The sequence below is a fragment of the Dendrobates tinctorius genome, unplaced genomic scaffold (assembly GCF_039654945.1).
Source record: "Dendrobates tinctorius isolate UK_male_01 unplaced genomic scaffold, ASM3965494v1 ptg000084l, whole genome shotgun sequence".
Taxonomy (NCBI): Eukaryota; Metazoa; Chordata; class Amphibia; order Anura; family Dendrobatidae; genus Dendrobates; species Dendrobates tinctorius.
The window spans coordinates 42,114,046-42,258,224 of NW_027361752.1; positions in this window are offsets into that span (position 1 = coordinate 42,114,046).

Sequence of the window (144,179 nt, forward strand, 5' to 3'; positions counted from 1 at the left end):
TTAAAGGCATAGTGGTTTATTCAAATCACATGGCATAGCATTAATTCCAATTTTTTTTTCAAGACGTTCAGAGTTAAAAAGATATTGACTATGTTAACTTTTTTATATTTAGTCAGATATGTATGTTTCACAACTTCCATGCTCTTCACCTTCTTTTGTACTTCTCCCACACTTTCTCCTTCATGATCCGCAGCAGTAGCATTTTTTTCATCAACTTTTTCTTCACCTTATTTATCTTCTTCTTCTTCACCTTCTTCCCATTAATTTTTTTTTTCCATTCTTCATATTCTTCTTATTCAGCTATTATTAATTTTCATATGCTATTTCTTCATCTTCTTCCAATTCTTCTTTTTCTTCATTTTCTTATGGTGACAGGCATTCCTGTAGTACTTATCTATAAAAGTTATAAGATTACACCTTACGTTCTGCCTGTCACAAAAGATTTACAACAGGATTTGTCCACGTTCAGTTTGGCCTGCAGCAGCAAGCATTTTCCAGGGGCACCACGAGAAGGAACGGACTCACCCCCATTTACTGCTTAGTCTTCTTCTGCTTATAATTTTGATTTCTTCTATGCTGATTTTTAGTCTTATGCTTAATGTTCTTCTGCTTTCTATTCTTCTGCTTTTGCTTCTTCTGCTTCTTGTTCTTCTGTCTTTTGTTCTGTATCTTGGTGATTGTCTTCATGTTCTTTGTCCTCTTGGTCTTATTATTTAGGGTCATATTTCTGGTCTTCTTTGGTGTGGTCTTCAGGGTCGTCGTCATCAGGGTCGTCGTCATGGAGATCAATAAGGATTACCAAAGACAATTTCAAAAAGCTTGATCTTGGAAATGTAGCAGAAGGTACAAGAAGGCAGAGAAACTGGCGAGAACCAGCTGACAGTACTGGAACCCGTAGTGGCAGCAGAAGGAACAATAGCCAATGGCACTACTCAGGAACAGCTGACGGTGCTGGACCCCGGTTACTATGCAGGAGGTACCTGTGCTAGAAATCACTACCAAGGACCAGCTGACATTGCTGGACCTCGGATACCGAGATGGAGGCACCTAGGCCAAAGGCTCTGGCGAGAACCAGCAGACAGTGCTGGAACCCGGATGGGTAGCAGAAGGAACAAGAGCCAATGGCACTACCGAGGACCAACTGATGGTGCTGGACCACGGTTACTAAGCAGAAGGTACCTGTGCTAAAAAGCACTACAAAGGACCAGCTGACGGTGCTGGACCTCGGATACCGAGATGGAGGCACCTAGGCCAAAGGCTCTGGCGAGAACCAGCTGACAGTGCTGGAACCCGGGTGGGTAGCAGAAGGTACCCATCCAAAGTAAAGTAGCCAGGCCGCAAGCCGGCCACAGTTACCGAAACCCACAGTCCTACAGGGGGTCCATGTCCCATTGGCACTACGGATCCAGCCTTCAGTGCCAGTTCCCGCAGCCCACATAGGAGTCACCTAAACTGCAGGCACCGTAGAGTCGGCTAACCCGGCCGCAAGACGACAGGACAACGGAATGATGGCATAGTGACCTTGACACTACCCGGAAACAGCTGGCGTGCTGGAACCAGGCTGGGCAACAGGGAGTACCCGTGCCAAAGACACTGCCGAGCACCAACTGGCGTTGTTGGAACCCAGGGACAATCATGGTGAAGGCCGAGGCCTACTTGGTGGTAGTTTTAGATTGTTTGTAGGCTACAACAGACTGTCAACGTGCTCCAATTAGGCATCTGTCTCCACTCTGTTTCCAGGATTTCACGTGACCACCAACACCGCCAGTTTATGCGTACAGCAGCCGTCTGCCCAATCCACACGTGTTCCTGTGTTACTGGGGTTCTGTAATGTCAGCAGATCCCCTGATGTGTGTCTGCCAATGTCTCCTGCTCTGTCCACATTCCCACCACTTGCAGTGGGAAGGTGGACGGCGCAGGAGACAGTGGCGGACACACATTGGGGGATCTGCTCACGTAACAGAACACCAGGAACACAGGAACAAGTGTGGAATGCGCGGACGGCAACTGTGAGCAGGAACTGGCGGTGCTGGCGGTCAGGGAAAATACTAGAGACAGAGTGGAGACAGAGGCCAAATCAGAGAATGTTTAATTCTGAAGTAGTTACAATTTGGAGGCAGCAGCACTTTGCCCTCCACACAGCAACATGAACGATTGTTTTTTTCTGTGTGGACAGCACTTCTGAGCAACAACTGGCGGTGTCGGAGCCCAGGGAAAATCAGGTAGTAGGCCGAGGCCTACTTGGAGCCAGGTGTAAATCTGAGGTTGTTTGACTGTGGAGGGAGCAGGACACTTTGCCATACACACAGCAGTGGATCAGCTGACGTTACCGAACCCCACTTACACATGAGCGAGTGTTTTGTCTGTGCGGACAGCACTTCTGAGCACCAACTGGCGGTGTCAGAGCCCAGGGAAAATCAGGTAGTAGGCCGAGGCCTACTTGGTGGCAGTTTTCGGTTGTTTGTTTCTAGACTACTACTAACTGTCAACGTACTCCAATTAGGCCTCTGTCTTCACTCTGTTTCAAGTATTTCCTCTGGCTTCCAACCACGCCAGTTGCTGCTCTGAAATGCCGTCTGCACAACCCACACTTTTTCCTGTGTTACTGGGGTTCTGTAACAGCAGCTTCTCCCTAGAGGTGAGTCAGGCAATGTCTCCTGCTCTGTCCACTTTTCCACTACAAGTAGTGGGAATGTAGACAAAGCAGGAGACATTGCCGGACTCACCTCTGGAGATGAGCAGACGTTACAGGACCCAGGTAACACAGGAACAAGTGTGGATTGTGCAGACGGCACTTGAGAGCAGAAACAGGCGGTGTTGTAGGCCGAAGGAAATACTCAAAACAGAGTGGAGACAGAGGGCAAATCAGAGAACATATTAAATCAGAGGCAGTCAGAAGGTGTAGGCAGCAGGAGAGTTTGCCGTACACACAGCAGGGGATCAGCTGACGTTACCGAACCCCACTTACACATGAGCAAGTGTTTTGTCTGTGCGGACAGCACTTCTGAGCAACAACTGGCGGTGTCGGAGCCCAGGGAAAATCAGGTAGTAGGCCGAGGCCTACTTGGAGCCAGGTGTAAATCTGAGGTTGTTTGACTGTGGAGGGAGCAGGACACTTTGCCATACACACAGCAGAGGATCAGCTGACGTTACCGAACCCCACTTACACATGAGCGAGTGTTTTGTCTGTGTGGACAGCACTTCTGAGCAACAACGGGTGTTGCTGTAGCCCAGGAAATAAAGTTCAGGTCATAGAAACATGAACACAACAGGAGACCTGGATCCTGTTGCCAGCCAATTATTTATTCTGGAAGAGGACTGGCAAATTCAGGTGAGATCCAGGCCTTGTTCATTTTCAGAAAAGTAAGCCGGTCAACATTATCAGCGGATAGTCGCGTGCGACGGTCTGTTACCACACCACCTGCAGTACTAAAGACACGTTCCGATAATAGACTGGCAGCAGGGCAAGCCAGCACCTCCAATGCATACTGGCTAAGCTCTGGCCATGTATCCAGCTTAGAGACCCAATACTTGAACGGGGAAAAGCCGTCTGGGAGTACACTAACAGGGCAAGACAAGTAGTCTGTCACCATCTGACAGAAACGTTGCCTCCTGCTGACTGGAGCCGTCTGTGATGGTGTAGCCGTTTGTGGCGGTCCCACAAAACTTTTCCACATTTGAGCCATACTGGCCTTGCCTTGTCCTGCGGCACTGCCTCTGCTACCTCTTTGTGCAGAGCTTCCTCCACTGCCTCTACCCACATGGCTGCTTTGAAAAGCACTACCAGCAACACTTGCAGGGGGAATGGAGAACATGATGGCCTGCACAAGTGTTTCTTGGTACTCCCGCATTTTTCGCTCCAGGTTCAACTGTGGTATGAGGCTTTGTAAGTTGTCCCGGTAGCGAGGATCTAGGAGGGTGTACACCCAATAATCAGCCGTGTGGAGAATGTTGGCGATGCGGCGGTCATTTAACAAGCACTGCAGCATGAAATCAACCATGTGCTGCAGACTGCCAACTGGACCGGAAACGCTGTCCCCAGCTTGAGGCAGCATCTCAGCCTGCTCAGCATCACCCCACCCTCGCTGTACACACTGACTACTAGAGCCTTGTGTACCTCCCTCCTCTGGAGAGATGTGTTCCTCCTCCTCCATTGACTCCTCGTCATCCTCCTCACTAAGTGTCCCCTGCCTGGGCCTTTGTGTGGAGGCACGTTGCGCAGACTTGCCAGAAACAGATGGCATTTCTGACTCCTCATCCTCGACCTCTTCAAAAACCTCCTCACTTAGTGCTTGTAAGGTTTTTTGAAGCAGACAGATAAGGGGGACAGTCATGCTGACTAGTGCATCATCTGCACTGGCCATCCGCGTGGAGTCATCGAACGCACGCAAAACTTGGCAGATGTCCCTCATAGTGGCCCACTCAGTGGTGGTGAAGTGTGTCCGGCGCACAGTGCGACTTGTTTGCGCCTGATGCAGCTGGTACTCCATTACTGCTGCCTGCTGCTCACACAACTGCTCCAACATATGTAACGTTGAATTCCACCTGGTGGGGAGGTCACATACGATGCGATGTTCTGGCAGGCGGAATTGGCGTTGCAGAGATGCAATGCGCGATCTTGCCATGCTGGAACGCCGCAAGTGAGCACACTCTAGGCGAACCTTATGCAGCAGTGCATCAAGATCCGGATAGTCCCTCAGAAAGCTCTGCACGACCAAATTGAGCACGTGTGCCAGACATGATATGTGAGTGAGGTTGCCTAGGCCCAGAGCTGCCACTAGATTTCGGCCATTGTCACTCACTACCAAACCTGGCTGGAGATTCGCTGGCACAAACCACACATCGCTCTCCTGCTTGAATGCATTCCAGAGCTCCTGTGCTGTGTGGCTCCGATTCCCCAAAGAAATTAATTTAAGGACGGCCTGTTGACGTTTGGCCACACCTGTGCTCATATCTGGCCTAACAGGCTCATGCAGTGCTGATTCCGAGGAACTAGATTAGGAGGAGGACTCAATATGTACAGACTGCATTCCTGCAATCCTTGGAGTTGGCAGAATACGTACAGAGCCACTCTCCAGATCTGTACCCGGCTCCACAACATTGACCCAATGGGGAGTGAGGGAAAGGTATCGTCCCTGTCCATGGCTACTGGTCCACGCATCGGTGGTCAGGTGGACCTTGCTACTGACGGCGTTTAGTAGCGCATTTTTTATTTTTACCTCCACATGCTTTTGCAGGGCAGGGACGGCTTGCCTGCTGAAATAAAAGCGGCTGGGCACATTGTATTGTGGAACTGCCAATGACATCAAGTTCCGGAAGGTGTCAGTCTCCACCAGCCTGAATGACAGCATCTCAAGGGCCAGTAGTTTGCCAATGCCGGCATTCAGAGCCAGTGCTCGGGGATGGTTTGCCGAGTATGGCCGCTTTTTCTCCCATGCCTGTGCTACCGATTGCTGGTGAGTGGCCTGGGAGTGTGCTGATGACTGAGAATGTGGTTCAGTGGGTGGAATTTCACTGGTTCTCTGGACAACAGTGGCAGAGGTTCTCCCATGGCGTTCCAGTGAGGAAGCCGAACCAGCTGTGTGTGAGCTGGAGGAAGAGGCCCCAACACGAGCTGAAGAGGTGGTAGGTGCTGCTGAAGGTTGGCCTACATCTTCAGTGTGTCTGTGTAACTCCACCTCGTGCTTGGTACGCACATGTTTCCACATATTTGTGGTATTGAGGTTGCTCACATTTTTCCCTCGTTTAACTTTCTGATGACACAGCTTGCATTTGACAAAGCAAATGTCATCTGCAACTGTGTCAAAAAAAGACCACGCACTGCAAGTCCTGAGAGCGCCCGTTTTCTGTTTTGGAAGAGGATTGCTCCTCACGGGTGCCAAAGTGGAGGCTACAGGCAACCAAGTCTGCCCCCGCCCTCTCCCTCCTCTTTTGGCCGTTCGGGGAATCTCTTCCTCAGAGCTGCTCCCACCACCTTCCTGTGGCTGACGCCATGATGGGTCAAGGACCTCATCATCTCCACTCCCCTCTTCAAGCACCGGCTGGTCCTGGGTTGTCTCGCCAGCATCGTACGCACCAGAAATTGGCAACTGAGTCTCATCATCATCAGATGAGCACTGAGGTGTGCTGACAATAGGCACTGGCCCACCCGCCTCTTCAGATTCAGAGGGACAAAGCAGTTGCGCATCACTGCATACTCCCTCTTCTTCACACTCTAGAATGCTGCTTGGCTGGCCACCTCTTTCCAAGCCAACAGATTCTGAGAACAGAAGTAAAGATTGAGATGGCTCCTGTCCAGGGCTCTCAGACTGCCTGGGCAATTTGGCAGGTGGTGAAGAGACAGATGGTTGCTCTTCAGTGCTCTGGCCCTGGGAGGATGCGGAAGTCATTGAAGTGGATGCGTTAGCTGCCATCCATCCGACAACGGCTTCAATTTGTTCGCCACGCAGCAGTGGGGTACGGTGAGGTCCTACAAAGCTGCGCATAAAGGACTGTTGTCTGGTAAAAATGGGGGATGCCGGGTCACTGGTGGCCGCAGCAGACACCGAATCCCCACGTCCTCTCCCTGCTGAATCCCCCCGTCCTCTCCCTGCTGAAACTCCATGGCCACGACCACGTGCCTTACTCCCTGCCTTCTTCATCTTGGTAGACTGATAAAGATAGGCAGAAAAGTAAAAAAGGGGGGGCTTAGTGTTCTTATTCCTGAACACCTGCTAACCAGTATAAGAAACACTAGTTTGGCTAAGAGTGTGTGTACTACACTTTAATATGATCTCATGTGGCCTACACAACTGTAAAGTGGAGTGTTTGGTGAACTTTATTTCCTCTTTTTTTTTTTGAGGGAAAAAGAAAAGGATGTGACCAAAGTTTAAAAGCTATAGTATCACAAACTTTTTGGAGCGATTACAATGCAGGAAGCTAACCTACAATGCAATTGATGAGGCTCCAAAAAATAGGGTGATACTAGTCTGGCTGGCCCTGAAGGGCACAAGCCAGAAAAAAGGCTCCTCTATCTAATCCTATATAGTGTTTGCAACCAACCAATGACAATAGATGCGGATGGAAGCACACTAATATAGGAGCAAAAATCTGGCTAAATTTTCTGCAAAAAAGGACTATGTATGAGGCAGTGACGCACGCTGAGCGGACTACAACGAGCGGTGGCTGTAGAACACACTGCAACGTGAGCTGCACTCACACACAGAGAGACCTATCAGACAGCCAAAAACAGTGCAGAGAAATGGGCTATAGCACTGAAAGGCTGCTGAAAGGCTCCGCTATCCACTCCTTTAGTGTTTGCAACCAACGTATATGGATACGTATGGAAGCACACTATACAGGAGAAAAAAAAAGCAGCAATAAAAGAAAAATGTGTATGAGGCAGAGACACACGCTGGACGGACTACAAGCAGACGTGCCTGCAGGACACACTACACAGCATGGGTCTGCACTCACACAGCCCTTGCAGACAGCTATTAAAAAAGCGCTGCTGGGCTACAAAAATGCTACAGTGGTGGATTATGTAGCCAGGGTAGAGCAATAGATATGTTTGATGAGCGCTATTTCTAACTGTCCCTCACAGTCTTCAACAGCAGCCTGTCCCTAACTGAATTCACAGCAGAGTGACCAGAAATGGCTGCTGCTGCGGTTTTTATAGTGCATCATGACATCATTTCAGCAGCCAATCACAGCCATGCCAGTAGTTAACATGCTTACATGCCTAACAGGATATGCCCACACTTCTGAGGATCCCCATTGGCCAAATCAAATCGAGCGGGCTCTTAGCATTATGGGAACTTCCGATTCCGGTATTCGATATGAAAAAAGTATCGGAACTAAGTATCGGAATTCCGATACAGCTAATATCTACCGATACCCCATACTTGAGGTATCGGAATGCTCAACACTAGTCACGTATCATTCACCTATAAACGTAATTCACCCCTTTGCATGGACGCCCAGGCCACAGAACGGGTCACCACAACTGTGACACATCCCAGGGAGACACCGTCCCGATACCGATTAACCCCACTGCCCTGCCTGGCCACCCACACTCCACGTCAGATTCATCTTGGACTGGGGAATTCACGATTTGACTTGATAACCCATGCATGGTATGATAGAAAGAGCTACATGGACTAATGTGAAGTGTGGCCTGCTGCATCATTCACTTTGGGTGAGGGTGCAGGAGACAAGGAAAGGGGTTCTTCCTGACCAGGAGCCAGCACTTGACGACTCAGTGCTTGAATTTTTTGAAACTACAGAAGAGGAGGGCATATTTGCTGGAGTCTGGTTCGGCAATGTAAGCCCAAACCAGTTCCTCATGCTCCGGCTTTAAAAACGGTTAACCTACTCCCAGAAAAGGTAGCCTTCCAGGCGTTTCGTAGACAGACCATGACGTAGGCTCAACACCTCCTGCCTTAGCTGCTATTGTGCTTTTGCCACTACCAGCAGATGCACCACCACCATCAGCACCAGCTGGCCCCCTCACGCCCACGTCCGCGGCCTCTTCCACCAAACTTACAAATTTAGCACAAAATAACATCACATATATGGTACTGTATCAGAAGCGTACAGCTCTATTCAGTCAAAGGATAATTGTCAATCTCCATATATATTCCATCAGTCACACAGAGACACTCCCAGGCTCAGTATGGATTAGTGTTTTGGTTCGTCGCTCAGGAGGCAAGCTCGTCGAATGTTCGTCGAACTACACTGAAAACAATGGCAGGCAAACACAAACACATACAAAACAATTACAAAACACCTTAAAAGGTGTCCCAAAGCCGACAAAATGCTCAGAAGCCAAAAATAACATATGGAAAAGGGCAATTACATTTACAAAAGAGGTGGAGGAGTAAAAGGAGGAGGTGGAGGAGACACAGATCTAGGCTTGTCATGCCCTTATGAAGTCAAGAAAGTCTTGACTAAAAATGTAAAAACCAAACCCAAAAAACTAAAATCTGAAAACGAACACGATCATATACCGTCGTACTTCCCACCAATAAATTATGGCAACTGGTGATCGGGCGGCGTTATTCCCATGAACCTCCAAACAGCATCCATGAAGCCAAAGTGTTTGCTTTCCGGGGGCAGTATGATTGCAAAGCTGAACCTTAAAGGAATGTCCAAAAGGGCACCACCAGGAGTGGAGCCTGCGACTTAATTGGACTCCACCCGGGAAACCACAACTATGCCACCTCAAAAAAAGATGCACACATTGAAAGCTTTGTCGATTGTGTGTGTGTGGTGTGGTATGTCCGTTTGTAGTTGTGCTAGCGATTTGTCAGCTTTATTCCGTTAACGAACGAGACTCCGGCATGCCCATGTGGTATGCGTAAAGCTTACAAGAGGGATACGCGAGGCTCTGGCACGCGCGATCGAGCAATAACAGGGCTATCATGGCCTTCCATGTCCAGGGTTACATGTGCGCTACACTGAAAGGACCATCTTTTGTTGCTTACAGGTGCAGATAACCCATTGAACACCGTTAGTGATGGGGATCTGGGATTCCAATAATTCGCCGTGAACGACGATTTCCCAGTAAGTGCAGGTCAACAGCAATTCCTGATTTCGGCCTAACTGCCATTCCAGAAAAAATGCAAAACATTACGTGTCCAAACCACAGGTGCTGTAGTTTGCTTAACAGCTCTGCAGCCGTTCTCAGGCCCAGTATGGATTCTACAAGATTCGAGAAAGTTGATAAAGGGTACAGTTTCACCAGATAACACGTATATATATTTCATAGTTTACACATTAAAAACCTATGTGTATCGATCAGGAGGCAGGCTCAGACGGTCTCAGGCCCAGTATGGATTAGACCAGACTGTACAAAGTTGAGATAGGGTACATTATCACTGGATAGCAGGTATAATGTTAGGCGTTGGATTCCTGGCACTGCACAGCGGGAATCCAGAGCCAGACATCCTGTGGTCTCCCATTCCTCTCCGACCACTCGGACTCCTGCTCAGCAATCTCGGCTGGCCAGGAATCTCCCTCTGACTCGTTCTGTGAGCCTGGATGTTGCTGCCACCTCTGGTGCAGCAATGGTGACGCAACCTGCTTTGCAGGGAACTGCTCCCGAGGCTAAGTCCTCATGCCGTGCTACTAGGCATGCCCACAACTTGTCCTCTCAGTGGAGAGCAGGGGTCACATGTGCAGGTCCTATGTCGGATCTGATTGGTCCTTCCTATAGTACTGGAAGGTCCCGGAAGCGCATGGCTATAAAAAGACCGCATGGCGGCTCGGCCATGCGCTAGTGTAGCATATTATGCTGTGTGTGTATGGTGATGGATGCATGGACTGGTGACTGACTCATTTGAAACCCCTTCCCTCGGTTATTACGAATGGTGACAGATTGTTGGGTAGTCAGCTCCAGGTTGTGGCCAGCTACACGCCACTGTGCCTCCTGCACGACACACTAGCGTCCGACGGTGCTCGGTCGTTCCGGCGCCGTCGCTCAGCAGCGATAGTTATTGCCGCGCTGCGTTTGCAGCGTTCTTGGCGTCTGCGGTTGCAGCGTCATTCGCTGGGTATCCTGTGAAGTAAACAGGGCCAGCGTCCTCATACAACTCTGTTGTTTTAGCGACTCTGTGTGTGAACAGAGCCGTACTTAGCGTTCGGGTGACGTTAACCCGAGCGCAGTACCTCACCTTTCGGTGCATCCGCCATTACTCAGCAGCGGTCTTGTCACCTACCGCACGGTGGACCCCGGGCGGCGAACGCACCTCCTATTATTTATATCTGGTGCGTTCCGCCGACCCTAACATTACACTAGCGCCAGGGTCTGGCTAGTAATGGCGGATGAACAGCGACTGCTGCAGCACATCCGGCAGCTGCAGGGCAGGTTGGCGGCTCTCGAGCGTTCAGCCTCAGCTGCGGATGTTACTGCAGTCGCTGTTCAGGCAGCCACAGAGGCTGTTTCCCGTGTGACCACTGCCATCCCTGCCCCGACTTTGTCCCACCTCCCGCTGCCCGAAAAGTTCTCGGGTGATAGTGCAGCTTGTAGGGGTTTCGTAAGCCAGTGCTCTATACAGCTAGAGCTGCTGGCCGCCCGATTCCCCTCCGAGCGGGCTAAAGTGGGATTTATTATTTCCCTTCTGTCGGTCAGGGCTATGGAGTGGGCCACACCGCTGTGGGAGCGTGGTGATCATGTGGTGCAGGGTGCTTCGCGGTTCTTAGACACTCTGAAACAGGTCTTCCTGGGACCACAAGTCACCCATGACACCGCGCTCCGGCTGCTGGCACTGTCACAGGGCTCGTCCACTTCGCCATCCAGTTCAGGACGCTGGCCTCAGAATTAGAGTGGCCAGATAAGGTCCTCATTCCGGCGTTCTGGAGAGGTTTGGCTGGCCATGTGAGGGACGCTCTGGCCACCAGGGAGATTCCCGCTACACTGGAGGAGCTTATCTCTGTCTCCACCCGAATCGATCTTCGCTTCATCGAGCGAAGGTTGGAACGGGACCAGTGTAGGCAGAGGTTTAGGTTGGCACCTTGTTTTTTTAGACCTCTGGAATCCCCCGATCGGGCGTCCGAGCGTCAGGGGGCTTCCCGTGAGGGATCTAGACTCCGGTCCGCTCGAGCTCCTGTGAGCTGTCATATTTGTAGGCAGGCCAGTCACCTCGCCAACCGGTGCCCACAGCAGCAGGGAGAACGCTCGCGCCTAGTGACCGTAGGAGGCGGCGCACTAAAGCCAGCGACGTTTTCCTCCAAGCTGTCCTTTAAGGGGACTCTTGGGTTTAATTCTTCCACTCTGGCGGTGGAGGTTTGCGTGGATTCCGGGGCGGAGGGCAATTTTATGTCGTCAGCCTTCGCCCAACGGCACGCTATACCTCTGGTTATGATGTCTACACCAGTCACCGTCAGAGTGGTAAACGGCACCACTCTACCCTCGCAGATAACTCACCAGACCGTCCCCTTGGTACTCTCTGTGGCTCCGTCTCATCAGGAGACGATATCCCTCCTCGTCATGCCCGAGGGTATTGACCAGGTACTTCTAGGGGTTCCCTGGCTGCGGTATCACTCCCCCCATATAGAGTGGTCCTCAGGGAGGATTATTGGGTGGAGTAAGTCATGTGAGGGTAGATGTCTGAGGGAGTGCGTTCAGGTTGCCTCCACCGAGGTTCCCGCTGATCTCTCCTCGCTCCCCAAACACTATCGGCAGTATGCAGACGTGTTCTCCAAAAAAGCGGCGGAGACCCTTCCACCGCATCGCCCCTATGACTGTCCTATTGACCTCTTGCCTGGTGCTGAGCCTCCCCGGGGTCGAGTCTATCCCGTATCTCTCCCGGAGACTGAGGTCATGTCTCAGTACATCAGGGAGAATCTGGCAAGAGGATTCATTAGGAAGTCAGTGTCACCAGCGGGAGGCGGGATTCTTCTTCGTCCAGAAGAAGAGTGGGGAACTACGTCCTTGCATTGATTACAGGGGTCTTAACGCCATCACCGTTAAGAATAAATATCCACTGCCCCTGATATCAGAACTGTTTGATAGGCTACTAGGAGCGAGGGTTTTTTCCAAACTTGATCTGCGGGGGGCTTACAACCTGATTCGCATCCGTGATGGTGATGAATGGAAGACGGCATTTAACACCAGGGACGGGCACTATGAATACCTGGTGATGCCCTTCGGGCTCTGTAATGCCCCGGCCGTCTTCCAGGACTTTGTGAACGATATCTTCCGGGATATGCTTACCACCTCGGTTGTAGTCTATCTGGATGATATCCTCATCTACTCTCCAGATATTGACTCCCACCGGAGAGAAGTTTGCAAAGTTTTCGACCGCCTGTGGGCGAACTCCCTCTATGCCAAGTTGGAGAAGTGTGTGTTTGAGCAGGAGTCCTTGCCTTTCCTGGGCTATATCATCTCGGCCCAGGGATTGGCCATGGATCCTGCCAAGCTACAGGCGGTGATGGATTGGCAGGAACCTCATTCTCTCAAAGCGGTGCAGCGCTTTATGGGGTTCATAAATTATTATCGCCAATTCATTCCCCACTTCTCGACTTTGGTAGCACCCTTGGTAGCCCTCACCAAGAAGGGTGCAAATCCCAAGTTGTGGTCGGAACCGGTCTCCAAGGCCTTCTCCACCATTAAGTCCCATTTCGCTAGCGCTCCCATTCTACATCGCCCCGATGTAGACAAGCCCTTCATTCTGGAAGTGGATGCCTCTTCCGTCGGTGCTGGAGCAGTCCTGTTCCAGAAGGACACGCAAGGTCGGAAGCATCCATGCTTCTTTTTCTCCAAGACCTTCACACCGGCGGAGAGGAATTATGCCATCGGGGACAGGGAGTTGCTAGCGATGAAGTTGGCCTTCTCGGAGTGGAGACACCTCCTGGAGGGGGCTCGTCACCCTTTCCAGGTGTTCACCGACCACAAAAACTTGGTGTATTTACAAACAGCCCAGCGGCTAAACTCTCGCCAGGCTAGATGGTCCTTGTTCTTTTCCCGGTTCCATTTCACCCTCCACTTTCTCTCCGGGGAGAAGAACGTCCGGGCCGATGCTCTCTCCCGCTCCGTGGTGTCATCGGAGGAAGAGGAGGAGGAGCCTCGGCTGATCGTCCCATCCGAAAGCCTGAGGACTGTGGCTCCGGTTGCCCTTGAGTCTGTGCCTCCGGGCAAGACATTTGTCCCTGCCCGTCTGCGACCGGAGGTCCTCTCTTGGGCTCACTCGTCCAGAGTGGGTGGACATTTTGGGACAAAACGGACCTCCGACCTTTTGGCGAGGACGTACTGGTGGCCACATATGGCCCGTGACGTCAAGGACTATATTGAGGCATGCGTCTCTTGCGCCCGGAATAGGTCCTCTCGGCAGCGGCCCGCTGGGCTTCTTTTCCCTCTGCCGATAGCAGACAGGCCCTGGGAGATGGTCGGTATGGACTTTGTGGTGGGGCTACCCAAGTCCAGCGGCAGCACGGTCATTTGGGTTGTCACCGACCATTTCTCTAAGATGGTGCACCTGGTACCTCTCTCCCGGTTACCATCAGCGCGGGGCCTGGCAGTCTTGTTCATCAAGCACGTTTTCCGCCTGCACGGCATGCCGGACAAGATTGTCAGTGACCGAGGTCCTCAGTTTGCATCCCGGTTTTGGAGAGAGCTCTGTTCTCTACTCAGCATTGAGCTGAATCTCTCCTCGGCCTATCATCCCGAGACGAATGGGTTGGTAGAGAGAGCCAACCAGACCTTGATAACATATCTTCGACATTTTGTCTCAGCCAGGCAGGACGACTGGGCATCCTTGCTGCCGTGGGCAGAGTTCGCGTTGAACAATGCTGTGGCCGACTCTACCGGTCAAACCCCATTCCTCCTAAATTACGGTCAGCATCCGCGCGTTCCTGTGCCCATGCCCGTGTCTTCCACCGACTCCAGGGTGGCAGACTGGGCGGTGGAGGCACGTGACATTTGGGATCGCACCCAGGATGCTATCCGAGCTTCCAAGGAGAGAATGAGGATCTCCGCTGACGCACACCGGCGTCCTGCTCCAAGCTTCTCCCCTGGCGACATGGTATGGCTCTCTACCCGAAACATTAAACTGCAGGTTGAGTCGCCCAAGTTCGGGCCACGATACATTGGCCCATTCAAGGTCCTTGAGCGACTTAGCTCGGTGGTCTACCGTCTGGCTCTTCCCCCACATTTGGCCATCTCGGACGTGTTCCATGTGTCCCTCCTCAAACCAGTTCACATGGCCCGGTTTTCCGAGCCATCTGCCGGGTCATCAGACTTATCGTCTGACGAGTTTGAGGTTAATGCCATCGTGGGGCGCAAGTTTGTCCGTGGCAAAAAATTTTATTTGGTGGACTGGAAGGGTCATGGTCCCGAGGCTCGGACCTGGGAGCCGGTGGAAAACATTCACGCACCGCTCCTGATCGCGGCTTTTGAGCGCAGTGAGGCTCAGAGGGGAGGGGGCCCTAGGAGGGGGGGTAATGTTAGGCGTCGGATTCCTGGCACTGCACAGCGGGAATCCAGAGCCAGACATCCGGTGGTCTGCCATTCCTCTCTGACCACTCGGACTCCTGCTCAGCAATCTCGGCTGGCCAGGCATCTCCCTCTGACTCGTTCTGTGAGCCTGGATGTTGCTGCCACCTCTGGTGCAGCAATGGTGACGCAACCTGCTTTGCAGGGAACTGCTCCCGAGGCTAAGTCCTCATGCCGTGCTACTAGGCATGCCCACAACTTGTCCTCTCAGTGGAGAGCAGGGGTCACATGTGCAGTTCATATGTCGGATCTGATTGGTCCTTCCTATAGTACTGGAAGGTCCCGGAAGCGCATGGCTATAAAAAGCCCGCATGGCGGCTCGACCATGCGCTAGTGTAGCATATTATGCTGTGTGTGTATGGTGATGGATGCATGGACTGGTGACTGACTCATTTGAAACCCCTTCCCTCGGTTATTACGAATGGTGACAGATTGTTGGGTAGTCAGCTCCAGGTTGTGGCCAGCTACACGCCACTGTGCCTCCTGCACGACACACTAGCGTCCGACGGTGCTCGGTCGTTCCGGCGCCGTCGCTCAGCAGCGATAGCTATTGCCGCGCTGCGGTTGCAGCGTTCTTGGCGTCTGCTGTTGCAGCGTCATTCGCTGGGTATCCTGTGAAGTAAACAGGGCCAGCATCCTCATACAACTCTGTTGTTTTAGCGACTCTGTGTGTGAACAGAGCCGTACTTAGCGTTCGGGTGACGTTAACCCGAGCGCAGTACCTCACCTTTCGGTGCATCCGCCATTACTCAGCAGCGGTCTTGTCACCTACCGCACGGTGGACCCTGGGCGGCGAACGCACCTCCTATTATTTATATCTGGTGCGTTCCGCCGACCCTAACATATATAGAACTTAGTTTAAACATTTAAAATCTCCGTGTTTTCTGCATGGATTACACAACAATCTAAAAACTAGAAAAAGGAAATGTGTTTCAAGCGTACACCATGATACACTATTGGTGGTATTTTTAAATCTTCATTTATATTCCTGTCTCAGTAAGACAGCCCAGACTCTCTGCAATAGGAAATTAGATGCATACAATTAATTACCTAAAGTCTAGTGATTGCAGAAATCTACGAATTACTATTCACGGGAACAACTTCCGTCACAATTCTCAGAGGCGATGCTGACCCTCAATTAATTAGTGTGTGGACACAGCAAAAACCTTTCTTTGTGAAAAAAGTGTTGCTGTATCGCAGTACCGTTGATCCCATCGCCGTTACTCATATCCATCCAATTTTGATCACAGGGAGAGATGTAAACATGGTGCTCACTGCCTATCATGATCTGTCACGTAACTTTGGAGTGCAAAACACAGAAGCCACAGGCCATAGGCGATTCAATTGGATTGGCATGAGAGGGAGGGCACATTTAAAAATGTGCGCTGGAATGTCACACGTCTGTGGGTAGGAAAACTGTTAAAGCTGATGAGAAACCACCACTGCATCTCATCGTGAGTCGACGTCCATAAGAAATGGAAGCCATTGATCATCTGAAGCTAGATCCTGGCCAGCGGGACAGGGCATAGCTACGTCTTAACCATCATCTTCTATCAGTTCACCAAATTTGAAGTGCCAGTCCCAGTGATGGATTTGACAGCCCAGACTACACAGCGGAGGAGCAGGGAGAGGTAAACATTGCAAATGCTGGGGCCCTGCCCAAGCAAGGGGGGCCCACTCGTTAGCGTCGGCACTGTGACTGCGCCCCTCATAGTACGGCGGTGTCTGATGGCGGGTGTGCACCACCACCGCCAGAGACACTTGATTGCACTATGAGGGACCCTGTGCCAGTGCCCGAGCCCACGAGTTGGCCCACCCACCTGTCCAGGTCAATGGCACTCTCATGGTTGCGTGCGCTCGGTGCTGACCCCGGCCATTGGGGGGGAGGAGGCTGCCCAGTTAGGGAGGTTTACAAAATGGCATATGTTGATGTGGGACATTCACCTGCTGCTAAAGGCGTAATTGGTCAAGTCCCAGGAACAGGCGGACCAAAGAAAACAATTTTTCTGGCAACCTATGTGTCATCAGGGTAAGGTGGGACAAAATCCTTGGAAACCCATGCATGGTTCATTTTAATGAAGGTTAGATCATCCACATTTTGGGTCGACAGACGGGTCCTTTTTTCTGTCAGTATTGATCCAGCAGCACTGAAGACTCTTTCCGATAGCACACTTACAGCTGGGCATGCGAGCTCCTGTAAGGCATATTGTGCCAATTCAGGCCAGGTGTCCAGTTTAGCTGCCCAATAGTCAAATGGGAATGACCTGTGAGGGAGAACATCGATATGGGAGGAAAAGTAGTTTGTAACCATACTTGACAAGTGCTGTCTCCTGTCACTTTCAATCGATGCAGTATTATCAGTCGTGTGAGCGGGACTTGAATAATCAGTCCACAACATGGTCATGAAACCCCTGTCTCCAATGCCACTTCTGATGTGTCCACCACCAACACCGCTTCCAAGTTGCCCCCGGCCCCAACGGCTCGTGTGAGAACCATCACCACTGCTGTGTGCTGGGAATGCCTCAACCAACCGGTTTACCAGAGTAGTTTTTTTGTTAGCCAATATTAGGTCAAGGTTCTCCTGTGGCATGATGTTTTGGAATTTGCCTTTATAGCATGGATCCAGGATGCTGGCCAACCAGTAGTCATCATCGTTCATCATTTTGGCAATGCGGGGGTCCCTTTTTAGGATCTGCAAGGCATTATCTGACATGTGGGCCAATGTTCCAGGTGTCAATGATGCACTGCGAGTGCTGGATGGAGGAGCACTTTCTGGATGGCAAATCCACATCCCTCCAGTCACGCACAAACCCTGTACCAGACCTTGCAAAGCCAACATTTTCTCTTGCCCCACGAGAAGCATCCTCCTCCCCTAAATAATCATCCCCATCATCATCCTCCTCCTCTTCCTCTTCTTCCTCCACCTCGTCCACGACAGTTCCCTGACCAGACAATGGCTGACTGTCATCAAGGCTTCCCTCCTCCTCTTCCTCCTCATCAACCTCGGCTGCAGATGCCTGCTCCTTAATGTGCGTCAAAGTTTGCATGAGCAGACGCATAAGTGGGATGCTCATGCTTATGATGGCGTCGTCTGCGCTTACCAGCCGTGTGCATTCCTCAAAATACTGAAGGACTTTACAGAGGTCTTTCAGCTTCGACCACTGCACACCTGTCAACTCCATGTCTGCCCTCAAAGTGCCTGCCCCTGTATCCTCCCACAAATGCATTACGGCCTGCCTTTGTTCGCACAGCCGCTCAACCATGTGCAGGGTGGAGTTCCACCTTGTTGCAACGTCGATAATTAGGCGGTGCTTGGGAAGGTGGAGCAATCACTGCAGCTTCAGCATACGACTGGAGTGTACCGGCGACCGGCGGATGTGCGAGCACAGTCTTCGAACCTTAAGGAGCAGGCCTGTTAAATCCGGATAATTAGTGAGGAAGCACTGCACCACCAGGTTCAAGGTGTGAGCCAAGCAAGGTATGTGTCTGAGTTTTGAAAGGGCTATGGCTGCCACAAAATTTCAGCCGTTATCACTAACTACCTTGTCTGCCTCAAGATGTAGACTGCCCAGCCATGACTCAGTTTGCCGCTGAAAGTAGTCGGCCAGTACCTCTGCGGTGTGTCTGTCGCCCAAGCACATCATCTGCAACACAGCCTGCTGATGCTTTCCACTAGCTGATCGATAGGGGGACACCTCGTTTGCAACACTGTCAACTGCGGATGCAGTGCTCGTGCGACTGCGCTCTGTGGACCAGCTTTCGCTTCTGGAGGAGGAGGAGGGTCGAACGCCTACAGCCAACTGTTTCCTATACCGTGGGCTAGGCAGCACTGTGCCACCACCGCTGTCCCCTGTGGACCCTGCATCCACCATATTAACCCAGTGCGCAGTGATGGACACGTAACGGCCCTGGCCATGCCTACTGGACCATGCATCAGTTGTGAGGTGCATCTTTCCACTCACTGACAGCTTGAGTGCATGGACAATGCAGTCTTTCACATGAAGGTGGAGGGCTGGGATGGCTTTGCGAGAAAAGAAGTGGCGACTGGGTAGTTCATAGCGTGGAACTGCGTAGGACATTAGTTCGCAGAAAGCTGCGCTTTCCACCAACCGATAGGGCATCATCTCTAACGAGATTAGTTTGGCAATGTGGGTGTTCAAAGCTAGTGTACGCGGATGAGAGGATGAGTACTTTTTTGTCCTACTCATAGTCTATGGTAGGGTGAGCTGGACTTGAGAGCTGGATAAGGTGGAAGTAGCGGTGGACATGGCGGACTGAGAGAGGGTTGATGATTGTGATGGAGTTGGTGTTCTTTCTGATGGCCTAGATTCAGTCTTTCGTTGCAATAACAGTGTGATTCCCTAAATGATTTGCCCTTGCGACGATAACAAAACATTTGCTGCTTGTGGTGTGCTAACCGGTGGACTTACAGTGGGGGAAACAATGTTGTGTTGCTGACTACCTTCTTTGGGAGCAGTAGCACATGTGGCACATGAGTTTTGGTAGTCCATCCACGCTTGCAAGTGCATGGTGGTTAAATGTCTTAGCATGCAACTGGTATTCAAATTTCTCAGATTTTTCCCTCGGCTAAAGGTCTTTGCGCACTTCTTACAGATTACCTTTGCCTGATCATTAGGATTTTGTTCAAAAAAGTGCCACACTGCACTCTTCCTACTAGGGAATACAGCTTGAGGCCTTGCACGCTGTGCTTTTTTGACTGTCTGGCCAAGCTGTCCTGCAATTTTTTGGGTTTTTGGAACCCGTCTTTGGACTGCTCCGGGCCTGCCAGATAACAACTGTTGCGATGTCGATGCCCGCTGCGGATGCTCCTCCTCCTCTTCTGAGCTATTGGCAGCGGCACACTCTACCCCCAATGGATGCCAATCTGAGTCAACAACTGGGTCATCCATTATCTCCTCTTCAATGTCATGTGCACCTTCCTCTGTGTCACCGTATATGGTGGTATAGTATGCAGGAGGGGGCAACTGAGTTTCATCAGGGTCAGATTCTGGCTCAGTACACTGCGAGGGCAATGTAGTGCTCTGAGTGAATGTACCAGCAAATAAATCTAGCAGTGGCTGTGCATCAGTGCACTCCATGTCAGATTCATCTTGGCCTGGGTAATTCACGATTTGACTTGATAACCCAGGCATGGTATGTGAAAACAGCTCCATGGAGTAATCTGTAGTGTGGCCTACCGCATCCTTCAATTTTGGTAGGGGTGAAGGACACAAGGAAAGGTGTGGTTCATGACCATGAGCCTCCAATGACGACTCAGTGCTTTTATTTTTTAAAACTTCAGAAGAGGAGGCGATAGAGCTGAAGGCTGAGTCAGCAATGTAAGCCAAAACTTGTTCTTGAAGCTCCGGCTTTAGAAGCGGTTTACCTACTCCCAGAAAAGGGAGCCTTCGAGGCCTTGTGGAGCCAGACGATGACACAGCCTCAACACCTCCAGTATTAGGTGCTATTTTGCTTTTGCCACTACCAGCAGATCCACCACCAACGCCAACACCATCATTACCAGCTGCCAACCCCCGCCCACTTCCACGGACTCTTCCACCACACTTCCTCATTTTTTGTAAAAATTTACCGAAATTTGCACCAACTCTCTGGTACTGTAGAACAAGGTACAAGGTGTATATAGCACTGGGGAGAATTGGAATGTCTCTACACTTCAGGACACTGTGGGATTCAGTCAGGCCCTGTTTATTTAACACCGCAATATGACAGGCAGATTCTCTATGCTGTTAGAAAGGTGTATAGAGGACTGAGTAGAATTGGAATGTCTCTACATTTCAGGACACTGTAGGATTCAGTCAGACCCTGTTTATTTTACACCGCAATATGACAGGCAGATTCTCTATGCTGTTAGAATGGTGTATAGAGGACTGTGTAGAATTGGAATGTCTCTACACTTCAGGACACTGTGGGATTCAGTCAGGCCCTGTTTATTTAACACCGCAATATGACAGGAAGATTCTCTATGCTGTTAGAAGGGTGTATAGAGGACTGTGTAGAATTGGAATGTCTCTACACTTCAGGACACTGTGGGATTCAGTCAGTCCCTGTTTATTTAACACCGCAATATGACAGGCAGATTCTCTATGCTGTTAGAAGGGTGTATAGAGAACTGTGTAGAATTGGAATGTCTCTACACTTCAGGACACTGTGGGATTCAGTCAGGCCCTGTTTATTTAACACCGCAATATGACCGGCAGATTCTCTATGCTGTTAGAAGGGTGTATAGAGGACTGTGTAGAATTGGAATGTCTCTACACTTCAGGACACTGTGGATTCAGCCAGGCCCTGTTTATTTAATACTGCAATATAACAGGCATATTTTCTATGCTGTTAGAAAGGTGTATAGAGGACTGTGTAGAATTGGAATGTCTCTACACATCAGGACACTGTGGGATTCAGTCAGGCCCTGTTTATTTAACACCGCAATGTGACAGGCAGATTCTCTATGCTGTTAGAAGGGTGTATAGAGGACTGTGTAGAATTGGAATGTCTCTACACTTCAGGACACTGTGGGATTCAGTCAGGCCCTGTTTATTTAACACCGCAATATGACAGGCAGATTCTCTATGCTGTTAGAAGGGTGTATAGAGGACTGTGTAGAATTGGAATGTCTCTACACTTCAGGACACTGTGGGATTCAGTCAGGCCCTGTTTATTTAACACCGCAATATGAAAGGCAGATTCTCTATGCTGTTAGAAGTGTGTATAGAGGATTGTGGAGAATTGGAATGTCTCTACACTTCAGGACACTGTGGGATTCAGTCAGGCCCTGTTTATTTAACACCGCAATGTAACCGGCAGAAATTGCCTAGTGTATGACAAACTACAAGGTGTATATAGAATTGGGCAGAACTGGAATCTTCCTACAGTGTAGGTCTGTAAGTACGGAACAACTCCTCGACTTATCCGTACAGAGTCACACACAGATAGCTTCACTGTGGCCGTGATAACAGCCATTACACGGTACTGAGAGAGGAGCGTGCACGTACACCGCTGTCCAGTGTATGTAAAATTGTCAAGCTCCGTGTTTTAGTATACGGACTGACACACGCTGTCTCTCTATAGTTTTGAATGTAATCAAACAGCAAATATACTAAACTGTTTGAAAACCAGACAAAACTATAAGGTGGAGGTCTGTAAGAACGGAACAACTCCTCGACTTATCCTTACAGAGTCACACACAGATAGCTTCACTGTGGCCGTGATAACAGCTGTTACACGGTACTGAGAGAGGAGCGCACACCGCTGTATGGTGTGTGAAAAATGAATGCTCAGTAACTCACAAGGACAAAACAAAATCTGGATTGCTTTGAAAAAAGCAGTTGGCTCAGCAGTGGGCACACAGCAATGCAGCTACCAGGTAGCCTTAAAAGGCAGCCTAATAACCAACAGAGCTGATGCACCAAAATATAGCCTCCCCTTGCACTGCACAGTGACTGGCGTGTTGTACAGGCAAAATCGCTAGCAGCAGAATCAGTTTTTGGTATCTTCTTCCCTGCCTAACACTCTCCCTACAGAATCAGCAGCAGCTCTCCCTACTCTGAGATCAGCATGAGTAACATGGCGGTCGGCGTCCCCGCCCTTTTATACCCCCTGTGACGCCCCACAAAGCAAGACAATCACTTGCATGCCCTTCTCCAAGATGGTGGTGACCGCTACCTATGTCATCACGTTGCCCACAGTGTCCGTTCTTCCAGATTGGCTGCAAAAAGGGCGCACAAGCATCTTTTGAAACGCGACTTTGGCGCTAAAGTCGCCGACCTCGTGGCCGACCTCACGCTAAGGTCGGGTTTCTTTACATGAAACCCGACTTTGGCGAAAGTCGGCGACTTTTCAATTTTTTCGACCCGTTTCGCTCAACTCTAGTGTGCATTTAATATGGTCTTGCTTTCAATGCGTTCGGGAGGCCGCAATGGCACAGCAAATATAAAAAACATAGAGTAGGACTTCCCCATATGAGATTGCCTTGGAGTGGCGGGGCAGCTCAAATGATTGATCAATTTTTTGCTAAATGTCTCATTTTGAAATACAGTTATAAATTAATATGTGCATATGCACTTTATGTATTGCGTTCTGACCACAAGCAGCGCTGGCTTCTCCCCTTTTTTACTAAACGCAACATGACGCCTGTAGACAATTCCATCAAAGTCTTCATTCCAAAATAGCGCTCCTTCCCTTCTGAGCTATGCCATGCACCCACACAGTGGTTCACCCCCACATATGGGGTATCTACGTACTCAGGACAAATTGCACAACAACTTTTGATGTCCTTTCACCCATGCGAAAATAAAAATTGGGGATGAAAAGATCATTTTTGTGGAAAAAATATGATTTTTTCATTTTATGGCTCTATGTTATCAACTTCTGTAAAGCCCTTGAGGGTTCAAAGCTCTCACCACACATCTAGATAAGTTCCTTGGGGGGTCTAGTTTCCAAAATGGGGTCACTTGTGGGGGTTTTCACTGTTCAGGCACATCAGGGGCTCTCAAAAGGCAACATGGCATCCGATCTCAATTCCAGCCCAAAAAGTCAAATGGCGCTGCTTCCCTTCTGAGCTCTGCCATGCGCCCAAATAGTGGTTTACCCTCACATTTGGGGTATAAGCGTACTCAGCACAAATTGCACAATAACTTTAGGGGTCTTGTTACCCATGGGAAAATAAAAATTGGGGGTGAAAAGATCATTTTTTCTGGAAAAAATATGATTTTTTAATTGTACGGCTATAGGTTATACCCTTCTGTGAAGCCCTTGGGGGTCAAAGTGCTCACCACACATTTAGATAAGTTCCGTGGGGGGGTCTAGTTTCCAAAATGGAGTCACTTATGTGGGGTTTCCACTGTTTAGGTACATCCGGGGCTCTCCAAACGTGACATGGCATCCGCTCTCGATTCCAGCCAATTTGACATTCAAAATCTCAAATGATGCTCCTTCCCTTCTGAGCTCTGCCGTGCACCTAAAGATTGGTCTTCCTCCACACATGGTGTGTCAGTGTACTCAGGAGAAATTGCACAACAAATATTGTGGTTCATTTTCTCCTGAAACCCTTGACAAAATAAAAAAATTGTGTCCAAAGATAAATTTTGGGGAAAAAAGTTAAAGGTTCATTTTTTCTTTCCACATTGCTTCAATTCTTGTGAAGTACCTAAAGGCTTAATAAACTTCTTCAATGTGGTTTTGAACACCTTGAGGGGTGCAGTTTTTAGAATGGTGTCACTTTTGGGTATTTTCTGTCATATTGACCCCTCAAAGTGACTTCAAATGTGAGGTGGTCCCTAAAAAAATGGTTTTATAATTTTTGTTGTAAAAATTAGAAATTACTAGTCAAATTTTAACCCTTATAACTTCCTAACAAGAAAAAATTGTGGGTCCAAAATTGCGCTGATGTAATGTACACATGTGGGAAATGTTATTTATGAACTATTTTTTGTGACATATCTCTCTGATTTAAGGGCATAAAAATGAAAAGTTTGAAAATTGCTAACTTTTAAAATTTTTTGCCATATTATCATTTTTTTCATAAATAAACGCAAGTCATATCAAAGAAATTTTACCACTAATGTGAAGTACATTATATCACGAAAAAACATTCTCAGAATCAGCAGGATCCGTTGAAGCGTTCCAGAGTTACAAGCACATAAATTGGCAGTGGTCTGATTTCAAAATTAAGGCCTGGTCTTTAACCTACAAATGGCTTGGTCGTTAAGGGGTTAAGGGCATAAAAATAATAAGCTTTAAAATTGCTAAATTTTCACCAAATTTACTTTCTTTTCACAAATAAGCCATATAGCACAAATTTTACCACTATCATGAAGTGCCATATGTGATGAAAAAACATTCTCAGAATCAGTGGGATCTGTCGCAGTGTTCCAGAGTTATTGCCACATAAAGTAACACTGGTCAGAATTGTAAACTTTGGCCTGATCATGAAGGAGAAAATAGGCTCGAGGGTGAAAGGGCTCAAAGTATTATGAACATCTAAGATACAGATGTAATAATCCTTATTTTTGTAAAAGGTGTTGAAAACTATTTTTTCCACTCTTAATTATTTTAAAAACTTTTTAAAGGGCCATGAGTGATTTAAATATGTCTAATATAGAAGGCATTGCTTTGAGAAATCACAGGAAACAAAAAATATTTGGACTATGTAACACCCGTCACAGTCTGATTATGTTTTTGTAAAAAAATATGAATTATAATAATATAAAATAATAAATATATAATATTATAGCATAGGATCTTACCTACGACCAGTGTCTACCTTGTGAAGCAGCTGAGTGTGTCACCCCTCACACGTGGTGGAGAAAGCTTTATATGAAAACCCCTATTTATTATAATGGCTGGACCTGAAATAACAAGTGCTTTCCACCTATTGTGCCCCTGCCAATTCCCTGTAGATGGTGAGTAGGGCCCTCACTTCTCCTGTAAGTGTGTAACTGTCTTACCTTGTGTTGAATTTATTGTCTATATATGTCACTGCTTAATTTTAGAGTGCTATGGAATATGTTGGAGCTATATAAATAAAATCATTATTATTAATAAATAATGACATGATATCAGAGCATATGCATAATACAGACCAAGTGAGAATGCCTCGAATCCAACGCGCGTTTCGCTTCCGCTTCGACAGGAAGTGTGCTGGACGGGTATCGGCTGGCTAATATCGTGTGCATACAGCTGCTGCAAATGGGTCATCAGGGAAAACGTCACCTTACTGGACGCCGACATGTGCGCATGGACATGACATCTGCTGCCGGCCGGCAGCAAGATGCGCGTCAATGAAGTCCAACAATATCACCATTCATGAGGTGGGACCAGCTAGCCAGTCAGGACGAAGCACAATAATCATGGTAGCCATCTCTAAAATTGGAAAAAGAGTTGGTAAAAGGAATTTTGTGATAATATGGCTGTTGATCATAGTGATATTTAATGGGAAGGGGAATTGGGATAAAGATATTGTGGAAAAAAAGAAAAATGTGACTGTAAGTGATAATGATAGGGAAAAAGCCTTGTAAAAAGGAAGAAAGGAGAAAAGTTTCTATGTGAATATGAACCGTATGTGAAAACGCATTAAAATGCAATTAAAGTGGAAAACAAAACAATGAAATGAAAAAATGTGTAAATGAATGTTAAAAAAAAAGTGAATGATTGAATGTGAGAATGATTATTCTCCCAAAACGGAACATTTTTTTCTGTATAAAGGTACATAAAATATAATAAATGTGAGTATGTGAAAAAAAATGTTCTTTCCTTTTTGATTTATTTTTCTTCTTTCCTTTCCTTTCTTTTGTAAAATTATTATATACATTGGGAACGTGTAGTTGATGAGCCCTAATTGTGACATCACTCATGTGTAGCCCCGCCTCCATGCTGTCACTCATGTGTAGCCCCGCCCCCTGTGATGTCACAATTGGATTCCAGTTGTGATGTCACGGAATGCTTGGTTATAACCAGCGATTTTGCAGTGAGACACATTGTCTGGAGAAGCTGATTGTGCCGTACACAGTAAGCGATATTCCTCCAGGCTCCAATGCTGTTTAGACTACTTCTAGTTCTCAGCGTGCTATTAGCACCTCTGGAAGGTGCTCCCATCTTTATCGTCAACCCTCAATCACAATATCAGATCAGGATTAAAGAAGGTAAGGGCACTACCAGATATACTCTGACTGCGGGGTTAACCCCTTCCCTTCTGCAGCCAAATTTCGTTTTTGGGCTTATTTTTACTTCACTTCTTTCAAGAGCCATAACTTTTTTCCCTTCATATGGCCGTATGAGGACTTGTTTATCTTTTTGCGGGACGAGTTGTAGTTGTGAATGACACCATTCATTTTACTATTCAATGTGAAATTAGGGAAAGATGCAGTTTGGTCTCCAGTGTCCAATCTAATAACACATAGAGGAGACACCGAGCATTAATACTGTTCTCTCCTGGCTGGATGCACTGACTACTACATGTAGCAGAAGGCGCCCACAAGAGACAGGCGATCAGCAGCTCAGAAATCAGATCTGTCCTTCACATGGAACATTTCACCTCCGGCCCCAGACACTATTAGGATCCATGATTAGGGCCCAGTTTATGAGCGTCAGGCTCCGGGTCATTAGGGATTCTGTAACTTCTCTTCTGTGACTGGAGATTTATATGACGTCACATAATACATGGAATGGAGGATTCTTCATGTGTTACTTGTAATTTTAGGTGTCATCTCTCATCATGTGTTCGTTCCCTATTCCAGAAACATAAAAGAACAGATGTCTGTATTGTCCATTATGAAAAATAATCCATCATTTTTCCACACTAAATTCCCCTCTGTTAATAGTCATACTTGGCTCCTCAGTCCGCCCAGTCCATGGATTTGGTTTCCACTTCTGAACACATTCCAGCTCTGGTTACCTGATCACTTATGTTCTCTCTCTTTTTAGAGAATGTCACCGTGCCTCCAAAACCATCTGAGGATACAGCCTATAAGATTGTTATACCTGCCGCCATTCTCTTCGGCCTCGCAGTAATCATTGGCGCCATTGTTATCATCTATGGGTAAGTATAGTAATGATTTATGGGCTACACAGGAGTCTGTAGAGGAAATGTCACATCTTCAGGTTACTCCAGTAATGGGAATACTTTAGTGTAGGCCTCTTGTGGCTCACACACGTCACCCTGGAGCTGTGCCCTGTGGGTAACTGATGGGTATATATTAGACTTTGTAGGGATTCACACTCTCAGATAGGCATTAGGTAGCGTTCACACAGTCAATGCAGTTTGGTTCAAATCTGTGCAGTTTTATTGCTTTCACAAAATTCCAAGGGATTCCAAACCAAAAACATCCTCCTCTAGGCACAAAGGTGTCACAGCAAATAAACAGTTCCTTTAGCAGGGCCCATATGTCAGTGCGGGCTCACCCGAACAGATTACAGTCTTTTCTCCAGAAGCAAACTTCATACATAGAAGAGGCACAATCCCACCAGTCTTGGTATTCTCTTCAGTACGGCCTCCAGCAGCCTCCAGTGCCAAACAAAAGTGTTCAACTGCTGGGCACGTTCATACTAAAGAGGCTGCAGCTGACACACTGTTCTCTGCTGCTCCTGCACACAGACTGCTCAGCTTTCCTAGCTGACCCATGCTGTCTCTATTCACAGAGAGATCTCGACACATCTTCCTCTCAGCTACAGCTCAAATGTTGGCTGAACACTCACTATCTCCAGGACACTCGACTCTGCTTCATCTAGCAGACTGACACAGATAGTGAACACAGGTCCTGGCTGTAGTGAAAAAAAAGCTAAGAAAAGCCAGGTGGTTGCATCTAATCAAATCTTGCAAAGCTCGGACTAAACCCTGTCCTACCTGGCTCTGCTACAACTTGTATATACTTTATTAAAATAACTTGTTGATTGCCAGACACCAAAATGACTGACTGGTGATCTCTCTACAGATAGGACTAGATAACATGTTTCATTCTTACATTCTGCAGAATACAGACATGTTTTACTTTGTGATTTATAATGTAATTTTTAATTTTCCTTTTTTATAGTTGTCTGAAAAAGAAGAAACCAATGAAAGATGTTGAAAGTCAGTATTGTGCCGACAACTTTAGAGAGAACAACACCAATCTAAATGGTAACTACAGCCGGATAAGGCCGGGGTCACACTAACCGACGCAAAATACGGTCCGTATTTTACATGCGTAACACAGATGAATGACCCCTAAATAGTGCTCCGTATGTCATCCGTAAGCAAGGTGTGGTCGCGTATTTTGCGCATGTCAGCATCCGTATGTAATCCGTATGGCATCCATATGGCGAGATTTTCTCGCCGGCTTGCAAAATGGAGATATAATGGAGCCCTATGACAGGGTTTCTAACAGAAACGAAAGAATAGATATAGACACATAGAATGCATATATATATATGTGTAGTCTATGTGTCTATATCTATTCTTTCGTTTCTTTATTAAAACTGTCAGTGTGAGTTTACTGTATAGCGCACTGAATTGCCGGCTTTGCTAAAAGACACCTGGTGCGTATTTCTCGCAAGTCACATGTGTGGTCCGTGTGTAATCCATATTTTTTGCGCACCCATAGACTTGCATTGGCGTACTACAGGCGTAGTACGCTGACAATCGCAGCATGCTGCGAGTAGCACGGACCGTAGGATACGGCCGAGAAATATACGGCTGTTGGGAGCTGCCCCATAGAGAATCATTGGTCCGTGTGTAATGCGTGCTTTTAGTGCCTCTCACTCGTCCGTATTTCTCTCTAGTGTGACCCCGGCCTAAATCTGAAAAACTGAATCAGATGGATAGAGGTCCAAAAAGAAAATATTACACTAAAAAAGACCCTTCTACTATATATAAAATTTATATTCAAAACTATCATAAAAAGGGGGGAATTATAGATATAAACGAGTCACCGGGGGAAGGGGGTCTGGGCATAAAGCCGCACCGAAAAATGCCCCAACCTTGCTGAGGAGGTTCACACCTAATATTGCAATATGGCGACCCCGCTTCTCGTCGGCTCTCCCTCCCAGACCCTATTATGCAGCAGAAAAGTGTGATGAGGTGACAGTAATAATGAAAGCAGTAACAATGTAATTTTCACGTCACAAAAAAAGAGGCCATTAATAAGATGGTTTTTGAGCATCAGCATAAAAAAATTTGTATTTGGTCACAGTTACAAAAGAGGAACAAGTTATCTCAAATAGATAAAAGTGTTTTTATAATCCCAATAGGACATGAAGGACATGTTTCTATGATAATTTTGAATAAAAGTTTTGTAGGAGGGTCTGGTCGTCTCCTGAACCATATGATTAAGATTCACCTTTGTCGGCTCACACAGCGTCTTATGTCTGGTGCGGTAGCGGTTTCCCCAATGTCAGCCTATGAGGCTCACGGTGAGGTTCCACAGACTTATAATGAGAAAGCAACTTCCAGTCCTCACATAAGACATTGTGATAGCCCTAGACATAGAGTAGGAACATGATGGAAGCTTTTACTTTAGAAATGTTTGATTTCAATATTCTGTGTTACAGGAAAACATGGGGACTATATAACATACACCATCGATGATTCTCCTCATGGACCCGGGAATGAACAGAGAGACGTCCTCACAGGCAACAAGATCTCAGTGCCTGGACCCCCTGACGTAATAATCAGTAACAGCCCGGATGAGGATGAGGACACCTCCTCTGACAGTAAGTTCTCATGGCATTCACTAAATAGATTTAATAGAAAAACAACCTAATATATAAATAATAAAATGGTCTCCTATAGGAACTTGTCAGTGAATGAGCCATTAATATATTGGTAGCTATAGAGGCTCAGCCCCTCTGTTGTCATAGTTCAATGTATTATTCTAGGGGTGATAATATCAAATATCTATAGAAAACATACTTTGCAGAGCTGACCAGCGACCACATGGAGAGACTTGACAAATCCAATGCTGCCCCAAGCTGGAATATCCTTGACTGACAGGTCCTTCTTTTCTCAGTCTAATGTACTATTTAGAAGTTATAATAACCTGTAAATGTTAATAATCTTAATCACATAGAATCTTGCATTTTATTAAATCTAATTTCGATATTTTGCGTTACAGGTGAAATTGAAATTTTCTGTAAATATAGAGACATTATAATGCCGCACAAGGCCGGTATAGTGGAGGTGAAAGAGTCCAAGATTAATCCCGACTTAGATGATTCTATCCAGACACCTCCATCTATTCTAAAAGGAAGAAATCCCATGAAAAATAAAAGCAAAGGGGAAAATACTTCCTTTCAAGAATCGGATGGTCGAAATGTTTCTATATATGATTCTGAGTCCTCACAACCTGGACGTGAAATGAGATATTTCCGATACAAACAAGGATTCCATAAAAAGAAGTAAGTGTTTTACTATGTCAGCTCAAAGTTTATCAGAAGATCATCTTTCATTCCTTTTCAAAAGGATACAGGTCCCCAATTTATCAACTCATTTACACCAGTATTCTGACATTAAAAAGCTTTGAAATGTCACAACATTTTGGTGAAAGTCCAGTTTGCGCTAAAAGATTGTGACATTTGGCATTCTCACTCCATTTTCGCCCAGTTCCGATAGTGTCAGAAATTGGGCAGGATGGGTGGCGTCGCAGCTTCAGCTCGTCAAATTCATGATGATCGGCGGTCTTTGATAAGCCATTAAACATATTCCCACCGTTGTGGTGGGAATAGGGTCATGGTTATACCTGCCGCCATTCTCTTCGGCCTCGCAGTATTCATTCGTCCCATTGTTATCATCTGTTGGTAAGTATAGTAATGATTTATGGGCTACACAGGAGTCTGTAGAGGAAATGTCACATCTTCAGGTTACTCCAGCAATGGTAATACTTTAGGGTAGGCCTCTTGTGGCTCACACACGTCACCCTGGAGCTGTGCCCTGTGGGTAACTGATGGGTATATATTAGACTTTGTAGGGACTCACACTCTCAGATAGGCATTAGGTAGCGTTCACACAGTCAATGCAGTTTGGTTCAAATCTGTGCAGTTTTATTGCTTTCACAAAATTCCAAGGGATTCCAAACCAAAAACATCCTCCTCTAGGCACAAAGGTGTCACAGCAAATAAACAGTTCATTTAGCAGGGCCCATATGTCAGTGCGGGCTCACCCGAACAGATTACAGTCTTTTCTCCAGAAGCAAACTTCATACATAGAAGAGGCACAATCCCACCAGTTTTGGTATCCCCTTCAGTACGAGCTCCAGCAGCCTCCAGTGCCAAACAAAAGTGTTCAACTCCTGGGCACGGATCATACTAAAGAGGCTGCAGCTGACACACTGTTCCCTGCCGCTCCTTCACACAGACTGCTCAGCTTTCCCAGCTGATCCATGCTGTCTCCATTCACAGAGAAATCCCGGCACATCTTCCTCTCAGCTGCAGCTCAAATGTTGGCTGAACACTCACTATCTCCAGGACACTCGACTCTGCTTCATCTAGCAGACTGACACAGATAGTGAACACAGGTCCTGGCTGTAGTAAAAAAAAAGCTAAGAAAAGCCAGGCGGTTGCATCTAATCAAATCCTGCAAAGCTCGGATTAAACCTTGTCCTACCTGGCTCTGCTACAACTTGTATATACTTTATTAAAATAACTTGTTGATTGCCAGACACCAAAATGACTGACTGGTGATCTCTCTACAGATAGGACTAGATAACATGTTTCATTCTTACATTCTGCAGAATACAGACATGTTTTGCTTTGTGATTTATAATGTGATTTTTATTTTTCCTTTTTTATAGTTGTCTGAAAAAGAAGAAACCAATGAAAGATGTTGAAAGTCAGTATTGTGCTGACAACTTTAGAGAGAACAACACCAATCTAAATGGTAACTACAGCCGGATAAATCTGCAAAACTGAATCAGAGGGATAGAGGTCCAAAAAGAAAAAATTACACTAAAAAAGACCCTTCTACTATATATAAAGTTTATATTCAAAATTATCATAAAAAGGGGGAATTATAGATATAACAGAGTCACGGCGGGAAGGGGGTCTGGGCATAAAGCAGCCTCAAAAAATGCCCCTACCTTGCTGAGGAGGTTCACACCTAATATTGCGATATGGCACCCCCGCTTCTCATCAGCTCTCCCTCCCAGACCCTATTATGCAGCAGAAAAGTGTGATGAGGTGACAGTAATATTGAAAACAGTAACAATGTAACTTTCACGTTCCAAAAAAAGAGGCCATTAATAAGATGGTTTTTGAGCATCAGAACAAAAAAAATTTGTATTTGGTCACAGTTACAAAAGAGGACCAAGTTATCTCAAATAGATAAAAGTGTTTTTATAATCCCAACAGATGGTATTAGAATACTTACTGGTATATGGATAGTTTATATGTCAGTGGTAAATCGGGTACAAACGTTATATCGAGCACCTCAATCAGGTCAGATGGTACAGATACATCCTATATATTCAGCCAGCAAAATACACAGTAACCAAAGGATATTCCAGGACACAAAATAGACAGAAAACAGGATTTAGTAGATGTAGTATACTCCCACATCCAATCTAAATATTACGCAGGGAGTCAAATGCACCATCATTTAGGATGTAAGAGAAGTAAATCCGTTACTCCGATACCTAAACATTATTAGTAAGTCTCTAGTGTAGAGGTTTGCACTCACTCATCTATGGTTGGGGACGGCACCGGAAGCGGTATTGCGGAAATGTCCAGGCAGGTTTATATAAACTGCATAAACCACTGAGGATAGCAAAGCAAAAGAACAGCCTCTTCTGGCATAAAGTGAAAACATAAAGTAAAAAGTCCATACATCATGTAGTGGGTCCGTCCGCTCAGGATAGTGTCCGGTTATTTACGCTTTAGCACAGCCCAACAAACAGAAGATCCACACATCTCCAGCTCTAGACACTGAATGAGACACTCGGCCTCCATTTTATCTGCCAAACCACACCCCCGGGTATGAGGATATGTGAGTGGTCATTCCCACCCATCTCTTATGACTGCTCATAAAACCTGGCCCTGGGATAGCCTAATAGCTCTCTCAGCACTATATGTGCTGGAGCATGCTTCCGAGATCACATCACTGCAGATGTGAACCGTGATGACACATATCTACACTCAAGTATCCGTCCGGCGGCCATTTAACAAAAGATGCAAACACAAAAAGAGACAAAGGGATAATATTCCCTAAACCTCAGATTAATGATCACTGATTTTATGCACAACATGAGTAATCAAAATACAATGGTGCATTTATAGCATTATATATATCATATGTACTGTATATATATATGTATATATATATATATGCATTATACCTGTTGTTTTTTCAAAACATGATAAACCGTAGCTCCCAACACACTTCCCCCCTCTATTTCAAGAGTTTCATTGGGGAAAAGGTTTCAAATTAGTTAATTAGTTGACCAAAACGATCAGAACATAACTTTGCTTCCACTGGATTATGGATATTTCATTGTCACTTAGTAGTCCAATAGACATGCCCCATGCTGAAGTATTTGTTTCTATGATCATTTTGAATAAAAGTTTTGTAGGAAGGTCTGGTCGTCTCCTGAACCATATGATTAAGATTCACCTTTGTCGGCTCACACAGCGTCTTATGTCCGGTGCGGTAGCGGTTTCCCCAATGTCAGCCTATGAGGCTCACGGTGAGGTTCCACAGACTTATAATGAGAAAGCATCTTCCAGTCCTCACATAAGACATTGTGATAGCCCTAGACATAGAGTAGAAACATGATGGAAGCTTTTATTTTAGAAATGTTTGATTTCAATATTCTGTGTTACAGGAAAACATGGGGACTATATAACATACACCATCGATGATTCTCCTCATGGACCCGGGAATGAACAAGGAGACGTCCTCACAGGCAACAAGATCTCAGTGCCTGGACCCCCTGACGTAATAATCAGTAACAGCCCGGATGAGGATGAGGACACCTCCTCTGACAGTAAGTTCTCATGGCATTCACTAAATAGATTTAATAGAAAAATAACCTAATATATAAATAATAAAATGGTCTCCTATAGGAACTTGTCAGTGAATGAGCCATTAATATATTGGTAGCTATAGAGTCTCAGTCCCTCTGTTGTCATAGTTCAATGTATTATTCTAAGGGTGATAATATCAAATATCTATAGAAAACATACTTTGCAGAGCTGACCAGCGACCACATGGAGAGACTTGACAAATCCAATGCTGCCCCAAGCTGGAATATCCTTGACTGACTGGTCCCTCTTTTCTCAGTCTAATGTACTATTTAGAAGTTATAATAACCTGTAAATGTTAATAATCTTAATCACATAGAATCTTGCATTTTATTAAATCTAATTTCGATATTTTGCGTTACAGGTGAAATTGAAATTTTCTGTAAATATAGAGATATTATAATGCCGCACAAGGCCTTTATAGTGGAGGTTAAAGAGTCCAAGGTTAATCGCGACTTAGATGATTATATCCAGACACCTCCATCTATTCTAAAAGGAAGAAATCCCATGAAAAATAAAAGCAAAGGGGAAAATGTTTCCTTTCAAGAATTGGATGATCGATATGTTTATGTATATGATTCTGAGTCCTCACAACCTGGACGCCAAATGAGATATTTCCGAAACAAACAAGGAATCCATAAAAAGAAGTAAGTGTTTTACTATGTCAGCTCAAAGTTTATCAGAAGATCATCTTTTATTCCTTTTCAAAAGGATACAGGCCCCCGATTTATCAACTCATTTACACCAGTATTCCGACATTAAAAAGATTTGAAATGTCGCAACATTTTGGTGAAAGTCCAGTTTGCGCTAAAAGATTGTGACATTTGGCATTCTCACGCCATTTTCGCCCAGTTCCGATAGTGTCAGAGCTTGGGCAGGATGGGTGGCGTGGCAGCTTCAGCTTGTCAAATTCATGATGATCGGCGGCATTTGTTAAGCCACAAAACATGTTCCCACCGTTGTGTTGGAATAGGCTCATTGATTAAAAGACTGGGGTCTGAGGAATTGTTACAGCCACTAATGGGGGAGATTTCATGGTATTTAAGGTGCAGTATACATGTTCTGCAATTCTGTCTGTTGTTAAATGGTTGACGTGCAATGTTTCATCGCTGTATTCCAGTAGATTTAACTATTGCTGCCCTGTCTCATTACTTGGATTACACGTAATACAGTAAAGAAATGAGTTTGTAATTTCTTCAGTGCTTTATCTACAGTACTTCATTCTATTTTTTTTCTTTTGAATAGGAATCCAGCAGGAGGTGAAAACTCCACTACAACTCCTTTACATGGTGGCTATTATGGGAGGATCAGCCAACCTGTGATGAAGCAAAAAAGACAGATTCCAGGATTGGTCTCTGCTTTCACCCATGGATGTGACACCTACTGAACTTTCTGCAGTCAGATGTGATCACGGACAAGTGACTCATTTGCTGCACAATGAGGCAGATTCCGGGCTCGGTCTCTGCTCTCACCCATGGATATGACATTTACTGGACTTTCCGCAGTCAGGCATGCTCACGGACAAGTGACTTACCTGCTGCACAATGAGGCAGTTTCCAGGCTTGGACTGCTCTAACCTATGGATATGACACATACCGGACTTTCCGCAGTCAGGCGTGCTCACGGACAAGTGACTTACCTGCTGCATAATGAGGCAGATTCCAGGCTTGGACTGCTCTCACCTATGGATATGATACTTACCAGACTTTCCGCAGTCAGGCATGCTCACAGACAAGTGACGTACCTGCTGCATAATGAGGCAGATTCCAGGCTTGGACTGCTCTCACCTATCGATATGACACTTAACAGACTTTCCGCAGTCAGGCGTGCTCGCGGACAAGTGACTTACCTGCTGCACAATGAGGCAGATTCCAGACTTGGACTGCTCTCACCTATGGATATGACCCTTACCGGACTTTCCAAAGTCAGACGTGTTCACGGACAAGTGACTTACTTGCTGCATGAAGAGGCAGATTCCAGGCTTGGACTGCTCTCATCCAGTCATATGACATTTACGAGACTTTGAGCAGCCAAGTGTACCCACGACTCAGGTGAGGTACTGGCTGTAAGAAGAGGCAGATTCCGGGCTCGGTTTCTGCTCTCACCTATCCACAGCCCAAGGGAAGGGCACTCCTTTAACCTTGGTTCCCTAGAGGTTTCCTCCACTGGGGGTTTTTCCTCTCCTGTTAAAGGATGACTCTTCAGGAGTCATGGGCCCATCATCATCAGGGCCATATTTCAGACTGCTGTCCTGACTTTTAATGGAAACTTCTACATTATCCAACTTAAATAAAGTAATTAATGAAGTCAGCGTATATCATGTGTATCTGAGCTTTCTTTTATGGATCTTTACAATACAGCAGAATATACATAGCACTGGACTACTTTATATAGTCATTACCATTACACATGGCTGCTGATCATCCCGTTTTCTCGCACACATGTAAACTAGGGCACAAGTAGTGTTGTGCTTAGAAACAATATATCCACTTCTCAAAATGCGATCTACATGTATGTCACATGTCTGATGCACTTCTATGGAAAGAGTTCTGGAGCATAGCCCAATTCATATACTTTGTCATGTAAAAGTTTAGCCCCCCTGGTCAAAATTGCTATTATTGGGAACAGTTAAGTAAGATGAAGATGAAATGATCTCTAAAAGGCCTAAAGTTACACATGACACGTTTTCTTTGCATGTTAGGCAAAAATATATATTTTCATCATTTACATTTTAAAAATTACAAAATGTAAAATGGTCAGACATAAAAGTTTGACCATCCTGCATGGTGAGATACTAGTAGTGCCCCCTTTTGAAAGTAACACAGCTTGTCAACACTTTTTGTAGCTAAACAATAGTCTTTCATTTCTTGTTTGAGGGATTTTCATACATTCTTCCTTGGAAAATTCTTCCAGCTCGCTCTGTGAGATTCCAGGATCGTCTTGCATCCTCTGCTATTTCGAGGTCTAGCCACAGATTTTCAATAATGTTCAGATCGGGGGACTGTGAGGGTCATTGTAAGACTTTCAGCTTCCGCCTTTTAAGATAGTCTATTTTGGATTTTGACATGTGTTTAGGATCATTATCCATTTGTAGAAGCCGTCCCCTTTTAACTTTATCGTTTTTACAGATGGTGTTATGTTTCCATCAAGAATATGTTGAAATTTCATTGAATCCATTCTTCCCTTTACTCATGAAAGCTTCCCTATGTCATTGGCTGCAACACAACCCCAAAGCTTGAGTGATCCACTCACATGCTTAATGGTTGGCGAGATATTCTTTTCCTGAAATTATATGCCCATTTCCTCCACACATACTTTAAATCATCGTGGACAAAAAGTTCTATTTTAACCTCATCAGTCCATAGGACTTTTTTCCTAAATGCTTCAGGCTTGTTTAAATCTTCTTCTGTATACTTCTGATGTTGAATTTTATGGTGAGGACGCAGGAGAGGTTTTCTTCTGGTGATTCTTCCATGAAGGTTATATTTGTGCAGATGTCTTCAGCAATCCTATGAACATCTCTCACTTTGTTATGCTTTGTTACCTTCTTATAGCCTCCTGCTTTGTGAGCCTCCACTATTTTCATTTTCAGAGTGCTAAGCAGCTGCTTAGAAAAAGCAATGGTAGCTGTTTTTTGGGACAACGTTAGAGGAGGCTGGGTTTTTACAAAGCTGTGAAATTTCCGTTACCTGGCATTTCCTAATGATGATAGTGAACAAGCCATCAATATCAATCTTACAGGCTAATTAATGTCTGAAATCTTTGTAAAAGTTATCTGATCACACAAGGCTCCAAGGGTGCCCAAACTTTTGCATCTGACCAATTTCCTTTTTGTAATTTTTAAACTGTTAAAAATGACAATTTTTCTGCCTAAAATACAAAGGAAATGTCATCTTTAGACCTTTTTAGAGACCATTTCATCTTTAACTTGCCTAACTGCTCACAATAACAATTACATGCCACTGTATAGTAGGTGCCGGCTCCTTCATACAGTTTATACAGTTATTGCTTTATGCTAGGTACAGTATGTCAGCAAATTTTGCATTCAAAAAGTCAAATTGTGTTCCTTCCCTTCCAAGCCATACCCTGCATCAAAAACAGTAGTTTTCAACCACATATTGAGTATCAGCATACTCAAGAAAAATTGCACAACAAATTCCATGGTGCAATTTTCATGCTACCCTTGTAAAAATGCAAAATTTCGGGCTAAATTTTTTTGTGGAAAATTGTGATTTCTTTATTTTCATGGCTCAACGTTATAAACTTCTGTGAACCAACTGGAAGCGCAAGGTGCTCACAACACATCTAGAGTTTCCTGAAGGGTCTAGTTTCCAAAATACTATCATTTGTGGGGGGTTCCACTGTTTAGGCAAATCAGGGTCTCTCCCAATGCGACATGATGTCCACTAATTATTTCAGCAAATTTTACATTAAAAAGGTGAAAGTGGATTTCCCCCACATATGGCGTATCGGAGAGCTCAGTAGAAATTGCACAACACATGTAGTTTGGACAATTTTTTTCCTCTTACCCTTGTGAAAATAAAAAGAAATGGGTCTAATGTAAAATTTTTGTGAAAAAAATTAAATGTACATTTTTTCTTTCTCTATTCCATTAATTGCTGTGAAGCACGTGAACGGTTAATAAGCTTCTTGAATGTGTTTGAGCACCTTGAGGGGTGCAGCTTTTAGAATGGTGTCACTTTTGAGTATTTTCTGTCATTTAATCTCCTCAAAGTCACTTCAAATGTAATTTGATCCCTAAAAAAATAATTTTGCAAATTTTGTTGGAAAATTTAGAAATTAATGGTAAACTTTAGTTTTGACCCTTCTAATTTATTTTTTTAAATTATGTTTCAAAAATTGTGCTGATGCAAAGTAGACCTGTGGGAAATGTTATTTATTAACTATGTTGGGTGACATAACGCTCTGATTTAACCCCTTAATGTCCATTGACGTGCACAGTCCGTCTTGGGTGGTTGTAAGTTACCGCACCAGGACGGACTGTGCACGTCATGGCTTTGAACTGTCACTGCCAGGGGTGAACCTAGCCTCTTTGCGGCCTAAGGAAAACAGCAAAATGACGCCCCCTCCGCACACAAAGTAAATTTTTATATCTATATTGTAAAACTGAGTACAATAGTGGTCATTTTGATTTAGATAAATAGAAAAAAGAGGAGTCCAAACACAAGGATGTCAGCACCATCACACGCACATACAAGAACAACAGAGAAGTATCCAGAACAAGGGTCATTATTGGCAATGGTAGGCCTGGCACAGGGCCGGACTTGGACAGAAAGCAGCCCTGCCACACAAATCCCACCAGCCCACAAACTATAACACTCATCAGCCCCAATCAGAGAATTTTTGCTATACTTTGTCGTCCCCTCATCACTCTCTTAAAGGAGTTATTTGAAGAGCCACATGTGAATGGCACCACAGTGCGTATGACTGACCACAGCTCCATTTACATGGTAAAAAGCTCTGTTTTCCAGTATCATGAGGGTCCCAGCGGTCAGATCCATAACAAACAGAAAGTCATCCCCTATCACCACATAATGCTCCATACAGTATTATGGGCCCCATATATTACTGCCTACAGTATTATGGGCCCCATATAATGCTCCATACAGTATATTGGGCCCTATATATATCTTCATACAGCATAATGGGCCCCATATATTACTTCATACAGTATATTGGGCCCCATATATTACTTCATACAGTATAATGGGCACCATATATTACTTCATACAACAAAAATGGGCCGCATATAATTCTTCTCCACATACCCCTGATCTGGTCTCCTCAGTGTGTTCTGATCCTCCCCACTGCTTTCCACAGGGACATCATTAACTTTACGTACATAAATTGTCCACTTGGACTGATAGTAATAGTGATTTGTTTGTACCTTGTTGTCTGGGGCTGGCCCACTTTATGGGGGTTCTCAGGGCATATAATTATACACCAGTAAAAAGTATCTGAGGCTCAATGTCACCAGTGCCACCTAGTATCCTACCCCTCTTATTCTACCGGCACTGTGGGCACACTGACTGAGGAAAGGAAAGAAAGAACAGAGAGAGAAAAAAAAAAGAAAAGAGATAGAGAAAGAAAGAAAGAACAGAGAGAGAAAGAAAGAGGAGAAAGAAAGAACAGAGAGAGAAGGAAAGAAGAAAGAAATAAAAAGAGAGAGTAAGAAAGAGGGGACATAAAAAAAGAACAGAGAGAGAAAGAAAGAGGGGACAGAAAAAAGAACAGAGAGCTAGAGAAAAAAAGAAATAAGGGAAAGAAAGAACAGAGTGGGAGAGAGAAAGAAAGAGGGGAAAGAAAGAACAGAGAGAGCGAAAGAACAGAGAGAAAAAGAACAGAGAGAGAGAGAAAGAGAGGAAAGAAAGAAAGAACAGAGAGAAAGAAAGAATGAGGGGAAAGAAAGAGAACAGAGAGAGAAAGAACAGAGAGAAAGGAAGAACAGAGAGAGAAAGAAAGCAAAAACAGAGAGTGAATGAAAAAACAGAAAAAGAAAGAAAGATTAGAGAGAGAAAGAAAGAGGGGAAAGAATGAACAGAGCAAAAGAAAGAACAGAGTGAGAGAAAGGAAGAGGGGAAAGAAAGAAAGAACAGAGAGAAAGAAAGAAAAGAGAGAGAAAGAGAGGAAAGAAAGAACAGAGAGTAAAGCTCCCAGCCGGGGCAGAGGGGCAGACTCTCTTTCAATTTCGGGACTGTCCCGCTGGGAGGTATGGATGCTCCCCACCATACACCTTGTACACGTATGGCTCTACACACCTAATACACACACGGTTCCGCTTTTTATGCCTCATACACACACGGCTCTGCTCTGTACACCTCGCATACACACGGCTACACTCAGTGCACACATGGTTCCACTCCGTAAACCTTGCACACATGCGGCTTTGCTCCATAAACCTCGTACACACGTGGTTCCACTCCATACACACGTGGCTACATTCCATACAAACATGGCTCTGCTCCGCTCCATACACACACGGCTCTGCTCCTTTCTGTACACACATGGCTCAGCTCCGTAGACTTCGTACACACAGGGCTCCGTTTTGTGCACCTCATACACACACAGCTCCAATCAGTACAACCCTTACACACATGGCTCCGCTCTATACACCCCGTACACACGCGGCTCCACTCCGTACACCCCGTACACACGCTGCTCCACTCCGTACACACGCGGCTCTGCTCCATACACCCCGTACACACGCAGCTCTGCTCTGTACACCCCGCAGACATGCTGCTCCGCTCCGTACACCTCGTAGTCACGCGGCTCCACTCTGTACACCTCGCGCGCACACACATGGCTCCACTCAGTAAACCTTGTACACATGCAGCTCTGCTCTGTACACCTTTTACACATGTGGCCACGCTCTGTACTCTTTGTACACACACGGGTCCGCTCTGTAAACCTTGTACACATGCGACTTTGCTCCATACACCTCGTACTCACGCGGTTCCGCTCTGTACACCTCGCACACACGCAGCTCCACTCCGTACACACGGCTCAGCTCCATACACATGCAGCTCCGCAAACCTCATACACATGCGGCTCTGCTCCGTACACCTTTTACACTTGTGGCCACGCTCTATACATCTTGTACACACATGGCTCCACTCAGTAAACCTTGTACACATGCGGATTTGCTCAGTACACCTCACACACACGCGACTCCACTCCGTACACACACGGCTCTGTTCTGCTCCATACACACACGGCTCTGCTCTATACACACAGGGCCCCATTTTGTACGCCCCACACATACGCGGCTCCGCTCCGTACACCTCGCACACGTGCGGCTCCGCTCCTTACACCTCGCACACATGGATCTGCTCCGTACACCTTGCACACACATGCCTCTGCTCCGTAAACCTCGCACAAGTGCGTCTCCGCTCCGTACACCTCGCACAAGTGCGTCTCCGCTCCGTACACCTCGCACACGTGTGGCTCCACTGTGTACACCTCACACACACATGGCTCGGCTCCGTACACCTCGCACACACACAGCTCCACTACGTACACCTCGCACACACATGACTCTGCTCTGTACACCTCCCACATGTGCAGCTCTGCTACATCCACCCTGTAAACCCCCCCTGATCCCACACATAAACTTCCCTCATTCAGCACGACCTGTGCCATAATGATCCGGAGGTGTCATGACAACCTCCGGGTCATTCAACTACGCAAAGCTGCTGAGACCATGCTCACAGCATGGTCTCAGCAGCTTTCAGCATAGGTATAATGCATTACAATGCTCCAGCATTGTAATGTATTATACCTAAAGTGAAAGTCCCACAAAGGGACAAGGTTAAAAAAAATGTAAAAATAAATAAATAATTTAAAAAAATCCCCTAAATATTCCCCTAAAAATTAAAATTCCCCTAAAATACACATTATGTAAAAAAAAAATATATAAACAAAAAAGTACATGTTTCGTATCACCGCGTCCGTAAAAATCCCATCTATAAAAGCGTCACCCTAGTTAAACCCTTCAGAGAATGCCGTAAAAAAAACACAAAAAGTAGCAAATTACCGTATACTTTTTAAAAGCAGTATCATCATACCGCTTGGAAAAAGTGCAATAACACACGTTCAAAAAGACGTATATAAATAAGCATGGTACCGCTGAAAATTTCATCTTGTCCCGCAAAAAACAAGCTGCCATATAGCTCCATCAGCGGAAAAATAAAAAAGTAATAGCTCTCAGAATAAAGTGATGCGAAAATAATTAATTTTTTCTATAAAAGTTTTTATTGTGTAAAAAACACCAAAACATAAAACACCTGTGTCTGGGCCTGTATCACCCTTCATCTGTGATTGCTGGTCAGGAAAGTGTGGAGGTTAAACCTGAAATGTCTGTCTGGACCTGGTTGGCCTTTATCTCCATTCACCTTTTCTGGCTTCATGGGAGTGATTCAGAAACGCTTCAGGTATAGCGTGCATTAGAGTTGAGCGACTTTGCCTTTTTTTTGGGTCGAGTCGGGTTTCATGAAACCCAACTTTCGCAAAAGTCGGTTCGAACGAAATCGGCTGATTTTTGTGAAAAGTCGAAGGCCGACTGAAGCACGAAACCCAATGCAAGTCAATGGGGAAGCAAAGTCGGCAGGGAGTGGAGGCCAGGAAACACACCTACAGTGCCCTTTTGAATGCCAAAAACATCAAATCTTATTACTGAAGCTTTTCAACCTTAATTTACTTCATTATACTAGTTACACACTGAAAAATGGGGGTTATTTGGCTAAATTTGTGGGGGGGTAGGGCTGGCTCCAGGTTTTCATGTGCCCTTGGCCAAAGAGCGCCCCTTTAACACATACCACAACTCATGATGCTCCGATTCGGCAGAGAAATAGCGGTATAGTACAATGAAAAATACTTCACTTTTTACATCTCATGACTGATATCCATTTTAAATTCTCCAATAGCTCCAAAAACGGACAGTATCTTACTCCATACAGTATTATGGCCACCGCATAGTGCGCTATACAGAGTAATGAGGCCCATATATTTCACCATACAGAATCATTGGTCCCATATAATGTTTGAAACAGTATAAGATGAGCTCCACATAATGCTACAGTATATGTTGGTCCCCATGGATGAAGCTGCACTGTCTTATGGGCCCAAATAATGCTCTATATATAATGGGCCCCATTTCTAATGCTCTAGTGTATAATGGGCCCTGTAAATGCTGCTCCAGTGTCTGATGTCCACCTTTGGAATGCTCCAGTGTATGGTGGGCCCCATATATCATTCTCCAGAGTATAGTGCTCCCCAAAAATTGCTGTCCCAACATTGAAAACAAATAAACAAGTCTCCTCAAATAAGTCTCCTCGCTAGGGAATCCCTCTACTAGTCTGGGCGTACAGACGTGATGTCATTGCTCTCTGCGATCAGAATATCACTGTCAGGAAACGCGGAAGACGTCATGGCGGTGGAGCAGGGAGAGGTAAGTATTTCAACTTTGCAAGTGCTGTGATCCAGAGCAAGCAGGGGGGGCCCACTCGTTGGCGATGGCACTGGCACAGGGCCCCTCATAGTACGGCGGTGTGTCTGACGGCGGGTGGGACGAACCTGTACTTTCAGCTGCACCTTCCTTTTTGTCACCGTGTAAGGTGGTACAGTATATGGGAAGGGTAACCTGAGTTTCATCTGGGTCATATTCAAGCTTTGTAGAATGCGACGGGAATGTAGTGGTCTGGGTCAATGTACCAGCAGAATCATCTAGCAGTGGCTGGGCCTCAGTGCACTTGTGGCGCCCCCAGGAGTACGGTCGCCACAGTGGCATTACCTTTCTCCTAGGGAGTGTGATGTCATGCTTGGGAGCAACGAAGGATCTCTCTAGCAGTTAAACCAACACACAACACATTTCCCACTCCAGGCCAGCAGGGAGACCTCTGAACCTGACTGCTGAGGAGCTGCTGTCTGTGGTCGGGAGGAGGTAAGTTAGGGCAGTCTGTGAAGGGAAAGGGAAGTGTGTGGACGTGAGAAGGGGAGCTGGAGGATGAGCAGAGTTAAGGCTCACTCCTAGCTGGAGCGCATGGTCCGGATTCCGGTCTCCGAGTTTGTAGTGACACTGACGTTCCTGCAGCCGAAACCGGAGGAAGTAGCAGTTGTAAATGCTCTGTACCCAACTAAGGCTCGGAGGCCGCAGCATCGACGTGTGGGAGCCAGAAGGAAAAGGCTACGGCTGCCTGCCATACGAGAAAGTTCCAAGAGTGAGTCAGCAGGGGGAACTTCATTGAACTCAGCACTGCGAGTACCTCAGATAAGCGCTAGAACAGAGGCCACACTACCTATCTGCAGAGAGAGAATTCCAAATTGGCTTCCAGGCTGACCAACTCCTTCTCCATCTGTACTCTGGGTCCTGGACGGCACTTACCAAGTACAGGTAAAGTAACTGCACGACTGTGTCTGTCCTCTTTCTCCTGCGCCTGGCGCACGGCTCTGCTACATCCTGCACTGCACACCTTCTACCAACTCTTTCATGTGCCCTGCGACAATGGCCATACCTGTGCAGGGCTTCTACATCTTAGCTGCACCACAACTTCTGTCCCAGAGAAGCGCCACTGCAGCGCTGGTAAATCTACTCAGAAACCTCAGGTGGCATCACGTATAGTGTTGAGCGATACCGTTCAATACCCAAAAATATCGTATCGGATGGTATCGCCCGATACGAAAAAAATATCGGGTATCGCCGATTCCGATACCGGAAGTCCCATTTAAGTCAATGGGACTTCCGGTATCAGAATTTAAAAAAGTCCTTTATTTCCTTGTTGGCTAATTCTACATAATTGAAAACAAATAAGAATCATGTAGAATGTATTGTGGGAGGTGGAGGAGACATTAAAGGCATAGTGGTTTATTCAAATCACATGGCATAGCATTAATTCCAATTTTTTTTTCAAGACGTTCAGAGTTAAAAAGATATTGACTATGTTAACTTTTTTATATTTAGTCAGATATGTATGTTTCACAACTTCCATGCTCTTCACCTTCTTTTGTACTTCTCCCACACTTTCTCCTTCATGATCCGCAGCAGTAGCATTTTTTTCATCAACTTTTTCTTCACCTTATTTATCTTCTTCTTCTTCTTCACCTTCTTCCCATTAATTTTTTTTTTCCATTCTTCATATTCTTCTTATTCAGCTATTATTAATTTTCATATGCCATTTCTTCATCTTCTTCCAATTCTTCTTTTTCTTCATTTTCTTATGGTGACAGGCATTCCTGTAGTACTTATCTATAAAAGTTATAAGATTACACCTTACGTTCTGCCTGTCACAAAAGATTTACAACAGGATTTGTCCACGTTCAGTTTGGCCTGCAGCAGCAAGCATTTTCCAGGGGCACCACGAGAAGGAACGGACTCACCCCCATTTACTGCTTAGTCTTCTTCTGCTTATAATTTTGATTTCTTCTATGCTGATTTTTAGTCTTATGCTTAATGTTCTTCTGCTTTCTATTCTTCTGCTTTTGCTTCTTCTGCTTCTTGTTCTTCTGTCTTTTGTTCTGTATCTTGGTGATTGTCTTCATGTTCTTTGTCCTCTTGGTCTTATTATTTAGGGTCATATTTCTGGTCTTCTTTGGTGTGGTCTTCAGGGTCGTCGTCATGGAGATCAATAAGGATTACCAAAGACAATTTCAAAAAGCTTGATCTTGGAAATGTAGCAGAAGGTACAAGAAGGCAGAGAAACTGGCGAGAACCAGCTGACAGTACTGGAACCCGTAGTGGCAGCAGAAGGAACAATAGCCAATGGCACTACTGAGGAACAGCTGACGGTGCTGGACCCCGGTTACTATGCAGGAGGTACCTGTGCTAGAAATCACTACCAAGGACCAGCTGACGTTGCTGGACCTCGGATACCGAGATGGAGGCACCTAGGCCAAAGGCTCTGGCGAGAACCAGCAGACAGTGCTGGAACCCGGATGGGTAGCAGAAGGAACAAGAGCCAATGGCACTACCGAGGACCAACTGATGGTGCTGGACCACGGTTACTAAGCAGAAGGTACCTGTGCTAAAAAGCACTACCAAGGACCAGCTGACGGTGCTGGACCTCGGATACCGAGATGGAGGCACCTAGGCCAAAGGCTCTGGCGAGAATCAGCAGACAGTGCTGGAACCCGGATGGGTAGCAGAAGGAACAAGAGCCAATGGCACTACCGAGGACCAACTGACGGTGATGGACCACGGTTACTAAGCAGAAGGTACCTGTGCTAAAAGCACTACCAAGGACCAGCTGACGGTGCTGGACTTCGGATACCGAGATGGAGGCACCTAGGCCAAAGGCTCTGGCGAGAACCAGCTGACAGTGCTGGCACCCGGATGGGTAGCAGAAGGAACAAGAGCCAATGGCACTACCGAGGACCAACTGACAGTGCTGGACCATGGATACTAAGCAGAAGGTACCTGTGCTAAAAAGCACTACCAAGCACCAGCTGACGGTGCTGGACCTCGGATACCGAGATGGAGGCACCTAGGCCAAAGGCTCTGGCGAGAACCAGCTGACAGTGCTGGAACCCGGGTGGGTAGCAGAAGGTACCCATCCAAAGCAAAGTAGCCAGGCCGCAAGCCGGCCATAGTTACCGAAACCCACAGTCCTAGAGGGGGTCCATGTCCCATTGGCACTACGGATCCAGCCTTCAGTGCCAGTTCCCGCAGCCCACATAGGAGTCACCTAAACTGCAGGCACCGTAGAGTCGGCTAACCCGGCCGCAAGACGACAGGACAACGGAATGGTGGCATAGTGACCTTGACACTACCCGGAAACAGCTGGCATGCTGGAACCAGGCTGGGCAACAGGGAGTACCCGTGCCAAAGACACTGCCGAGCACCAACTGGCATTGTTGGAACCCAGGGACAATCATGGTGAAGGCCGAGGCCTACTTGGTGGTAGTTTTAGATTGTTTGTAGGCTACAACAGACTGTCAACGTGCTCCAATTAGGCATCTGTCTCCACTCTGTTTCCAGGATTTCACGTGACCACCAACACCGCCAGTTTATGCGTACAGCAGCCGTCTGCCCAATCCACACGTGTTCCTGTGTTACTGGGGTTATGTAATGTCAGCAGATCCCCTGAAGTGTTTCTGCCAATGTCTCCTGCTCTGTCCACATTCCCACCACTTGCAGTGGGAAGGTGGACAGCACAGGAGACAGTGGCGGACACACATTGGGGGATCTGCTCACGTAACAGAACGCCAGGAACACAGAAACAAGTGTGGAATGCGTGGACGGCAACTGTGAGCAGGAACTGGCAGTGTTGGAGGTCAGGGGAAATACTAGAGACAGAGTGGAGACAGAGGCCAAATCAGAGAATGTTTAAACTGAAGTAGTTACAATTTGGAGGCAGCAGCACTTTGCCCTCCACACAGCAGGGGATCAGCTGACGTTACCGACCCCCACTTTCACATGAAGGAGTGTTTTTTTCTGTGTGGACAGCACTTCCGAGCACCAACTGGTGTTGTTGGAGCCCAGGGACAATCAGGGTGCAGGCCGAGGCCTACTAGGAGCCAGGTGTAAATCGGAGGTATTTTGACTTTGGAGGCAGCAGGAGAGTTTGCCATACACACAGCAGGGGATCAGCAGACGTTACCGAACCCCACTTTCACATGAACAAGTGTGTTTTTCTGTGTGGACAGCACTTCCAAGCGCCAACTGGCGTTGTTGGAGCCCAGGGACAATCATGGTGCAGGCCGAGGCCTACTAGCAGCCAGGTGTAAAGCGGAGGTATTTTGACTTTGGAGGGAGCAGGACACTTTGCCCTCCACACAGCAGGGGATCAGCAGACGTTACCGAACCCCACTTTGACATGAACAAGTGTGTTTTTCTGTGTGGACAGCACTTCCGAGCACCAACTGGCGTTGTTGGAGTCCAGGGACAATCAGGGTGCAGGCCGAGGCCTACTTGGTGGCAGTTTTAGATTGTTTGCAGTCTACAACAGACTGTCAACGTGCTCCAATTAGGCATCTGTCTCCACTCTGTTTCCAGGATTTCACGTGACCACCAACACCGCCAGTTTATGCGTACAGCAGCCGTCTGCCCAATCCACACGTGTTCCTGTGTTAATGGGGTTCTGTAATGTCAGCAGATCCCCTGATGTGTGTCTGCCACTGTCTCCTGCTCTGTTCATATTCCCACCGCTTGCAGTGGGAAGGTGGACGGCGCAGGAGACAGTGGCGGACACACATTGGGGGATCTGCTCACATAACAGAACACCAGGAACACAGGAACAAGTGTGGAATGCGCGGACGGCAACTGTGAGCAGGATCTGGCGGTGCTGGAGGTCAGGGGAAATACTAGAGACAGAGTGGAGACAGAGGCCAAATCAGAGAATGTTTAAATCTGAAGTAGTTACAATTTGGAGGCAGCAGCAGTTTGCCCTCCACACAGCAGGGGATCAGCAGACGTTACCGAACCCCACTTTCACATGAACGAGTGTTTTTTTCTGTGTGGACAGCACTTCAGAGCACCAACTGGCGTTGTTGGAGCCCAGGGACAATCAGGGTGCAGGCTGAGGCCTACTAGGAGCCAGGTGTAAATCGGAGGTATTTTGACTTTGGAGGGAGCAGGACACTTTGCCCTCCACACAGCAGGGGATCAGCTGACGTTACTGACCCCCACTTTCACATGAACGAGTGTTTTTTTCTGTGTGGGCAGCACTTCCGAGCACCAACTGGTGTTGTTGGAGCCCAGGGACAATCAGGGTGCAGGCCGAGGCCTACTAGGAGCCAGGTGTAAATCTGAGGTATTTTGACTTTGGAGGGAGCAGGACACTTTGCCCTCCACACAGCAGGAGATCAGCTGACGACACTGACCCCCACTTTCACATGAACAAGTGTGTTTTTCTGTGTGGACAGCACTTCTGAGCACCAACTGACGATGTTGGAGCCCAGGGATAGTCATTTTGTAGGCTGAGGCCTACTTGGAGGCAGTTTAAGATAAGACGTTGTTTGAATTTGGAGGCAGCAGGAGAGTTTGCCGTACACACAGCAGGTGATCAGCTGACGTTACCGAACCCCACTAACACATGAACAAGTGTGTTTTTCTGTGTGGACAGCACTTCTGAGCACCAACTAGCGTTGTTGGAGCCCAGGGACAATCATGGTGCAGGCCGAGGCCTACTTGGTGGCAGTTTTAGATTGTTTGTAGGCTACAACAGACTGTCAACGTGCTCCAATTAGGCATCTGTCTCCACTCTGTTTCCAGGATTTCACGTGACCACCAACACCGCCAGTTTATGCGTACAGCAGCCGTCTGCCCAATCCACACGTGTTCCTGTGTTAATGGGGTTCTGTAATGTCAGCAGATCCCCTGATGTGTGTCTGCCACTGTCTCCTGCTCTGTTCATATTCCCACCGCTTGCAGTGGGAAGGTGGACGGCGCAGGAGACAGTGGCGGACACACATTGGGGGATCTGCTCACGTAACAGAACACCAGGAACACAGGAACAAGTGTGGAATGCGCGGACGGCAACTGTGAGCAGGAACTGGCGGTGCTGGCGGTCAGGGGAAATACTAGAGACAGAGTGGAGACAGAGGCCAAATCAGAGAATGTTTAAATCTGAAGTAGTTACAATTTGGAGGCAGCAGCACTTTGCCCTCCACACAGCAACATGAACGATTGTTTTTTCTGTGTGGACAGCACTTCTGAGCAACAACTGGCGGTGTCGGAGCCCAGGGAAAATCAGGTAGTAGGCCGAGGCCTACTTGGAGCCAGGTGTAAATCTGAGGTTGTTTGACTGTGGAGGGAGCAGGACACTTTGCCATACACACAGCAGTGGATCAGCTGATGCTACCGAACCCCACTTACACATGAGCGAGTGTTTTGTCTGTGCGGACAGCACTTCTGAGCACCAACTGGCGGTGTCAGAGCCCAGGGAAAATCAGGTAGTAGGCCGAGGCCTACTTGGTGGCAGTTTTCGATTGTTTGTTTCTAGACTACTACTAACTGTCAACGTACTCCAATTAGGCCTCTGTCTTCACTCTGTTTCGAGTATTTCCTCTGGCTTCCAACCACGCCAGTTGCTGCTCTGAAATGCCGTCTGCACAACCCACACTTTTTCCTGTGTTACTGGGGTTCTGTAACAGCAGCTTCTCCCTAGAGGTGAGTCAGGCAATGTCTCCTGCTCTGTCCACTTTTCCACTACAAGTAGTGGGAATGTAGACAAAGCAGGAGACATTGCCGGACTCACCTCTGGAGATGAGCAGACGTTACAGGACCCAGGTAACACAGGAACAAGTGTGGATTGTGCAGACGGCACTTGAGAGCAGAAACAGGCGGTGTTGTAGGCCGGAGGAAATACTCAAAACAGAGTGGAGACAGAGGGCAAATCAGAGAACATATTAAATCAGAGGCAGTCAGAAGTTGTAGGCAGCAGGAGAGTTTGCCATACACACAGCAGGGGATCAGCTGACGTTACCGAACCCCACTTACACATGAGAAAGTGTTTTTTTCTGTGTGGGCAGCACTTCTGAGCAACAACTGGTGGTGTCGGAGCCCAGGGAAAATCAGGTAGTAGGCCGAGGCCTACTTGGAGCCAGGTGTAAATCTGAGGTTGTTTGACTGTGGAGGGAGCAGGACACTTTGCCATACACACAGCAGGGGATCAGCTGACGTTACCGAACCCCACTTACACATGAGCGAGTGTTTTGTCTGTGTGGACAGCACTTCTGAGCAACAACGGGTGTTGCTGTAGCCCAGGAAATAAAGTTCAGGTCATAGAAACATGAACACAACAGGAGACCTGGATCCTGTTGCCAGCCAATTATTTATTCTGGAAGAGGACTGGCAAATTCAGGTGAGATCCAGGCCTTGTTCATTTTCAGAAAAGTAAGCCGGTCAACATTATCAGCGGATAGTCGCGTGCGACGGTCTGTTACCACACCACCTGCAGTACTAAAGACACGTTCCGATAATAGACTGGCAGCAGGGCAAGCCAGCACCTCCAATGCATACTGGCTAAGCTCTGGCCATGTATCCAGCTTAGAGACCCAATACTTGAACGGGGAAGAGCCGTCTGGGAGTACACTAACAGGGCAAGACAAGTAGTCTGTCACCATCTGACAGAAACGTTGCCTCCTGCTGACTGGAGCCGTCTGTGATGGTGTAGCCGTTTGTGGCGGTCCCACAAAACTTTTCCACATTTGAGCCATACTGGCCTTGCCTTGTCCTGCAGCACTGCCTCTGCTACCTCTTTGTGCAGAGCTTCCTCCACTGCCTCTACCCACATGGCTGCTTTGAAAAGCACTACCAGCAACACTTGCAGGGGGAATGGAGAACATGATGGCCTGCACAAGTGTTTCTTGGTACTCCCGCATTTTTCGCTCCCGGTTCAACTGTGGTATGAGGCTTTGTAAGTTGTCCCGGTAGCGAGGATCTAGGAGGGTGTACACCCAATAATCAGCCGTGTGGAGAATGTTGGCGATGCGGCGGTCATTTAACAAGCACTGCAGCATGAAATCAACCATGTGCTGCAGACTGCCAACTGGACCGGAAACGCTGTCCCCAGCTTGAGGCAGCATCTCAGCCTGCTCAGCATCACCCCACCCTCGCTGTACACACTGACTACTAGAGCCTTGTGTACCTCCCTCCTCTGGAGAGATGTGTTCCTCCTCCTCCATTGACTCCTCGTCATCCTCCTCACTAAGTGTCCCCTGCCTGGGCCTTTGTGTGGAGGCACGTTGCGCAGACTTGCCAGAAACAGATGGCATTTCTGACTCCTCATCCTCGACCTCTTCAAAAACCTCCTCACTTAGTGCTTGTAAGGTTTTTGAAGCAGACAGATAAGGGGGACAGTCATGCTGACTAGTGCATCATCTGCACTGGCCATCCGCGTGGAGTCATCGAACGCATGCAAAACTTGGCAGATGTCCCTCATAGTGGCCCACTCAGTGGTGGTGAAGTGTGTCCGGCGCACAGTGCGACTTGTTTGCGCCTGATGCAGCTGGTACTCCATTACTGCTGCCTGCTGCTCACACAACCGCTCCAACATATGTAACGTTGAATTCCACCTGGTGGGGAGGTCACATACGATGCGATGTTCTGGCAGGCGGAATCGGCGTTGCAGAGATGCAATGCGCGATCTTGCCATGCTGGAACGCCGCAAGTGAGCACACTCTAGGCGAACCTTGTGCAGCAGTGCATCAAGATCCAGATAGTCCCTCAGAAAGCTCTGCACGACCAAATTGAGCACGTGTGCCAGACATGATATGTGAGTGAGGTTGCCTAGGCCCAGAGCTGCCACTAGATTTCGGCCATTGTCACTCACTACCAAATCTGGCTGGAGATTCGCTGGCACAAACCACACATCGCTCTCCTGCTTGATGGCATTCCAGAGCTCCTGTGCTGTGTGGCTCCGATTCCCCAAAGAAATTAATTTAAGGACGGCCTGTTGACGTTTGGCCACACCTGTGCTCATATCTGGCCTAACAGGCTCATGCAGTGCTGATTCCGAGGAACTAGAGTAGGAGGAGGACTCAATATGTACAGACTGCATTCCTGCAATCCTTGGAGTTGGCAGAATACGTACAGAGCCACTCTCCAGATCTGTACCCGGCTCCACAACATTGACCCAATGGGGAGTGAGGGAAAGGTATCGTCCCTGTCCATGGCTACTGGTCCACGCATCGGTGGTCAGGTGGACCTTGCTACTGACGGCGTTTAGTTGCACATTTTTTATTTTTACCTCCACATGCTTTTGCAGGGCAGGGACGGCTTGCCTGCTGAAATAAAAGCGGCTGGGCACATTGTATTGTGGAACTGCCAATGACATCAAGTTCCGGAAGGTTTCAGTCTCCACCAGCCTGAATGACAGCATCTCAAGGGCCAGTAGTTTGCCAATGCCGGCATTCAGAGCCAGTGCTCGGGGATGGTTTGCCGAGTATGGCCGCTTTTTCTCCCATGCCTGTGCTACCGATTGCTGGTGAGTGGCCTGGGAGTGTGCTGATGACTGAGAATGTGGTTCAGTGGGTGGAATTTCACTGGTTCTCTGGACAACAGTGGCAGAGGTTCTCCCATGGCGTTCCAGTGAGGAAGCCGAACCAGCTGTGTGTGAGCTGGAGGAAGAGGCCCCAACACGAGCTGAAGAGGTGGTAGGTGCTGCTGAAGGTAGGCCTACATCTTCAGTGTGTCTGTGTAACTCCACCTCGTGCTTGGTACGCACATGTTTCCACATATTTGTGGTATTGAGGTTGCTCACATTTTTCCCTCGTTTAACTTTCTGATGACACAGCTTGCATTTGACAAAGCAAATGTCATCTGCAACTGTGTCAAAAAAAGACCACGCACTGCAAGTCCTGGGAGCGCCCGTTTTCTGTTTTGGAAGAGGATTGCTCCTCACGGGTGCCAAAGTGGAGGCTACAGGCAACCAAGTCTGCCCCCGCCCTCTCCCTCCTCTTTTGGCCGTTCGGGGAATCTCTTCCTCAGAGCTGCTCCCACCACCTTCCTGTGGCTGACGCCATGATGGGTCAAGGACCTCATCATCTCCACTCCCCTCTTCAAGCACCGGCTGGTCCTGGGTTGTCTCGCCAGCATCGTACGCACCAGAAATTGGCAACTGAGTCTCATCATCATCAGATGAGCACTGAGGTGTGCTGACAATAGGCACTGGCCCACCCGCCTCTTCAGATTCAGAGGGACAAAGCATTTGCGCATCACTGCATACTCCCTCTTCTTCACACTCTAGAATGCTGCTTGGCTGGCCACCTCTTTCCAAGCCAACAGATTCTGAGAACAGAAGTAAAGATTGAGATGGCTCCTGTCCAGGGCTCTCAGACTGCCTGGGCAATTCGGCAGGTGGTGAAGAGACAGATGGTTGCTCTTCTGTGCTCTGGCCCTGGGAGGATGCGGAAGTCATTGAAGTGGATGCGTTAGCTGCCATCCATCCGACAACGGCTTCAATTTGTTCGCCACGCAACAGTGGGGTACGGTGAGGTCCTACAAAGCTGCGCATGAAGAACTGTTGTCTGGTAAAAGTGGGGGATGCCGGGTCACTGGTGGCCGCAGCAGACACCGAATCCCCACGTCCTCTCCCTGCTGAATCCCCCCGTCCTCTCCCTGCTGAAACTCCATGGCCACGACCACGTGCCTTACTCCCTGCCTTCTTCATCTTGGTAGACTGATAAAGATAGGCAGAAAAGTAAAAAAGGGGGGGCTTAGTGTTCTTATTCCTGAACACCTGCTAACCAGTATAAGAAACACTAGCTTGGCTAAGAGTGTGTGTACTACACTTTAATATGATCTCATGTGGCCTACACAACTGTAAAGTGGAGTGTTTGGTGAACTTTATTTCCTCTTTTTTTTTTGAGGGAAAAAGAAAAGGATGTGACCAAAGTTTGAAAGCTATAGTATCAAAAACTTTTTGGAGCGATTACAATGCAGGAAGCTAACCTACAATGCAATTGATGAGGCTCCAAAAAATAGGGTGATACTAGTCTGGCTGGCCCTGAAGGGCACAAGCCAGCAAAAAGGCTCCTCTATCTAATCCTATATAGTGTTTACAACCAACCAATGACAATGGATGCGGATGGAAGCACACTAATATAGGAGCAAAAATCTGGCTAAATTTTCTGCAAAAAAGGACTATGTATGAGGCAGTGACGCACGCTGAGCGGACTACAACGAGCGGTGGCTGTAGAACACACTGCAACGTGAGCTGCACTCACACACAGAGAGACCTATCAGACAGCCAAAAACAGTGCAGAGAAATGGGCTATAGCACTGAAAGGCTGCTGAAAGGCTCCGCTATCCACTCCTTTAGTGTTTGCAACCAACGTATATGGATACGTATGGAAGCACACTATACAGGAGAAAAAAAAAGCAGCAATAAAAGAAAAATGTGTATGAGGCAGAGACACACGCTGGGCGGCCTACAAGCAGACGTGCCTGCAGGACACACTACACAGCATGGGTCTGCACTCACACAGCCCTTGCAGATAGCTATTAAAAAAGCGCTGCTGGGCTACAAAAATGCTACAGTGGTGGATTATGTAGCCTGGGTAGAGCAATAGATATGTTTGATGAGCGCTATTTCTAACTGTCCCTCACAGTCTTCAACAGCAGCCTGTCCCTAACTGAATTCACAGCAGAGTGACCAGAAATGGCGGCTGCTGCGGTTTTTATAGTGAATCATGACATCATTTCAGCAGCCAATCACAGCCATGCCAGTAGTTAACATGCTTACATGCCTAACAGGATATGCCCACACTTCTGAGGATCCCCATTGGCCAAATCAAATCGAGCGGGCTCCTAGCATTATGGGAACTTCCGATTCCGGTATTCGATATGAAAAAAGTATCGGAACTAAGTATCGGAATTCCGATACAGCTAATATCGACCGATACCCCATACTTGTGGTATCGGAATGCTCAACACTAGTCACGTATCATTCACCTATAAACGTAATTCACCCCTTTGCATGGATGCCCAGGCCACAGAACGGGTCACCACAACTGTGACATCCCAGGGAGACACCGTCCCGATACCGATTAACCCCACTGCCCTGCCTGGCCACCCACACTCCACGTCAGATTCATCTTGGACTGGGGAATTCACGATTTGACTTGATAACCCATGCATGGTATGATAGAAAGAGCTACATGGACTAATGTGAAGTGTGGCCTGCTGCATCATTCACTTTGGGTGAGGGTGCAGGAGACAAGGAAAGGGGTTCTTCCTGACCAGGAGCCAGCACTTGACGACTCAGTGCTTGAATTTTTTGAAACTTCAGAAGAGGAGGGCATATTTGCTGGAGTCTGGTTCGGCAATGTAAGCCCAAACCAGTTCCTCATGCTCTGGCTTTAAAAACGGTTAACCTATTCCCAGAAAAGGTAGCCTTCCAGGCGTTCCGTAGACAGACCATGACGTAGGCTCAACACCTCCTGCCTTAGCTGCTATTGTGCTTTTGCCACTACCAGCAGATGCACCACCACCATCAGCACCAGCTGGCCCCCTCACGGCCACGTCCGCGGCCTCTTCCACCAAACTTCCAAATTTAGCACAAAATAACATCACATATATGGTACTGTATCAGAAGCGTACAGCTCTATTCAGTCAAAGGATAATTGTCAATCTCCATATATATTCCAACAGTCACACAGAGACACTCCCAGGCTCAGTATGGATGAGACAAGAATATAAAAAGTAGACAAAGTGTACAGTATCATCAGATAGCAGGTATATATAGCATAGTTTAAACATTAACAATGTACGTCTATATATCATGAGTAGTGTTGAGCCACCCCGCTAGTGTTTTGGTTCGTCGCTCAGGAGGCAAGTTCGTCGAATGTTCGTCGAACTACACTGAAAACAATGGCAGGCAAACACAAACACATACAAAACAATTACAAAACACCTTAAAAGGTGTCCCAAAGCCGACAAAATGCTCAGAAGCCAAAAATAACACATGGAAAAGGGCAACTACATTTACAAAAGAGGTGGAGGAGTAAAAGGAGGAGGTGGAGGAGACACAGATCTAGGCTTGTCATGCCCTTATGAAGTCAAGAAAGTCTTGACTAAAAATGTAAAAACCAAACCCAAAAAACTAAAATCTGAAAACGAACACGATCATATACCGTCGTACTTCCCACCAATAAATTATGGCAACTGGTGATCGGGCGGCGTTATTCCCATGAACCTCCAAACAGCATCCATGAAGCCAAAGTGTTTGCTTTCTGGTGGCAGTATGATTGCAAAGCTGAACCTTAAAGGAATGTCAAAAAGGGCACCACCAGGAGTGGAGCATGCGACTTAATTGGACTCCACCCGGGAAACCACAACCATGCCACCTCAAAAAAAGATGCACACATTGAAAGCTTTGTCGATTGTGTGTGTGTGGTGTGGTATGTCCGTTTGTAGTTGGGCTAGCGATTTGTCAGCTTTATTCCGTTAACGAACGAGACTCCGGCATGCCCATGTGGTATGCGTAAAGCTTACTAGAGGGATATGCGAGGCTCTGGCACGCGCGATCGAGCAATAACAGGGCTATCATGGCCTTCCATGTCCGGGGTTACATGCGCGCTACACTGAAAGGACCATCTTTTGTTGCTTACAGGTGCAGATAACCCATTGAACACCGTTAGTGATGGGGATCTGGGATTCCAATAATTCGCCGTGAACGACGATTTCCCAGTAAGTGCAGGTCAACAGCAATTCCTGATTTCGGCCTAACCGCCATTCCAGAAAAAATGCAAAACATTACGTGTCCAAACCACAGGTGCTGTAGCTTGCTTAACAGCTCTGCAGCCGTTCTCAGGCCCAGTATGGATTCTACAAGATTCGAGAAAGTTGATAAAGGGTACAGTTTCACCAGATAACACGTATATATGTTGCATAGTTTACACATTAAAAACCTATGTGTATCGATCAGGAGGCAGGCTCAGACGGTCTCAGTCCCAGTATGGATTAGACCAGATTGTACAAAGTTGAGATAGGGTACATTATCACTGGATAGCAGGTATAATGTTAGGCGTCGGATTCCTGGCACTGCACAGCGGGAATCCAGAGCCAGACATCCGGTGGTCTGCCATTCCTCTCCGACCACTCGGACTCCTGCTCAGCAATCTCGGCTGGCCAGGCATCTCCCTCTGACTCGTTCTGTGAGCCTGGATGTTGCTGCCACCTCTGGTGCAGCAATGGTGACGCAACCCGCTTTGCAGGGAACTGCTCCCGAGGCTAAGTCCTCATGCCGTGCTACTAGGCATGCCCACAACTTGTCCTCTCAGTGGAGAGCAGGGGTCACATGTGCAGGTCCTATGTCGGATCTGATTGGTCCTTCCTATAGTACTGGAAGGTACCGGAAGCGCATGGCTATAAAAAGCCCGCATGGCGGCTCGGCCATGCGCTAGTGTAGCATATTATGCTGTGTGTGTATGGTGATGGATGCATGGACTGGTGACTGACTCATTTGAAACCCCTTCCCTCGGTTATTACGAATGGTGACAGATTGTTGGCTAGTCAGCTCCAGGTTGTGGCCAGCTACACACCACTGTGCCTCCTGCACGACACACTAGCGTCCGACGGTGCTCGGTCGTTCCGGCGCCGTCGCTCAGCAGCGATAGTTATTGCCGCGCTGCGGTTGCAGCGTTCTTGGCGTCTGCAGTTGCAGCGTCATTCGCTGGGTATCCTGTGAAGTAAACAGGGCCAGCGTCCTCATACAACTCTGTTGTTTTAGCGACTCTGTGTGTGAACAGAGCCGTACTTAGCGTTCGGGTGACGTTAACCCGAGCGCAGTACCTCACCTTTCGGTGCATCCGCCATTACTCAGCAGCGGTCTTGTCACCTACCGCACGGTGGACTCCGGGCGGCGAACGCACCTCCTATTATTTATATCTGGTGCGTTCCGCCGACCCTAACATATATAGAACATAGTTTAAACATTTAAAATCTCCGTGTTTTCTGCATGGATTACACAACAATCTAAAGACTAGAAAAAAGGAAATGTATTTCAAGCGTACACCATGATACACTTTTGGTGGTATTTTTAAATCTTCATTTATATTTCTGTCTCAGTAAGACAGCCCAGACTCTCTGCAATAGGAAATTAGATGCATACAATTAATTATCTAAAGTCTAGTGATTGCAGAAATCTATGAATTACTATTCACGGGAATAACTTCCGTCACAATTCTCAGAGGCGATGCTGACCCTCAATTAATTAGTGTGTGGACACAGCAAAAACCTTTCTTTGTGAAAAAAGTGTTGCTGTATCGCAGTACCGTTGATCCCATCGCCGTTACTCATATCCATCCAATTTTGATCACAGGGAGAGATGTAAACATGGTGCTCACTGCCTATCATGATCTGTCACGTAACTTTGGAGTGCAAAACACAGAAGCCACAGGCCATAGGCGATTCAATTGGATTGGCATGAGAGGGAGGGCACATTTAAAAATGTGCGCTGGAATGTCACACGTCTGTGGGTAGGAAAACTGTTAAAGCTGATGAGAAACCACCACTGCATCTCATCGTGAGTCGACATCCATAAGAAATGGAAGCCATTGATCATCTGAAGCTAGATCCTGGCCAGCGGGACAGGGCATAGCTACGTCTTAACCATCATCTTCTATCAGTTCACCAAATTTGAAGTGCCAGTCCCAGTGATGGATTTGACAGCCCAGACTACACAGCGGAGGAGCAGGGAGAGGTAAACATTGCAAATGCTGGGGCCCTGCCCAAGCAAGGGGGGCCCACTCGTTAGCGTCGGCACTGTGACTGCGCCCCTCATAGTACGGCGGTGTCTGATGGCGGGTGTGCACCACCACCGCCAGAGACACTTGATTGCACTATGAGGGACCCTGTGCCAGTGCCCGCGCCCACGAGTTGGCCCACCCACCTGTCCAGGTCAATGGCACTCGCATGGTTGCGTGCGCTCGGTGCTGACCCCGGCCATTGGGGGGAGGAGGCTGCCCAGTTAGGGAGGTTTACAAAATGGCATATGTTGATGTGGGACATTCACCTGCTGCTAAAGGCGAAATTGGTCAAGTCCCAGGAACAGGCGGACCAAAGAAAACAATTTTTCTGGCAACCTATGTGTCATCAGGGTAAGGTGGGACAAAATCCTTGGAAACCCATGCATGGTTCATTTTAATGAAGGTTAGATCATCCACATTTTGGGTCGACAGACGGGTCCTTTTTTCTGTCAGTATTGATCCAGCAGCACTGAAGACTCTTTCCGATAGCACACTTACAGCTGGGCATGCGAGCTCCTGTAAGGCATATTGTGCCAATTCAGGCCAGGTGTCCAGTTTAGCTGCCCAATAGTCAAATGGGAATGACCTGTGAGGGAGAACATCGATATGGGAGGAAAAGTAGTTTGTAACCATACTTGACAAGTGCTGTCTCCTGTCACTTTCAATCGATGCAGTATTATCAGTCGTGTGAGCGGGACTTGAAAAATCAGTCCACAACATGGTCATGAAACCCCTGTCTCCAATGCCACTTCTGATGTGTCCACCACCAACACCGCTTCCAAGTTGCCCCCGGCCCCAACGGCTCGTGTGAGAACCATCACCGCTGCTGTGTGCGAGGAATGCCTCAACCAACCGGTTTACCAGAGTAGTTTTTTTGTTAGCCAATATTAGGTCAAGGTTCTCCTGTGGCATGATGTTTTGGAATTTGACTTTATAGCATGGATCCAGGATGCTGGCCAACCAGTAGTCATCATCGTTCATCATTTTGGCAATGCGGGGGTCCCTTTTTAGGATCTGCAAGGCATTATCTGACATGTGGGCCAATGTTCCAGGTGTCAATGATGCACTGCGAGTGCTGGATGGAGGAGCACTTTCTGGATGGCAAATCCACATCCCTCCAGTCACGCACAAACCCTGTACCAGACCTTGCAAAGCCAACATTTTCTCTTGCCCCACGAGAAGCATCCTCCTCCCCTAAATAATCATCCCCATCATCATCCTCCTCCTCTTCCTCTTCTTCCTCCACCTCGTCCACGACAGTTCCCTGACCAGACAATGGCTGACTGTCATCAAGGCTTCCCTCCTCCTCTTCCTCCTCATCAACCTCGGCTGCAGATGCCTGCTCCTTAATGTGCGTCAAAGTTTGCATGAGCAGACGCATAAGTGGGATGCTCATGCTTATGATGGCGTCGTCTGCGCTTACCAGCCGTGTGCATTCCTCAAAATACTGAAGGACTTTACAGAGGTCTTTCAGCTTCGACCACTGCACACCTGTCAACTCCATGTCTGCCCTCAAAGTGCCTGCCCCTGTATCCTCCCACAAATGCATTACGGCCTGCCTTTGTTCGCACAGCCGCTCAACCATGTGCAGGGTGGAGTTCCACCTTGTTGCAACGTCGATAATTAGGCGGTGCTTGGGAAGGTGGAGCAATCGCTGCAGCTTCAGCATACGACTGGAGTGTACCGGCGACCGGCGGATGTGCGAGCACAGTCTTCGAACCTTAAGGAGCAGGCCTGTTAAATCCGGATAATTAGTGAGGAAGCACTGCACCACCAGGTTCAAGGTGTGAGCCAAGCAAGGTATGTGTCTGAGTTTTGAAAGGGCTATGGCTGCCACAAAATTTCAGCCGTTATCACTAACTACCTTGTCTGCCTCAAGATGTAGACTGCCCAGCCATGACTCAGTTTGTCGCTGAAATTAGTCGGCCAGTACCTCTGCGGTGTGTCTGTCGCCCAAGCACATCATCTGCAACACAGCCTGCTGATGCTTTCCACTAGCTGATCGATAGGGGGACACCTCGTTTGCAACACTGTCAACTGCGGATGCAGTGCTCGTGCGACTGCGCTCTGTGGACCAGCTTTCGCTTCTGGAGGAGGAGGAGGAGGGTCGAACGCCTACAGCCAACTGTTTCCTATACCGTGGGCTAGGCAGCACTGTGCCACCACCGCTGTCCCCTGTGGACCCTGCATCCACCATATTAACCCAGTGCGCAGTGATGGACACGTAACGGCCCTGGCCATGCCTACTGGACCATGCATCAGTTGTGAGGTGCACCTTTCCACTCACTGACAGCTTGAGTGCATGGACAATGCAGTCTTTCACATGAAGGTGGAGGGCTGGGATGGCTTTGCGAGAAAAGAAGTGGCGACTGGGTAGTTCATAGCGTGGAACTGCGTAGGCCATTAGTTCACAGAAAGCTGCGCTTTCCACCAACCGATAGGGCATCATCTCTAACGAGATTAGTTTGGCAATGTGGGTGTTCAAAGCTAGTGTACGCGGATGAGAGGATGAGTACTTTTTTGTCCTACTCATAGTCTCTGGTAGGGTGAGCTGGACTTGAGAGCTGGATAAGGTGGAAGTAGCGGTGGACATGGCGGACTGAGAGAGGGTTGATGATTGTGATGGAGTTGGTGTTCTTTCTGATAGCCTAGATTCAGTCTTTCGTTGCAATAACAGTGTGATTCCCTGAATGATTTGCCCTTGCGACGATAACAAAACATTTGCTGCTTGTGGTGTGCTAACCGGTGGAAACAATGTTGTGTTGCTGACTACCTTCTTTGGGAGCAGTAGCACATGTGGCACGTGAGTTTTGGTAGTCCATCCACGCCTGCAAGTGCATGGTGGTTAAATGTCTTAGCATGCAACTGGTATTCAAATTTCTCAGATTTTTCCCTCGGCTAAAGGTCTTTGCGCACTTCTTACAGATTACCTTTGCCTGATCATTAGGATTTTGTTCAAAAAAGTGCCACACTGCACTCTTCCTACTAGGAAATACAGCTTGAGGCCTTGCACGCTGTGCTTTTTTGACCGTCTGGCCAAGCTGTCCTGCAATTTTTTGGGTTTTTGTAACCCGTCTTTGGACTGCTCCGGGCCTGCCAGATAACAACTGTTGCGATGTCGATGCCCGCTGCGGATGCTCCTCCTCCTCTTCTGAGCTATTGGCAGCGGCACACTCTACCCCCAATGGATGCCAATCTGAGTCAACAACTGGGTCATCCATTATCTCCTCTTCAATGTCATGTGCACCTTCCTCTGTGTCACCGTATATGGTGGTATAGTATGCAGGAGGGGGCAACTGAGTTTCATCAGGGTCAGATTCTGGCTCAGTACACTGCGAGGGCAATGTAGTGCTCTGAGTGAATGTACCAGCAAATAAATCTAGCAGTGGCTGTGCATCAGTGCACTCCATGTCAGATTCATCTTGGCCTGGGTAATTCACGATTTGACTTGATAACCCAGGCATGGTATGTGAAAACAGCTCCATGGAGTAATCTGTAGTGTGGCCTACCGCATCCTTCAATTTTGGTAGGGGTGAAGGACACAAGGAAAGGTGTGGTTCATGACCATGAGCCTCCAATGACGACTCAGTGCTTTTATTTTTTAAAACTTCAGAAGAGGAGGCGATAGAGCTGAAGGCTGAGTCAGCAATGTAAGCCAAAACTTGTTCTTGAAGCTCCGGCTTTAGAAGCGGTTTACCTACTCCCAGAAAAGGGAGCCTTCGAGGCCTTGTGGAGCCAGACGATGACACAGCCTCAACACCTCCAGTATTAGGTGCTATTTTGCTTTTGCCACTACCAGCAGATCCACCACCAACGCCAACACCATCATTACCAGCTGCCAACCCCCGCCCACTTCCACGGACTCTTCCACCACACTTCCTCATTTTTTGTAAAAATTTACCGAAATTTGCACCAACTCTCTGGTACTGTAGAATAAGGTACAAGGTGTATATAGTACTGGGGAGAATTGGAATGTCTCTACACTTCAGGACACTGTGGGATTCAGTCAGGCCCTGTTTATTTAACACCGCAATATGACAGGCAGATTCTCTATGCTGTTAGAAAGGTGTATAGAGGACTGAGTAGAATTGGAATGTTTCTACATTTCAGGACACTGTAGGATTCAGTCAGACCCTGTTTATTTTACACCGCAATATGACAGGCAGAATCTCTATGCTGCTAGAATGGTGTATAGAGGACTGTGTAGAATTGGAATGTCTCTACACTTCAGGACACTGTGGGATTCAGTCAGGCCCTGTTTATTTAACACCGCAATATGACAGGCAGATTCTCTAAGCTGTTAGAAGGGTGTATAGAGGACTGTGTAGAATTGGAATGTCTCTACACTTCAGGACACTGTGGTATTCAGTCAGTCCCTGTTTATTAAACACCGCAATATGACAGGCAGATTTTCTATGCTGTTAGAAGGGTGTATAGAGAACTGTGTAGAATTGGAATGTCTCTACACTTCAGGACACTGTGGGATTCAGTCAGGCCCTGTTTATTTAACACCGCAATATGACAGGCAGATTCTCTATGCTGTTAGAAGGGTGTATAGAGGACTGTGTAGAATTGGAATGTCTCTACACTTCAGGACACTGTGGATTCAGTCAGGCCCTGTTTATTTAATACTGCAATATGACAGGCATATTTTCTATGCTGTTAGAAAGGTGTATAGAGGACTGTGTAGAATTGGAATGTCTCTACACTTCAGGACACTGTGGGATTCAGTCAGGCCCTGTTTATTTAACACCGCAACATGACAGGCAGATTCTCTATGCTGTTAGAAGGATGTATAGAGGACTGTGTTGAATTGGAATGTCTCTACACTTCAGGACACTGTGGGATTCAGTCAGTCCCTGTTTATTTAACACCGCAATATGACAGGCAGATTCTCTATGCTGTTAGAAGGGTGTATAGAGAAATGTGTAGAATTGGAATGTCTCTACACTTCAGGACACTGTGGGATTCAGTCAGGCCCTGTTTATTTAACACCGCAATATGACAGGCAGATTCTCTATGCTGTTAGAAGGGTGTATAGAGGACTGTGTAGAATTGGAATGTCTCTACACTTCAGGACACTGTGGATTCAGTCAGGCCCTGTTTATTTAATACTGCAATATGACAGGCATATTTTCTATGCTGTTAGAAAGGTGTATAGAGGACTGTGTAGAATTGGAATGTCTCTACACTTCAGGACACTGTGGGATTCAGTCAGGCCCTGCTTATTTAACAGCGCAATGTGACAGGCAGATTCTCTATGCTGTTAGAAGGGTGTATAGAGGACTGTGTAGAATTGGAATGTCTCTACACTTCAGGACACTGTGGGATTCAGTCAGGCCCTGTTTATTTAACACCGCAATATGACAGGCAGATTCTCTATGCCGTTAGAAGGGTGTATAGAGGACTGTGTAGAATTGGAATGTCTCTACACTTCAGGACACTGTGGGATTCAGTCAGGCCCTGTTTATTTAACACCGCAATATGAAAGGCAGATTCTCTATGCTGTTAGAAGTGTGTATAGAGGATTGTGGAGAATTGGAATGTCTCTACACTTCAGGACACTGTGGGATTCAGCCAGGCCCTGTTTATTTAACACCGCAATGTAACCGGCAGAAATTGCGTAGTGTATGACAAACTACAAGGTGTATATAGAATTGGGCAGAACTGGAATCTCCCTACAGTGTAGGTCTGTAAGTACGGAACAACTCCTCGACTTATCCGTACAGAGTCACACACAGATAGCTTCACTGTGGCCGTGATAACAGCCATTACACGGTACTGAGAGAGGAGCGTGCACGTACACCGCTGTCCAGTGTATGTAAAATTGTCAAGCTCCGTGTTTTAGTATACAGACTGACACACGCTGTCTCTCTATAGTTTTGAATGTAATCAAACAGCAAATATACTAAACTGTTTGAAAACCAGACAAAACTATAAGGTGGAGGTCTGTAAGAACGGAACAACTCCTCGACTTATCCTTACAGAGTCACACACAGATAGCTTCACTGTGGCCGTGATAACAGCTGTTACACGGCACTGAGAGAGGAGCGTACACCGCTGTATGGTGTGTGAAAAATGAACGCTCAGTAACTCACAAGGACAAAACAAAATCTGGATTGCTTTGAAAAAAGCAGTTGGCTCAGCAGTGGGCACACAGCAATGCAGCTACCAGGTAGCCTTAAAAGGCAGCCTAATAACCAACAGAGCTGATGCACCAAAATATAGCCTCCCCTTGCACTGCACAGTGACTGGCGTGTTGTACAGGCAAAATCGCTAGCAGCAGAATCAGTTTTTGGTATCTTCTTCCCTGCCTAACACTCTCCCTACAGAATCAGCAGCAGCTCTCCCTACTCTGAGATCAGCATGAGTAACATGGCGGTCAGCGTCCCCGCCCTTTTATACCCCCTGTGACGCCCCACAAAGCAAGACAATCACTTGCATGCCCTTCTCCAAGATGGTGGTGACCGCTACCTATGTCATCACGTTGCCCACAGTGTCCGTTCTTCCTGATTGGCTGCAAAAAGGGCGCACAAGCATCTTTTGAAACGCGACTTTGGCGCTAAAGTCGCCGACCTCGTGGCCGACCTCACGCTAAGGTCGGGTTTCTTTACATGAAACCCGACTTTGGCGAAAGTCGGCGACTTTTCAATTTTTTCGACCCGTTTCGCTCAACTCTAGTGTGCATTTAATATGGTCTTGCTTTCAATGCGTTCGGGAGGCCGCTATGGCACAGCAAATATAAAAAACATAGAGTAGGACTTCCCCATATGAGATTGCCTTGGAGTAGCGGGGCAGCTCAAATGATTGATCAATTTTTTGCTAAATGTCTCATTTTGAAATACAGTTATAAATTAATATGTGCATATGCACTTTATGTATTGCGTTCTGACCACAAGCAGCGCTGGCTTCTCCCCTTTTTTACTAAATGCAACATGACGCCTGTAGACAATTCCATCAAAGTCTTCATTCCAAAATAGCGCTCCTTCCCTTCTGAGCTATGCCATGCACCCACACAGTGGTTTACCCCCACATATGGGGTATCTGCGTACTCAGGACAAATTGCACAACAACTTTTGATGTCCTTTCACCCATGCGAAAATAAAAATTGGGGATGAAAAGATCATTTTTGTGGAAAAAATATGATTTTTTCATTTTATGGCTCTATGTTATCAACTTCTGTAAAGCCCTTGAGGGTTCAAAGCTCTCACCACACATCTAGATAAGTTCCTTGGGGGTCTAGTTTCAAAAATGGGGTCACTTGTGGGGGTTTTCACTGTTCAGGCACATCAGGGGCTCTCAAAATGCGACATGGCATCCGATCTCAATTCCAGCCCAAAAAGTCAAATGGCGCTGCTTCCCTTCTGAGCTCTGCCATGCGCCCAAATAGTGGTTTACCCTCACATTTGGGGTATAAGCGTACTCAGCACAAATTGCACAATAACTTTAGGGGTCTTGTTACCCATGGGAAAATAAAAATTGGGGGTGAAAAGATCATTTTTTCTGGAAAAAATATGATTTTTTTAATTGTACGGCTATAGGTTATACCCTTCTGTGAAGCCCTTGGGGGTCAAAGTGCTCACCACACATTTAGATAAGTTCCGTGGGGGGGTCTAGTTTCCAAAATGGGGTCACTTATGTGGGGTTTCCACTGTTTAGGTACATCCGGGGCTCTCCAAACGTGACATGGCATCCGCTCTCGATTCCAGCCAATTTGACATTCAAAATCTCAAATGATGCTCCTTCCCTTCTGAGCTCTGCCGTGCACCTAAAGATTGGTATTCCTCCACACATGGTGTGTCAGTGTACTCAGGAGAAATTGCACAACAAATATTCTGGTTCAGTTTCTCCTGAAACCCTTGACAAAATAAAAAAATTGTGTCCAAAGATAAATTTTGGGGAAAAAAGTTAAAGGTTCATTTTTTCTTTCCACATTGCTTCAATTCTTGTGAAGTACCTAAAGGCTTAATAAACTTCTTCAATGTGGTTTTGAACACCTTGAGGGGTGCAGTTTTTAGAATGGTGTCACTTTTGGGTATTTTCTGTCATATTGACCCCTCAAAGTGACTTCAAATGTGAGGTGGTCCCTAAAAAAATGGTTTTATAATTTTTGTTGTAAAAATTAGAAATTACTAGTCAAATTTTAACCCTTATAACTTCCTAACAAGAAAAAATTGTGGGTCCAAAATTGCGCTGATGTAATGTACACATGTGGGAAATGTTATTTATGAACTATTTTTTGTGACATATCTCTCTGATTTAAGGGCATAAAAATTAAAAGTTTGAAAATTGCTAACTTTTAAATTTTTTTGCCATATTATCATTTTTTTCATAAATAAACGCAAGTCATATCAAAGAAATTTTACCACTAATGTGAAGTACATTATATCACGAAAAAACATTCTCAGAATCAGCAGGATCCGTTGAAGCGTTCCAGAGTTACAAGCACATAAATTGGCAGTGGTCTGATTTCAAAATTAAGGCCTGGTCTTTAACCTACAAATGGCTTGGTCGTTAAGGGGTTAAGGGCATAAAAATTATAAGTTTTAAAATTGCTAAATTTTCACCAAATTTACTTTCTTTTCACAAATAAGCCATATAACACAAATTTTACCACTATCATGAAGTGCCATATGTGATGAAAAAACATTCTCAGAATCAGTGGGATCTGTCGCAGTGTTCCAGAGTTATTGCCACATAAAGTAACACTGGTCAGAATTGTAAACTTTGGCCTGATCATGAAGGAGAAAATAGGCTCGAGGGTGAAAGGGCTCAAAGTATTATGAACATCTAAGATACAGATGTAATAATCCTTATTTTTGTAAAAGGTGTTGAAAACTATTTTTTCCACTCTTAATTATTTTAAAAACTTTTTAAAGGGCCATGAGTGATTTAAATATGTCTAATATAGAAGGCATTGCTTTGAGAAATCACAGGAAACAAAAAATATTTGGACTATGTAACACCCGTCACAGTCTGATTATGTTTTTGTAAAAAAATATGAATTATAATAATATAAAATAATAAATATATAATATTATAGCATAGGATCTTACCTACGACCAGTGTCTACCTTGTGAAGCAGCTGAGTGTGTCACCCCTCACACGTGGTGGAGAAAGCTTTATATGAAAATCCCTATTTATTATAATGGCTGGACCTGAAATAACAAGTGCTTTCCACCTATTGTGCCCCTGCCAATTCCCTGTAGATGGTGAGCAGGGCCCTCACTTCTCCTGTAAGTGTGTAACTGTCTTTCCTTGTGTTGAATTTATTGTCTATATATGTCACTGCTTAATTCTAGAGTGCTATGGAATATATTGGAGCTATATAAATAAAATCATTATTATTAATAAGTAATGACATGATATCAGAGCATATGCATAATACAGACCAAGTGAGAATGCCTCGAATCCAACGCGCGTTTCGCTTCCGCTTCGACAGGAAGTGTGCTGGACGGGTATCGGCTGGCTAATATCGTGTGCATACAGCTGCTGCAAATGGGTCATCAGGGAAAACGTCACCTTACTGGACGCCGACATGTGCGCATGGACATGACATCTGCTGCCGGCCGGCAGCAAGATGCGCGTCAATGAAGTCCAACAATATCACCGTTCATGAGGTGGGACCAGCTAGCCAGTCAGGACGAAGCACAACAATCATGGTAGCCATCGTTAAAATTGGAAAAAGAGTTGGTAAAAGGAATTTTGTGATAATATGGCTGTTGATCATAGTGATATTTAATGGGAAGGGGAATTGGGATAAAGATATTGTGGAAAAAAAGAAAAATGTGACTGTAAGTGATAATGATAGGGAAAAAGCCTTGTAAAAAGGAAGAAAGGAGAAAAGTTTCTATGTGAATATGAACCGTATGTGCAAACGCATTAAAATGCAATTAAAGTGGAAAACAAAACAATGAAATGAAAAAATGTGTAAATGAATGTTAAAAAAAAGTGAATGATTGAATGTGAGAATGATTATTCTCCCAAAACGGAACATTTTTTTCTGTATAAAGGTACAAAAAATATAATAAATGTGAGTATGTGAAAAAAAATGTTCTTTCCTTTTTGATTTATTTTTCTTCTTTCCTTTCTTTTGTAAAATTATTATATACATTGGGATCGTGTAGTTGATGAGCCCTAATTGTAACATAGTAACATAGTAACATAGTTATTAAGGTTGAAGGGAGACTTTAAGTCCATCTAGTTCAACCCATATCCTATCCTAACTTGCCCTAATATGTTGATCCAGAGGAAGGCAAAAAAAACCCATGTGGCAACAGTAAGCTTCACATTGGGGAAAAAAATTCCTTCCCGACTCCACATACGGCAATCAGACTAGCTCCCTGGATCAACGCAATATTAAGGAAACTAGTGTATATACCCTGTAATATTATACTTTCCAAGACAGGCATCAGGTCCCTTCTTAAATTTTAGTAGTGAATCACTCATTACAACATCATATGGCAGAGACTTCCATAGTCTCACTGCTCTTACAGTAAAGAATCCGCGTCTGTGAGTATGCTTAAACCTTCTTTCCTCCAGACATAGAGGATGCCCCCTTGTCCCCGTCACAGGTCTAAGAGTAAAAAGATCATTAGAAAGGTCTTTGTATTGTCCCCACATATATTTATACATTGTAATAAATCACCCCTAAGCCTTCGATTCTCCAAACTAAATAACCCAAGTGTAATAACCTGTCTTGGTATTGCAGACCCCCTAGTTCCCTAATAACCTTGGTCGCTCTTCTCTGCACCCGCTCCAGTTCAGCTATGTCTTTCTTATACACCGGAGACCAGAACTGTACACAGTATTCTAAGTGTGGTCGCACTAGTGACTTATATAGAGGTAAAATTATGTTCTCCTCATGAGCATCTATGCCTCTTTTAATGCATCCCATTATTTTATTTGCCTTTGCAGCAGCTGCTTGACTCTGGCCACTAAATGTGAGTTTGTCGTCCACCCATACACCCAGGTCTTTTTCAGAGACTGTTTTGCCCAGTGTTTTACAATTAAGCACATAATTATACAACTTGTTCGTTCTACCCAAGTGCATGACCTTACATTTATCCCCATTAAAGCTCATTTGCCATTTATCAGCCCAAGCTTCTAGTTTACATAAATCCTCCTGTAATATAAAATTGTCCTCCTCTGTATTAATTACCCTGCAGAGTTTAGTGTCATCTGCAAATATTGAAATTCTACTCTCTATGCCCCCTACAAGGTCATTAATAAATATGTTAAGAAGAAGCGGGCCCAAAACTGATCCCTGTGGTACCCCACTGCTAACCGTGACCCAGTCCGAGTGTGCTCCATTAATAACCACCCTTTGTTTCCTATCCCTGAGCCAGCTCTTAACCCACCTACACATATTTTCCCCTATCCCCATTGTTCTCATTTTATGTATCAACCTTTTGTGTGGCACCGTATCAAAAGCTTTTGAAAAGTCCATGTACACCCCGTCCACTGCATTCCCTTGGTCCAGTCCGGAACTTACCTCTTCATAAAAGCTTATCAGATTAGTCTGACAGGAACGGTCCCTTGTAAACCCATGTTGATATTGGGTCATGAGGTTATTCTTCTTCAGATACTCCAGTATAGTATCTCTTAGAAAACCCTCCAGGATTTTACCCACAGTTGAGGTTAAACTTACTGGCCTATAATTTCCAAGTTCAGTTTTTGTCCCCTTTTTGAATATTGGCACCACATTTGCTATACGCCAGTCCTGTGGTACAGACCCTGTTATTATGGAATCTTTAAAGATTAAAAATAGTGGTCTATCTATGACTGTGCTTAATTCCTGCAGTACTCGGGGGTGTATCCCATCCGGGCCCGGGGATTTGTCAATTTTAGTGATTTGTAGACGCCGCCGTACTTCCTGCTGGGTTAAGCAGGTGACATTTAATGGAGAATTTTTATCCCTGATCATGTTATCCGTCATGGGATTTTCTTGTGTAAATACTGTTGAAAAAAAGTCATTTAGCATATTGGCTTTTTCCTCATCCTCATCCACCATTTCACCCAGACTATTTTTAAGGGGACCAACACTATCATTTTTTAGCTTCTTACTATTTATGTAGTTAAAGAATATTTTGGGATTATTTTTACTTTCTCTGGCAATGAGTCTCTCTGTCTCAATCTTTGCTGTCTTGATTTGCTTTTTACAGAATTTATTTAATCTTCTGTATTTATTTAATGCCTCATCACTACCTACTTGCTTTAATTCTCTAAATGCTTTATTTTTATCTCTTATTGCGCCCCTTACAGCTCTATTTAGCCATAGTGGTTTCCTCCTATTTCTCGCGTGTTTATTCCCATACGGTATATATTGTGCACGGGTCCTATTCAGGATGCTAATAAACGTCTCCCATTTTCTTTGTGTATTTTTATGTCTCAGGATATCGTCCCAGTTAATTGCACCAAGATCATCTCTCATCCGTTGGAAATTTGCCTTCCTGAAGTTTAGTGTCCTTGTAACCCCTCTACTACACATCTTATTAAAGGATACATGAAAACTTATTAATTTGTGATCACTATTACCCAAGTGACCCTCAACCCTTACATTTGATATGCGGTCTGGCCTGTTGGTTAATATTAGGTCTAGCAGTGCCCCCCCTCTTGTTGGGTCTTGAACCAGTTGTGAAAGGTAATTGTCTCTCATCGTTGTCAGAAACCTATTACCTTTGCTGGAACTGCAGGTTTTGGTTCCCCAATGTATTTCAGGGTAGTTGAAGTCCCCCATAATAATGACTTCTTCTTGAGTCGCTGCTTCATCTATTTGCTTTATGAGGATATTCTCTGTAGCTTCCATTATTTTTGGAGATTTATAACAAACCCCTATCAGTAATTTATTATTTTTCCCCCCTCCCCTTATCTCTACCCACAGGGACTCTACATTTTCATTAGATTCATATATATTATCACGAAGGATGGGTTTTAAGGATGATTTTATATATAAACACACGCCTCCCCCTCGCTTATTTGTACGGTCATTTCTGAACAGACTATAGCCCTGTAAATTAACCGCCCAGTCATGGCTCTCATCCAGCCATGTCTCAGACATCCCCACCATGTCATAATTATGTTCCAACAACATTAACTCCAATTCCTCCATCTTGTTGGCGAGGCTTCTGGAATTAGTATACATGCACTTTATGTATCTCTCTGTACCTCTATTCTTTCTTAAATTATTAACTGTTCTAACCCCACCCCCCATGCCACCTCCACCCCCAATGTCATTATTTGTGCCCAGGTCTCTATCTGCACTGTCTTCCCCTCCTATAAAAGGAATACCCTCCCCCCGTCCCTAGTTTAAACACTCCTCCAACCTTCTAGCCATGTGTGGCTTCACTCATGTGTAGCCCCGCCTCCATGCTGTCACTCATGTGTAGCCCCACCCCCTGTGATGTCACAATTGGATTCCAGTTGTGATGTCACGGAATGCTTGGTTATAACCAGCGATTTTGCAGTGAGACCCTTTGTCTGGAGAAGCTGATTGTGCCGTACACAGTAAGCGATATTCCTCCAGGCTCCAATGCTGTTTAGACTACTTCTAGTTCTCAGCGTGCTATTAGCACCTCTGGAAGGTGCTCCCATCTTTATCGTCAACCCTCAATCACAATATCAGATCAGGATTAAAGAAGGTAAGGGCACTACCATATATACTCTGACTGCGGGGTTAACCCCTTCCCTTCTGCAGCCAAATTTCGTTTTTGGGCTTTTTTTACTTCACTTCTTTCAAGAGCCATAACTTTTTTCCCTTCATATGGCCGTATGAGGACTCGTTTATCTTTTTGCGGGACGAGTTGTAGTTGTGAATGACACCATTCATTTTACCATTCAATGTGAAATTAGGGAAAGATGCAGTTTGGTCTCCAGTGTCCAATCTAATAACACATAGAGGAGACACCGAGCATTAATACTGTTCTCTCCTGGCTGGATGCACTGACTACTACATGTAGCAGAAGGCGCCCACAAGAGACAGGCGATCAGCAGCTCAGAAATCAGATTTGTCCTTCACATGGAACATTTCACCTCCGGCCCCAGACACTATTAGGATCCATGATTAGGGCCCAGTTTATGAGCGTCAGGCTCCGGGTCATTAGGGATTCTGTAACTTCTCTTCTGTGACTGGAGATTTATATGACGTCACATAATACATGGAATGGAGGATTCTTCATGTGTTACTTGTAATTTTAGGTGTCATCTCTCATCATGTGTTCGTTCCCTATTCCAGAAACATAAAAGAACAGATGTCTGTATTGTCCATTATGAAAAATAATCCATCATTTTTCCACACTAAATTCCCCTCTGTTAATAGTCATACTTGGCTCCTCAGTCCGCCCAGTCCATGGATTTGGTTTCCACTTCTGAACACATTCCAGCTCTGGTTACCTGATCACTTATGTTCTCTCTCTTTTTAGAGAATGTCACCGTGCCTCCAAAACCATCTGAGGTTACAGCCTATAAGATTGTTATACCTGCCGCCATTCTCTTCATCCTCGCAGTAATCATTGGCGCCATTGTTATCATCTATGGGTAAGTATAGTAATGATTTATGGGCTACACAGGAGTCTGTAGAGGAAATGTCACATCTTCAGGTTACTCCAGTAATGGGAATATTTTAGTGTAGGCCTCTTGTGGCTCACACACGTCACCCTGGAGCTGTGCCCTGTGGGTAACTGATGGGTATATATTAGACTTTGTAGGGATTCACACTCTCAGATAGGCATTAGGTAGCGTTCACACAGTCAATGCAGTTTGGTTCAAACCGGTGCAGTTTTATTGCTTTCATAAAATTCCAAGCGATTACAAACCAAAAACATCCTCCTCTAGGCACAAAGGTGTCACAGCAAATAAACAGTTCATTTAGCAGGGCCCATATGTCAGTGCGGGCTCACCCGAACAGATTACAGTCTTTTCTCCAGAAGCAAACTTCATACATAGAAGAGGCACAATCCCACCAGTCTTGGTATTCCCTTCAGTACGGGCTCCAGCAGCCTCCAGTGCCAAACAAAAGTGTTCAACTGCTGGGCACGTTCATACTAAAGAGGCTGCAGCTGACACACTGTTCTCTGCCGCTCCTGCACACAGACTGCTCAGCTTTCCTAGCTGACCCATGCTGTCTCTATTCACAGAGAGATCTCGACACATCTTCCTCTCAGCTACAGCTCAAATGTTGGCTGAACACTCACTATCTCCAGGACACTCGACTCTGCTTCATCTAGCAGACTGACACAGATAGTGAACACAGGTCCTGGCTGTAGTAAAAAAAAAGCTAAGAAAAGCCAGGTGGTTGCATCTAATCAAATCCTGCAAAGCTCGGACTAAACCCTGTCCTACCTGGCTCTGCTACAACTTGTATATACTTTATTAAAATAACTTGTTGATTGCCAGACAACAAAATGACTGACTGGTGATCTCTCTACAGATAGGACTAGATAACATGTTTCATTCTTACATTCTGCAGAATACAGACATGTTTTACTTTGTGATTTATAATGTAATTTTTAATTTTCCTTTTTTATAGTTGTCTGAAAAAGAAGAAACCAATGAAAGATGTTGAAAGTCAGTATTGTGCTGACAACTTTAGAGAGAACAACACCAATCTAAATGGTAACTACAGCCGGATAAGGCCGGGGTCACACTAACCGACGCAAAATACGGTCCGTATTTTACATGCGTAACACAGATGAATGACCCCTAAATAGTGCTCAGTATGTCATCCGTAAGCAAGGTGTGGTCGCGTATTTTGCGCATGTCAGCATCCGTATGTAATCCGTATGGCATCCGTATGGCGAGATTTTCTCGCCGGCTTGCAAAATGGAGATATAATGGAGCCCTATGACAGGGTTTCTAACAGAAACGAAAGAATAGATATAGACACATAGAATGCATATATATATATGTGTATTCTATGTGTCTACATCTATTCTTTCGTTTCTTTATTAAAACTGTCAGTGTGAGTTTACTGTATAGCGCACTGAATTGCCGGCTTTGCTAAAAGACACCTGGTGCGTATTTCTCGCAAGTCACATGTGTGGTCCGTGTGTAATCCATATTTTTTGCGCACCCATAGACTTGCATTGGCGTACTACAGGCGTAGTACGCTGACAATCGCAGCATGCGGCGAGTGGCACGGACCGTAGGATACGGCCGAGAAATATACGGCTGTTGGGAGCTGCCCCATAGAGAATCATTGGTCCGTGTGTAATGCGTGCTTTTAGTGCCTCTCACTCGTCCGTATTTCTCTCTAGTGTGACCCCGGCCTAAATCTGAAAAACTGAATCAGATGGATAGAGGTCCAAAAAGAAAAAATTACACTAAAAAAGACCCTTCTACTATATATAAAATTTATATTCAAAACTATCATAAAAAGGGGGGAATTATAGATATAACAGAGTCACCGGGGGAAGGGGGTCTGGACATAAAGCCGCACCGAAAAATGCCCCAACCTTGCTGAGGAGATTCACACCTAATATTGCAATATGGCGACCCCGCTTCTCGTCGGCTCTCCCTCCCAGACCCTATTATGCAGCAGAAAAGTGTGATGAGGTGACAGTAATAATGAAAGCAGTAACAATGTAATTTTCACGTCACAAAAAAAGAGGCCATTAATAAGATGGTTTTTGAGCATCAGCATAAAAAAAATTTGTATTTGGTCACGGTTACAAAAGAGGACCAAGTTATCTCAAATAGATAAAAGTGTTTTTATAATCCCAATAGGACATGAAGGACATGTTTCTATGATAATTTTGAATAAAAGTTTTGTAGGAGGGTCTGGTCGTCTCCTGAACCATATGATTAAGATTCACCTTTGTCGGCTCACACAGCGTCTTATGTCCGGTGCGGTAGCGGTTTCCCCAATGTCAGCCTATGAGGCTCAGGGTGAGGTTCCACAGACTTATAATGAGAAAGCAACTTCCAGTCCTCACATAAGACATTGTGATAGCCCTAGACATAGAGTAGAAACATGATGGAAGCTTTTACTTTAGAAATGTTGATTTCAATATTCTGTGTTACAGGAAAACATGGGGACTATATAACATACACCATCGATGATTCTCCTCATGGACCCGGGAATGAACAGAGAGACGTCCTCACAGGCAACAAGATCTCAGTGCCTGGACCCCCTGATGTAAGAATCAGTAACAGCCCGGATGAGGATGAGGACACCTCCTCTGACAGTAAGTTCTCAGGGCATTCACTAAATAGATTTAATAGAAAAACAACCTAATATATAAATAATAAAATGGTCTCCTATAGGAACTTGTCAGTGAATGAGCCATTAATATATTGGTAGCTATAGAGGCTCAGTCCCTCTGTTGTCATAGTTCAATGTATTATTCTAGGGGTGATAATATCAAATATCTATAGAAAACATACTTTGCAGAGCTGACCAGCGACCACATGGAGAGACTTGACAAATCCAATGCTGCCCCAAGCTGGAATATCCTTGACTGACAGCTCCCTCTTTTCTCAGTCTAATGTACTATTTAGAAGTTATAATAACCTGTAAATGTTAATAATCTTAATCACATAGAATCTTGCATTTTATTAAATCTAATTTCGATATTTTGCGTTACAGGTGAAATTGAAATTTTCTGTAAATATAGAGACATTATAATGCCGCACAAGGCCGGTATAGTGGAGGTGAAAGAGTCCAAGATTAATCCCGACTTAGATGATTCTATCCAGACACCTCCATCTACTCTAAAAGGAAGAAATCCCATGAAAAATAAAAGCAATGGGGAAAATACTTCCTTTCAAGAATCGGATGGTCGAAATGTTTCTATATATGATTCTGAGTCCTCACAACCTGGACGTGAAATGAGATATTTCCGATACAAACAAGGATTCCATAAAAAGAAGTAAGTGTTTTACTATGTCAGCTCAAAGTTTATCAGAAGATCATCTTTCATTCCTTTTCAAAAGGATACAGGCCCCCAATTTATCAACTCATTTACACCAGTATTCTGACATTAAAAAGCTTTGAAATGTCACAACATTTTGGTGAAAGTCCAGTTTGCGCTAAAAGATTGTGACATTTGGCATTCTCACGCCATTTTCGCCCAGTTCCGATAGTGTCAGAAATTGGGCAGGATGGGTGGCGTCGCAGCTTCAGCTCGTCAAATTCATGATGATCGGCGGTCTTTGATAAGTTACTAAACATATTCCCACCGTTGTGGTGGGAATAGGTTCATGGTTATACCTGCCGCCATTCTCTTCGGCCTCGCAGTATTCATTCCTCCCATTGTTATCATCTGTTGGTAAGTATAGTAATGATTTATGGGCTACACAGGAGTCTATAGAGGAAATGTCACATCTTCAGGTTACTCCAGCAATGGGAATACTTTAGTGTAGGCCTCTTGTGGCTCACACTCGTCACCCTGGAGCTGTGCCCTGTGGGTAACTGATGGGTATATATTAGACTTTGTAGGGACTCACACTCTCAGATAGGCATTAGGTAGCGTTCACACAGTCAATGCAGTTTGGTTCAAATCTGTGCAGTTTTATTGCTTTCACAAAATTCCAAGGGATTCCAAACCAAAAACATCCTCCTCTAGGCACAAAGGTGTCACAGCAAATAAACAGTTCATTTAGCAGGTCCCATATGTCAGTGCGGGATCACCCGAACAGATTACAGTCTTTTCTCCAGAAGCAAACTTCATACATAGAAGAGGCACAATCCCACCAGTCTTGGTATTCCCTTCAGTACGGGCTCCAGCAGCCTCCAGTGCCAAACAAAAGTGTTCAACTCCTGGGCACGGATCATACTAAAGAGGCTGCAGCTGACACACTGTTCTCTGCCGCTCCTTCACACAGACTGCTCAGCTTTCCCAGCTGATCCATGCTGTCTCCATTCACAGAGAAATCCCGGCACATCTTCCTCTCAGCTGCAGCTCAAATGTTGGCTGAACACTCACTATCTCCAGGACACTCGACTCTGCTTCATCTAGCAGCCTGACACAGATAGTGAACACAGGTCCTGGCTGTAGTAAAAAAAAAGCTAAGAAAAGCCAGGCGGTTGCATCTAATCAAATCCTGCAAAGCTCGGACTAAACCTTGTCCTACCTGGCTCTGCTACAACTTGTATATACTTTATTAAAATAACTTGTTGATTGCCAGACACCAAAATGACTGACTGGTGATCTCTCTACAGATAGGACTAGATAACATGTTTCATTCTTACATTCTGCAGAATACAGAAATGTTTTGCTTTGTGATTTATAATGTGATTTTTATTTTTCCTTTTTTATAGTTGTCTGAAAAAGAAGAAACCAATGAAAGATGTTGAAAGTCAGTATTGTGCCGACGACTTTAGAGAGAACAACACCAATCTAAATGGTAACTACAGCCGGATAAATCTGAAAAACTGAATCAGAGGGATAGAGGTCCAAAAAGAAAAAATTACACTAAAAAAGACCCTTCTACTATATAAAATTTATATTCAAAATTATCATAAAAAGGGGGAATTATAGATATAACAGAGTCACGGGGGGAAGGGGGTCTGGGCATAAAGCAGCCTCAAAAAATGCCCCTACCTTGCTGAGGAGGTTCACACCTAATATTGCGATATGGCGCCCCCGCTTCTCGTCAGCCCTCCCTCCCAGACCCTATTATGCAGCAGAAAAGTGTGATGAGGTGATTGTAATATTGAAAACAGTAACAATGTAACTTTCACGTTCCAAAAAAAGAGGCCATTAATAAGATGGTTTTTGAGCATCAGCACAAAAAAAATTTGTATTTGGTCACAGTTACAAAAGAGGACCAAGTTATCTCAAATAGATAAAAGTGTTTTTATAATCCCAACAGATGGTATTAGAATACTTACTGGTATATGGAGAGTTTATATGTCAGTGGTAAATCGGGTACAAACGTCATATCGAGCACCTCAATCAGGTCAGATGGTACAGATACATCCTATATATTCAGCCAGCAAAATACACAGTAACCAAAGGATATTCCAGGACACAAAATAGACAGAAAACAGGATTTAGTAGAAGTAGTATACTCCCACATCCAATCTAAATATTACGCAGGGAGTCAAATGCACCATCATTTAGGATGTAAGAGAAATAAATCCGTTACTCCGATACCTAAACATTATTAGTAAGTCTCTAGTGTAGAGGTTTGCACTCACTCATCTACGGTTGGGGACGGCACCGGAAGCGGTATTGCGGAAATGTCCAGGCAGGTTTATATAAACTGCATAAACCACTGAGGACAGCAAAGCAAAAGAACAGCCTCTTCTGGCATAAAGTGAAAACATAAAGTAAAAAGTCCATACATCATGTAGTGGGTCCGTCCGCTCAGGATAGTGTCCGGTTATTTACGCTTTAGCACAGCCCAACAAACAGAAGATCCACACATCTCCAGCTCTAGACACTGAATGAGTCACTCGGCCTCCATTTTATCTGCCAAACCACACCCCCAGGGATGAGGATATGTAAGTGGTCATTCCCACCCATCTCTTATGACTGCTCATAAAACCTGGCCCTGGGATAGCCTAATAGCTCTCTCAGCACTATATGTGCTGGAGCATGCTTCCGAGATCACATCACTGCAGATGTGAACCGTGATGACACATATCTACACTCAAGGATCCGTCAGGCGGCCATTTAACACCAGATGCAAACACAAAATGAGACAAAGGGATAATATTCCCTAAACCTCAGATTAATGATCACTGATTTTATGCACAACATCAGTAATCAAAATACAATGGTGCATTTATAGCATTATATATATCATATGTACTGTATATATATGTATATATATATATATATATATATATATATATATATGCGTTATACCTGTTGTTTTTTCAAAACATGATAAACCGTAGCTCCCAACACACTTCCCCCCTCTATTTCAAGAGTTTAATTGGGGAAAAGGTTTCAGTTAATTAGTTGACCAAAACGATCAGAACATAACTTTGCTTCCACTGGATTATGGATATTTCATTGTCACTTAGTAGTCCAATAGACATGCCCCATGCTGAAGGACGTGTTTCTATGATCATTTTGAATAAAAGTTTTGTAGGAAGGTCTGGTCGTCTCCTGAACCATATGATTAAGATTCACCTTTGTCGGCTCACACAGCGTCTTATGTCCGGTGCGGTAGCGGTTTCCCCAATGTCAGCCTATGAGGCTCACGGTGAGGTTCCACAGACTTATAATGAGAAAGCAACTTCCAGTCCTCACATAAGACATTGTGATAGCCCTAGACATAGAGTAGAAACATGATGGAAGCTTTTATTTTAGAAATGTTTGATTTCAATATTCTGTGTTACAGGAAAACATGGGGACTATATAACATACACCATCGATGATTCTCCTCATGGACCCGGGAATGAACAAGGAGACGTCCTCACAGGCAACAAGATCTCAGTGCCTGGACCCCCTGACGTAATAATCAGTAACAGCCAGGATGAGGACACCTCCTCTGACAGTAAGTTCTCAGGGCATTCACTAAATAGATTTAATAGAAAAACAACCTAATATATAAATAATAAAATGGTCTCCTATAGGAACTTGTCAGTGAATGAGCCATTAATATATTGGTAGCTATAGAGTCTCAGTCCCTCTGTTGTCATAGTTCAATGTATTATTCTAAGGGTGATAATATCAAATATCTATAGAAAACATACTTTGCAGAGCTGAGCAGCGACCACATGAAGAGACTTGACAAATCCAATGCTGCCCCAAGCTGGAATATCCTTGACTGACAGCTCCCTCTTTTCTCAGTCTAATGTACTATTTAGAAGTTATAATAACCTGTAAATGTTAATAATCTTAATCACATAGAATCTTGCATTTTATTAAATCTAATTTCGATATTTTGCGTTACAGGTGAAATTGAAATTTTCTGTAAATATAGAGATATTATAATGCCGCACATGGCCGGTATAGTGGAGGATAAAGAGTCCAAGATTAATCGCGACTTAGATGATTATATCCAGACACCTCCATCTATTCTAAAAGGAAGAAATCCCATGAAAAATAAAAGCAAAGGGGAAAATGTTTCCTTTCAAGAATTGGATGATCGATATGTTTATGTATATGATTCTGAGTCCTCACAACCTGGACGCCAAATGAGATATTTCCGAAACAAACAAGGAATCCATAAAAAGAAGTAAGTGTTTTACTATGTCAGCTCAAAGTTTATCAGAAGATCATCTTTTATTCCTTTTCAAAAGGATACAGGCCCCCGATTTATCAACTCATTTACACCAGTATTCCGACATTAAAAAGATTTGAAATGTCGCAACATTTTGGTGAAAGTCCAGTTTGCGCTAAAAGATGTGACATTTGGCATTCTCACGCCATTTTCGCCCAGTTCCGATAGTGTCAGAGCTTGGGCAGGATGGGTGGCGTGGCAGCTTCAGCTCGTCAAATTCATGATGATCGGCGGCATTTGTTAAGCCACAAAACATGTTCCCACCGTTGTGGTCGAATAGGCTCATTGATTAAAAGACTGGGGTCTGAGGAATTGTTACAGCCACTAATGGGGGAGATTTCATGGTATTTAAGGTGCAGTATACATGTTCTGCAATTCTGTCTGTTGTTAAATGGTTGACGTGCAATGTTTCATCGCTGTATTCCAGTAGATTTAACTATTGCTGCCCTGTCCCATTACTTGGATTACACGTAATACAGTAAAGAAATGAGTTTGTAATTTCTTCAGTGCTTTATCTACAGTACTTCATTCTATTTTTTTTCTTTTGAATAGGAATCCAGCAGGAGGTGAAAACTCCACTACAACTCCTTTACATGGTGGCTATTATGGGAGGATCAGCCAACCTGTGATGAAGCAAAAAAGACAGATTCCAGGATTGGTCTCTGCTTTCACCCATGGATGTGACACCTACCGAACTTTCTGCAGTCAGATGTGATCACGGACAAGTGACTCATTTGCTGCACAATGAGGCAGATTCCGGGCTCGGTCTCTGCTCTCACCCATGGATATGACATTTACTGGACTTTCCGCAGTCAGGCATGCTCACGGACAAGTGACTTACCTGCTGCACAATGAGGCAGTTTCCAGGCTTGGACTGCTCTAACCTATGGATATGACACATACCGGACTTTCCGCAGTCAGGCGTGCTCACGGACAAGTGACTTACCTGCTGCATAATGAGGCAGATTCCAGGCTTGGACTGCTCTCACCTATGGATATGATACTTACCAGACTTTCCGCAGTCAGGCATGCTCACAGACAAGTGACGTTCCCCCTGCATAATGAGGCAGATTCCAGGCTTGGACTGCTCTCACCTATGGATATGACACTTAACAGACTTTCCGCAGTCTGGCGTGCTCGCGGACAAGTGACTTACCTGCTGCACAATGAGGCAGATTCCAGACTTGGACTGCTCTCACCTATGGATATGACCCTTACCGGACTTTCCAAAGTCAGACGTGTTCACGGACAAGTGACTTACTTGCTGCATGAAGAGGCAGATTCCAGGCTTGGACTGCTCTCATCCAGTCATATGACATTTACGAGACTTTGAGCAGCCAAGTGTACCCACGACTCAGGTGAGGTACTGGCTGTAAGAAGAGGCAGATTCCGGGCTCGGTTTCTGCTCTCACCTATCCACAGCCCAAGGGAAGGGCACTCCTTTAACCTTGGTTCCCTAGAGGTTTCCTCCACTGGGGGTTTTTCCTCTCCTGTTAAAGGATGACTCTTCAGGAGTCATGGGCCCATCATCATCAGGGCCATATTTCAGACTGCTGTCCTGACTTTTAATGGAAACTTCTACATTATCCAACTTAAATAAAGTAATTAATGAAGTCAGCGTATATCATGTGTATCTGAGCTTTCTTTTATGGATCTTTACAATACAGCAGAATATACATAGCACTGGACTACTTTATATAGTCATTACCATTACACATGGCTGCTGATCATCCCATTTTCTCGCACACATGTAAACTAGGGCACAAGTAGTGTTGTGCTTAGAAACAATATATCCACTTCTCAAAATGCGATCTACATGTATGTCACATGTCTGATGCACTTCTATGGAAAGAGTTCTGGAGCATAGCCCAATTCATATACTTTGTCATGTAAAAGTTTAGCCCCCCTGGTCAAAATTGCTATTATTGGGAACAGTTAAGTAAGATGAAGATGAAATGATCTCTAAAAGGCCTAAAGTTACACATGACACGTTTTCTTTGCATGTTAGGCAAAAATATATATTTTCATCATTTACATTTTAAAAATTACAAAATGTAAAATGGTCAGACATAAAAGTTTGACCATCCTGCATGGTGAGATACTAGTAGTGCCCCCTTTTGAAAGTAACACAGCTTGTCAACACTTTTTGTAGCTAAACAATAGTCTTTCATTTCTTGTTTGAGGGATTTTCATACATTCTTCCTTGGAAAATTCTTCCAGCTCGCTCTGTGAGATTCCAGGATCGTCTTGCATCCTCTGCTATTTCGAGGTCTAGCCACAGATTTTCAATAATGTTCAGATCGGGGGACTGTGAGGGTCATTGTAAGACTTTCAGCTTCCGCCTTTTAAGATAGTCTATTTTGGATTTTGACATGTGTTTAGGATCATTATCCATTTGTAGAAGCCGTCCCCTTTTAACTTTATCGTTTTTACAGATGGTGTTATGTTTCCATCAAGAATATGTTGAAATTTCATTGAATCCATTCTTCCCTTTACTCATGAAAGCTTCCCTATGTCATTGGCTGCAACACAACCCCAAAGCTTGAGTGATCCACTCACATGCTTAATGGTTGGCGAGATATTCTTTTCCTGAAATTATATGCCCATTTCCTCCACACATACTTTAAATCATCGTGGACAAAAAGTTCTATTTTAACCTCATCAGTCCATAGGACTTTTTTCCTAAATGCTTCAGGCTTGTTTAAATCTTCTTCTGTATACTTCTGATGTTGAATTTTATGGTGAGGACGCAGGAGAGGTTTTCTTCTGGTGATTCTTCCATGAAGGTTACATTTGTGCAGATGTCTTCAGCAATCCTATGAACATCTCTCACTTTGTTATGCTTTGTTACCTTCTTATAGCCTCCTGCTTTGTGAGCCTCCACTATTTTCATTTTCAGAGTGCTAAGCAGCTGCTTAGAAAAAGCAATGGTAGCTGTTTTTTGGGACAACGTTAGAGGAGGCTGGGTTTTTACAAAGCTGTGAAATATCCGTTACCTGGCATTTCCTAATGATGATAGTGAACAAGCCATCAATATCAATCTTACAGGCTAATTAATGTCTGAAATCTTTGTAAAAGTTATCTGATCACACAAGGCTCCAAGGGTGCCCAAACTTTTGCATCTGACCAATTTCCTTTTTGTAATTTTTAAACTGTTAAAAATGACAATTTTTCTGCCTAAAATACAAAGGAAATGTCATCTTTAGACCTTTTTAGAGACCATTTCATCTTTAACTTGCCTAACTGCTCACAATAACAATTACATGCCACTGTATAGTAGGTGCCGGCTCCTTCATACAGTTTATACAGTTATTGCTTTATGCTAGGTACAGTATGTCAGCAAATTTTGCATTCAAAAAGTCAAATTGTGTTCCTTCCCTTCCAAGCCATACCCTGCATCAAAAACAGTAGTTTTCAACCACATATTGAATATCAGCATACTCAAGAAAAATTGCACAACAAATTCCATGGTGCAATTTTCATGCTACCCTTGTAAAAATGCAAAATTTCGGGCTAAATTTTTTTGTGGAAAATTGTGATTTCTTTATTTTCATGGCTCAACGTTATAAACTTCTGTGAACCAACTGGAAGCGCAAGGTGCTCACAACACATCTAGAGTTTCCTGAAGGGTCTAGTTTCCAAAATACTATCATTTGTGGGGGGTTCCACTGTTTAGGCAAATCAGGGTCTCTCCCAATGGACATGATGTCCACTAATTATTTCAGCAAATTTTACATTAAAAAGGTGAAAGTGGATTTCCCCCACATATGGCGTATCGGAGAGCTCAGTAGAAATTGCACAACACATGTAGTTTGGACAATTTTTTTCCTCTTACCCTTGTGAAAATAAAAAGAAATGGGTCTAATGTAAAATTTTTGTGAAAAAAATTAAATGTACATTTTTTCTTTCTCTATTCCATTAATTGCTGTGAAGCACGTGAACGGTTAATAAGCTTCTTGAATGTGTTTGAGCACCTTGAGGGGTGCAGCTTTTAGAATGGTGTCACTTTTGAGTATTTTCTGTCATTTAATCTCCTCAAAGTCACTTCAAATGTAATTTGATCCCTAAAAAAATAATTTTGCAAATTTTGTTGGAAAATTTAGAAATTAATGGTAAACTTTAGTTTTGACCCTTCTAATTTATTTTTTTAAATTATGTTTCAAAAATTGTGCTGATGCAAAGTAGACCTGTGGGAAATGTTATTTATTAACTATGTTGGGTGACATAACGCTCTGATTTAACCCCTTAATGTCCATTGACGTGCACAGTCCGTCTTGGGTGGTTGTAAGTTACCGCACCAGGACGGACTGTGCACGTCATGGCTTTGAACTGTCACTGCCAGGGGTGAACCTAGCCTCTTTGCGGCCTAAGGAAAACAGCAAAATGACGCCCCCTCCGCACACAAAGTAAATTTTTATATCTATATTGTAAAACTGAGTACAATAGTGGTCATTTTGATTTAGATAAATAGAAAAAAGAGGAGTCCAAACACAAGGATGTCAGCACCATCACACCCACATACAAGAACAACAGAGAAGTATCCAGAACAAGGGTCATTATTGGCAATGGTAGGCCTGGCACAGGGCCGGACTTGGACAGAAAGCAGCCCTGCCACACAAATCCCACCAGCCCACAAACTATAACACTCATCAGCCCCAATCAGAGAATTTTTGCTATACTTTGTCGTCCCCTCATCACTCTCTTAAAGGAGTTATTTGAAGAGCCACATGTGAATGGCACCACAGTGCGTATGACTGACCACAGCTCCATTTACATGGTAAAAAGCTCTGTTTTCCAGTATCATGAGGGTCCCAGCGGTCAGATCCATAACAAACAGAAAGTCATCCCCTATCACCACATAATGCTCCATACAGTATTATGGGCCCCATATATTACTGCCTACAGTATTATGGGCCCCATATAATGCTCCATACAGTATATTGGGCCCTATATATATCTTCATACAGCATAATGGGCCCCATATATTACTTCATACAGTATATTGGGCCCCATATATTACTTCATACAGTATAATGGGCACCATATATTACTTCATACAACAAAAATGGGCCGCATATAATTCTTCTCCACATACCCCTGATCTGGTCTCCTCAGTGTGTTCTGATCCTCCCCACTGCTTTCCACAGGGACATCATTAACTTTACGTACATAAATTGTCCACTTGGACTGATAGTAATAGTGATTTGTTTGTACCTTGTTGTCTGGGGCTGGCCCACTTTATGGGGGTTCTCAGGGCATATAATTATACACCAGTAAAAAGTATCTGAGGCTCAATGTCACCAGTGCCACCTAGTATCCTACCCCTCTTATTCTACCGGCACTGTGGGCACACTGACTGAGGAAAGGAAAGAAAGAACAGAGAGAGAGAAAAAAAAAGAAAAGAGATAGAGAAAGAAAGAAAGAACAGAGAGAGAAAGAAAGAGGAGAAAGAAAGAACAGAGAGAGAAGGAAAGAAGAAAGAAAGAAAAAGAGAGAGTAAGAAAGAGGGGACATAAAAAAAGAACAGAGAGAGAAAGAAAGAGGGGACAGAAAAAAGAACAGAGAGCTAGAGAAAAAAAAAATAAGGGAAAGAAAGAACAGAGTGGGAAAGAGAAAGAAAGAGGGGAAAGAAAGAACAGAGAGAGCGAAAGAACAGAGAGAAAAAGAACAGAGAGAGAGAGAAAGAGAGGAAAGAAAGAAAGAACAGAGAGAAAGAAAGAATGAGGGAAAGAAAGAGAACAGAGAGAGAAAGAACAGAGAGAGAGAAAGGAAGAACAGAGAGGGAAAGAAAGCAAAAACAGAGAGTGAATGAAAAAACAGAAAAAGAAAGAAAGATTAGAGAGAGAAAGAAAGAGGGGAAAGAATGAACAGAGCAAAAGAAAGAACAGAGTGAGAGAAAGGAAGAGGGGAAAGAAAGAAAGAACAGAGAGAAAGAAAGAAAAGAGAGAGAAAGAGAGGAAAGAAAGAACAGAGAGTAAAGCTCCCAGCCGGGGCAGAGGGGCAGACTCTCTTTCAATTTCGGGACTGTCCCGCTGGGAGGTATGGATGCTCCCCACCATACACCTTGTACACGTATGGCTCTACACACCTAATACACACACGGTTCCGCTTTTTATGCCTCATACACACACGGCTCTGCTCTGTACACCTCGCATACACACGGCTACACTCAGTGCACACATGGTTCCACTCCGTAAACCTTGCACACATGCGGCTTTGCTCCATAAACCTCGTACACACGTGGTTCCACTCCATACACACGTGGCTACATTCCATACAAACATGGCTCTGCTCCGCTCCATACACACACGGCTCTGCTCCTTTCTGTACACACATGGCTCAGCTCCGTAGACTTCGTACACACAGGGCTCCGTTTTGTGCACCTCATACACACACAGCTCCAATCAGTACAACCCTTACACACATGGCTCCGCTCTACACACCCCGTACACACGCGGCTCCACTCCGTACACCCCGTACACACGCTGCTCCACTCCGTACACACGCGGCTCTGCTCCATACACCCCGTACACACGCAGCTCTGCTCTGTACACCCCGCAGACATGCTGCTCCGCTCCGTACACCTCGTAGTCACGCGGCTCCACTCTGTACACCTCGCGCGCACACACATGGCTCCACTCAGTAAACCTTGTACACATGCAGCTCTGCTCTGTACACCTTTTACACATGTGGCCACGCTCTGTACTCTTTGTACACACACGGGTCCGCTCTGTAAACCTTGTACAAATGCGACTTTGCTCCATACACCTCGTACTCACGCGGTTCCGCTCTGTACACCTCGCACACACGCAGCTCCACTCCGTACACACGGCTCAGCTCCATACACATGCAGCTCCGCAAACCTCATACACATGCGGCTCTGCTCCGTACACCTTTTACACATGTGGCCACGCTCTATACACCTTCTACACACATGGCTCCACTCAGTAAACCTTGTACACATGCGGCTTTGCTCAGTACACCTCACACACACGCGACTCCACTCCGTACACACACGGCTCTGTTCTGATCCATACACACACGGCTCTGCTCCATACACACAGGGCCCCATTTTGTACGCCCCACACATATACGCGGCTCCGCTCCGTACACCTCGCACACGTGCGGCTCCGCTAATTACACCTCGCACACACATGGATCTGCTCCGTACACCTTGCACACACATGGCTCTGCTCCGTATACCTCGCACAAGTACGTCTCCGCTCCATACACCTCGCACAAGTGCGTCTCCGCTCCGTACACCTCGCACACGTGTGGCTCCACTGTGTACACCTCACACACACACGGCTCGGCTCCGTACACCTCGCACACACACAGCTCCACTACGTACACCTCGCATACACATGACTCTGCTCTGTACACCTCCCACATGTGCAGCTCTGCTACATCCACCCTGTAAACCCCCCCTGATCCCACACATAAACTTCCCTCATTCAGCACGACCTGTGCCATAATGATCCGGAGGTGTCATGACAACCTCCGGGTCATTCAGCTACGGAAAGCTGCTGAGACCATGCTCACAGCATGGTCTCAGCATCTTTCAGCATAGGTATAATGCATTACAATGCTCCAGCATTGTAATGTATTATACCTAAAGTGAAAGTCCCATAAAGGGACAAGGTTAAAAAAAATGTAAAAATAAATAAATAATTTAAAAAAATCCCCTAAATATTCCCCTAAAAATTAAAATTCCCCTGAAATACACATTATGTAAAAAAATATATATATAAACAAAAAAGCACATGTTTCGTATCACCGCGTCCGTAAAAATCCCATCTATAAAAGCGTCACCCTAGTCAAACCCTTCAGAGAATGCCGTAAAAAAAACACAAAAAGTAGCAAATTACCGTATACTTTTTAAAAGCGGTATCATCATACCGCTTGGAAAAAGTGCAATAACACACGTTCAAAAAGACGTATACAAATAAGCATGGTACCGCTGAAAATTTCATCTTGTCCCGCAAAAAACGAGCTGCCATATAGCTCCATCAGCGGAAAAATAAAAAAGTAATAGCTCTCAGAATAAAGTGATGCGAAAATAATTATTTTTTCTATAAAAGTTTTTATTGTGTAAAAAACACCAAAACATAAAAAAAGATATAAATGAGGTATCACTGTAATCGTAGTGACACAGCAGCCCAGCCCTGCTCCAGGGCTCTATTTAATTGTGCACCTGTGTCTGGGCCTGTATCATCCTTCATCTGTGATTGCTGGTCAGGAAAGTGTGGAGGTTAAACCTGAAATGTCTGTCTGGACCTGGTTGGCCTTTATCTCCATTCACCTTTTCTGGCTTCATGGGAGTGATTCAGAAACGCTTCAGGTATAGCGTGCATTAGAGTTGAGCGACTTTGCCTTTTTTTTGGGTCGAGTCGGGTTTCATGAAACCCGACTTTCGCAAAAGTCGGGTCGAACGAAATCGGCTGATTTTTGTGAAAAGTCGAAGGCCGACTGAAGCACGAAACCCAATGCAAGTCAATGGGGAAGCAAAGTCGGCAGGGAGTGGAGGCCAGGAAACACACCTACAGTGCCCTTTTGAATGCCAAAAACATCAAATCTTATTACTGAAGCTTTTCAACCTTAATTTACTTCATAATACTAGTTACACACTGAAAAATGGGGGTTATTTGGCTAAATTTGTGGGGGGGTAGGGCTGGCTCCAGGTTTTCATGTGCCCTTGGCCAAAGAGCGCCCCTTTAACACATACCACAACTCATGATGCTCCGATTCGGCAGAGAAATAGCGGTATAGTACAATGAAAAATACTTCACTTTTTACATCTCATGACTGATATCCATTTTAAATTCTCCAATAGCTCCAAAAACGGACAGTATCTTACTCCATACAGTATTATGGCCACCGCATAGTGCGCTATACAGAGTAATGAGGCCCATATATTTCACCATACAGAATCATTGGTCCCATATAATGTTTGAAACAGTATAAGATGAGCTCCACATAATGCTACAGTATATGTTGGTCCCCATGGATGAAGCTGCACTGTCTTATGGGCCTAAATAATGCTCTATATATAATGGGCCCCATTTCTAATGCTCTAGTGTATAATGGGCCCTGTAAATGCTGCTCCAGTGTCTGATGTCCACCTTTGGAATGCTCCAGTGTATGGTGGGCCCCATATATCATTCTCCAGAGTATAGTGCTCCCCAAAAATTGCTGTCCCAACATTGAAAACAATTAAATAAGTCTCCTCAAATAAGTCTCCTCGCTAGGGAATCCCTCTACTAGTCTGGGCGTACAGACGTGATGTCATTGCTCTCTGTGATCAGAATATCACTGTCAGGAAACGCGGAAGACGTCATGGCGGTGGAGCAGGGAGTGGTAAGTATTTCAACTTTGCAAGTGCTGTGATCCAGAGCAAGCAGGGGGGGCCCACTCGTTGGCGATGGCACTGGCACAGGGCCCCTCATAGTACGGCGGTGTGTCTGACGGCGGGTGGGACGAACCTGTACTTTCAGCTGCACCTTCCTTTTTGTCACCGTGTAAGGTGGTACAGTATATGGGAAGGGTAACCTGAGTTTCATCTGGGTCATATTCAGGCTGTGTAGAATGCGACGGGAATGTAGTGGTCTGGGTCAATGTACCAGCAGAATCATCTAGCAGTGGCTGGGCCTCAGTGCACTTGTGGTGCCCCCAGGAGTACGGTCGCCACAGTGGCATTACCTTTCTCCTAGGGAGTGTGATGTCATGCTTGGGAGCAACGAAGGATCTCTCTAGCAGTTAAACCAACACACAACACATTTCCCACTCCAGGCCAGCAGGGAGACCTCTGAACCTGACTGCTGAGGAGCTGCTGTCTGTGGTCGGGAGGAGGTAAGTTAGGGCAGTCTGTGAAGGGAAAGGGAAGTGTGTGGACGTGAGAAGGGGAGCTGGAGGATGAGCAGAGTTAAGGCTCACTCCTAGCTGGAGCGCATGGTCCGGATTCCGGTCTCCGAGTTTGTAGTGACACTGACGTTCCTGCAGCCGAAACCGGAGGAAGTAGCAGTTGTAAATGCTCTGTACCCAACTAAGGCTCGGAGGCCGCAGCATCGACGTGTGGGAGCCAGAAGGAAAAGGCTACGGCTGCCTGCCATACGAGAAAGTTCCAAGAGTGAGTCAGCAGGGGGAACTTCATTGAACTCAGCACTGCGAGTACCTCAGATAAGCGTTAGAACAGAGGCCACACTACCTATCTGCAGAGAGAGAATTCCAAATTGGCTTCCAGGCTGACCAACTCCTTCTCCATCTGTACTCTGGGTCCTGGACGGCACTTACCAAGTACAGGTAAAGTAACTGCACGACTGTGTCTGTCCTCTTTCTCCTGCGCCTGGCGCACGGCTCTGCTACATCCTGCACTGCACACCTTCTACCAACTCTTTCATGTGCCCTGCGACAATGGCCATACCTGTGCAGGGCTTCTACATCTTAGCTGCACCACAACTTCTGTCCCAGAGAAGCGCCACTGCAGCGCTGGTAAATCTACTCAGAAACCTCAGGTGGCATCACGTATAGTGTTGAGCGATACCGTTCAATACCCAAAAATATCGTATCGGATGGTATCGTCCGATACGAAAAAAATATCGGGCATCGCCGATTCCGATACCGGAAGTCCCATTCAAGTCAATGGGACTTCCGGTATCAGAATTTAAAAAAGTCCTTTATTTCCTTGTTGGCTAATTCTACATAATTGAAAACAAATAAGAATCATGTAGAATGTATTGTGGGAGGTGGAGGAGACATTAAAGGCATAGTGGTTTATTCAAATCACATGGCATAGCATTAATTCCAATTTTTTTTTCAAGACGTTCAGAGTTAAAAAGATATTGACTATGTTAACTTTTTTATATTTAGTCAGATATGTATGTTTCACAACTTCCATGCTCTTCACCTTCTTTTGTACTTCTCCCACACTTTCTCCTTCATGATCCGCAGCAGTAGCATTTTTTTCATCAACTTTTTCTTCACCTTATTTATCTTCTTCTTCTTCTTCACCTTCTTCCCATTAATTTTTTTTTTCCATTCTTCATATTCTTCTTATTCAGCTATTATTAATTTTCATATGCTATTTCTTCATCTTCTTCCAATTCTTCTTTTTCTTCATTTTCTTATGGTGACAGGCATTCCTGTAGTACTTATCTATAAAAGTTATAAGATTACACCTTACGTTCTGCCTGTCACAAAAGATTTACAACAGGATTTGTCCACGTTCAGTTTGGCCTGCAGCAGCAAGCATTTTCCAGGGGCACCACGAGAAGGAACGGACTCACCCCCATTTACTGCTTAGTCTTCTTCTGCTTATAATTTTGATTTCTTCTATGCTGATTTTTAGTCTTATGCTTAATGTTCTTCTGCTTTCTATTCTTCTGCTTTTGCTTCTTCTGCTTCTTGTTCTTCTGTCTTTTGTTCTGTATCTTGGTGATTGTCTTCATGGTCTTTGTCCTCTTGGTCTTATTATTTAGGGTCATATTTCTGGTCTTCTTTGGTGTGGTCTTCAGGGTCGTCGTCATCAGGGTCGTCGTCATGGAGACCAATAAGGATTACCAAAGACAATTTCAAAAAGCTTGATCTTGGAAATGTAGCAGAAGGTACAAGAAGGCAGAGAAACTGGCGAGAACCAGCTGACAGTACTGGAACCCGTAGTGGCAGCAGAAGGAACAATAGCCAATGGCACTACTGAGGAACAGCTGACGGTGCTGGACCCCGGTTACTATGCAGGAGGTACCTGTGCTAGAAATCACTACCAAGGACCAGCTGACGTTGCTGGACCTCGGATACCGAGATGGAGGCACCTAGGCCAAAGGCTCTGGCGAGAACCAGCAGACAGTGCTGGAACCCGGATGGGTAGCAGAAGGAACAAGAGCCAATGGCACTACCGAGGACCAACTGATGGTGCTGGACCACGGTTACTAAGCAGAAGGTACCTGTGCTAAAAAGCACTACCAAGGACCAGCTGACGGTGCTGGACCTCGGATACCGAGATGGAGGCACCTAGGCCAAAGGCTCTGGCGAGAATCAGCAGACAGTGCTGGAACCCGGATGGGTAGCAGAAGGAACAAGAGCCAATGGCACTACCGAGGACCAACTGACGGTGATGGACCACGGTTACTAAGCAGAAGGTACCTGTGCTAAAAGCACTACCAAGGACCAGCTGACGGTGCTGGACTTCGGATACCGAGATGGAGGCACCTAGGCCAAAGGCTCTGGCGAGAACCAGCTGACAGTGCTGGCACCCGGATGGGTAGCAGAAGGAACAAGAGCCAATGGCACTACCGAGGACCAACTGACAGTGCTGGACCATGGTTACTAAGCAGAAGGTACCTGTGCTAAAAAGCACTACCAAGCACCAGCTGACGGTGCTGGACCTCGGATACCGAGATGGAGGCACCTAGGCCAAAGGCTCTGGCGAGAACCAGCTGACAGTGCTGGAACCCGGGTGGGTAGCAGAAGGTACCCATCCAAAGCAAAGTAGCCAGGCCGCAAGCCGGCCACAGTTACCGAAACCCACAGTCCTACAGGGGGTCCATGTCCCATTGGCACTACGGATCCAGCCTTCAGTGCCAGTTCCCGCAGCCCACATAGGAGTCACCTAAACTGCAGGCACCGTAGAGTCGGCTAACCCGGCCGCAAGACGACAGGACAACGGAATGGTGGCATAGTGACCTTGACACTACCCGGAAACAGCTGGCGTGCTGGAACCAGGCTGGGCAACAGGGAGTACCCGTGCCAAAGACACTGCCGAGCACCAACTGGCGTTGTTGGAACCCAGGGACAATCATGGTGAAGGCCGAGGCCTACTTGGTGGTAGTTTTAGATTGTTTGTAGGCTACAACAGACTGTCAACGTGCTCCAATTAGGCATCTGTCTCCACTCTGTTTCCAGGATTTCACGTGACCACCAACACCGCCAGTTTATGCGTACAGCAGCCATCTGCCCAATCCACACGTGTTCCTGTGTTACTGGGGTTCTGTAATGTCAGCAGATCCCCTGATGTGTGTCTGCCAATGTCTCCTGCTCTGTCCACATTCCCACCACTTGCAGTGGAAAGGTGGACAGCACAGGAGACAGTGGCGGACACACATTGGGGGATCTGCTCACGTAACATAACGCCAGGAACACAGAAACAAGTGTGGAATGCGTGGACGGCAACTGTGATCAGGAACTGGCAGTGTTGGAGGTCAGGGGAAATACTAGAGACAGTGTGGAGTGGAGACAGAGGCCAAATCAGAGAATGTTTAAATCTGAAGTAGTTACAATTTGGAGGCAGCAGCACTTTGCCCTCCACACAGCAACATGAACGATTGTTTTTTTCTGTGTGGACAGCACTTCTGAGCAACAACTGGCGGTGTCGGAGCCCAGGGAAAATCAGGTAGTAGGCCGAGGCCTACTTGGAGCCAAGTGTAAATCTGAGGTTGTTTGACTGTGGAGGGAGCAGGACACTTTGCCATACACACAGCAGTGGATCAGCTGACGTTACCGAACCCCACTTACACATGAGCGAGTGTTTTGTCTGTGCGGACAGCACTTCTGAGCACCAACTAGCGGTGTCAGAGCCCAGGGAAAATCAGGTAGTAGGCCGAGGCCTACTTGGTGGAAGTTTTCGATTGTTTGTTTCTAGACTACTACTAACTGTCAACGTACTCCAATTAGGCCTCTGTCTTCACTCTGTTTTGAGTATTTCCTCTGGCTTCCAACCACGCCAGTTGCTGCTCTGAAATGCCGTCTGCACAACCCACACTTTTTCCTGTGTTACTGGGGTTCTGTAACAGCAGCTTCTCCCTAGAGGTGAGTCAGGCAATGTCTCCTGCTCTGTCCACTTTTCCAGTACAAGTAGTGGGAATGTAGACAAAGCAGGAGACATTGCCGGACTCACCTCTGGAGATGAGCAGACGTTACAGGACCCAGGTAACACAGGAACAAGTGTGGATTGTGCAGACATCACTTGAGAGCAGAAACAGGCGGTGTTGTAGGCCGGAGGAAATACTCAAAACAGAGTGGAGACAGAGGGCAAATCAGAGAACATATTAAATCAGAGGCAGTCAGAAGTTGTAGGCAGCAGGAGAGTTTGCCGTACACACAGCAGGGGATCAGCTGACGTTACCGACCCCCACTTTCACATGAACGAGTGTTTTTTTCTGTGTGGACAGCACTTCTGAGCAACAACTGGCGGTGTCGGAGCCCAGGGACAATCAGGGTGCAGGCCGAGGCCTACTAGGAGCCAGGTGTAAATCGGAGGTATTTTGACTTTGGAGGCAGCAGGAGAGTTTGCCGTACACACAGCAGGGGATCAGCAGACGTTACCGAACCCCACTTACACATGAGCGAGTGTTTTGTCTGTGTGGACAGCACTTCTGAGCAACAACGGGTGTTGCTGTAGCCCAGGAAATAAAGTTCAGGTCATAGAAACATGAACACAACAGGAGACCTGGATCCTGTTGCCAGCCAATTATTTATTCTGGAAGAGGACTGGCAAATTCAGGTGAGATCCAGGCCTTGTTCATTTTCAGAAAAGTAAGCCGGTCAACATTATCAGCGGATAGTCGCGTGCGACGGTCTGTTACCACACCACCTGCAGTACTAAAGACACGTTCCGATAATAGACTGGCAGCAGGGCAAGCCAGCACCTCCAATGCATACTGGCTAAGCTCTGGCCATGTATCCAGCTTAGAGACCCAATACTTGAACGGGGAAGAGCCGTCTGGGAGTACACTAACAGGGCAAGACAAGTAGTCTGTCACCATCTGACAGAAACGTTGCCTCCTGCTGACTGGAGCCGTCTGTGATGGTGTAGCCGTTTGTGGCGGTCCCACAAAACTTTTCCACATTTGAGCCATACTGGCCTTGCCTTGTCCTGCAGCACTGCCTCTGCTACCTCTTTGTGCAGAGCTTCCTCCACTGCCTCTACCCACATGGCTGCTTTGAAAAGCACTACCAGCAACACTTGCAGGGGGAATGGAGAACATGATGGCCTGCACAAGTGTTTCTTGGTACTCCCGCATTTTTCGCTCCCGGTTCAACTGTGGTATGAGGCTTTGTAAGTTGTCCCGGTAGCGAGGATCTAGGAGGGTGTACACCCAATAATCAGCCGTGTGGAGAATGTTGGCGATGCGGCGGTCATTTAACAAGCACTGCAGCATGAAATCAACCATGTGCTGCAGACTGCCAACTGGACCGGAAACGCTGTCCCCAGCTTGAGGCAGCATCTCAGCCTGCTCAGCATCACCCCACCCTCGCTGTACACACTGACTACTAGAGCCTTGTGTACCTCCCTCCTCTGGAGAGATGTGTTCCTCCTCCTCCATTGACTCCTCGTCATCCTCCTCACTAAGTGTCCCCTGCCTGGGCCTTTGTGTGGAGGCACGTTGCGCAGACTTGCCAGAAACAGATGGCATTTCTGACTCCTCATCCTCTTCAAAAACCTCCTCACTTAGTGCTTGTAAGGTTTTTTGAAGCAGACAGATAAGGGGGACAGTCATGCTGACTAGTGCATCATCTGCACTGGCCATCCACGTGGAGTCATCGAACGCACGCAAAACTTGGCAGATGTCCCTCATAGTGGCCCACTCAGTGGTGGTGAAGTGTGTCCGGCGCACAGTGCGACTTGTTTGCGCCTGATGCAGCTGGTACTCCATTACTGCTGCCTGCTGCTCACACAACCGCTCCAACATATGTAACGTTGAATTCCACCTGGTGGGGAGGTCACATACGATGCGATGTTCTGGCAGGCGGAATCGGCGTTGCAGAGATGCAATGCGCAATCTTGCCATGCTGGAACGCCGCAAGTGAGCACACTCTAGGCGAACCTTGTGCAGCAGTACATCAAGATCCGGATAGTCCCTCAGAAAGCTCTGCACGACCAAATTGAGCACGTGTGCCAGACATGATATGTGAGTGAGGTTGCCTAGGCCCAGAGCTGCCACTAGATTTCGGCCATTGTCACTCACTACCAAATCTGGCTGGAGATTCGCTGGCACAAGCCACACATCGCTCTCCTGCTTGATGGCATTCCAGAGCTCCTGTGCTGTGTGGCTCCGATTCCCCAAAGAAATTAATTTAAGGACGGCCTGTTGACGTTTGGCCACACTTGTGCTCATATCTGGCCTAACAGGCTCATGCAGTGCTGATTCCGAGGAACTAGAGTAGGAGGAGGACTCAATATGTACAGACTGCATTTCTGCAATCCTTGGAGTTGGCAGAATACGTACAGAGCCACTCTCCAGATCTGTACCCGGCTCCACAACATTGACCCAATGGGGAGTGAGGGAATGGTATCGTCCCTGTCCATGGCTACTGGTCCACGCATCGGTGGTCAGGTGGACCTTGCTACTGTCGGCGTTTAGTAGCGCATTTTTTATTTTTACCTCCACATGCTTTTGCAGGGCAGGGACGGCTTGCCTGCTGAAATAAAAGCGGCTGGGCACATTGTATTGTGGAACTGCCAATGACATCAAGTTCCGGAAGGTGTTAGTCTCCACCAGCCTGAATGACAGCATCTCAAGGGCCAGTAGTTTGCCAATGCCGGCATTCAGAGCCAATGCTCGGGGATTGTTTGCCGAGTATGGCCGCTTTTTCTCCCATGCCTGTGCTACCGATTGCTGGTGAGTGGCCTGGGAGTGTGCTGATGACTGAGAATGTGGTTCAGTGGGTGGAATTTCACTGGTTCTCTGGACAACAGTGGCAGAGGTTCTCCCATGGCGTTCCAGTGAGGAAGCCGAACCAGCTGTGTGTGAGCTGGAGGAAGAGGCCCCAACACGAGCTGAAGAGGTGGTAGGTGCTGCTGAAGGTTGGCCTACATCTTCAGTGTGTCTGTGTAACTCCACCTCGTGCTTGGTACGCACATGTTTCCACATATTTGTGGTATTGAGGTTGCTCACATTTTTCCCTCGTTTAACTTTCTGATGACACAGCTTGCATTTGACAAAGCAAATGTCATCTGCAACTGTGTCAAAAAAAGACCACGCACTGCAAGTCCTGGGAGCGCCCGTTTTCTGTTTTGGAAGAGGATTGCTCCTCACGGGTGCCAAAGTGGAGGCTACAGGCAACCAAGTCTGCCCCCGCCCTCTCCCTCCTCTTTTGGCCGTTCGGGGAATCTCTTCCTCAGAGCCGCTCCCACCACCTTCCTGTGGCTGACGCCATGATGGGTCAAGGACCTCATCATCTCCACTCCCCTCTTCAAGCACCGGCTGGTCCTGGGTTGTCTCGCCAGCATCGTACGCACCAGAAATTGGCAACTGAGTCTCATCATCATCAGATGAGCACTGAGGTGTGCTGACAATAGGCACTGGCCCACCCGCCTCTTCAGATTCAGAGGGACAAAGCAGTTGCGCATCACTGCATACTCCCTCTTCTTCACACTCTAGAATGCTGCTTGGCTGGCCACCTCTTTCCAAGCCAACAGATTCTGAGAACAGAAGTAAAGATTGAGATGGCTCCTGTCCAGGGCTCTCAGACTGCCTGGGCAATTTGGCAGGTGGTGAAGAGACAGATGGTTGCTCTTCAGTGCTCTGGCCCTGGGAGGATGCGGAAGTCATTGAAGTGGATGCGTTAGCTGCCATCCATCCAACAACGGCTTCAATTTGTTCTCCACGCAGCAGTGGGGTACGGCGAGGTCCTACAAAGCTGCGCATGAAGGACTGTTATCTGGTAAAAGTGGGGGATGCTGGGTCACTGGTGGCCGCAGCAGACACCGAATCCCCACGTCCTCTCCCTGCTGAATCCCCCCGTCCTCTCCCTGCTGAAACTCCATGGCCACGACCACGTGCCTTACTCCCTGCCTTCTTCATCTTGGTAGACTGATAAAGATAGGCAGAAAAGTAAAAAAGGGGGGGCTTAGTGTTCTTATTACTGAACACCTGCTAAACAGTATAAGAAACACTAGTTTGGCTAAGAGTGTGTGTACTACACTTTAATATGATCTCATGTGGCCTACACAACTGTAAAGTGGAGTGTTTGGTGAACTTTATTTCCTCTTTTTTTTTTTGAGGGAAAAAGAAAAGGATGTGACCAAAGTTTGAAAGCTATAGTATCACAAACTTTTTGGAGCGATTACAATGCAGGAAGCTAACCTACAATGCAATTGATGAGGCTCCAAAAAATAGGGTGATACTAGTCTGGCTGGCCCTGAAGGGCACAAGCCAGCAAAAAGGCTCCTCTATCTAATCCTATAAAGTGTTTGCAACCAACCAATGACAATGGATGAGGATGGAAGCACACTAATATAGGAGCAAAAATCTGGCTAAATTTTCTGCAAAAAAGGACTATGTATGAGGCAGTGACGCACGCTGAGCGGACTACAACGAGCGGTGGCTGTAGAACACACTGCAACGTGAGCTGCACTCACACACAGAGAGACCTATCAGACAGCCAAAAACAGTGCAGAGAAATGGGCTATAGCACTGAAAGGCTGCTGAAAGGCTCCGCTATCCACTCCTTTAGTGTTTGCAACCAACGTATATGGATACGTATGGAAGCACACTATACAGGAGAAAAAAAAAGCAGCAATAAAAGAAAAATGTGTATGAGGCAGAGACACACGCTGGACGGACTACAAGCAGACGTGCCTGCAGGACACACTACACAGCATGGGTCTGCACTCACACAGCCCTTGCAGACAGCTATTAAAAAAGCGCTGCTGGGCTACAAAAATGCTACAGTGGTGGATTATGTAGCCTGGGTAGAGCAATAGATATGTTTGATGAGCGCTATTTCTAACTGTCCCTCACAGTCTTCAACAGCAGCCTGTCCCTAACTGAATTCACAGCAGAGTGACCAGAAATGGCTGCTGCTGCGGTTTTTATAGTGCATCATGACATCATTTCAGCAGCCAATCACAGCCATGCCAGTAGTTAACATGCTTACATGCCTAACAGGATATGCCCACACTTCTGAGGATCCCCATTGGCCAAATCAAATCGAGCGGGCTCCTAGCATTATGGGAACTTCCGATTCCGGTATTCGATATGAAAAAAGTATCGGAACTAAGTATCGGAATTCCGATACAGCTAATATCTACCGATACCCCATACTTGATGTATCGGAATGCTCAACACTAGTCACGTATCATTCACCTATAAACGTAATTCACCCCTTTGCATGGACGCCCAGGCCACAGAACGGGTCACCACAACTGTGACACATCCCAGGGAGACACCGTCCCGATACCGATTAACCCCACTGCCCTGCCTGGCCACCCACACTCCACGTCAGATTCATCTTGGACTGGGGAATTCACGATTTGACTTGATAACCCATGCATGGTATGATAGAAAGAGCTACATGGACTAATGTGAAGTGTGGCCTGCTGCATCATTCACTTTGGGTGAGGGTGCAGGAGACAAGGAAAGGGGTTCTTCCTGACCAGGAGCCAGCACTTGACGACTCAGTGCTTGAATTTTTTGAAACTACAGAAGAGGAGGGCATATTTGCTGGAGTCTGGTTCGGCAATGTAAGCCCAAACCAGTTCCTCATGCTCCGGCTTTAAAAACGGTTAACCTACTCCCAGAAAAGGTAGCCTTCCAGGCGTTTCGTAGACAGACCATGACGTAGGCTCAACACCTCCTGCCTTAGCTGCTATTGTGCTTTTGCCACTACCAGCAGATGCACCACCACCATCAGCACCAGCTGGCCCCCTCACGCCCACGTCCGCGGCCTCTTCCACCAAACTTACAAATTTAGCACAAAATAACATCACATATATGGTACTGTATCAGAAGCGTACAGCTCTATTCAGTCAAAGGATAATTGTCAATCTCCATATATATTCCATCAATCACACAGAGACACTCCCAGGCTCAGTATGGATTAGTGTTTTGGTTCGTCGCTCAGGAGGCAAGCTCGTCGAATGTTCGTCGAACTACACTGAAAACAATGGCAGGCAAACACAAACACATACAAAACAATTACAAAACACCTTAAAAGGTGTCCCAAAGCCGACAAAATGCTCAGAAGCCAAAAATAACATATGGAAAAGGGCAATTACATTTACAAAAGAGGTGGAGGAGTAAAAGGAGGAGGTGGAGGAGACACAGATCTAGGCTTGTCATGCCCTTATGAAGTCACGAAAGTCTTGACTAAAAATGTAAAAACCAAACCCAAAAAACTAAAATCTGAAAACGAACACGATCATATACCGTCGTACTTCCCACCAATAAATTATGGCAACTGGTGATCGGGCGGCGTTATTCCCATGAACCTCCAAACAGCATCCATGAAGCCAAAGTGTTTGCTTTCCGGGGGCAGTATGATTGCAAAGCTGAACCTTAAAGGAATGTCCAAAAGGGCACCACCAGGAGTGGAGCCTGCGACTTAATTGGACTCCACCCGGGAAACCACAACTATGCCACCTCAAAAAAAGATGCACACATTGAAAGCTTTGTCGATTGTGTGTGTGGTGTGGTATGTCCGTTTGTAGTTGTGCTAGCGATTTGTCAGCTTTATTCCGTTAACGAACGAGACTCCGGCATGCCCATGTGGTATGCGTAAAGCTTACAAGAGGGATACGCGAGGCTCTGGCACGCGCGATCGAGCAATAACAGGGCTATCATGGCCTTCCATGTCCAGGGTTACATGTGCGCTACACTGAAAGGACCATCTTTTGTTGCTTACAGGTGCAGATAACCCATTGAACACCGTTAGTGATGGGGATCTGGGATTCCAATAATTCGCCGTGAACGACGATTTCCCAGTAAGTGCAGGTCAACAGCAATTCCTGATTTCGGCCTAACCGCCATTCCAGAAAAAATGCAAAACATTACGTGTCCAAACCACAGGTGCTGTAGCTTGCTTAACAGCTCTGCAGCCGTTCTCAGGCCCAGTATGGATTCTACAAGATTCGAGAAAGTTGATAAAGGGTACAGTTTCACCAGATAACACGTATATATATTTCATAGTTTACACATTAAAAACCTATGTGTATCGATCAGGAGGCAGGCTCAGACGGTCTCAGGCCCAGTATGGATTAGACCAGACTGTACAAAGTTGAGATAGGGTACATTATCACTGGATAGCAGGTATAATGTTAGGCGTTGGATTCCTGGCACTGCACAGCGGGAATCCAGAGCCAGACATCCTGTGGTCTCCCATTCCTCTCCGACCACTCGGACTCCTGCTCAGCAATCTCGGCTGGCCAGGAATCTCCCTCTGACTCGTTCTGTGAGCCTGGATGTTGCTACCACCTCTGGTGCAGCAATGGTGACGCAACCTGCTTTGCAGGGAACTGCTCCCGAGGCTAAGTCCTCATGCCGTGCTACTAGGCATGCCCACAACTTGTCCTCTCAGTGGAGAGCAGGGGTCACATGTGCAGGTCCTATGTCGGATCTGATTGGTCCTTCCTATAGTACTGGAAGGTCCCGGAAGCGCATGGCTATAAAAAGCCCGCATGGCGGCTCGGCCATGCGCTAGTGTAGCATATTATGCTGTGTGTGTATGGTGATGGATGCATGGACTGGTGACTGACTCATTTGAAACCCCTTCCCTCGGTTATTACGAATGGTGACAGATTGTTGGGTAGTCAGCTCCAGGTTGTGGCCAGCTACACGCCACTGTGCCTCCTGCACGACACACTAGCGTCCGACGGTGCTCGGTCGTTCCGGCGCCGTCGCTCAGCAGCGATAGTTATTGCCGCGCTGCGGTTGCAGCGTTCTTGGCGTCTGCGGTTGCAGCGTCATTCGCTGGGTATCCTGTGAAGTAAACAGGGCCAGCGTCCTCATACAACTCTGTTGTTTTAGCGACTCTGTGTGTGAACAGAGCCGTACTTAGCGTTCGGGTGACGTTAACCCGAGCGCAGTACCTCACCTTTCGGTGCATCCGCCATTACTCAGCAGCGGTCTTGTCACCTACCGCACGGTGGACCCCGGGCGGCGAACGCACCTCCTATTATTTATATCTGGTGCGTTCCGCCGACCCTAACATTACACTAGCGCCAGGGTCTGGCTAGTAATGGCGGATGAACAGCGACTGCTGCAGCACATCCGGCAGCTGCAGGGCAGGTTGGCGGCTCTCGAGCGTTCAGCCTCAGCTGCGGATGTTATTGCAGTCGCTGTTCAGGCACCCACAGAGGCTGTTTCCCGTGTGACCACTGCCATCCCTGCCCCGACTTTGTCCCACCTCCCGCTGCCCGAAAAGTTCTCGGGTGATAGTGCAGCTTGTAGGGGTTTTGTAAGCCAGTGCTCTATACAGCTAGAGCTGCTGGCCGCCCGATTCCCCTCCGAGCGGGCTAAAGTGGGATTTATTATTTCCCTTCTGTCGGTCAGGGCTATGGAGTGGGCCACACCGCTGTGGGAGCGTGGTGATCATGTGGTGCAGGGTGCTTCGCGGTTCTTAGACACTCTGAAACAGGTCTTCCTGGGACCACAAGTCACCCATGACACCGCGCTCCGGCTGCTGGCACTGTCACAGGGCTCGTCCATGGTCAGTCACTTCGCCATCCAGTTCAGGACGCTGGCCTCAGAATTAGAGTGGCCAGATAAGGTCCTCATTCCGGCGTTCTGGAGAGGTTTGGCTGGCCATGTGAGGGACGCTCTGGCCACCAGGGAGATTCCCGCTACACTGGAGGAGCTTATCTCTGTCTCCACCCGAATCGATCTTCGCTTCATCGAGCGAAGGTTGGAACGGGACCAGTGTAGGCAGAGGTTTAGGTTGGCACCTTGTTTTTTTAGACCTCTGGAATCCCCCGATCGGGCGTCCGAGCGTCAGGGGGCTTCCCGTGAGGGATCTAGACTCCGGTCCGCTCGAGCTCCTGTGAGCTGTCATATTTGTAGGCAGGCCAGTCACCTCGCCAACCGGTGCCCACAGCAGCAGGGAGAACGCTCGCGCCTAGTGACCGTAGGAGGCGGCGCACTAAAGCCAGCGACGTTTTCCTCCAAGCTGTCCTTTAAGGGGACTCTTGGGTTTAATTCTTCCACTCTGGCGGTGGAGGTTTGCGTGGATTCCGGGGCGGAGGGCAATTTTATGTCGTCAGCCTTCGCCCAACGGCACGCTATACCTCTGGTTATGATGTCTACACCAGTCACCGTCAGAGTGGTAAACGGCACCACTCTACCCTCGCAGATAACTCACCAGACCGTCCCCTTGGTACTCTCTGTGGCTCCGTCTCATCAGGAGACGATATCCCTCCTCGTCATGCCCGAGGGTATTGACCAGGTACTTCTAGGGGTTCCCTGGCTGCGGTATCACTCCCCCCATATAGAGTGGTCCTCAGGGAGGATTATTGGGTGGAGTAAGTCATGTGAGGGTAGATGTCTGAGGGAGTGCGTTCAGGTTGCCTCCACCGAGGTTCCCGCTGATCTCTCCTCGCTCCCCAAACACTATCGGCAGTATGCAGACGTGTTCTCCAAAAAAGCGGCGGAGACCCTTCCACCGCATCGCCCCTATGACTGTCCTATTGACCTCTTGCCTGGTGCTGAGCCTCCCCGGGGTCGAGTCTATCCCGTATCTCTCCCGGAGACTGAGGTCATGTCTCAGTACATCAGGGAGAATCTGGCAAGAGGATTCATTAGGAAGTCAGTGTCACCAGCGGGGGCGGGATTCTTCTTCGTCCAGAAGAAGAGTGGGGAACTACGTCCTTGCATTGATTACAGGGGTCTTAACGCCATCACCGTTAAGAATAAATATCCACTGCCCCTGATATCAGAACTGTTTGATAGGCTACTAGGAGCGAGGGTTTTTTCCAAACTTGATCTGCGGGGGGCTTACAACCTGATTCGCATCCGTGATGGTGATGAATGGAAGACGGCATTTAACACCAGGGACGGGCACTATGAATACCTGGTGATGCCCTTCGGGCTCTGTAATGCCCCGGCCGTCTTCCAGGACTTTGTGAACGATATCTTCCGGGATATGCTTACCACCTCGGTTGTAGTCTATCTGGATGATATCCTCATCTACTCTCCAGATATTGACTCCCACCGGAGAGAAGTTTGCAAAGTTTTCGACCGCCTGTGGGCGAACTCCCTCTATGCCAAGTTGGAGAAGTGTGTGTTTGAGCAGGAGTCCTTGCCTTTCCTGGGCTATATCATCTCGGCCCAGGGATTGGCCATGGATCCTGCCAAGCTACAGGCGGTGATGGATTGGCAGGAACCTCATTCTCTCAAAGCGGTGCAGCGCTTTATGGGGTTCATAAATTATTATCGCCAATTCATTCCCCACTTCTCGACTTTGGTAGCACCCTTGGTAGCCCTCACCAAGAAGGGTGCAAATCCCAAGTTGTGGTCGGAACCGGTCTCCAAGGCCTTCTCCACCATTAAGACTGTGACATCGGCGGCCGTGCCCGCCGATGCCCCTTCAGCGGCGGTGCCCGCCGCAGCTTCCTCTCACCTGCGTCCCCCTGTCCGCGCGCTCTTCCGCGCTGCTCACCGCTCTGCTACGGGTAACCGCGCCGGCCTTAGGCCGCGCACGCGCGTTCCCCCGGCCTCTTCTGTTGGTAGGGGGCGTCGCTAGGGGAGGGTCTGTAGGGCGCACTTCCGGTCTCCGCATATATCAGGCGTCCGCTCTATTCTGAGGGCGCCTGGTGATTGTTTGTGACTTGCAGCACCCATCGGCCATACCTTTTCCAGTGTACCCTGCCTATCCTTGCCGTTCCCATTGTCTGCCCCTTTCCTGGTCCATTTCCGTCTGTCTGTCTCCTCCCCGTGGTCCCCGCTGAACCTTTCCTGTAGTCTCCTAGCCATTACCTTCCGCCTTTCCACCCCGCTATTCCTGCTCTGTCTGCCTGTCCTCCGAGTCGTCCCTGCTGGCTCCGGCTGTCGCGGTTCCGCCCCCTGCGGTCCTGCCCCTAACGATCCCTGTACAGGGGTCGGTCTTCACCAGGTGCGCTCGGCCCAGGGGCTCCGGATCCGCGACCCAGAGGGTCCACTCTTGGACGTATTAGCCAGAGGCGTCACAGTATCACCAGGCCATGGATCCCGCCGGTGCCGCAGCCGCCACACAAAAGGAATTGCTTTTTCTTCGTGAAAATCAGACCCGGATAATGTCCTTTATGAAGTCTATGGACACCCGGTTGTCCGCCCTGCAGACCTCTGACCCCGGGCACGCTCCCCTCTTAGTCAGCCTCCAGCAGGAGCTCGCGCAGCAGCGCGACGCTCAATCCCACATCTTAGGTTACATGGCATCCGTGGATGATCGATTGCTTGCTCTGCAATCCTCTGCTGCCGCTGCAACTTCCTCCCCGGACGTAGTCTCTACTCCGGCTCCCCGTCTGGGTAAACCCCCCAGGTACAGCGGAGATCCCAAGTTATGCCGGGGTTTTCTAAATCAATGCAGGCTACATTTTGAGCTTGCCCCCCTTCAGTACCCCACTGACCGCGCCAAGGTGGCGTTCATTGTGTCCCATCTCGAGGGTGAGGCCCTGTCCTGGGTGAACCCCTTGTGGGAGAGAGATGACCCCGTAGTGTTAAGTATACAGACCTTCTTGGAAACCTTTCGCAAGGTTTTCGATGAACCGGGTCGCTTAGCATCCTCCACGGAGGCCCTTTTTAACCTCCGCCAGGGTTCCCTCACAGTGGGGCAATACGCCATCCGCTTCCGGACCCTCTCTTCAGAGTTGGGGTGGAACAATGAGGCTCTTGTGGGAGCCTTTTGGAGAGGCCTCTCCAGTAAGATCAAGGATGAGCTTGCCGGGCGAGACACCCCCACCACTCTGGAGGACCTTATTTCGCTGGCCACTCGCATTGATCTACGCTTTCAGGAGCGCGCTCGAGAGGCAGTCGGAGAGAGAAGGTCCTTTAGGCTGTATCAGGCTCCTGTCCCCCGTTTCCCTGTATCTCCTGTTAGTACCGCTCCTGAGCCTATGCAGATTGATCGTGTCAGACTGTCCGAGCAACGCCGCAGGGAGAGGATGACCAAGGGTCTCTGCCTGTACTGTGGAGGTGCCAACCATTTTGTGCGTTCTTGTCCGGAGAAGCCAGAGAGGTCGGGAAATGCCTCCACCTAGGTCAGGTAAGAGAGGACCCCCTAGGTGATCAAAATTCCTCTCTTCCCCTTACCCTTTCAGCTTTGCTAATTACAGGTCGGGAGCGTGGATCTGTGGAGGCGTATGTGGACTCGGGTGCTGCCGGTAATTTCATCCGCCAGGAGGAGGTTGACAAACTCCAGATTCCGGTGTTGGTATTGAAGAACCCTCGCGCTATTTCCTCCGTTGATGGTAAACCTTTACCCGGACTCATCACCATGGTTACCGTCGAAGTAGACCTCCAAATCGGAGCTCTCCACCTCGAAAAGATAGCCTTTTATGTCCTGCCACAACTAGCCCATGCTGTTCTTCTAGGGCTACCCTGGCTCAGACGGCACGAGCCGGTGATTGACTGGCGCTCTGGGGAAGTTCTCCGTTGGGGGCACTCCTGCCAGGAGCACTGCCTACGGGCTCTCACTCGTCCCCGTCCATGCTCGAAGCCTGCCGACCTTCCGGGCCTACCCGCACCCTATCACACGTTTGCCGATGTGTTCAGCAAAAAGGAGGCGGACTCCTTACCCCCTCATCGCTCCTATGACTGCCCTATCGACCTGGTTCCCGGAGCCACTCCTCCCAGAGGGAGAACTTATCCTTTGTCCCCAGCAGAGACCTCGGCTATGTCGGAATATATACAGGAGAATCTGGCCAAGGGGTTCATCCGGAAGTCCTCGTCCCCTGCGGGCGCAGGTTTCTTCTTCGTCCGGAAGAAAGATGGGTCCCTGCGACCCTGTATTGATTACCGGGGCCTGAACAACATCACTGTTAAAAACCGGTACCCGCTCCCGCTGATTCCTGAACTCTTCGACCGGTTGAGGGGGGCCAGAATCTTCACGAAGTTGGATCTGCGGGGAGCTTACAACTTAATCCGAATCCGAGCGGGGGACGAGTGGAAGACGGCCTTCAATACCCGGGACGGCCATTATGAATACTTGGTCATGCCGTTCGGTCTCTGCAATGCTCCAGCGGTGTTTCAGGAATTCGTAAATGAGGTGTTCCGGGACCTACTCTATTCCTGCGTGGTGGTGTATTTGGATGATATCCTCGTTTTCTCGACCGACCTCTCCTCCCATCGGAGAAGTGTACGCATGGTCCTGCAGCGCCTTCGAGAAAATCGTCTTTACGCCAAGATCGAGAAGTGCCTCTTCGAGCAAACAGCGTTACCCTTCTTGGGGTATATCATCACGGATTCCGGTCTTAAGATGGATCCGGAGAAGCTGTCCGCGGTACTCCAGTGGCCTCGTCCAGTTGGCATAAAGGCCATCCAGCGTTTCCTCGGCTTCGCTAACTATTACCGACAGTTTGTACCCCACTTCTCTACAGTCACCAAGCCCATCACGGTCCTGACCCGTAAGGGGACGAAGTCTAACGTCTGGTCTTCCGAAGCCGAGGACGCCTTTCTTGCCCTGAAAAGCTCGTTTGCCTCTGCTCCGATCTTACATCGTCCAGTGGCTAGTAGGCCCTTCATCCTGGAGGTTGATGCCTCCTCCACTGGAGCTGGGGCGGTTCTCTCCCAACAGGCTCCATCTGGACGTCTAGTCCCCTGCGGGTTCTTCTCCAAATCCTTTTCTCCGGCGGAGTGCAACTACTCCATTGGGGACCGGGAATTATTGGCCATTAAGATGGCGCTGGAGGAATGGCGATATCTGCTCGAGGGGGCAGTGCATGCCTTTACTATCTTCACGGACCACAAGAACCTGGCCTACCTGCAATCTGCCCAGAGACTCAACTCCAGACAAGCCAGGTGGGCTCTGTATTTTTCCCGTTTTGAGTTTAAGCTCCACTTCCGGCCCGGCAGTAAGAACATCAAAGCTGATGCGCTTTCCAGGTCTTTGCAGCCACCGGAGAAGGAGGAGGATCCATCATATATTATCGAGCCGGCTAAAGTTATCTCCGTGGCCCCCGTGAGATTCTCTACCCTTCCGCCTGCCAAGACCTTCGTCCCTTCAAACAAACGTCTGGAAGTACTGCGCTGGGGACATTCTTCCAAGGTTGCTGGGCACGTTGGGATTAAGAAGACTCTTTTGCTTCTTTCCCGGTATTACTGGTGGCCCTCTCTCCACCAGGATGCTAAGGACTTTGTAGCCTCCTGCAGGACTTGTGCTCAGAACAAGGTTCCAAGGACTCTGCCCTCCGGTCTCCTTCATCCGTTGCCCGTGCCAGAGGCCCCTTGGCAGCAAATCGCCATGGATTTCGTGACTGATCTGCCTCGCTCTGCTGGATGTACTACCATCTTAGTCGTCGCAGACCGCTTTTCCAAGATGGCCCACTTTATTCCCTTGGTCGGACTGCCATCTGCTCCAAAGTTGGCCGAGATCTTTATCCACCACGTGTTCAGGCTACATGGTCTTCCTCTGCGAATCGTGACCGATCGAGGGGTCCAGTTTACTTCCCGATTCTGGAGGGCCCTCTGTCGGCTCCTGGGCACGTCTCTCGACTTCTCCTCAGCGTATCATCCTCAAACCAACGGCCAAGTGGAACGGATTAACCAAATTCTGACCACCTACTTACGCCACTTTTCTAACGCCCATCAGGATAATTGGGTCTCTCTTCTACCTTGGGCGGAATTCGCTCATAATAATCATTCCAGCGAATCAACGTCCAAGACACCGTTCTTTGTGGTAACTGGGCTAAATCCTGGGGTTCCATTGCCCTTTTCCGCATCGTCTGGAGTTCCTGCAGCAGACACTCTCGCCAAGGAGTTTTCACAAATTTGGAAGGAGACCAGAGAGGCGCTCGAGCTAGCCAACATCCGAATTAAGAAACACGCGGACAAAAGACGAAGGGATCTACCCCCGTACCATCCCGGGGACAAAGTCTGGCTTTCTACCAAACATATCCGCCTGAAAGTCCCTGCTTACAAATTAAGTCCTCGGTACATCGGGCCTTTTGAAGTACTTGGGCGCATTAACAAAGTAGCCTACAAATTGAGGTTGCCGGCATCACTCCGGGTCCCTAACGCCTTCCATATCTCGCTCCTTAAACCTGTGGTCTTGAATCGGTTCCAACCAACCTCCATGTCCCCTCCCTCGCCAATTTGTTCTAACAATGTCTTTGAAGTAAAGGACATTCTGGCTATGAAAAGGGTCAAGGGTAAGACTCTTTTTCTTATCGACTGGAAGGGTTTTGGCCCAGAGGAGAGGTCCTGGGAGCCCCGAGAGAATGTCGATGCCCCCCTTATCATGAAAAGATTTCTGACCAACCTCAGAAGGAGAGGACATATGGGAGGGGGTACTGTGACATCGGCGGCCGTGCCCGCCGATGCCCCTTCAGCGGCGGTGCCCGCCGCAGCTTCCTCTCACCTGCGTCCCCCTGTCCGCGCGCTCTTCCGCGCTGCTCACCGCTCTGCTACGGGTAACCGCGCCGGCCTTAGGCCGCGCACGCGCGTTCCCCCGGCCTCTTCTGTTGGTAGGGGGCGTCGCTAGGGGAGGGTCTGTAGGGCGCACTTCCGGTCTCCGCAAATATCAGGCGTCCGCTCTATTCTGAGGGCGCCTGGTGATTGTTTGTGACTTGCAGCACCCATCGGCCATACCTTTTCCAGTGTACCCTGCCTATCCTTGCCGTTCCCATTGTCTGCCCCTTTCCTGGTCCATTTCCGTCTGTCTGTCTCCTCCCCGTGGTCCCCGCTGAACCTTTCCTGTAGTCTCCTAGCCATTACCTTCCGCCTTTCCACCCCGCTATTCCTGCTCTGTCTGCCTGTCCTCCGAGTCGTCCCTGCTGGCTCCGGCTGTCGCGGTTCCGCCCCCTGCGGTCCTGCCCCTAACGATCCCTGTACAGGGGTCGGTCTTCACCAGGTGCGCTCGGCCCAGGGGCTCCGGATCCGCGACCCAGAGGGTCCACTCTTGGACGTATTAGCCAGAGGCGTCACAAAGTCCCATTTCGCTAGCGCTCCCATTCTACATCGCCCCGATGTAGACAAGCCCTTCATTCTGGAAGTGGATGCCTCTTCCGTCGGTGCTGGAGCAGTCCTGTTCCAGAAGGACACGCAAGGTCGGAAGCATCCATGCTTCTTTTTCTCCAAGACCTTCACACCGGCGGAGAGGAATTATGCCATCGGGGACAGGGAGTTGCTAGCGATGAAGTTGGCCTTCTCGGAGTGGAGACACCTCCTGGAGGGGGCTCGTCACCCTTTCCAGGTGTTCACCGACCACAAAAACTTGGTGTATTTACAAACAGCCCAGCGGCTAAACTCTCGCCAGGCTAGATGGTCCTTGTTCTTTTCCCGGTTCCATTTCACCCTCCACTTTCTCTCCGGGGAGAAGAACGTCTGGGCCGATGCTCTCTCCCGCTCCGTGGTGTCATCGGAGGAAGAGGAGGAGGAGCCTCGGCTGATCGTCCCATCCGAAAGCCTGAGGACTGTGGCTCCGGTTGCCCTTGAGTCTGTGCCTCCGGGCAAGACATTTGTCCCTGCCCGTCTGCGACCGGAGGTCCTCTCTTGGGCTCACTCGTCCAGAGTGGGTGGACATTTTGGGACAAAACGGACCTCCGACCTTTTGGCGAGGACGTACTGGTGGCCACATATGGCCCGTGACGTCAAGGACTATATTGAGGCATGCGTCTCTTGCGCCCGGAATAGGTCCTCTCGGCAGCGGCCCGCTGGGCTTCTTTTCCCTCTGCCGATAGCAGACAGGCCCTGGGAGATGGTCGGTATGGACTTTGTGGTGGGGCTACCCAAGTCCAGCGGCAGCACGGTCATTTGGGTTGTCACCGACCATTTCTCTAAGATGGTGCACCTGGTACCTCTCTCCCGGTTACCATCAGCGCGGGGCCTGGCAGTCTTGTTCATCAAGCACGTTTTCCGCCTGCACGGCATGCCGGACAAGATTGTCAGTGACCGAGGTCCTCAGTTTGCGTCCCGGTTTTGGAGAGAGCTCTGTTCTCTACTCAGCATTGAGCTGAATCTCTCCTCGGCCTATCATCCCGAGACGAATGGGTTGGTAGAGAGCCAACCAGACCTTGATAACATATCTTCGACATTTTGTCTCAGCCAGGCAGGACGACTGGGCATCCTTGCTGCCGTGGGCAGAGTTCGCGTTGAACAATGCTGTGGCCGACTCTACCGGTCAAACCCCATTCCTCCTAAATTACGGTCAGCATCCGCGCGTTCCTGTGCCCATGCCCATGTCTTCCACCGACTCCAGGGTGGCAGACTGGGCGGTGGAGGCACGTGACATTTGGGATCGCACCCAGGATGCTATCCGAGCTTCCAAGGAGAGAATGAGGATCTCCGCTGACGCACACCGGCGTCCTGCTCCAAGCTTCTCCCCTGGCGACATGGTATGGCTCTCTACCCGAAACATTAAACTGCGGGTTGAGTCGCCCAAGTTCGGGCCACGATACATTGGCCCATTCAAGGTCCTTGAGCGACTTAGCTCGGTAGTCTACCGTCTGGCTCTTCCCCCACATTTGGCCATCTCGGACGTGTTCCATGTGTCCCTCCTCAAACCAGTTCACATGGCCCGGTTTTCCGAGCCATCTGCCGGGTCATCAGACTTATCGTCTGACGAGTTTGAGGTTAATGCCATCGTGGGGCGCAAGTTTGTCCGTGGCAAAAAATTTTATTTGGTGGACTGGAAGGGTCATGGTCCCGAGGCTCGGACCTGGGAGCCGGTGGAAAACATTCACGCACCGCTCCTGATCGCGGCTTTTGAGCGCAGTGAGGCTCAGAGGGGAGGGGGCCCTAGGAGGGGGGGTAATGTTAGGCGTCGGATTCCTGGCACTGCACAGCGGGAATCCAGAGCCAGACATCCGGTGGTCTGCCATTCCTCTCTGACCACTCGGACTCCTGCTCAGCAATCTCGGCTGGCCAGGCATCTCCCTCTGACTCGTTCTGTGAGCCTGGATGTTGCTGCCACCTCTGGTGCAGCAATGGTGACGCAACCCGCTTTGCAGGGAACTGCTCCCGAGGCTAAGTCCTCATGCCGTGCTACTAGGCATGCCCACAACTTGTCCTCTCAGTGGAGAGCAGGGGTCACATGTGCAGTTCCTATGTCGGTTCTGATTGGTCCTTCCTATAGTACTGGAAGGTCCCGGAAGCGCATGGCTATAAAAAGCCCGCATGGCGGCTCGACCATGCGCTAGTGTAGCATATTATGCTGTGTGTGTATGGTGATGGATGCATGGACTGGTGACTGACTCATTTGAAACCCCTTCCCTCGGTTATTACGAATGGTGACAGATTGTTGGGTAGTCAGCTCCAGGTTGTGGCCAGCTACACGCCACTGTGCCTCCTGCACGACACACTAGCGTCCGACGGTGCTCGGTCGTTCCGGCGCCGTCGCTCAGCAGCGATAGTTATTGCCGCGCTGCGGTTGCAGCGTTCTTGGCGTCTGCTGTTGCAGCGTCATTCGCTGGGTATCCTGTGAAGTAAACAGGGCCAGCATCCTCATACAACTCTGTTGTTTTAGCGACTCTGTGTGTGAACAGAGCCGTACTTAGCGTTCGGGTGACGTTAACCCGAGCGCAGTACCTCACCTTTCGGTGCATCCGCCATTACTCAGCAGCGGTCTTGTCACCTACCGCACGGTGGACCCCGGGCGGCGAACGCACCTCCTATTATTTATATCTGGTGCGTTCCGCCGACCCTAACATATATAGAACATAGTTTAAACATTTAAAATCTCCGTGTTTTCTGCATGGATTACACAACAATCTAAAAACTAGAAAAAAGGAAATGTGTTTCAAGCGTACACCATGATACACTTTTGGTGGTATTTTTAAATCTTCATTTATATTCCTGTCTCAGTAAGACAGCCCAGACTCTCTGCAATAGGAAATTAGATGCATACAATTAATTACCTAAAGTCTAGTGATTGCAGAAATCTACGAATTACTTTTCACGGGAACAACTTCCGTCACAATTCTCAGAGGCGATGCTGACCCTCAATTAATTAGTGTGTGGACACAGCAAAAACCTTTCTTTGTGAAAAAAGTGTTGCTGTATCGCAGTACCGTTGATCCCATCGCCGTTACTCATATCCATCCAATTTTGATCACAGGGAGAGATGTAAACATGGTGCTCACTGCCTATCATGATCTGTCACGTAACTTTGGAGTGCAAAACACAGAAGCCACAGGCCATAGGCGATTCAATTGGATTGGCATGAGAGGGAGGGCACATTTAAAAATGTGCGCTGGAATGTCACACGTCTGTGGGTAGGAAAACTGTTAAAGCTGATGAGAAACCACCACTGCATCTCATCGTGAGTCGACGTCCATAAGAAATGGAAGCCATTGATCATCTGAAGCTAGATCCTGGCCAGCGGGACAGGGCATAGCTACATCTTAACCATCATCTTCTATCAGTTCACCAAATTTGAAGTGCCAGTCCCAGTGATGGATTTGACAGCCCAGACTACACAGCGGAGGAGCAGGGAGAGGTAAACATTGCAAATGCTGGGGCCCTGCCCAAGCAAGGGGGGCCCACTCGTTAGCGTCGGCACTGTGACTGCGCCCCTCATAGTACGGCGGTGTCTGATGGCGGGTGTGCACCACCACCGCCAGAGACACTTGATTGCACTATGAGGGACCCTGTGCCAGTGCCCGCGCCCACGAGTTGGCCCACCCACCTGTCCAGGTCAATGGCACTCGCATGGTTGCGTGTGCTCGGTGCTGACCCCGGCCATTGGGGGGGAGGAGGCTGCCCAGTTAGGGAGGTTTACAAAATGGCATATGTTGATGTGGGACATTCACCTGCTGCTAAAGGCGTAATTGGTCAAGTCCCAGGAACAGGCGGACCAAAGAAAACAATTTTTCTGGCAACCTATGTGTCATCAGGGTAAGGTGGGACAAAATCCTTGGAAACCCATGCATGGTTCATTTTAATGAAGGTTAGATCATCCACATTTTGGGTCGACAGACGGGTCCTTTTTTCTGTCAGTATTGATCCAGCAGCACTGAAGACTCTTTCCGATAGCACACTTACAGCTGGGCATGCGAGCTCCTGTAAGGCATATTGTGCCAATTCAGGCCAGGTGTCCAGTTTAGCTGCCCAATAGTCAAATGGGAATGACCTGTGAGGGAGAACATCGATATGGGAGGAAAAGTAGTTTGTAACCATACTTGACAAGTGCTGTCTCCTGTCACTTTCAATCGATGCAGTATTATCAGTCGTGTGAGCGGGACTTGAATAATCAGTCCACAACATGGTCATGAAACCCCTGTCTCCAATGCCACTTCTGATGTGTCCACCACCAACACCGCTTCCAAGTTGCCCCCGGCCCCAACGGCTCGTGTGAGAACCATCACCGCTGCTGTGTGCTGGGAATGCCTCAACCAACCGGTTTACCAGAGTAGTTTTTTTGTTAGCCAATATTAGGTCAAGGTTCTCCTGTGGCATGATGTTTTGGAATTTGCCTTTATAGCATGGATCCAGGATGCTGGCCAACCAGTAGTCATCATCGTTCATCATTTTGGCAATGCGGGGGTCCCTTTTTAGGATCTGCAAGGCATTATCTGACATGTGGGCCAATGTTCCAGGTGTCAATGATGCACTGCGAGTGCTGGATGGAGGAGCACTTTCTGGATGGCAAATCCACATCCCTCCAGTCACGCACAAACCCTGTACCAGACCTTGCAAAGCCAACATTTTCTCTTGCCCCACGAGAAGCATCCTCCTCCCCTAAATAATCATCCCCATCATCATCCTCCTCCTCTTCCTCTTCTTCCTCCACCTCGTCCACGACAGTTCCCTGACCAGACAATGGCTGACTGTCATCAAGGCTTCCCTCCTCCTCTTCCTCCTCATCAACCTCGGCTGCAGATGCCTGCTCCTTAATGTGCGTCAAAGTTTGCATGAGCAGACGCATAAGTGGGATGCTCATGCTTATGATGGCGTCGTCTGCGCTTACCAGCCGTGTGCATTCCTCAAAATACTGAAGGACTTTACAGAGGTCTTTCAGCTTCGACCACTGCACACCTGTCAACTCCATGTCTGCCCTCAAAGTGCCTGCCCCTGTATCCTCCCACAAATGCATTACGGCCTGCCTTTGTTCGCACAGCCGCTCAACCATGTGCAGGGTGGAGTTCCACCTTGTTGCAACGTCGATAATTAGGCGGTGCTTGGGAAGGTGGAGCAATCACTGCAGCTTCAGCATACGACTGGAGTGTACCGGCGACCGGCGGATGTGCGAGCACAGTCTTCGAACCTTAAGGAGCAGGCCTGTTAAATCCGGATAATTAGTGAGGAAGCACTGCACCACCAGGTTCAAGGTGTGAGCCAAGCAAGGTATGTGTCTGAGTTTTGAAAGGGCTATGGCTGCCACAAAATTTCAGCCGTTATCACTAACTACCTTGTCTGCCTCAAGATGTAGACTGCCCAGCCATGACTCAGTTTGTCGCTGAAAGTAGTCGGCCAGTACCTCTGCGGTGTGTCTGTCGCCCAAGCACATCATCTGCAACACAGCCTGCTGATGCTTTCCACTAGCTGATCGATAGGGGGACACCTCGTTTGCAACACTGTCAACTGCGGATGCAGTGCTCGTGCGACTGCGCTCTGTGGACCAGCTTTCGCTTCTGGAGGAGGAGGAGGGTCGAACGCCTACAGCCAACTGTTTCCTATACCGTGGGCTAGGCAGCACTGTGCCACCACCGCTGTCCCCTGTGGACCCTGCATCCACCATATTAACCCAGTGCGCAGTGATGGACACGTAACGGCCCTGGCCATGCCTACTGGACCATGCATCAGTTGTGAGGTGCACCTTTCCACTCACTGACAGCTTGAGTGCATGGACAATGCAGTCTTTCACATGAAGGTGGAGGGCTGGGATGGCTTTGCGAGAAAAGAAGTGGCGACTGGGTAGTTCATAGCGTGGAACTGCGTAGGACATTAGTTCGCAGAAAGCTGCGCTTTCCACCAACCGATAGGGCATCATCTCTAACGAGATTAGTTTGGCAATGTGGGTGTTCAAAGCTAGTGTACGCGGATGAGAGGATGAGTACTTTTTAGTCCTACTCATAGTCTATGGTAGGGTGAGCTGGATTTGAGAGCTGGATAAGGTGGAAGTAGCGGTGGACATGGCGGACTGAGAGAGGGTTGATGATTGTGATGGAGTTGGTGTTCTTTCTGATGGCCTAGATTCAGTCTTTCGTTGCAATAACAGTGTGATTCCCTAAATGATTTGCCCTTGCGACGATAACAAAACATTTGCTGCTTGTGGTGTGCTAACCGGTGGACTTACAGTGGGGGAAACAATGTTGTGTTGCTGACTACCTTCTTTGGGAGCAGTAGCACATGTGGCACATGAGTTTTGGTAGTCCATCCACGCTTGCAAGTGCATGGTGGTTAAATGTCTTAGCATGCAACTGGTATTCAAATTTCTCAGATTTTTCCCTCGGCTAAAGGTCTTCGCGCACTTCTTACAGATTACCTTTGCCTGATCATTAGGATTTTGTTCAAAAAAGTGCCACACTGCACTCTTCCTACTAGGGAATACAGCTTGAGGCCTTGCACGCTGTGCTTTTTTGACTGTCTGGCCAAGCTGTCCTGCAATTTTTTGGGTTTTTGGAACCCGTCTTTGGACTGCTCCGGGCCTGCCAGATAACAACTGTTGCGATGTCGATGCCCGCTGCGGATGCTCCTCCTCCTCTTCTGAGCTATTGGCAGCGGCACACTCTACCCCCAATGGATGCCAATCTGAGTCAACAACTGGGTCATCCATTATCTCCTCTTCAATGTCATGTGCACCTTCCTCTGTGTCACCGTATATGGTGGTATAGTATGCAGGAGGGGGCAACTGAGTTTCATCAGGGTCAGATTCTGGCTCAGTACACTGCGAGGGCAATGTAGTGCTCTGAGTGAATGTACCAGCAAATAAATCTAGCAGTGGCTGTGCATCAGTGCACTCCATGTCAGATTCATCTTGGCCTGGGTAATTCACGATTTGACTTGATAACCCAGGCATGGTATGTGAAAACAGCTCCATGGAGTAATCTGTAGTGTGGCCTACCGCATCCTTCAATTTTGGTAGGGGTGAAGGACACAAGGAAAGGTGTGGTTCATGACCATGAGCCTCCAATGACGACTCAGTGCTTTTATTTTTTAAAACTTCAGAAGAGGAGGCGATAGAGCTGAAGGCTGAGTCAGCAATGTAAGCCAAAACTTGTTCTTGAAGCTCCGGCATTAGAAGCGGTTTACCTACTCCCAGAAAAGGGAGCCTTCGAGGCCTTGTGGAGCCAGACGGTGACACAGCCTCAACACCTCCAGTATTAGGTGCTATTTTGCTTTTGCCACTACCAGCAGATCCACCACCAACGCCAACACCATCATTACCAGCTGCCAACCCCCGCCCACTTCCACGGACTCTTCCACCACACTTCCTCATTTTTTGTAAAAATGTACCGAAATTTGCACCAACTCTCTGGTACTGTAGAACAAGGTACAAGGTGTATATAGCACTGGGGAGAATTGGAATGTCTCTACACTTCAGGACACTGTGGGATTCAGTCAGGCCCTGTTTATTTAACACCGCAATATGACAGGCAGATTCTCTATGCTGTTAGAAAGGTGTATAGAGGACTGAGTAGAATTGGAATGTCTCTACATTTCAGGACACTGTAGGATTCAGTCAGACCCTGTTTATTTTACACCGCAATATGACAGGCAGATTCTCTATGCTGTTAGAATGGTGTATAGAGGACTGTGTAGAATTGGAATGTCTCTACACTTCAGGACACTGTGGGATTCAGTCAGGCCCTGTTTATTTAACACCGCAATATGACAGGAAGATTCTCTATGCTGTTAGAAGGGTGTATAGAGGACTGTGTAGAATTGGAATGTCTCTACACTTCAGGACACTGTGGGATTCAGTCAGGCCCTGTTTATTTAACACCGCAATGTGACAGGCAGATTCTCTATGCTGTTAGAAGGGTGTATAGAGGACTGTGTAGAATTGGAATGTCTCTACACTTCAGGACACTGTGGGATTCAGTCAGGCCCTGTTTATTTAACACCGCAATATGACAGGCAGATTCTCTATGCTGTTAGAAGGGTGTATAGAGGACTGTGTAGAATTGGAATGTCTCTACACTTCAGGACACTGTGGGATTCAGTCAGGCCCTGTTTATTTAACACCGCAATATGAAAGGCAGATTCTCTATGCTGTTAGAAGTGTGTATAGAGGATTGTGGAGAATTGGAATGTCTCTACACTTCAGGACACTGTGGGATTCAGTCAGGCCCTGTTTATTTAACACCGCAATGTAACCGGCAGAAATTGCCTAGTGTATGACAAACTACAAGGTGTATATAGAATTGGGCAGAACTGGAATCTTCCTACAGTGTAGGTCTGTAAGTACGGAACAACTCCTCGACTTATCCGTACAGAGTCACACACAGATAGCTTCACTGTGGCCGTGATAACAGCCATTACACGGTACTGAGAGAGGAGCGTGCACGTACACCGCTGTCCAGTGTATGTAAAATTGTCAAGCTCCGTGTTTTAGTATACGGACTGACACACGCTGTCTCTCTATAGTTTTGAATGTAATCAAACAGCAAATATACTAAACTGTTTGAAAACCAGACAAAACTATAAGGTGGAGGTCTGTAAGAACGGAACAACTCCTCGACTTATCCTTACAGAGTCACACACAGATAGCTTCACTGTGGCCGTGATAACAGCTGTTACACGGTACTGAGAGAGGAGCGCACACCGCTGTATGGTGTGTGAAAAATGAACGCTCAGTAACTCACAAGGACAAAACAAAATCTGGATTGCTTTGAAAAAAGCAGTTGGCTCAGCAGTGGGCACACAGCAATGCAGCTACCAGGTAGCCTTAAAAGGCAGCCTAATAACCAACAGAGCTGATGCACCAAAATATAGCCTCCCCTTGCACTGCACAGTGACTGGCGTGTTGTACAGGCAAAATCGCTAGCAGCAGAATCAGTTTTTGGTATCTTCTTCCCTGCCTAACACTCTCCCTACAGAATCAGCAGCAGCTCTCCCTACTCTGAGATCAGCATGAGTAACATGGCGGTCGGCGTCCCCGCCCTTTTATACCCCCTGTGACGCCCCACAAAGCAAGACAATCACTTGCATGCCCTTCTCCAAGATGGTGGTGACCGCTACCTATGTCATCACGTTGCCCACAGTGTCCGTTCTTCCAGATTGGCTGCAAAAAGGGCGCACAAGCATCTTTTGAAACGCGACTTTGGCGCTAAAGTCGCCGACCTCGTGGCCGACCTCACGCTAAGGTCGGGTTTCTTTACATGAAACCCGACTTTGGCGAAAGTCGGCGACTTTTCAATTTTTTCGACCCGTTTCGCTCAACTCTAGTATGCATTTAATATGGTCTTGCTTTCAATGCGTTCGGGAGGCCGCAATGGCACAGCAAATTTAAAAAACATAGAGTAGGACTTCCCCATATGAGATTGCCTTGGAGTGGCGGGGCAGCTCAAATGATTGATCAATTTTTTGCTAAATGTCTCATTTTGAAATACAGTTATACCTGTAAATTAATATGTGCATATGCACTTTATGTATTGCGTTCTGACCACAAGCAGCGCTGGCTTCTCCCCTTTTTTACTAAACGCAACATGACGCCTGTAGACAATTCCATCAAAGTCTTCATTCCAAAATAGCGCTCCTTCCCTTCTGAGCTATGCCATGCACCCACACAGTGGTTTACCCCCACATATGGGGTATCTGCGTACTCAGGACAAATTGCACAACAACTTTTGATGTCCTTTCACCCATGCGAAAATAAAAATTGGGGATGAAAAGATCATTTTTGTGGAAAAAATATGATTTTTTCATTTTATGGCTCTATGTTATCAACTTCTGTAAAGCCCTTGAGGGTTCAAAGCTCTCACCACACATCTAGATAAGTTCCTTGGGGGGTCTAGTTTCCAAAATGGGGTCACTTGTGGGGGTTTTCACTGTTCAGGCACATCAGGGGCTCTCAAAAGGCAACATGGCATCCGATCTCAATTCCAGCCCAAAAAGTCAAATGGCGCTGCTTCCCTTCTGAGCTCTGCCATGCGCCCAAATAGTGGTTTACCCTCACATTTGGGGTATAAGCGTACTCAGCACAAATTGCACAATAACTTTAGGGGTCTTGTTACCCATGGGAAAATAAAAATTGGGGGTGAAAAGATCATTTTTTCTGGAAAAAATATGATTTTTTAATTGTACGGCTATAGGTTATACCCTTCTGTGAAGCCCTTGGGGGTCAAAGTGCTCACCACACATTTAGATAAGTTCCGTGGGGGGGTCTAGTTTCCAAAATGGGGTCACTTATGTGGGGTTTCCACTGTTTAGGTACATCCGGGGCTCTCCAAACGTGACATGGCATCCGCTCTCGATTCCAGCCAATTTGACATTCAAAATCTCAAATGATGCTCCTTCCCTTCTGAGCTCTGCTGTGCACCTAAAGATTGGTCTTCCTCCACACATGGTGTGTCAGTGTACTCAGGAGAAATTGCACAACAAATATTCTGGTTCAGTTTCTCCTGAAACCCTTGACAAAATAAAAAAATTGTGTCCAAAGATAAATTTTGGGGAAAAAAGTTAAAGGTTCATTTTTTCTTTCCACATTGCTTCAATTCTTGTGAAGTACCTAAAGGCTTAATAAACTTCTTCAATGTGGTTTTGAACACCTTGAGGGGTGCAGTTTTTAGAATGGTGTCACTTTTGGGTATTTTCTGTCATATTGACCCCTCAAAGTGACTTCAAATGTGAGGTGGTCCCTAAAAAAATGGTTTTATAATTTTTGTTGTAAAAATTAGAAATTACTAGTCAAATTTTAACCCTTATAACTTCCTAACAAGAAAAAATTGTGGGTCCAAAATTGCGCTGATGTAATGTACACATGTGGGAAATGTTATTTATGAACTATTTTTTGTGACATATCTCTCTGATTTAAGGGCATAAAAATTAAAAGTTTGAAAATTGCTAACTTTTAAAATTTTTTGCCATATTATCATTTTTTTCATAAATAAACGCAAGTCATATCAAAGAAATTTTACCACTAATGTGAAGTACATTATATCACGAAAAAACATTCTCAGAATCAGCAGGATCCGTTGAAGCGTTCCAGAGTTACAAGCACATAAATTGGCAGTGGTCTGATTTCAAAATTAAGGCCTGGTCTTTAACCTACAAATGGCTTGGTCGTTAAGGGGTTAAGGGCATAAAAATAATAAGCTTTAAAATTGCTAAATTTTCACCAAATTTACTTTCTTTTCACAAATAAGCCATATAGCACAAATTTTACCACTATCATGAAGTTCCATATGTGATGAAAAAACATTCTCAGAATCAGTGGGATCTGTCGCAGTGTTCCAGAGTTATTGCCACATAAAGTAACACTGGTCAGAATTGTAAACTTTGGCCTGATCATGAAGGAGAAAATAGGCTCGAGGGTGAAAGGGCTCAAAGTATTATGAACATCTAAGATACAGATGTAATAATCCTTATTTTTGTAAAAGGTGTTGAAAACTATTTTTTCCACTCTTAATTATTTTAAAAACTTTTTAAAGGGCCATGAGTGATTTAAATATGTCTAATATAGAAGGCATTGCTTTGAGAAATCACAGGAAACAAAAAATATTTGGACTATGTAACACCCGTCACAGTCTGATTATGTTTTTGTAAAAAAATATGAATTATAATAATATAAAATAATAAATATATAATATTATAGCATAGGATCTTACCTACGACCAGTGTCTACCTTGTGAAGCAGCTGAGTGTGTCACCCCTCACACGTGGTGGAGAAAGCTTTATATGAAAACCCCTATTTATTATAATGGCTGGACCTGAAATAACAAGTGCTTTCCACCTATTGTGCCCCTGCCAATTCCCTGTAGATGGTGAGTAGGGCCCTCACTTCTCCTGTAAGTGTGTAACTGTCTTACCTTGTGTTGAATTTATTGTCTATATATGTCACTGCTTAATTTTAGAGTGCTATGGAATATGTTGGAGCAATATAAATAAAATCATTATTATTAATAAATAATGACATGATATCAGAGCATATGCATAATACAGACCAAGTGAGAATGCGTCGAATCCAACGCGCGTTTCGCTTCCGCTTCGACAGGAAGTGTGCTGGACGGGTATCGGCTGGCTAATATCGTGTGCATACAGCTGCTGCAAATGGGTCATCAGGGAAAACGTCACCTTACTGGACGCCGACATGTGCGCATGGACATGACATCTGCTGCCGGCCGGCAGCAAGATGCGCGTCAATGAAGTCCAACAATATCACCGTTCATGAGGTGGGACCAGCTAGCCAGTCAGGACGAAGCACAATAATCATGGTAGCCATCTCTAAAATTGGAAAAAGAGTTGGTAAAAGAAATTTTGTGATAATATGGCTGTTGATCATAGTGATATTTAATGGGAAGGGGAATTGGGATAAAGATACTGTGGAAAAAAAGAAAAATGTGACTGTAAGTGATAATGATAGGGAAAAAGCCTTGTAAAAAGGAAGAAAGGAGAAAAGTTTCTATGTGAATATGAACCGTATGTGAAAACGCATTAAAATGCAATTAAAGTGGAAAACAAAACAATGAAATGAAAAAATGTGTAAATGAATGTTAAAAAAAAAGTGAATGATTGAATGTGAGAATGATTATTCTCCCAAAACGGAACATTTTTTTCTGTATAAAGGTACATAAAATATAATAAATGTGAGTATGTGAAAAAAAATGTTCTTTCCTTTTTGATTTATTTTTCTTCTTTCCTTTCTTTTGTAAAATTATTATATACATTGGGAACGTGTAGTTGATGAGCCCTAATTGTGACATCACTCATGTGTAGCCCCGCCTCCATGCTGTCACTCATGTGTAGCCCCGCCCCCTGTGATGTCACAATTGGATTCCAGTTGTGATGTCACGGAATGCTTGGTTATAACCAGCGATTTTGCAGTGAGACCCTTTGTCTGGAGAAGCTGATTGTGCCGTACACAGTAAGCGATATTCCTCCAGGCTCCAATGCTGTTTAGACTGCTTCTAGTTCTCAGCGTGCTATTAGCACCTCTGGAAGGTGCTCCCATCTTTATCGTCAACCCTCAATCACAATATCAGATCAGGATTAAAGAAGGTAAGGGCACTACCAGATATACTCTGACTGCGGGGTTAACCCCTTCCCTTCTGCAGCCAAATTTCGTTTTTGGGCTTATTTTTACTTCACTTCTTTCAAGAGCCATAACTTATCTCCCTTCATATGGCCGTATGAGGACTTGTTTATCTTTTTGCGGGACGAGTTGCAGTTGTGAATGACACCATTCATTTTACTATTCAATGTGAAATTAGGGAAAGATGCAGTTTGGTCTCCAGTGTCCAATCTAATAACACATAGAGGAGACACCGAGCATTAATACTGTTCTCTCCTGGCTGGATGCACTGACTACTACATGTAGCAGAAGGCGCCCACAAGAGACAGGCGATCAGCAGCTCAGAAATCAGATCTGTCCTTCACATGGAACATTTCACCTCCGGCCCCAGACACTATTAGGATCCATGATTAGGGCCCAGTTTATGAGCGTCAGGCTCCGGGTCATTAGGGGTTCTGTAACTTCTCTTCTGTGACTGGAGATTTATATGACGTCACATAATACATGGAATGGAGGATTCTTCATGTGTTACTTGTAATTTTAGGTGTCATCTCTCATCATGTGTTCGTTCCCTATTCCAGAAACATAAAAGAACAGATGTCTGTATTGTCCATTATGAAAAATAATCCATCATTTTTCCACACTAAATTCCCCTCTGTTAATAGTCATACTTGGCTCCTCAGTCCGCCCAGTCCATGGATTTGGTTTCCACTTCTGAACACATTCCAGCTCTGGTTACCTGATCACTTATGTTCTCTCTCTTTTTAGAGAATGTCACCGTGCCTCCAAAACCATCTGAGGATACAGCCTATAAGATTGTTATACCTGCCGCCATTCTCTTCATCCTCACAGTAATCATTGGCGCCATTGTTATCATCTATGGGTAAGTATAGTAATGATTTATGGGCTACACAGGAGTCTGTAGAGGAAATGTCACATCTTCAGGTTACTCCAGTAATGGGAATACTTTAGTGTAGGCCTCTTGTGGCTCACACACGTCACCCTGGAGCTGTGCCCTGTGGGTAACTGATGGGTATATATTAGACTTTGTAGGGATTCACACTCTCAGATAGGCATTAGGTAGCGTTCACACAGTCAATGCAGTTTGGTTCAAATCTGTGCAGTTTTATTGCTTTCACAAAATTCCAAGCGATTCCAAACCAAAAACATCCTCCTCTAGGCACAAAGGTGTCACAGCAAATAAACAGTTCCTTTAGCAGGGCCCATATGTCAGTGCGGGCTCACCCGAACAGATTACAGTCTTTTCTCCAGAAGCAAACTTCATACATAGAAGAGGCACAATCCCACCAGTCTTGGTATTCTCTTCAGTACGGGCTCCAGCAGCCTCCAGTGCCAAACAAAAGTGTTCAACTGCTGGGCACGTTCATACTAAAGAGGCTGCAGCTGACACACTGTTCTCTGCGTCTCCTGCACACAGACTGCTCAGCTTTCCTAGCTGACCCATGCTGTCTCTATTCACAGAGAGATCTCGACACATCTTCCTCTCAGCTACAGCTCAAATGTTGGCTGAACACTCACTATCTCCAGGACACTCGACTCTGCTTCATCTAGCAGACTGACACAGATAGTGAACACAGGTCCTGGCTGTAGTGAAAAAAAAGCTAAGAAAAGCCAGGCGGTTGCATCTAATCAAATCCTGCAAAGCTCGGACTAAACCCTGTCCTACCTGGCTCTGCTACAACTTGTATATACTTTATTAAAATAACTTGTTGATTGCCAGACACCAAAATGACTGACTGGTGATCTCTCTACAGATAGGACTAGATAACATGTTTCATTCTTACATTCTGCAGAATACAGACATGTTTTACTTTGTGATTTATAATGTAATTTTTAATTTTCCTTTTTTATAGTTGTCTGAAAAAGAAGAAACCAATGAAAGATGTTGAAAGTCAGTATTGTGCCGACAACTTTAGAGAGAACAACACCAATCTAAATGGTAACTACAGCCGGATAAGGCCGGGGTCACACTAACCGACGCAAAATACGGTCCGTATTTTACATGCGTAACACAGATGAATGACCCCTAAATAGTGCTCCGTATGTCATCCGTAAGCAAGGTGTGGTCGCGTATTTTGCGCATGTCAGCATCCGTATGTAATCCGTATGGCATCCGTATGGCGAGATTTTCTCGCCGGCTTGCAAAATGGAGATATAATGGAGCCCTATGACAGGTTTTCTAACAGAAACGAAAGAATAGATATAGACACATAGAATGCATATATATATATGTGTAGTCTATGTGTCTATATCTATTCTTTCGTTTCTTTATTAAAACTGTCAGTGTGAGTTTACTGTATAGCGCACTGAATTGCCGGCTTTGCTAAAAGACACATGGTGCGTATTTCTCGCAAGTCACATGTGTGGTCCGTGTGTAATCCATATTTTTTGCGCACCCATAGACTTGCATTGGCGTACTACAGGCGTAGTACGCTGACAATCGCAGCATGCTGCGAGTGGCACGGACCGTAGGATACGGCCGAGAAATATACGGCTGTTGGGAGCTGCCCCATAGAGAATCATTGGTCCGTGTGTAATGCGTGCTTTTAGTGCCTCTCACTCGTCCGTATTTCTCTCTAGTGTGACCCCGGCCTAAATCTGAAAAACTGAATCAGATGGATAGAGGTCCAAAAAGAAAAAATTACACTAAAAAAGACCCTTCTACTATATATAAAATTTATATTCAAAACTATCATAAAAAGGGGGGAATTATAGATATAACAGAGTCACCGGGGGAAGGGGGTCTGGGCATAAAGCCGCACCGAAAAATGCCCCAACCTTGCTGAGGAGGTTCACACCTAATATTGCAATATGGCGACCCCGCTTCTCGTCGGCTCTCCCTCCCAGACCCTATTATGCAGCAGAAAAGTGTGATGAGGTGACAGTAATAATGAAAGCAGTAACAATGTAATTTTCACGTCACAAAAAAAGAGGCCATTAATAAGATGGTTTTTGAGCATCAGCATAAAAAAATTTGTATTTGGTCACGGTTACAAAAGAGGACCAAGTTATCTCAAATAGATAAAAGTGTTTTTATAATCCCAATAGGACATGAAGGACATGTTTCTATGATAATTTTGAATAAAAGTTTTGTAGGAGGGTCTGGTCGTCTCCTGAACCATATGATTAAGATTCACCTTTGTCGGCTCACACAGCGTCTTATGTCCGGTGCGGTAGCGGTTTCCCCAATGTCAGCCTATGAGGCTCACGGTGAGGTTCCACAGACTTATAATGAGAAAGCAACTTCCAGTCCTCACATAAGACATTGTGATAGCCCTAGACATAGAGAAGAAACATGATGGAAGCTTTTACTTTAGAAATGTTTGATTTCAATATTCTGTGTTACAGGAAAACATGGGGACTATATAACATACACCATCGATGATTCTCCTCATGGACCCGGGAATGAACAGAGAGACGTCCTCACAGGCAACAAGATCTCAGTGCCTGGACCCCCTGACGTAATAATCAGTAACAGCCCGGATGAGGATGAGGACACCTCCTCTGACAGTAAGTTCTCAGGGCATTCACTAAATAGATTTAATAGAAAAACAACCTAATATATAAATAATAAAATGGTCTCCTATAGGAACTTGTCAGTGAATGAGCCATTAATATATTGGTAGCTATAGAGGCTCAGTCCCTCTGTTGTCATAGTTCAATGTATTATTCTAGGGGTGATAATATCAAATATCTATAGAAAACATACTTTGCAGAGCTGACCAGCGACCACATGGAGAGACTTGACAAATCCAATGCTGCCCCAAGCTGGAATATCCTTGACTGACAGCTCCCTCTTTTCTCAGTCTAATGTACTATTTAGAAGTTATAATAACCTGTAAATGTTAATAATCTTAATCACATAGAATCTTGCATTTTATTAAATCTAATTTCGATATTTTGCGTTACAGGTGAAATTGAAATTTTCTGTAAATATAGAGACATTATAATGCCGCACAAGGCCGGTATAGTGGAGGTGAAAGAGTCCAAGATTAATCCCGACTTAGATGATTCTATCCAGACACCTCCATCTACTCTAAAAGGAAGAAATCCCATGAAAAATAAAAGCAAAGGGGAAAATACTTCCTTTCAAGAATCGGATGGTCGAAATGTTTCTATATATGATTCTGAGTCCTCACAACCTGGACGTGAAATGAGATATTTCCGATACAAACAAGGATTCCATAAAAAGAAGTAAGTGTTTTACTATGTCAGCTCAAAGTTTATCAGAAGATCATCTTTCATTCCTTTTCAAAAGGATACAGGTCCCCAATTTATCAACTCATTTACACCAGTATTCTGACATTAAAAAGCTTTGAAATGTCACAACATTTTGGTGAAAGTCCAGTTTGCGCTAAAAGATTGTGACATTTGGCATTCTCACGCCATTTTCGCCCAGTTCCGATAGTGTCAGAAATTGGGCAGGATGGGTGGCGTCGCAGCTTCAGCTCGTCAAATTCATGATGATCGGCGGTCTTTGATAAGCCATTAAACATATTCCCACCGTTGTGGTGGGAATAGGGTCATGGTTATACCTGCCGCCATTCTCTTCGGCCTCGCAGTATTCATTCGTCCCATTGTTATCATCTGTTGGTAAGTATAGTAATGATTTATGGGCTACACAGGAGTCTGTAGAGGAAATGTCACATCTTCAGGTTACTCCAGTAATGGGAATACTTTAGTGTAGGCCTCTTGTGGCTCACACACGTCACCCTGGAGCTGTGCCCTGTGGGTAACTGATGGGTATATATTAGACTTTGTAGGGACTCACACTCTCAGATAGGCATTAGGTAGCGTTCACACAGTCAATGCAGTTTGGTTCAAATCTGTGCAGTTTTATTGCTTTCACAAAATTCCAAGGGATTCCAAACCAAAAACATCCTCCTCTAGGCACAAAGGTGTCACAGCAAATAAACAGTTCATTTAGCAGGGCCCATATGTCAGTGCGGGCTCACCCGAACAGATTACAGTCCTTTCTCCAGAAGCAAACTTCATACATAGAAGAGGCACAATCCCACCAGTTTTGGTATCCCCTTCAGTACGAGCTCCAGCAGCCTCCAGTGCCAAACAAAAGTGTTCAACTCCTGGGCACGGATCATACTAAAGAGGCTGCAGCTGACACACTGTTCTCTGCCGCTCCTTCACACAGACTGCTCAGCTTTCCCAGCTGATCCATGCTGTCTCCATTCACAGAGAAATCCCGGCACATCTTCCTCTCAGCTGCAGCTCAAATGTTGGCTGAACACTCACTATCTCCAGGACACTCGACTCTGCTTCATCTAGCAGACTGACACAGATAGTGAACACAGGTCCTGGCTGTAGTAAAAAAAAAGCTAAGAAAAGCCAGGCGGTTGCATCTAATCAAATCCTGCAAAGCTCGGATTAAACCTTGTCCTACCTGGCTCTGCTACAACTTGTATATACTTTATTAAAATAACTTGTTGATTGCCAGACACCAAAATGACTGACTGGTGATCTCTCTACAGATAGGACTAGATAACATGTTTCATTCTTACATTCTGCAGAATACAGACATGTTTTGCTTTGTGATTTATAATGTGATTTTTATTTTTCCTTTTTTATAGTTGTCTGAAAAAGAAGAAACCAATGAAAGATGTTGAAAGTCAGTATTGTGCCGACGACTTTAGAGAGAACAACACCAATCTAAATGGTAACTACAGCCGGATAAATCTGCAAAACTGAATCAGAGGGATAGAGGTCCAAAAAGAAAAAATTACACTAAAAAAGACCCTTCTACTATATATAAAGTTTATATTCAAAATTATCATAAAAAGGGGGAATTATAGATATAACAGAGTCACGGCGGGAAGGGGGTCTGGGCATAAAGCAGCCTCAAAAAATGCCCCTACCTTGCTGAGGAGGTTCACACCTAATATTGCGATATGGCGCCCCCGCTTCTCGTCAGCTCTCCCTCCCAGACCCTATTATGCAGCAGAAAAGTGTGATGAGGTGGCAGTAATATTGAAAACAGTAACAATGTAACTTTCACGTTCCAAAAAAAGAGGCCATTAATAAGATGGTTTTTGAGCATCAGAACAAAAAAAATTTGTATTTGGTCACAGTTACAAAAGAGGACCAAGTTATCTCAAATAGATAAAAGTGTTTTTATAATCCCAACAGATGGTATTAGAATACTTACTGGTATATGGATAGTTTATATGTCAGTGGTAAATCGGGTACAAACGTTATATCGAGCACCTCAATCAGGTCAGATGGTACAGATACATCCTATATATTCAGCCAGCAAAATACACAGTAACCAAAGGATATTCCAGGACACAAAATACACAGAAAACAGGATTTAGTAGATGTAGTATACTCCCACATCCAATCTAAATATTACGCAGGGAGTCAAATGCACCATCATTTAGGATGTAAGAGAAGTAAATCCGTTACTCCGATACCTAAACATTATTAGTAAGTCTCTAGTGTAGAGGTTTGCACTCACTCATCTATGGTTGGGGACGGCACCGGAAGCGGTATTGCGGAAATGTCCAGGCAGGTTTATATAAACTGCATAAACCACTGAGGATAGCAAAGCAAAAGAACAGCCTCTTCTGGCATAAAGTGAAAACATAAAGTAAAAAGTCCATACATCATGTAGTGGGTCCGTCCGCTCAGGATAGTGTCCGGTTATTTACGCTTTAGCACAGCCCAACAAACAGAAGATCCACACATCTCCAGCTCTAGACACTGAATGAGACACTCGGCCTCCATTTTATCTGCCAAACCACACCCCCGGGTATGAGGATATGTGAGTGGTCATTCCCACCCATCTCTTATGACTGCTCATAAAACCTTACCCTGGGATAGCCTAATACCTCTCTCAGCACTATATGTGCTGGAGCATGCTTCCGAGATCACATCACTGCAGATGTGAACCGTGATGACACATATCTACACTCAAGTATCCGTCTGGCGGCCATTTAACAAAAGATGCAAACACAAAAAGAGACAAAGGGATAATATTCCCTAAACCTCAGATTAATGATCACTGATTTTATGCACAACATGAGTAATCAAAATACAATGGTGCATTTATAGCATTATATATATCATATGTACTGTATATATATATGTATATATATATATATATATGCATTATACCTGTTGTTTTTTCAAAACATGATAAACCGTAGCTCCCAACACACTTCCCCCCTCTATTTCAAGAGTTTCATTGGGGAAAAGGTTTCAAATTAGTTAATTAGTTGACCAAAACGATCAGAACATAACTTTGCTTCCACTGGATTATGGATATTTCATTGTCACTTAGTAGCCCAATAGACATGCCCCATGCTGAAGTATTTGTTTCTATGATCATTTTGAATAAAAGTTTTGTAGGAGGGTCTGGTCGTCTCCTGAACCATATGATTAAGATTCACCTTTGTCGGCTCACACAGCGTCTTATGTCCGGTGCGGTAGCGGTTTCCCCAATGTCAGCCTATGAGGCTCACGGTGAGGTTCCACAGACTTATAATGAGAAAGCATCTTCCAGTCCTCACATAAGACATTGTGATAGCCCTAGACATAGAGTAGAAACATGATGGAAGCTTTTATTTTAGAAATGTTTGATTTCAATATTCTGTGTTACAGGAAAACATGGGGACTATATAACATACACCATCGATGATTCTCCTCATGGACCCGGGAATGAACAAGGAGACGTCCTCACAGGCAACAAGATCTCAGTGCCTGGACCCCCTGACGTAATAATCAGTAACAGCCCGGATGAGGATGAGGACACCTCCTCTGACAGTAAGTTCTCAGGGCATTCACTAAATAGATTTAATAGAAAAACAACCTAATATATAAATAATAAAATGGTCTCCTATAGGAACTTGTCAGTGAATGAGCCATTAATATATTGGTAGCTATAGAGTCTCAGTCCCTCTGTTGTCATAGTTCAATGTATTATTCTAAGGGTGATAATATCAAATATCTATAGAAAACATACTTTGCAGAGCTGACCAGCGACCACATGGAGAGACTTGACAAATCCAATGCTGCCCCAAGCTGGAATATCCTTGACTGACAGCTCCCTCTTTTCTCAGTCTAATGTACTATTTAGAAGTTATAATAACCTGTAAATGTTAATAATCTTAATCACATAGAATCTTGCATTTTATTAAATCTAATTTCGATATTTTGCGTTACAGGTGAAATTGAAATTTTCTGTAAATATAGAGATATTATAATGCCGCACATGGCCGGTATAGTGGAGGTGAAAGAGTCCAAGATTAATCGCGACTTAGATGATTATATCCAGACACCTCCATCTATTCTAAAAGGAAGAAATCCCATGAAAAATAAAAGCAAAGGGGAAAATGTTTCCTTTCAAGAATTGGATGATCGATATGTTTATGTATATGATTCTGAGTCCTCACAACCTGGACGCCAAATGAGATATTTCCGAAACAAACAAGGAATCCATAAAAAGAAGTAAGTGTTTTACTATGTCAGCTCAAAGTTTATCAGAAGATCATCTTTTATTCCTTTTCAAAAGGATACAGGCCCCCGATTTATCAACTCATTTACACCAGTATTCCGACATTAAAAAGATTTGAAATGTCGCAACATTTTGGTGAAAGTCCAGTTTGCGCTAAAAGATTGTGACATTTGGCATTCTCACGCCATTTTCGCCCAGTTCCGATAGTGTCAGAGCTTGGGCAGGATGGGTGGCGTGGCAGCTTCAGCTTGTCAAATTCATGATGATCGGCGGCATTTGTTAAGCCACAAAACATGTTCCCACCGTTGTGTTGGAATAGGCTCATTGATTAAAAGACTGGGGTCTGAGGAATTGTTACAGCCACTAATGGGGGAGATTTCATGGTATTTAAGGTGCAGTATACATGTTCTGCAATTCTGTCTGTTGTTAAATGGTTGACGTGCAATGTTTCATCGCTGTATTCCAGTAGATTTAACTATTGCTGCCCTGTCTCATTACTTGGATTACACGTAATACAGTAAAGAAATGAGTTTGTAATTTCTTCAGTGCTTTATCTACAGTACTTCATTCTATTTTTTTTCTTTTGAATAGGAATCCAGCAGGAGGTGAAAACTCCACTACAACTCCTTTACATGGTGGCTATTATGGGAGGATCAGCCAACCTGTGATGAAGCAAAAAAGACAGATTCCAGGATTGGTCTCTGCTTTCACCCATGGATGTGACACCTACCGAACTTTCTGCAGTCAGATGTGATCACGGACAAGTGACTCATTTGCTGCACAATGAGGCAGAATCCGGGCTCGGTCTCTGCTCTCACCCATGGATATGACATTTACTGGACTTTCCGCAGTCAGGCATGCTCACGGACAAGTGACTTACCTGCTGCACAATGAGGCAGTTTCCAGGCTTGGACTGCTCTAACCTATGGATATGACACATACCGGACTTTCCGCAGTCAGGCGTGCTCACGGACAAGTGACTTACCTGCTGCATAATGAGGCAGATTCCAGGCTTGGACTGCTCTCACCTATGGATATGATACTTACCAGACTTTCCGCAGTCAGGCATGCTCACAGACAAGTGACGTACCTGCTGCATAATGAGGCAGATTCCAGGCTTGGACTGCTCTCACCTATCGATATGACACTTAACAGACTTTCCGCAGTCAGGCGTGCTCGCGGACAAGTGACTTACCTGCTGCACAATGAGGCAGATTCCAGACTTGGACTGCTCTCACCTATGGATATGACCCTTACCGGACTTTCCAAAGTCAGACGTGTTCACGGACAAGTGACTTACTTGCTGCATGAAGAGGCAGATTCCAGGCTTGGACTGCTCTCATCCAGTCATATGACATTTACGAGACTTTGAGCAGCCAAGTGTACCCACGACTCAGGTGAGGTACTGGCTGTAAGAAGAGGCAGATTCCGGGCTCGGTTTCTGCTCTCACCTATCCACAGCCCAAGGGAAGGGCACTCCTTTAACCTTGGTTCCCTAGAGGTTTCCTCCACTGGGGGTTTTTCCTCTCCTGTTAAAGGATGACTCTTCAGGAGTCATGGGCCCATCATCATCAGGGCCATATTTCAGACTGCTGTCCTGACTTTTAATGGAAACTTCTACATTATCCAACTTAAATAAAGTAATTAATGAAGTCAGAGTATATCATGTGTATCTGAGCTTTCTTTTATGGATCTTTACAATACAGCAGAATATACATAGCACTGGACTACTTTATATAGTCATTACCATTACACATGGCTGCTGATCATCCCGTTTTCTCGCACACATGTAAACTAGGGCACAAGTAGTGTTGTGCTTAGAAACAATATATCCACTTCTCAAAATGCGATCTACATGTATGTCACATGTCTGATGCACTTCTATGGAAAGAGTTCTGGAGCATAGCCCAATTCATATACTTTGTCATGTAAAAGTTTAGCCCCCCTGGTCAAAATTGCTATTATTGGGAACAGTTAAGTAAGATGAAGATGAAATGATCTCTAAAAGGCCTAAAGTTACACATGACACGTTTTCTTTGCATGTTAGGCAAAAATATATATTTTCATCATTTACATTTTAAAAATTACAAAATGTAAAATGGTCAGACATAAAAGTTTGACCATCCTGCATGGTGAGATACTAGTAGTGCCCCCTTTTGAAAGTAACACAGCTTGTCAACACTTTTTGTAGCTAAACAATAGTCTTTCATTTCTTGTTTGAGGGATTTTCATACATTCTTCCTTGGAAAATTCTTCCAGCTCGCTCTGTGAGATTCCAGGATCGTCTTGCATCCTCTGCTATTTCGAGGTCTAGCCACAGATTTTCAATAATGTTCAGATCGGGGGACTGTGAGGGTCATTGTAAGACTTTCAGCTTCCGCCTTTTAAGATAGTCTATTTTGGATTTTGACATGTGTTTAGGATCATTATCCATTTGTAGAAGCCGTCCCCTTTTAACTTTATCGTTTTTACAGATGGTGTTATGTTTCCATCAAGAATATGTTGAAATTTCATTGAATCCATTCTTCCCTTTACTCATGAAAGCTTCCCTATGTCATTGGCTGCAACACAACCCCAAAGCTTGAGTGATCCACTCACATGCTTAATGGTTGGCGAGATATTCTTTTCCTGAAATTATATGCCCATTTCCTCCACACATACTTTAAATCATCGTGGACAAAAAGTTCTATTTTAACCTCATCAGTCCATAGGACTTTTTTCCTAAATGCTTCAGGCTTGTTTAAATCTTCTTCTGTATACTTCTGATGTTGAATTTTATGGTGAGGACGCAGGAGAGGTTTTCTTCTGGTGATTCTTCCATGAAGGTTATATTTGTGCAGATGTCTTCAGCAATCCTATGAACATCTCTCACTTTGTTATGCTTTGTTACCTTCTTATAGCCTCCTGCTTTGTGAGCCTCCACTATTTTCATTTTCAGAGTGCTAAGCAGCTGCTTAGAAAAAGCAATGGTAGCTGTTTTTTGGGACAACGTTAGAGGAGGCTAGGTTTTTACAAAGCTGTGAAATTTCCGTTACCTGGCATTTCCTAATGATGATAGTGAACAAGCCATCAATATCAATCTTACAGGCTAATTAATGTCTGAAATCTTTGTAAAAGTTATCTGATCACACAAGGCTCCAAGGGTGCCCAAACTTTTGCATCTGACCAATTTCCTTTTTGTAATTTTTAAACTGTTAAAAATGACAATTTTTCTGCCTAAAATACAAAGGAAATGTCATCTTTAGACCTTTTTAGAGACCATTTCATCTTTAACTTGCCTAACTGCTCACAATAACAATTACATGCCACTGTATAGTAGGTGCCGGCTCCTTCATACAGTTTATACAGTTATTGCTTTATGCTAGGTACAGTATGTCAGCAAATTTTGCATTCAAAAAGTCAAATTGTGTTCCTTCCCTTCCAAGCCATACCCTGCATCAAAAACAGTAGTTTTCAACCACATATTGAGTATCAGCATACTCAAGAAAAATTGCACAACAAATTCCATGGTGCAATTTTCATGCTACCCTTGTAAAAATGCAAAATTTCGGGCTAAATTTTTTTGTGGAAAATTGTGATTTCTTTATTTTCATGGCTCAACGTTATAAACTTCTGTGAACCAACTGGAAGCGCAAGGTGCTCACAACACATCTAGAGTTTCCTGAAGGGTCTAGTTTCCAAAATACTATCATTTGTGGGGGGTTCCACTGTTTAGGCAAATCAGGGTCTCTCCCAATGCGACATGATGTCCACTAATTATTTCAGCAAATTTTACATTAAAAAGGTGAAAGTGGATTTCCCCCACATATGGCGTATCGGAGAGCTCAGTAGAAATTGCACAACACATGTAGTTTGGACAATTTTTTTCCTCTTACCCTTGTGAAAATAAAAAGAAATGGGTCTAATGTAAAATTTTTGTGAAAAAAATTAAATGTACATTTTTTCTTTCTCTATTCCATTAATTGCTGTGAAGCACGTGAACGGTTAATAAGCTTCTTGAATGTGTTTGAGCACCTTGAGGGGTGCAGCTTTTAGAATGGTGTCACTTTTGAGTATTTTCTGTCATTTAATCTCCTCAAAGTCACTTCAAATGTAATTTGATCCCTAAAAAAATAATTTTGCAAATTTTGTTGGAAAATTTAGAAATTAATGGTAAACTTTAGTTTTGACCCTTCTAATTTATTTTTTTAAATTATGTTTCAAAAATTGTGCTGATGCAAAGTAGACCTGTGGGAAATGTTATTTATTAACTATGTTGGGTGACATAACGCTCTGATTTAACCCCTTAATGTCCATTGACGTGCACAGTCCGTCTTGGGTGGTTGTAAGTTACCGCACCAGGACGGACTGTGCACGTCATGGCTTTGAACTGTCACTGCCAGGGGTGAACCTAGCCTCTTTGCGGCCTAAGGAAAACAGCAAAATGACGCCCCCTCCGCACACAAAGTAAATTTTTATATCTATATTGTAAAACTGAGTACAATAGTGGTCATTTTGATTTAGATAAATAGAAAAAAGAGGAGTCCAAACACAAGGATGTCAGCACCATCACACGCACATACAAGAACAACAGAGAAGTATCCAGAACAAGGGTCATTATTGGCAATGGTAGGCCTGGCACAGGGCCGGACTTGGACAGAAAGCAGCCCTGCCACACAAATCCCACCAGCCCACAAACTATAACACTCATCAGCCCCAATCAGAGAATTTTTGCTATACTTTGTCGTCCCCTCATCACTCTCTTAAAGGAGTTATTTGAAGAGCCACATGTGAATGGCACCACAGTGCGTATGACTGACCACAGCTCCATTTACATGGTAAAAAGCTCTGTTTTCCAGTATCATGAGGGTCCCAGCGGTCAGATCCATAACAAACAGAAAGTCATCCCCTATCACCACATAATGCTCCATACAGTATTATGGGCCCCATATATTACTGCCTACAGTATTATGGGCCCCATATAATGCTCCATACAGTATATTGGGCCCTATATATATCTTCATACAGCATAATGGGCCCCATATATTACTTCATACAGTATATTGGGCCCCATATATTACTTCATACAGTATAATGGGCACCATATATTACTTCATACAACAAAAATGGGCCGCATATAATTCTTCTCCACATACCCCTGATCTGGTCTCCTCAGTGTGTTCTGATCCTCCCCACTGCTTTCCACAGGGACATCATTAACTTTACGTACATAAATTGTCCACTTGGACTGATAGTAATAGTGATTTGTTTGTACCTTGTTGTCTGGGGCTGGCCCACTTTATGGGGGTTCTCAGGGCATATAATTATACACCAGTAAAAAGTATCTGAGGCTCAATGTCACCTGTGCCACCTAGTATCCTACCCCTCTTATTCTACCGGCACTGTGGGCACACTGACTGAGGAAAGGAAAGAAAGAACAGAGAGAGAGAAAAAAAAAAGAAAAGAGATAGAGAAAGAAAGAAAGAACAGAGAGAGAAAGAAAGAGGAGAAAGAAAGAACAGAGAGAGAAGGAAAGAAGAAAGAAAGAAAAAGAGAGAGTAAGAAAGAGGGGACATAAAAAAAGAACAGAGAGAGAAAGAAAGAGGGGACAGAAAAAAGAACAGAGAGCTAGAGAAAAAAAGAAATAAGGGAAAGAAAGAACAGAGTGGGAGAGAGAAAGAAAGAGGGGAAAGAAAGAACAGAGAGAGCGAAAGAACAGAGAGAAAAAGAACAGAGAGAGAGAGAAAGAGAGGAAAGAAAGAAAGAACAGAGAGAAAGAAAGAATGAGGGGAAAGAAAGAGAACAGAGAGAGAAAGAACAGAGAGAAAGGAAGAACAGAGAGAGAAAGAAAGCAAAAACAGAGAGTGAATGAAAAAACAGAAAAAGAAAGAAAGATTAGAGAGAGAAAGAAAGAGGGGAAAGAATGAACAGAGCAAAAGAAAGAACAGAGTGAGAGAAAGGAAGAGGGGAAAGAAAGAAAGAACAGAGAGAAAGAAAGAAAAGAGAGAGAAAGAGAGGAAAGAAAGAACAGAGAGTAAAGCTCCCAGCCGGGGCAGAGGGGCAGACTCTCTTTCAATTTCGGGACTGTCCCGCTGGGAGGTATGGATGCTCCCCACCATACACCTTGTACACGTATGGCTCTACACACCTAATACACACACGGTTCCGCTTTTTATGCCTCATACACACACGGCTCTGCTCTGTACACCTCGCATACACACGGCTACACTCAGTGCACACATGGTTCCACTCCGTAAACCTTGCACACATGCGGCTTTGCTCCATAAACCTCGTACACACGTGGTTCCACTCCATACACACGTGGCTACATTCCATACAAACATGGCTCTGCTCCGCTCCATACACACACGGCTCTGCTCCTTTCTGTACACACATGGCTCAGCTCCGTAGACTTCGTACACACAGGGCTCCGTTTTGTGCACCTCATACACACACAGCTCCAATCAGTACAACCCTTACACACATGGCTCCGCTCTATACACCCCGTACACACGCGGCTCCACTCCGTACACCCCGTACACACGCTGCTCCACTCCGTACACACGCGGCTCTGCTCCATACACCCCGTACACACGCAGCTCTGCTCTGTACACCCCGCAGACATGCTGCTCCGCTCCGTACACCTCGTAGTCACGCGGCTCCACTCTGTACACCTCGCGCGCACACACATGGCTCCACTCAGTAAACCTTGTACACATGCAGCTCTGCTCTGTACACCTTTTACACATGTGGCCACGCTCTGTACTCTTTGTACACACACGGGTCCGCTCTGTAAACCTTGTACACATGCGACTTTGCTCCATACACCTCGTACTCACGCGGTTCCGCTCTGTACACCTCGCACACACGCAGCTCCACTCCGTACACACGGCTCAGCTCCATACACATGCAGCTCCGCAAACCTCATACACATGCGGCTCTGCTCCGTACACCTTTTACACTTGTGGCCACGCTCTATACATCTTGTACACACATGGCTCCACTCAGTAAACCTTGTACACATGCGGATTTGCTCAGTACACCTCACACACACGCGACTCCACTCCGTACACACACGGCTCTGTTCTGCTCCATACACACACGGCTCTGCTCTATACACACAGGGCCCCATTTTGTACGCCCCACACATACGCGGCTCCGCTCCGTACACCTCGCACACGTGCGGCTCCGCTCCTTACACCTCGCACACATGGATCTGCTCCGTACACCTTGCACACACATGCCTCTGCTCCGTAAACCTCGCACAAGTGCGTCTCCGCTCCGTACACCTCGCACAAGTGCGTCTCCGCTCCGTACACCTCGCACACGTGTGGCTCCACTGTGTACACCTCACACACACATGGCTCGGCTCCGTACACCTCGCACACACACAGCTCCACTACGTACACCTCGCACACACATGACTCTGCTCTGTACACCTCCCACATGTGCAGCTCTGCTACATCCACCCTGTAAACCCCCCCTGATCCCACACATAAACTTCCCTCATTCAGCACGACCTGTGCCATAATGATCCGGAGGTGTCATGACAACCTCCGGGTCATTCAGCTACGGAAAGCTGCTGAGACCATGCTCACAGCATGGTCTCAGCAGCTTTCAGCATAGGTATAATGCATTACAATGCTCCAGCATTGTAATGTATTATACCTAAAGTGAAAGTCCCACAAAGGGACAAGGTTAAAAAAAATGTAAAAATAAATAAATAATTTAAAAAAATCCCCTAAATATTCCCCTAAAAATTAAAATTCCCCTAAAATACACATTATGTAAAAAAAAAATATATAAACAAAAAAGTACATGTTTCGTATCACCGCGTCCGTAAAAATCCCATCTATAAAAGCGTCACCCTAGTTAAACCCTTCAGAGAATGCCGTAAAAAAAACACAAAAAGTAGCAAATTACCGTATACTTTTTAAAAGCAGTATCATCATACCGCTTGGAAAAAGTGCAATAACACACGTTCAAAAAGACGTATATAAATAAGCATGGTACCGCTGAAAATTTCATCTTGTCCCGCAAAAAACAAGCTGCCATATAGCTCCATCAGCGGAAAAATAAAAAAGTAATAGCTCTCAGAATAAAGTGATGCGAAAATAATTAATTTTTTCTATAAAAGTTTTTATTGTGTAAAAAACACCAAAACATAAAAAAAGATATAAATGAGGTATCGCTGTAATCGTAGTGACACAGCAGCCCAGCCCTGCCCCAGGGCTCTATTTAATTGTGCACCTGTGTCTGGGCCTGTATCACCCTTCATCTGTGATTGCTGGTCAGGAAAGTGTGGAGGTTAAACCTGAAATGTCTGTCTGGACCTGGTTGGCCTTTATCTCCATTCACCTTTTCTGGCTTCATGGGAGTGATTCAGAAACGCTTCAGGTATAGCGTGCATTAGAGTTGAGCGACTTTGCCTTTTTTTTGGGTCGAGTCGGGTTTCATGAAACCCAACTTTCGCAAAAGTCGGTTCGAACGAAATCGGCTGATTTTTGTGAAAAGTCGAAGGCCGACTGAAGCACGAAACCCAATGCAAGTCAATGGGGAAGCAAAGTCGGCAGGGAGTGGAGGCCAGGAAACACACCTACAGTGCCCTTTTGAATGCCAAAAACATCAAATCTTATTACTGAAGCTTTTCAACCTTAATTTACTTCATTATACTAGTTACACACTGAAAAATGGGGGTTATTTGGCTAAATTTGTGGGGGGGTAGGGCTGGCTCCAGGTTTTCATGTGCCCTTGGCCAAAGAGCGCCCCTTTAACACATACCACAACTCATGATGCTCCGATTCGGCAGAGAAATAGCGGTATAGTACAATGAAAAATACTTCACTTTTTACATCTCATGACTGATATCCATTTTAAATTCTCCAATAGCTCCAAAAACGGACAGTATCTTACTCCATACAGTATTATGGCCACCGCATAGTGCGCTATACAGAGTAATGAGGCCCATATATTTCACCATACAGAATCATTGGTCCCATATAATGTTTGAAACAGTATAAGATGAGCTCCACATAATGCTACAGTATATGTTGGTCCCCATGGATGAAGCTGCACTGTCTTATGGGCCCAAATAATGCTCTATATATAATGGGCCCCATTTCTAATGCTCTAGTGTATAATGGGCCCTGTAAATGCTGCTCCAGTGTCTGATGTCCACCTTTGGAATGCTCCAGTGTATGGTGGGCCCCATATATCATTCTCCAGAGTATAGTGCTCCCCAAAAATTGCTGTCCCAACATTGAAAACAAATAAACAAGTCTCCTCAAATAAGTCTCCTCGCTAGGGAATCCCTCTACTAGTCTGGGCGTACAGACGTGATGTCATTGCTCTCTGCGATCAGAATATCACTGTCAGGAAACGCGGAAGACGTCATGGCGGTGGAGCAGGGAGAGGTAAGTATTTCAACTTTGCAAGTGCTGTGATCCAGAGCAAGCAGGGGGGGCCCACTCGTTGGCGATGGCACTGGCACAGGGCCCCTCATAGTACGGCGGTGTGTCTGACGGCGGGTGGGACGAACCTGTACTTTCAGCTGCACCTTCCTTTTTGTCACCGTGTAAGGTGGTACAGTATATGGGAAGGGTAACCTGAGTTTCATCTGGGTCATATTCAAGCTTTGTAGAATGCGACGGGAATGTAGTGGTCTGGGTCAATGTACCAGCAGAATCATCTAGCAGTGGCTGGGCCTCAGTGCACTTGTGGCGCCCCCAGGAGTACGGTCGCCACAGTGGCATTACCTTTCTCCTAGGGAGTGTGATGTCATGCTTGGGAGCAACGAAGGATCTCTCTAGCAGTTAAACCAACACACAACACATTTCCCACTCCAGGCCAGCAGGGAGACCTCTGAACCTGACTGCTGAGGAGCTGCTGTCTGTGGTCGGGAGGAGGTAAGTTAGGGCAGTCTGTGAAGGGAAAGGGAAGTGTGTGGACGTGAGAAGGGGAGCTGGAGGATGAGCAGAGTTAAGGCTCACTCCTAGCTGGAGCGCATGGTCCGGATTCCGGTCTCCGAGTTTGTAGTGACACTGACGTTCCTGCAGCCGAAACCGGAGGAAGTAGCAGTTGTAAATGCTCTGTACCCAACTAAGGCTCGGAGGCCGCAGCATCGACGTGTGGGAGCCAGAAGGAAAAGGCTACGGCTGCCTGCCATACGAGAAAGTTCCAAGAGTGAGTCAGCAGGGGGAACTTCATTGAACTCAGCACTGCGAGTACCTCAGATAAGCGCTAGAACAGAGGCCACACTACCTATCTGCAGAGAGAGAATTCCAAATTGGCTTCCAGGCTGACCAACTCCTTCTCCATCTGTACTCTGGGTCCTGGACGGCACTTACC